The 126413-nt window shown below is 40.6% G+C and overlaps 3 protein-coding genes and 1 pseudogene across 12 annotated transcripts; all 4 read left to right on the forward strand.

Annotated features, from left to right (window-relative positions):
* The first annotated feature begins 2813 nt into the window (after window positions 1–2813).
* Window positions 2814–6482, forward strand: LOC105728517 (SLAM family member 6-like). Of its 4 annotated transcripts, none has more exons than XM_012468917.3 (4): window positions 2814–3942; window positions 4935–5120; window positions 5528–5803; window positions 5947–6482. In XM_012468917.3, the coding sequence occupies exons 1-4, from the start codon at window positions 3894–3896 to the stop codon at window positions 6093–6095; spliced, it is 660 nt and encodes a 219-aa protein (XP_012324340.2). In that variant the 5' UTR covers window positions 2814–3893; the 3' UTR covers window positions 6096–6482. The 4 variants fall into 4 exon arrangements, with proteins under 4 accessions (XP_012324340.2, XP_012324339.2, XP_012324336.2 ...); XM_012468916.3 differs by having other exon boundaries at window positions 3645–3878; window positions 4788–5120; XM_012468913.3 differs by having other exon boundaries at window positions 3656–3942; window positions 4788–5120.
* A 1454-nt stretch (window positions 6483–7936) lies between these two features.
* LOC105728518 (RNA transcription, translation and transport factor protein-like) lies at window positions 7937–8869 on the forward strand (annotated as a pseudogene).
* A 9655-nt stretch (window positions 8870–18524) lies between these two features.
* Window positions 18525–55765, forward strand: UHMK1 (U2AF homology motif kinase 1). Its single transcript, XM_012468874.3, has 8 exons — window positions 18525–18792; window positions 20488–20780; window positions 21447–21638; window positions 24227–24321; window positions 33095–33171; window positions 33322–33420; window positions 43054–43142; window positions 48411–55765. The coding sequence occupies exons 1-8, from the start codon at window positions 18525–18527 to the stop codon at window positions 48555–48557; spliced, it is 1260 nt and encodes a 419-aa protein (XP_012324297.1). The 3' UTR covers window positions 48558–55765.
* A 19096-nt stretch (window positions 55766–74861) lies between these two features.
* UAP1 (UDP-N-acetylglucosamine pyrophosphorylase 1) lies at window positions 74862–112847 on the forward strand. 7 transcript variants are annotated; one of them, XM_021676180.2, is made up of 11 exons: window positions 74862–75106; window positions 79342–79678; window positions 89900–90104; window positions 92487–92662; window positions 94632–94804; window positions 101675–101868; window positions 103177–103317; window positions 104612–104800; window positions 106041–106100; window positions 110845–110911; window positions 112290–112847. In XM_021676180.2, the coding sequence occupies exons 2-11, from the start codon at window positions 79399–79401 to the stop codon at window positions 112380–112382; spliced, it is 1578 nt and encodes a 525-aa protein (XP_021531855.1). In that variant the 5' UTR covers window positions 74862–75106; window positions 79342–79398; the 3' UTR covers window positions 112383–112847. The 7 variants fall into 7 exon arrangements, 6 of the variants coding, with proteins under 6 accessions (XP_021531855.1, XP_021531856.1, XP_064226863.1 ...); XR_002479480.2 differs by lacking the exon at window positions 112290–112847 and adding an exon at window positions 108471–108629 and having other exon boundaries at window positions 75022–75106; window positions 106038–106100; window positions 110845–110885; XM_021676178.2 differs by having other exon boundaries at window positions 75022–75106; window positions 106038–106100.
* The last annotated feature ends 13566 nt before the right edge of the window (window positions 112848–126413 follow it).

A 126413-nucleotide genomic window follows, 5' to 3' on the forward strand; every position in this document is an offset into this window, starting at 1 on the left:
CTTCTGAAGCCTACTTCTGTCAATTTGTCAAACTCATTCTCTGTCCAGTTTTGTTCCCTTGCTGGTGAAGAGTTGTAATCCTTTGGAGGAGAAGAGGCATTCTGGTTTTTGGAATTTTCAGCCTTTTTGCATTGATTTCTCCCCATCTTTGTGGATTTATCTACTTTTGGTCTTTGAAGTCAGTGACTGTCAGAGGGGTTCTCTGAGTGTATGCCCTTTTTGTTGATGTTGATATTATTCTTTTCTGTTTGTTATTTTTCCTTCTAACGATGAGGTCCCTCTGCTCTCTTTACCAGTGATTGCTACAGGAGTTGGTATGTAATCCAGTTTTGGCAAAATAGATAGAAATATTTAATTCCCTCATAAAAGAAGAAAGTGTTTTGGCTGGGCACAGTGGCTCATGCCTATAATCCCAGCACTTTGGGAGGCTGAGGTGGGTGTATCACAAGGTCAAGAGATCAAGACCATCCTGGCCAACAAGTTGTGTAGGGAGCCAGCTCTGTATTACCTGTGGGGACCTTGAGTTCAGTGGTGACAAAGGAATGAGAAAAAGATTAAGAGAGACATTGGGACCAGGGGTCCATCAGTTTATTATTGGAGGCAGTGAAGCCCCCAAGCTCTGATCATCCACACTATTTATTGATTACGACCATTTTGATCTATAGGGTAGGAGTGATGGTGGAGTGAATCAGTGAGCCGGGACTGGTGTGTCCATCCTAAGGATTGATAACAGTGGTGGTTTGGGAGTTTCACAAAACAAGAACATGTAGTTTTCTTTAGCTTATGATCTATGTGCAGCCGATGGAACTCGGGCCTTACAAGAAGCCTACAAGTCTGGCTATGTCATAGTGCTTCGAAGGGGTTTTGCATCCTTGAGCACAATGTTTATAGTAGCAGAGCCGAGGTCACCCTGCACTGGAACATGAGGCGTGGAGAGGCCTTCCTCTTCAGAGGCCTCCTGCGACCCTCTGCAGTTGGTTGTTCCTGGTTTATATACTCATAACCAATTTATATAGGCATCTGCAAGTCCTTTCTCGTCTGCTGCTTTTCCCAACAAAGGTGAAACCCCGTCTCTACTAAAAATACAAAAATTAGCTGCGCATGGTGGCACGTGCCTATAGTCCCAGCTACTCAGGAAGCTGAGGCAGGAGAATCACCTGAACCCAGGAGGCGGAGGTTGCAGTGAACTGAGGTCGCGCCACTGTACTCCAGCTTTGAGACAGAGGAAGACTTTGTCAAAATAAATAAATAAATAAAGGAAGAAGAAGAAAGGGTTTCGAGAGGGTAGTTTCTGACTGTTGTGGTAACATCCTTGCTGCCTGCTGTCTAATGTTCTCATGGAAAGACATGTCTGGAGTTCTGGCAACCATTTTACAACCATGAAATAACAAGCTAAAAGACAAAAATTAGCCTAATGAAAATGCCCAATGGAAAGAGCTTAGGATCTTGATGTTATCAGTTTAGTAACTGAATCAGTGTCAGCAGTCACCTTTAAAAAATACTTAGAAGATAATTAAACGTATTTCTCGCTTAAGTCATAGTTATGCAGATTGCTTCTTAATATGAAAGCATCTTTTATGAAACATTTTCATTCTTGTGATTTTACTTTAACATTTACTATTTATAGTTATAAATATTTTAACACATTAGAACAATTTTATCTTTGTCCAATAATTTGTGCTCAAGTAAAGTGCTCCTAAAAAATTAGTCACTATGGGCTAATAGAAATAAAGAGTATTAAAATGGTCAATGAATGCGATAAAACATACTGTTAATTTAGAAGAAAGAACTTTACAAAATGCTAGAGATGATAAGATAAAAAGCAACCTTAAAGCAAAGACACACTATAAGAATTGTACATCTATGCTTTCTACATGACTTTTATTTTTAAGGAAATAAGTCTTAATCCCACTTGACTTTTATTTGTAAGGAAATAAGTCTTAAACAGTATGAACTTTAAATTATTCAAGTCCTAACATTGTAAATTGTTAAACATAGATCAAATTTAAAAGTAAGGCTAGCTTAAAAGAAAATTTCTTTTTTTTGAGACAGAGTCTCACTCTGTCACCCAGACTGGAGTGCAGTGGCACAATCTTGGCTCACTACAACCTTCACCTCCCAGGTTCAAGTGATTCTCCTGCCTCATCCTCCTGAGTAGCTGGGGTTACAGGTGCCTGCCACCATGCCTGGCTAATTTTTGTATTTTTAGTAGAGACAGGGTTTTACCATGTTGGCCATGCTGGTCTTGAACTCAGGTGATCCACCAGTCTCGGCCTCCCAAAGTGCTGGGATTACAGGCATGAGCCACTGTGCCCAGCCTAATTTTGTATTTTTAGTAGAGACGGGGAGCGAGGGTTTCCTCCATGTTGGTCAGGCTGGTCTTGAACTCCTGACCTCAGGTAATCTGCCCGCCTCGGTCTCCCAAAGTGCTGGGATTACAGGCATGAGCCATCATGCCCAGCCACACCTATTTTCTTAAAAAGTGCATTGTGGGACAGACCACGTAGCACCTTCCACTTAATTCCTATTACTTATTTGGAGGTAGCAGCACATGGTGGTTTTATTCTTTTCATTTAACTTTGTAAACCATTCAGGGTGTATTTTATAATTAAAGGTAAGACAGGGATTTAAATAGAAAAAGCTAGCCTATTATTATTATTACTGAGACAGAGTCTTGCTTTGTTGCCCAGGCTGGAATGTAGTGGCGCAGTCTCAGCTCACTGCAACCTCCACCTCCCAGGTTCAAGTGATTCTCCTGCCTCAGCCTCCCAAGTAGGGATTACAGGCATGGGCCACCACACCTGACTGATTTTTGTATTTTTAGTAGAGATGGAGTTTTACCATGTTAGCCAGGCTGGTCTCGAACTCGTGACCTCAAGTGATCCACCCACCAAAGCCTCCCAAAGTGCTGGGGTTACAGGTGTGAGCCACCACGGCCAACCAAAACTAGCCAATTATATCAGAACCATTTCATAAGTGTATTAGGTTCTTCTACAGTGGAATCTCAATATTTCAGAACAAATGAGGACTATAAGGACCGAAGCTGAGGCAAGTGTCCAGGCCAATTAAGGGAAAATAACACATTGTATATATGTATCAAAATATCACATTGCACCCCATAAATATGAACAAATATTGTGTCCATTTAAAAAAATTGAGTGAAAGATACAGAGATTTCCCATATACTCTCTGCTCTACACACAAAAAAAAAGAAAGAAAGAAAGAATAAAAGAAAAAAAGCAGAGAACCGAGCAAGAAAGAATGAGAGAAAGAGACGTGGTTAGGCTTTGCACCCCTACCCAAATCTCATCTATCTCATCTTGAATTGCAATCCCCACAGATTGAAGGAGAGACCCGGTGGGAGGTGATTGGCTCATGGGGGTGGTTATTCCATGCTGTTGTTCTGAAAGTGAGTGAGTTCTCGTGAGACCTGATGGTTTATAAGCATCTGGCATTTCTCCTGCTGGCACTTTTTGCTTCCGGTTTGCCTTCCACCATGATTTTAAGTTTCCTGAGGCCTCCCCAGCCATGTGGAACTGAGTCAATTAAATTTCTTTTCTTTATAAATTACCCAGTCTCGGGAAGTTCTTTATAACAGTGTGAGAATGAACTAATACAGAAAGACAGAAAGGCAGAAAGGAAGGTAGGAAGGAAGGAAGGAAGGAATGAAGAAAGAATGAAGGAATGAAGGAAGGAAAAGAAAGAAAGAAAAAAAAGAAAGAAAGAAAAGAAAGATAATGAATAAAGGAAGTGGTTAGCAAATGTGATCGTGTGATCAGCATGAGGAACTAAGAGTTTCAGCTGTTGATGCTGCAGAACAGACTTGCTGCTCTCTTTTGCCTTCCTTTTAACTCCTTGCGATCTTCAAGGCAAACCAGGTCAGTCGTGCCACCATGAAACCTCTTGCTCAGCTTCTCTTCTTTCTCCTCCAGTTCCAGGGAGGTAAGTGAGTCATGGGCTCCTCTCCTGTAGCTTGACCTCTCAGCGGGTAGGAAGTCTACATGGGCACAGCCCAGCCAGGCCTTTCCAGAACTGAGGACCTCATGTTAGGGAGATTGGGGGACAAGCAGATAGAAGACGTTGAGAGGCTCTAGGACATAGGAAAGACTGACTAGGGAGTGAATGAGGGCAAGGAGGAAGAGGAAAAGAGAAAAATCTAAGGTACGTAGAATAATGACATTGTTAATATAAGAGTTGGAAGGAATCTGAAAGGCTCTGCATTTTATCTCCCTTGTTTTAAAAGGAAAGAGAAAAGGACTGGAGGAATCAACAGGCTTCCCCAAAGCTGCACATCTCAGTAGAGGCAGGATCAGGACTAAAAGCAGGTGTCCCATCTGTCATCTGAGATCTTTATATCACATACCATTGAGACACCAGAACTGCAGTGACACTGTGAGGCAGAAACATTTCAGAAAATAGGAAGTCGTGACAATTGAAATCTCAAGCTGAAAAAAGAGGGACCAGGCAGGGCAGGGCTGTCCTCTGACTTCCTCAGTGGTCTCCATTCTGGTCTTCCAGGCCCAATAGCTCTCAGGGGAGCACAATCCAAGGGACAGGGATCAGTGATCCTAGCTGAAAGGATCCCTGGAGTGATTCCTGGAGATCCCAGCAGGAAGGAGACTGAGCGTTGCCCACTTTGAGCTCCGGCCACAGCACCACTGCTCATACCTGTTTATGTCCAATGTTCTTGGGAGCCCTAACATAGGGGAGCTATGACTGACTGGGAGACTTGGGGGGAGGGACAATTCTCAGGGATATTCTGTAGCCTTTTCCTTCTGTGTTTACAGGGAATCTAGTTTCACAAACCAGCTTATCCCCATTGATGGTGAATGGGGTTCTGGGGGAGTCAGTAACTCTTCCCCTGGAGTTTCCTGCAGGAGAGAAGATCAAGTCCATTACTTGGCATTACAATGGAGCAGCTATTGCCTTCATAGCACCCTCTGAAGCCAAAAGTCCACAAAACCACGTGACTAATCTGAAATGGGGAAAGCGACTGAACTTCACCCAGTCCTACTCCCTGCAACTCAGCAACCTGGAGATGGAAGACACAGGCTCTTACAGTGCCCAGATGTCCTCAGACACCTCTGTAAATGTGTCCAGTTACACTCTGAGGATATTCAGTAAGTAAGGGCGTAGAGGACCAGGTCCTTACTGGTAAGGGTGAGCGGGCCACCCCTAAGCTTGGTGGGCTGTATGACCCTTGGTAAAGGCTGTCTCCCAGTTTCACTCTTTTTGTCAGTCCAGGACCTTTCCTAGGTAGATTCTTTTTTCTTTTCTCTCCTTATTCTTTTTTGTCTTTATTCAGTCTGGCAGCCCCAGGCTGTGGTTGTGGCTGATTGAAAAACATACAACTTGCCCCTTCTTCGTGCTCAGGGGTTGGAAATGAAAGAGTCAGAGATCTTTCCACTGAAGGGGTCTAGATTTCTTGCTAGGTTCTTACTCCTTGATAACCTGAATCTTCTCCTCCTAGGGTGGCCTAGAAAGGTCCTTAATTGCTATTTGTATCATTTAAAACTATTGTTTCAAGCAGAGCGGCTGCCAAGGCCTCATGTTAGAGTGGAGTCTATCATCTCTGAGAATGGGATCTGTAATGCCACCTTGAGGTGTTCTGTGGAGGAAGGAGGAGAGACCATCACGTATGAGTGGACATCAGTGGGACCAGGGGCTGCTGTGTCCCATGTGGGGTCCATCCTCAATGGCTCCTGGAGCCTTCATGATCTGGATTGGAGCTACACTTGCACAGCTCTGAATCCAGTTAGCAACAGCAACTCCACTCCTATCCATGCTGCACACCTTTGTGCAGGTAACGGGCCCCTTCTGGTCTCTCTAACACCCCTAGAAAATGTTTTGAGGCTAGGGCATGGCAGCCCTTGCCACCTGCCAACAACCGCATTCCACTTGCACACACGTGCTCTGTCCTCTCTCATTCTACTTTCTCTCTTTCAGGTTCCAAGGCAGCTGAAGGCACCTATTGCCCAGTGAATTGGATTTTCCTGGGGAAGGGGCTTCTTCTCCTTGTGTTCCTTGGGGTCCTAGGAACTTGGCATATCCAGACACAGGTGCTCAGCAAACGCCTGAGGCCTAACTCAGGATGATAAGAGGCCACCAGTACCCCAGGAGAGCCAGGCTGTGCCCAGATGAAGCCATTACTTTTCTGTGGCTAAACTAAATTTCATTTATTGACCTGTACTCTTTTCAAGGTGAAGTACTATGGATTTTCAAAGGCCATTGGGATAAAAATTTTTTATTTTGTCACGTTTGCGCCTGTGTACATGCTCATTTTTTTTAAGAAAGAATAAGTTTGGTCAAGAAGAGATAAAATAACTGCATGAATACCATATGCTACCTATTCTAAGCATATTTTTTCTCCGCAATTTAAGTTTTCTGAAATCAAGTCATAATATAAATGTATACAGCTAAAAGGAATAGGGTGTTTTTCTCCTGAAATATCATTATTAAAATGATCTGCTTTTAAAAATTCAGTGTTGTCTTCTGTTGATGGGAATGTAAATTCGTACACTATTATGGGAAAACAGTATGAAGGTTCCTAAAAGAATTAAAAATGAAACTACCATTTGACCCAGCAATCCTACTACTGGGCATATATCCAAAGAAAATTACATGTCAAAGAGATATCTGCACTCCCATGTTCATTGCAGCAGTATTCACAATAGCCAAGATACGGAAACAAGCTAAGTGTCCGTCAGTGGATGAATGGATATAGAAAATGTGGTATATATACACAATGGAACACTAGTCAGCTTTTATTTACTTACTGTTTTTTTGAGACAGAGTCTCACTCTGTTGTCCAGACTGGAGTGAAGTGATGTGATCTCCGCTCATTGCAACCTCCATCTCCTGGGTTCAAGCTATTCTCCTGCCTCAGCCTCCCAAGTAGCTGGGATCACAGGTACGCACCACCACGCCTGGCTACTTTTTGTATTTTTAGTAGAGTTGGAGTTTCGCCGTGTTGGCCAAACTGGTCTTGAACCCCTGACCTCAAGTGATTTGCCTGTCTTGGCCTCCCAAAGTGCTGAGATTACTGGCATGAGCCACTGCACCTGGCCAGCTTTTAAAAAGAAGACAATCTGTCATTTGCAATAACATAGGTAGACCTGGAAAACATTACGTCAAGTGAAATAAGCCAGGCACAGAAAGATACATACCACACAATCTCACTCAGATGTGGAATCTAAAACAGTTGAACTCATGGAAGTAGAGAGTAGAATAGTGGTTAGCAGGGGCTGGGGTGGTTGGGTAGGATGGTGCGGACATGTTGGTCAAAGGATACGCAATTTCAATTAAGAAGAAGCTCAAAAAATCTATTGTACAATATGGTCACTATAGGTTAATAATGTATTTCAACTTAAATAAAAATTTAAAATATCTTAAGAAACAATACAAATCTGTTCAATATTTATTAGAAATAGTCGACACTATTTCATAAAATAGCACTTAACTGCTTTTAAAAGGCAGTAAGTAGCCCCAATAGATGCAAAAATACTCAGAATCTGATAATCCAATCCTAGTATTAGGAAATTCATCAAAATTTAAATTTTCAACATAAATACCAAGTGAAGGCCAGGTGTGGCAGCTCACTCCTGTAATCCCAGCACTTTGGGAAGTCGAGGCAGGCAGAGCATCTGAGGTTGGGAGTTTGAGACCAGTTTGGCCAACATGGCAAAACCCTGTCTCTACTAAAAATACAAAAATTAGCTGGGCATGGTGGTACACACCTGTGATTCCAGCTACTTGGGAGGCTGAGGCACAAGAATCGCTTGGAACTGGGAGCTGGAGGTTACAGTGAACTGATATCATGCCACTGCACTCCAGCCTGGGCGACACAGTGAGATTCCATGTCAAAAAAAAAAAAAAAAAAAAAAAAAAAAGCTCCTCTCCCGGCCGAGGCCCGGGGGTCAGAGTGAGAAGCGGGGCCATGTTCTGACGCAAGCTGACGGCTCTGGACTACCACAACCCCTCTGGCTTCAACTGCAAAGATGACACAGAATTTAGAAACTTCACTGTTTGGCTTGAAGACCAGAAAATCAGACACTACAAGATTGAAGACCGAGGTAATTTAAGAAACATCCACAGCAGTGATTGGCCCAAGTTCTTTGAAAAGTATCTCAGAGATGTTAACTGTCCTTTCAAGATTCAAGAGCGACAAGAAGCCATTGACTGGCTTCTTGGTTTAGCTGTTAGACTTGAATACGGAGATAATGCTGAAAATACAAGGACTTAGTACCTGATAATGCAAAAACTGCTGACAATGCAACTAAAAATGCAGAACCATTGATCAATTTGGATGTAAATAATCCTGATTTTAAGGCTGGTGTGATGGCTTTGGCTAACCTGCTTCAGATTCAACGTCATGATGATTACCTGGTAATGCTTAAGCCAATTCGAATTTTGGTTCAGGAGCGCCTGACACAGGATGCAGTTGCTAAGGCAAATCAAACAAAAGAGGGCTTGCCTGATGCTTTAGACAAACATATTCTTGGTTTTGACACGGGGGATGCAGTTCTTAATGAAGCTGCTCAAATTCTGCGAATGCTGCATATAGAAGAGCTCAGAGAGCTACAGACAAAAATCAATGAAGCCATAGTAGCTGTTCAGGCAATAATTGCTGATCCAAAGACAGACCACAGACTGGGAAAAGTTGGAAGATGAACGCTTCAGGACTTCTGCTTCTCACCTACTTAGTACAGTTGGGAACCATGTACACTTCTGGCATGTTTGGAAATCAAAATGTCACATTCTCGGGGGAGGAAGCCCAGAAAATTGGGTATGTTCTAGAGATTTACCACCCTTGCTTTTTTCTTTAATAAAGTTTAGGAAAATAGAAAAAAAAAAAAAAAGAAACATTAAGTCAATATAGTCAATATTAACCAATTTTTAAAAGTTTATTGTAAAGAGATCTGTAGGTAGAAAGCAAGACGAAGTACTTTAATACTTTCTTACTAGCTGGTGAAGTTGGGCTACATGTAAAATTGAAGTTAAATAATATTCTGGGTGGAGTGGCTCACACCTGCAATCCCAGCACTTTGGGAGGCCGAGGCAGGTGGATCACTTGAGCCCAATAGTTCGAGACCAGCCTGGGCAACATGACGAAACCTTGGCTCTATAAAAAATACAAAAATTAGTTGGGTATGGTGGTATTAGTGCCAGCTACTTGGGAGACTCAATTAAGCCCAGGAAGTGAAGGCTGCAGTGAGCTGTGATGGTGCCACTGCACTCCAGCCTGGGTGACACAGTGAGACCTTGTCTCAAAAAAGAAACAAAAATATTGGTGTTGCCTATGGTTTTAATAGCTTATCTATTCAATAAATGTTAATAAAATTTTTTGTTGTGAATAAAATTAATTAAAATAAATGTGCAGTCTTTGTTTAAGTTAAATCAACCAAGCCTACCCTTAGAAAAAAATCAAATCCCATTTTGGCTTGCCAGTTATTTAAGAGAAATTTATCGTCTGCCTTCTAAATTTTATTTTTATTTATTTATTTATCTGAGACAGAGTCTTGCCCTGTCACTCAGGCTGGAGTTCAGTGGCGTGATCTTGGCTCACTGCAGCCTCTGCCTCCGAGGTTTAAGCGATTCTCCTGTCTCAGCATCCTGAGTAGCTGGGACTACTCAGGCGCACACCACCACGCCCAGCTAATTTTTGTATTTTTGGTAGAGACGGGGTTTCACCATGTTGGCCAGGATGGTCTTAATCTCTTGACCTCATGACCTCATGATACACCCGCCTCAGCCTCCCAAAGTGCTGGGATTATAGGAGTGAGCCACTGCTCCCAGCCTTCTCTTCCAAATTCTTAGTTTCCTCCTTAGATATTTTCTCCCTTGGTAGCTGTTTCCTGTATTTTGCAGAATCCTCTTTTATATCTTTTAGTTAACCATCTTTTATTACTTAATAACATATATTAACTTTTTCTTGCTCCAATTACTGTTGTGGTTTTTGTGTTAGGGAGAGTCTACTCATAACTAGACTCTCCCTAACATTTCTCAATCTCCTTACCCCGGAGGAATGCTTCAAATAATTTTCAAGTCTCAAGGAAACCCTACATAAAAATTATTAAATCATTGGCTTACATTATCAGTAAAATTGCAGATGATGGTCAATGTTGTTTTTCATAAACAACATTGAGGCGGGAGGCTGAGGCAGGAGAATTGCTTGAACCGGGGAGGTGGAGTGCAGTGAGCCGAGATTGCACCACTGCACTCCAGCCTGGCGCCTGGCAACAATGTAAGACTAAGACTCAAAAAAAAAAAAAAAAAAATTTGGAAGAGGATACTCATCCCATAAGGCCGAGATGCAGTCCTTGTTGGAGTGTGGCTGCAGCTCCGCCCGTTAGGCAACAGAAAGTCTGCTGGAGTGGGCCAGGAAACTGAGGGTAGGTCTGCTAACATCCTCGCTAAGAACTGAAGGCCAGGCTTTGGAATTGCCCTGCCACCACCTGGAGAGATGGCTGAAAGCTTTAGTAAGAGAAGAACAAAATTTTGGGGGGAGGGGAAAGAAGAGGTCTTCCTTGCCCTTTCCTCAGCCTTATAACATTAAAGGATTTTTAAAACGTTTGTTGCTATTCCTCATGAGGACTGGGATGTGGGTTAGGTAGAATACTAATCTATCCTTTTCCATGGCACACCTATTTTTTTTTGCCAAAATCCTACCAATACTCTCTATATTATAACACAGCTCCAGCACAACAAAAAAAATAAAACAACACATCTCTCTCTGTTTATCCCTCTCCAAAAGAATAAATACAATATAAAAATCCATTAAAAGATAAAGTTTACAATAAATATACAACATAAAATACAATAAACATACAAATATAAATATACAATACGATATTATACTAAACATAGTAATTAGCAAGTAATTTAGTATTACATCACACATGAGCCCATGAAACAAAAAGGATTTAATGGAAAACTGCCCAGATTGTAAGAACTAGAACAATAATTCATAAGTAGAAAAGGAAATGTTCAGAGGAAAAGCTGTTGGCATTTGAAAGAATAATGCAGCTCTTAATGCGAATTAATAACGAATACAGTTAATTTGTGACACCACGTAAAATAGTGACAAGTGATGGTTTAAAAACAATCTGATTTTATATGTCTTGTTTGTAATTTCCATTGTTTCAGGATATGGAGTAAAAACGATGTTTTTGAATCTAGAGACAATTCTCAATTATCTATAATCATGCAGTTTCTGGATTACCAAGGTCCTTAAATTTTCCTTGGTTTGACCATCTTTTCACTGTTTATTACGACTCTCACCAGAAGGTGGAGAACAAAGCAAAGAGTTTGTGAAGTCCACGAGACTCAAACGTCGCCATCTGTGAAAGTGGCTTTTCTTAGCATTAGTTGGTGCTGGGAGAGAAAGGGAGGAACAGAATATGTTGAAATAAATGCCCTGCCCTGCCTCGTCCCCTTTTCTTTTGCCTCTTCTTCCCCCACCACCTTTGCCTCTCCTTCGTCCTTCCCATCTTTCATCCTTTAGTGCCCTTCAATTCTACCAGAAACAATCTTGGTCCAGGATTGAGAATTAGAAAAAAACAGCTGAAGACTTCCCTACCTAGAAGAAGGAAAAGGTCCCAGGCTTCTGTAGTGGGTGAGCTGTGGGCCTGGGTTCTTTCTTCAGATGTTACAGATGCTTCTACTTGGCCTGGGGAAGAGCAATGCAGCAAACCAAGAATGTGGAGCTACAAAGAAAAAAAGAGTCATTACATAGGAGAAAACAAGTATTGAGTATTGAAAAACAAGCCATCATCCTGCTGTTCCAGTGAAGACTCCAGACTGCAGCAACAGTTCTACACTTGAGACTTCCTTTAAATTTAGAAAAGTGCAGACGAGTGTTCCAGAGGGAACCTCAGGGCTTATCTTGGAGCTGAGACTCTAGGTGGAGACTGCCAATCACTGCACCCAGCCCTCCAGCTACATTATCTGTCACATATGTCTCACTTGTGTAGGAAACTCTCATCTCAGTCAGATGGTGGTAGGAGGAGACGAAATAAATAAAGCCCCGAATCTTGACCCTGACTGGTAAACAGACTGAACCTTTCTTGGGGATCTTAATTTGTTCTCCTGAGGCCTCAGCAATGGGCCAAACACCTTTAATCTTGTAAGGTAGGTGTGTTTTGCTCACATCAGCTTCTCTGTTCTCTACCTTCCTCAGTTCTATTTCTAATTGTCTTTCCTCCTTAAGACCTAATGCCCAGGCCAGGCGCGGTGGCTCATGCCTGTAATCCCAGCACTTGGGGAGGCTGAGGCAGGCGGATCACAAGGTCAGGAGATCGAGACCATCCTGGCTAACAGGGTGAAACCCTGTCTCTACTAAAAATACAAAACTAATGTTAGCTGGGTGTGGTGGCAGGCACCTGTAGTCCCAGCTACTCAGGAGGCTAGAGCAGGAGACTCTCTTGAACCCGGGAGGCGGAGGTGGCAGTGAGCTGGGATTGCTGCACTCCAGCCTGGGCAACAAAGCGAGACTCCATCTCAAAAAAAAAAAAAAAAGACATAATGCTGTTTGTTAAAGTCCATCTTCTGGTTTTTCCATTTTCCCCTCTTGGTTGCCATCCCCTCTCCATCCACTAGCCTCCTGGTGCTGCCTGAAAAATAGATGACCATTTAACAAACACTTGTTAAAAGCTTAATGTGTTCCAGACACTATTCCAGGCACTGGAAATACAGTGGTGAAAAAATAAAAATCAAACTTGTCCTTATTTTAGACAGGGAATCCAATTTTAAAAATGAAATATATATTATATCCAAGGTGATACAGAGAAAAATGAAAGCAAAGTAAGGGGTACAAGGGATACCAGGGAAGTAGGGAATGGCTAATTTATATAAATGTGATCAAGAAGAGCTTCATTAATTAACCACATTTAGGAAGACACTTGAAAGAAATGAAAAGTTGCCTGGGCACTGTGGCTCACGCCTATAATCCCAGCACTTTGGGAGGCCAAGGTGGGCAGATCACCAGAGGTCAGGAGTTCAAGACCAGCCTGGCCAACGTGGTGAACCCCATCTCTACTAAAAATACAAAAATTAGCTGAGCATGTTGGAGGACACCTGTAATCCCAGCTACTAGGGAGGCTGAGGCTTTAACCTGGGAGGTGGAGGTTGCAGTGAACCAAGATCACGTCATTGCACTCCAGCCTGGGCAACAGAGCCAGACTCTATCTCAAAAAATAAAAAAGAAAAAAAAGAAAAGAAAAGAAATGAAAAGTGAGTCATGTGGCTATCTGAGGAAAGACTGACTATGCCAGGCAGAGGAAACAGCAAGTTTCCTTTTGAGGAAGGTATCTACCTGATGTGTTAGAAGAACAGCTGCTGTGTCGGGACCAGAGCGGCTAGGGGGATAATGGGAGGACATGAGGTTGGAGTGGTCGAGGGATCTAAATCATGGACAGCTTTATCATCCATTTTATGGATTTTGAGTTTAACTCTGGGAGAGATGGTGGGTTTGGAGCAAAGCCATGACTTAGCCTGACTTCTGCTCTCGTTTGATCACTATGGCTACAGTGTTGAGAATGGACTGCAGGTGAGCAGGAGCAGAAGCAAGGAGACTGGCTAGGAGGTGATTTCAATCATTGAGGCAGGAGGTGATGGAGGCTTAGAACAGACTAGCAGCTGGGAAGGTGGTTAAAAAAAAGTGTTGGAGACTGAGTATATGTTGAAAATGGAGGAAAGAGAAGAATCAAGAATGACTCCAGAGGCTGAGCATGGTGGCTTATGCCTGTAATCCCAGCATTTTGGGCAGCAGAGGTGGGTGGATCACCTGAGGTCAGGATTTCGAGACCAGCCTGACCAATATGGTGAAACCCTATCTCTATTAAGAATACAAAAATTAGCTGGGTGTGGTGGTGAGCACCTATAGTCCCCACTACTTGGGAGGCTGAGACAGGAGAACTGCTTGAACCCTGAAGGGGGAGGTTGCAGTGAGCTGAGATTCTGCCACTGCACTCCAGCTTGGGTGACAGTGTGAGACTACGTCAAAAAAAAAAAAAAAATAGAAGAATGACTTCAGAGTTTTTGGCTTGAGCATCTGGAAGAACAGAGTTTCCGCGAACTGATCTGGGGAAGAAATGCAGAGGAAGAAATTTGGGGAGGAAGATCAGGAGCATAGTTTTATATCTATATACCAAGTTTGATATACTGATAAAATGCTAATTTGACATTTCCCACTCAAAATTACAGGACAAACAGTTCCTGTAGGCAGCTGACAAGAGTTAACATCGAGACATTCCCCCTCCCTGCAGCCTCTTCCCCAATAGTGTATCAAGCACAGAACTGCTTGCTTAACATTGAGTAAGAGCCAACTTCAGATCAAGCTTCCATGTAGATACATGCTGTTCAATTTAAACTCTCCTCTCAACACACTTCCCACTGGAGTTATTCCCTCTTTCAACCCCCATATGCTCGCCCTCTCCTCTTCCAATGATGCTATGATGCCACCTGAATGAGAAAGTTTGAAGTCATCCAGCATTTTTCAGTTCATCAGATCACACATTCCCACGCCATCCTCTCAGAACTCTCTCCAATCTCAAATGATGAGCTTTCTCTTTTGCTCTAAGCAAAGTCCTTTACTCGTGTTGTTTTTTCCTTAATCTCGTCTGTCTCCTCTACTAGACTATGAGTTCCTTGTCCAGGAAATTCTAGTAGTTCTTTATAAAAATATAGTGAAATAATAAATAAGCGAATAATAAATAAATGAATGAATGGTTTTAAGCTACCGATCTTTTCCAGTTTTCTGGATTTGGGGCCCCTCGATCCCCTCCCTAGAATCATCAATCTCTCTGGGCTAAAGAGATCAAGGCCAGACTGATTTTAGTTAGTGGCTTATGGAATACATCTTTTTACTATTTAGACCTACCTGTATCATTAAGCACCTACTTTTCAGGCAAGAGCTAGCTGGAGATAAGATCTTTTGTTTATGACTTCGCTACTTCCACTGCCTTTGTCTCTACAGGAAAACAATAATACCACATTGATACTTTTGAAACTTTTCACACATATTACCTTGTTGTATCCTGACAGAAATAAGAGTTCTAAATGCACAACTAACCACAGTTATATCTAAATTGCTTTTATTTTCTTTCCCTTCAATTTATTCTTTTGGGCTTTTGATCTCGATGTAGTTTGAAGAAAAAGGCTTCTCTATTATAATTTTACCGTAGTTTTTTTGGGACGTTAACTGCAAAGGGTTATATAGAGTTCTACATAGGGAACAATCATTCTGTACAGTTTCTATAGTTATTGTTTATTGAAGGGCCCTTACAATGTAACAGCTCACAATAAATATGCTATAAATTTAGTTTCCTCATTTTCACAAAACAATGTTCTCCTTTTTGATCATATATTAGTCTTTTTCTCCCCAAGTCACTCTATCCCTCCTCAAGCTGATACTATAGTTCCTACTTCAGGTGACCTGCCTAGTTCTCTTGTGACATTTGGCCAAAGAGAAAGGTTCCTGGGATCAGACTCAGCATCAGACCCAATAGGAAAGTCAATTGTCCATCTTAAGCACCCCTGGGAAAAAAGAAGCCTCCCTATCCCTCTTCAACTTTGAATTTGGGGGGATATTTCTGCAGGAATTTGAAAATTGGCACTAGGCCCTTAGGGACTCTGATGTCTCCTGAGTAACAAGGAAAGGAACCAATGTGTTAAACTCTGAAGTCCTCCCAGCTTTCTTAAGTCATCAACAGCTCCCAGACCATTAAAATTTCTTTTCTTTTCTTTTTTTTTTTTTGAGACAGAATCTCACTCTGTTGCCGGGGCTAGAGTGCAATGGTGCAATCTCGGCCCGTTGCAACCTCTGCCTCCTAGGTTCAAGCGATTCTCCTGCTTCAGCCTCCCAAGTAGCTGGGATTACAGTCGCCTGCCACTATGGCCATGGCGTTTTAAACTGTCATGGTGCTGATGGGAGTTTCCTTTAGTCTGCTAATGCATTATAATTAGCATCTAATGAGTAGTAAGGATAACCAGAGGTCACTTTCACCACCATCTTGGTTTTGGTGGGTTTTGGCCGACTTCTTTACTGAAACATGTTTTATCAGCAAGGTCTTTGTGACTTGTATCTTATGCTGACCTCCTAACTCATCTTGTAACTTAGAATGCCTAACCTCCTGGGAGTGCAGTCAAGTAGATGTCAGCCTTATTTTACCCAGCTCCTATTCAAGATGGAGTTGCTCTGGTTTGCATACCTCTGATAGTCTGATGAGACCTTATGGTTTGTAGGCTGTGACTCTTAACAGCCCTTAGGTAAGAATTTGGGGCCTGGTGCGGTGGCTCATGACTGTAATCCCAGCACTTTGGGAGGCAGAGGCAGGCAGATCACCTGAGGTCAGGAGTTCAAGACCAGCCTGGTTAACGTGGTGAAACCCTGTTTCTACTAAAAATACAAAAAATTAGCCTGGCGTGGTGGCGCACGCCTGTAGTCCCAGCTACTTGAGAGGCTGAGGCAGGAGAATCGCTTGAACCCAGGAGGCGGATGTTGCAGTGAGCCAAGATCCTGCCACTGCACGCCAGCCTGGGATAGAGCAGACTCCATCTCATAAATAAATAAATAAAATAAAAATAGAAAAAAAAATTAGCTAGGCATGGCGGCAGGAGCACATAATCCTTACTCGGGATGCTGAGGCAGGAGAATCACTTGAAACCAGGAGGCGGGGGCTGCATTGAGCCGAGATCACGCCATTGCACTGGGCAACAAGAGTGAAACTCCATCTCAAAGAAAAAAAAAAAAAGAAAGAAAAAAAGAATTTGAGCAAGAGAGAAGACAGGTTAGAGTTTAGTCCTCAACCTCTCCTCAAATTCTCCACTTAGCACTACATAAACCATCTCATCTGGTTGGGAACTTACACAAAAACTGAGGAAAATAAGTTATTGCCACATAATCAGAATACAGCTTGAAATAGAAAAAGTTGAATGATTGAAAAGTAAAGAAGGCTACATTTATTACACACCCTAGTTTGTGAATTAAGATGTCTATTTGTTATTCAATAAGCGGGTTTGCTGAATGAATAAAATAACTGAACAAATAAATGAAAAATAAAAATTTGAAACAGATCCATGTTTGCCCAGGGTGAATGTTTTTGATGAGGGAGCCATAAGCAAGGTGGACTATGATAAAAAGAGATAAACTCACCAGGCGTGGTGGCTCAGGCCTGTAATCCCAGCAGTTTGCTACTAAATATACAAAAAAAAAAAAAAAAAAATTAGCTGGGTGTGGTGGTGTGCGCCTATAACCCCAGCTACTCCGGAGGCTGAGGAGGATAATCCCTCGAACCCGGGAGGCAGAGGAGATGATGGCGCCATTGCAATCCAGCCTGAGCAACAGGGTGAGACTCAGTCTCAAAAAAAAAAAAAAAAAAAAAAAGAGTTAAACTCTGTAAAATATTTGAAGGGATTTATTCTGAGCCAAATATGAGTGGCCATGGCCTGTGACACAACCCTCAGGATATCCTGAAAACATGTGCCCAGGTGGCTAGGATGCAGCTTGGTTTTATACATTTTGGGGAGACATTAGACTCCAATCAAATACATTTAAGAAATACATTGATTTGGCCCAGAAAGTTGGGACAACTCGAAGCGGGGGTTGGGGGAGGGAGAAATGTGTCCTTCCAGGTTATAGGTAGATTTGAAATTTTTCTAATTAGCAACTGGTTGAAAGAGTTATCAAAATAAAGGAATGTCTGGGTTGCCAAAGAGCTTGTGGAGACCAAAGTTTAGTCACGCAGATGAACCCTCCAGGTAGCAGGCTTCTGAGAAAATAGATTGTAAATGTTTCGTTGATATTAACCCGAGATGTATAATTAGATGAGTCCGACCCCTATTTCCAGTCATGGCCTAAACCAGTCTTTCAGAGTTTTGGAGTGCCCTGGCCGAGGAGAAAGTCCATTCTGATGGTTGGGAGCCTCAGAATTTTATTTTTGGTTTATAACTAAAATAGAAGCACAAAGGTCTAGGGATCCAGAATCATGGTATTTGGTGACCAAGGACCTGGAGGTGATGGTACACCTTTTGTACCCTGGGTGTTTTCCTTGGGATCCTTTCTATGAGAAATGTAGGCGGGGTTTTATTTTTCTGGGTTCCTAGTGGTGAGGTGAGGTGCCTCAAAAGAAAAAGGATCAGTTTTGTCTTCAGGTATCCTATCCTAACCGTGAAAGCCGTTAATACTGGGCCTGGAATGGTAGATACTCAGGAATTAATGGGTTACTTTTTATTCTGGGTCCTTTTCTTCAAACCTAATTCGTCTAATCACCTCTAGGCCCCGCCCCTTCTGAGCTCCCCTCCTTCGGCCTGTGTGATAGGCTCTTCCTCCATTTCCGGCTTCTCGGACTCGAGGGCACTACGGCTTCCGGTGTCATGGCGGCTTGAAGTCCCGGGAGTCGGTGAGGCGGCTGCAGGTAGCTCCCTGCGGAGCCGCTGGTCCGGCTAGCGGGGATGTGACCGCGGGCTCTGCCGGCCTGCTTCAGGCGTCGCGTCAGCTCCCGTGTCCGTGCCCTCAGCCCACACCGATGGCGGGATCCGGCTGTGCCTGGGGCGCGGAGCCGCCGCGTTTTCTGGAAGCCTTTGGGCGGCTGTGGCAGGTACAGAGCCGTCTGGGTAGCGGCTCCTCCGCTTCGGTGTATCGGGTGCGCTGCTGCGGCAACCCTGGCTCGCCCCCCGGCGCCCTCAAGCAGTTCTTGCCACCAGGAACCACCGGGGCTGCGGCCTCGGCCGCCGAGTATGGTTTCCGCAAAGAGAGGGCGGCGTTGGAGCAGTTGCAGGGTCACAGGAACATCGGTAATTACCGCTGTCTCCTTTCTCTTCTTGCCCAGGTCGCAGTCCGAGCACACTTTTCCTCTCGCTGTGTGGCGTTCCGTCTTCCTCTCCTTCTGCAGGAGAAGCGGATCTAGCCCTCTACCACCCGATCCAGGCCCCTTTCCCCTTCCACCTTATTACTGTCTGCAGTGTAGTGGAGTTGGTGGTCTGCTTTGCTCAGTGTCACATAGATGCTCAGTAAATTCTATCTTGCTTCGAGTCTCATCGGAGAATGCCGCATTCATTAGCATACGGAAATATCTTTTCTAGTGAGAGGAGGCACGTCTTTGCTAGATTGTTGTGTCTTGTGTGGAAATTTTTGAATCTTTGCATACCAGTAGAAAATGGGAACTATGTCTAGGGCTTGTGACATCAATGCTAGTAACTCATACAGCTCACCTTGTATATATTTAGTACGGTTTTGGAGGAAATGATTCACTGTTCCATGGGAGCCCTTATAGAAGTGTGAAATTTAGGAACCCTGTAACTTTGCTCCCGTGAGACTGTTTCATGACTCAGATATTCAGAATGTAAGATACGTAATGATCGCTGATGACTGATCTGTGAAAAGTCTTCATTTTCATTACAGGACAGAGAGCTTATCATTAGTTATAGCTTTGGTTATTAAAGAAAAGCCTTATTTCCTAGCAAGTATGATGCATATTTAATTTGAAGAGTGAGTTTTTTAAATAATACCATTTTGGAGAAGAATTACTTAACACTAGTGCTAGATTTTTTTAGTTTACTAGTCTATCACTATAACCTTGGTATTGAAGAGGAAAAATTTTTGTAAGCCTAAGGACTTGCTGAATCTCTGCAAGATTAGTTAAAATTTCATCTGGAAAGTCTCAATCTCTTCGTTAGTATTTAGATTAGAGAGAGCTGTTTATTTTTCTGTTTTTTTTGTTTGTTTTTTTTTGAGGCAAATTCTCATTCTGTCATCCAGGCTGTAGTACAGTGGTGAGATCACAGTTCACTGCAGCCTCCAATTCCTAGGCTAAAGCCATCCTCCTGCCTTAGCCTCCTAGGTAGCTGGGACTACAGGCACCTGGCACCATGCCTGGCTAATTATTTTGTAGAGAGGAGGTCCCCCTTTGTTACCCAGGCTGGCCTCCAAACTTCTGGGCTCAAGCAGTCCTGCCTCGGTCTCCCAGAATGCTGGGATCACGGGCATGAGCCACCGTGACAGGCCTATACTGCTATTTTGGATCAAGAAGCAGTCTTTAGTTTGGTTTTTGCAAATTGTGACATTCCTTTTAAAAGAGTTACTTTATATTTGGATTCTTACTTTTTAAAATTTCCTTTTTTTTTTTTTAAAGGACCTCATGATGCAACAATATTATTTATTTATATTTTGGATTTTTACTTTTAATCGTTTTCACTTGGCACTCCAAGTTCATGTTCACCCACCACTGAGTACTTGGTGCAACACGAATAATTGTACCATGTTTAATATCTGTGAATGGTAATCAACTGTTGTAGGCTGTCTCATCTTATTTTTATTAAAATAACCCTATTGCCCAAAGATCTTATCCATGGGAAAAATAAATTACAGTGGAAGCTTGCTCACCAAAGTTATCCTTATCTAGACTCTCTCAAATTTGTATTGCAGTTACCTACTTTAATAGTGACTTACTCTAAGTCTGATTCTTAAAGTATTATAATTTCTTTTTCTAGTGACTTTGTATGGAGTGTTTACAATCCACTTTTCTCCAAATGTGCCATCACGCTGTCTGTTGCTTGAACTCCTGGATGTCAGTGTTTCGGAATTGCTCTTATATTCCAGTCACCAGGGTTGTTCCATGTGGATGATACAGCATTGTGCCCGAGATGTTTTGGAGGCCCTTGCTTTTCTTCATCATGAGGGCTATGTCCACGCAGACCTCAAACCACGTAACATATTGTGGAGTGCAGAGAATGAATGTTTTAAACTCATTGACTTTGGACTTAGCTTCAAAGAAGGCAATCAGGTAAGAAATAAGAAATAACCTTTTCTTTACTCTAGCAGTTGTAGTCGAAGCCAAGTGTTTTCAGTTGACAAGGGTAGTTTAGTAGGGACTTATACATCATTTTTATCTAAAATACTGAAATGCCAGGGGATGCAGCAAATCAAAAGAATTTCAGTGCCACCATTTAAAAAAAGGACATAATGTTTGGGTCAGGTAGGAGGAGCCAGTGAAGAACGAGAGCTCTGGCATTATTAAAAGTACTTAACCTACATAGAATGCTATTTTAAATTTTATGAACGTTTGGCTAATTGCTGAGTTACTGTTCCTGATCTCTTCAGTATTCGGGCTGTATCTTATGGCAGAATGCATATGATAGTTCTGGCAAATCCTCCATTCTCCATGGTTTATTGTTTCTTTGCAGAGTGTCCTTTTTATCAGCAGTGCCTAATAGGTAAGAGACAATCCAAAGAAGACTTCTTTATGAGCACCGTATGGAAATGTACAGCTTGCCTCTCAGAACTGCCCCCAGTTAATGAACCAAAGAATATGATAACCAAGGACTAAAAAGTTTTAGCATTTAGTTTGGCAGTGGATTTACTGTACTCTTAGGGAAATAAACACACTATAGAGATGAATAGAAAGGGAGCAGCTTTCTTGTTGGTTATGATATTTATTTATCTTCTTTAGGATGTAAAGTATATTCAGACAGACGGGTATCGGGCTCCAGAAGCAGAACTGCAAAATTGCTTGGCCCAGGCTGGCCTACAGAGCGATACAGAATGTACCTCAGCTGTTGATCTGTGGAGCCTAGGAATCATTTTACTGGAAATGTTCTCAGGAATGAAACTGAAACATACAGTCAGATCTCAGGAATGGAAGGTAAACTTCACCAGTGCTTTGCTTTGGGGTTCTTACTTTCAATTTAAGAGTATTCAATTTATGATGATTCTTTTTTTTTTTTTAATTTGAGACGTTTCACTCTTTTGCTCAGGCTGGAGTGCAGTGGCACGATCTCAGCTCACTGCAATCTCCGCCTTATGGTCTCAAGTGATTCTCCTGTCTCAGCCTCCTGAGTAGCTGGGATTACAGGTGCTCGTCACCACACCTGGCTAATTTTTGTATTTTTAGTAGAGACAGGGTTTCACCATGTTGGCCAGGCTGGTCTCGGAACTCCTGACCTTGTGATCTGCCAAATCACGAGGCCAAAGTGTTGTGATTACAGGTGTGAGCCACTGTGCCTGGCCAATTTATGATGATTCTTGTCTAGAATTCTTGATCGCTTTCTGTTGTCCATACTCCTCTTTTTCTATTTATGATAGTTAAATGCCACTACCCACTCCTATGGCTATCAACGTGCTAGTGAGTATTGCATTCTTATTGTTCCTAGCCTATGCCTAGGCTTGGCATATAGTAAGTGCTTGATAAAAATGTTTGAATAATGCATTTTCCTAAAGAAGCAAAAGTGGTTTCTTTTGCTTAGTAATATTGAGTTCTAAAGTGTTACTTATACAACCATAGCTTAAGAGTTAAATGTCAATTTTTATAGATTATCTTAACTGCTTTACAGATTAAAAAAATTATTTTTGCTGGGCATGGTGGCTTACATCTGTAATCCCAGCACTATTAGAGGCTGAGGTGGGAGGCTCACTTGAGACCAGGAATTTGAGACCAACCTAAGCAATGTAGTGAGACCCCGGTCTCTAGTAAAAAAAAAATTATAAAAGGTATTTTAATACTTGTTTAATATCAAAACCAATAATCATTCCAAAGCATTGTATTTATTAAACCTCAAAAAATTATCAAGGTGTGATGGCACACACCTGTAGTCCCAACTACTCAGGAGACTGAGGCAGGAGGATCACTTAAACAGTAGCATGAAGGATACTGATATTATCACAACATTAAAGCCCCACAATACCTTTGAAAACATACTGTAGTTAATTCCTAATTTATAAACCCACAAAAAGTTCATTCAAATATTAGAGGTTTGGAACTTAGATATTAAGCAACAAGTTTTTGATAGTAAGCAACAAGCATTTTTTTGAGCATCTAATACATACTGTATAGCTATTATAGCATACAGTTTTGCTTCTTTTAAACACCTAGTCACTGATTTCTGTTGTAGCATTTCCTGGAAGGGATACTTTAATAGGCCAGTGTATGTACCTAATGCTTGTATGGGTAAAAATTGCTTTCTTGGGAGTAAAATCAGTATCATTCTTTATTATTGGTATCCCAGACAATCAAGAGTCTTAAGTATTCAAAGAGTCTTAAGTTATTTCAATGAGCTTTGACTATCTTTGAGTCTTTTGGACTATATCTGTTTGGCCTAGAGTTCGTCAGAACTAGATCACATTCAAATTTGTGTGAAATTCATAGGGACAATGTGTAGTAATAGGATCTCCAATATATTCCTCTAGATAAAGCATTATTTTTCTGTTTTATCACTTTCTATGGGGGCAAAATTGCCAACTGATTATGAGCATAGGCCCTAAAGGGTTTGTGTTTTGCCTCCACAAAGATCTTACTAAGTTATTTATTTAGATTCACTGAGCCATGGTTTGCTTTCTTTAATATGAGGATAATAATGGCATCTATCTCATAAGACTATTGAGATTAATAAATGATACTTATAGCAAGCAGCTCATGGTAAGTATTTAATATATTTAACTGATAATGATAGTATCAGTTCTTTTAACTCATGTACACAGTTCTAAATTTTGAGTTAGCATAATATTCAAGGAGAAAATATATTCTTAAAGATTTAGAGAATGAGTAATATGACAGATAAGATGTTTTAATACTTCCTTGTATTCTCTTTGATAGTTTATTTCTGTCTGAAAACCAGTTCAAGACTCATCACAGAGATACCCTGAGTCACCTATTACACATTCATTTTTGCATTAAACTACATTCTTATGTGGTTGCTTTGGTATTTATTTTTTATTCTTTCATCTAGTAGATGTTCATAGAGTGCCAGGTGCTGAAAATGGGGAAAAAATGTTCTTCTCCAGAAGCGTATAATTATGTATATTATTTCCTCTGTTAAGATTGTATGCTCTTGCTGGGCATGATGGCTCACGCTTATAATCCCAGCACTTTGGGAGGCAAAGGTGGGCAGATCACTTGAGCCCAAGAGTTTGAGAGCAGCCTGGGCAACATGATGAAACCCCATATCTACAAAAAAATTAGCTGGGTGTGATGGCACACACCTGTATTTCCAGCTAAGCAGGAGAATCACTTATATCTGGGAGGCAGAGATTGCAGTGAGCTGAGATTGTGTCACTGCACTACCGCTTGGATGGCAGAGCAAGACCCTGTCTCCAAAAAAAAAAAAAAAAAGTGATTGTAGGCTCTCAGAAGATAGTGTTTTCTGTTGCATTTTACTCACTCAAGTAGTGCTATATGCCTAGTACCAATAAATACAGACTGAATAACCAAAGGAAGACTTTTCTCCCTTTCTTAAGGCAAACAGTTCTGCTATTATTGATCACATATTTGCCAGTAAAGCAGTGGTGAATGCCGCAATTCCAGCCTATCACCTAAGAGACCTTATCAAAAGGTATGTTACACGCCCTGTAAGCTTGCTTTGCATACATGTACTATGTGAAGTGGTATGTCTTTTTTTTTCTGAACAGATTTATATTATTATTTCTAGTTTGCTTGATCCATGTGGGGGTTTTGTTCCCCTAGAAATAAGTCTGTGCAGGCTAGCTTCCTATAAGGAACATAAGTAATCAAATAGTTTTACCAACTTTATTTTCAAAGGAATGTTCTTTTGCTCATAGTATCAAATGTTAAGCTTTTCCTGGCAGCTGCCTTTTCATTGGAAGATGGATACTGAGCCACTGCACCTTTGGCCTCTTATAGCCCTGGCTGTTCTGTATACTTGATGGAAAGCTGATTTTTAAAAAGAGTCTTTATTAACTAAAGATTGAATTTGCTTTTGGATTACTCCCCTCCCCCACAAAAAAAGACCCAAAAACCATTTTAAATAATTATCTTTGACAATGGTCTGGGGACAGATACAGTGTTTCTGATGTCTGAATAGATCCAAATACAGTAGATATTTTGAAAATACAAATATGTACAATCATGTTATTTAACAATAGGGATCTGCTGTGAGAAATATGTCATTAGGTGATTTTGTCATGCTAACATCATGGAGTACTTACATAAACGTAAATGATACAGACTTCTGCCCACACCTAGTCTGTCTGGTAGAGTCTGTTGCTCTTAGGCTACAACCTATACAGCATGTTACTGTACCGAATACTATAGGTAACTCTAATACAATGGTAAGTATGATTTGTCTAAACATAGAAAAGGTACAGTAAAATTATAGTATAAAAGATTTAAAATGGCATACCTATATAGGGCACTTAACCATGAATGGAGGTTGCAGGACTGGAGTTACTCTGGGTGATTCAGTAAGTGAGTGGTGAGTGAATATGAAGGCCTAGGACATTACTAATGACTAAGGGTAAACACTGTCTACTTAGCCTTCACTAAATTTATTTTAAAATTTTTGTTTTCTTCTTTTTTGAGACAGAGTCTCACTCTGTTACCCAAGCTGGAGTGCAGTGGCACAATCTTGGCTCACTGCAACATCTGCCTCCCAGGTTCAAGCGATTCTCGTGCCTCAGCCTCCCAAATAGCTGGAATTACAGCTGCATGCCACCATGCCCAGCTAATTTTTGTATTTTTAGTAGAGACAGGATTTTATTAAGTGATCCACCTGCCTCGGCCTCCCAGAGTGCTGGGATTGCAGGTGTGAGCCACCGTGTCTGGCCATAATTTTTTTTCTCCTATAGTAAATTAACCTTAGCTTAACTGTAGCTTTTTTTACTTTATAATAACTTTAATTTTTCTTTACCTTATTTACTTTTTAAATTTTTTTGTTGAAAACTGAGACACAAGCACACCTTAGCCTAGACCTACGCAGCATCAAGATCATCAATGTCATTGTCTTCCACTTGCACATATTATCCTACTGGAATGTCTACAGGGGCAATAACATGCGTAGAGCTGCCGAGTCTCCTGTTGCCTTCTTCCGGAATACCTCACAGAGGACCTGCCTGAGACTATTCTACAGTTAACTTTTTTAGGGGAGGTGCACTCTAAAATAACAATAAAAAATATATAGTTATAAATACATATGCCAGTAACACAACTATTTATTGTCATTATCAAATACAGTAGTTTTATTTACATCTGTGTCCTATACAACAAACACATTACTCACCTGCATTACCACAAGCATGTGAGTGATGTGTTACGATAGGACATTATAACTATGATGTCACTAAGTGATAAGAATTTTTCAGCTCAGTATAATTTTATGAGATCACTGTTGTATATATGGTCCATTGTTGACCAAAACGTCATTATGCAGTGCATGACTGTATTATTAAATAGTAGGCTTTTCAGGTTTCTGGACTATGGATCAGAAGTGAATAAAATCGTATGCTAGAAAAGTATGGATCCCTTGTTTGAGTCAGAGTGTTATAGTTTCCTTTGAATATTGGACCTATAAACCTTCAAATTAGTTTTATTAACATTTTACTTTGAAATAGTTATAGACTAACAGGACTTTGCAAAAATGTTACAGAAAGGTCCCTACCATTTACCCAGTTTCCCCCAGTGGTAACGCTTTACATAATTGTAGTATATACAGTGTCAAAACTAGCAAATTGAAACAGGGATAATCCACAGGATTTATTCTGATTTCACTAATTTTATGCATGGCTTATTTGTGTGTGTGTTTTTCATGTTAGTTTTAAATAGCTGTTAGTATCTGATTGATACGAGATATTATATATTGCATTTTACATTAAAGAGATGGCAGTGAAAAATTATAAAATGGATTGTAGCCTGGAAGTTAAATCATCTAAGTTCTAGTATTGACTTTATTATTTGTTTTTTATTCTTTAAATAATAGTCCCCCCATCCATTTTACATGGATTATTAAATTTAGAAACTATAGAAAGAAGTGAAGAGGAAAATAAAAATTATTAACCTATGTTCTAGCGTTAGCACTTTGGTATATTTCCTTCCACTATTTTTCTGCATATTGCGTTATGTATGCGTGCAAGTCGCTTCAACCTTTTTTGTTGTTGAATAAAGCACAGATACTGAAAACACTAATTAAACAAAGGTGTAGCTTAATGAATCTGTAGGAACGTTGTACCCACCTTGTAACTACCATGTACATCAAGAAATAAAACTTTCCAGCTACCCTGGAAGTCCTGTATATGTCTCGTCCCAATCTCATGCATTTTTCTTTCCTTGAGTGTCTTATATGTTACTGCCATGTGTTCCTGTTGAAAGTTTGATGACTCAGTAATTGCCTTTTCATTAAAAGTCACTTGGTCTTCCTGCCTGGCCAAGATGGTGAAACCCTGTCTCTTCTAAAAATACAAAAAAATTAGCTGGGCATGGTGGCGGGTGCCTGTAATCCCAGCTACTCGGGAGGCTGAGGCAGAGAATTACTTGAACCCAGGAGGTGGAGCTTGCAGTGAGCCGAGATTGTACCACTGCACTCCAGCCTGGACAACAGAGCGAGACTCCATCTCAAAAAAAGGAAAAAAAAAGGGCGCTTGGTCTTCTTTTCTAGATTCCCAGAGGATTTTATCTTTTTCTTTAATGTGTAGTTTTTTTACCAAAATATATTTTGATTTTGATTGTTCTGGGTCAGTATTCTCAGAAATACGGGTATACTTTTCACTTTGTAGTTTCAGATCTTTGTTTTTTTGTTTTAGAAAAGTGTTCTTAAATTACACTTTTTAGTATTTTTTTTTCTGTTCTTTTTGGTTTTCACTTTTATGTCCTCCTAGTCTACATATGTTTGATTTTCTTTGCCTTATATTCAATATTGCCATTTCTCTCTCTCTCTCTCTCTTTCCTTCTTTCTTTCTTTTACTTTTTTTCCTTTCTTTCCTTTCTTCTCCTCTCTCCTCCCCTCCCCGTCCCTCCCCTTCCTTTCTTCTTTCTTTCAACAGACTTTTTGCTCTGTTTCCCAGGCTGGAGTGCAGTGACACGATCGTGGCTTGCTACCTCTGCCCCCTGGGTTCAATTGATTCTCCCACCTCAGCCTTCCAAGTAGCCAGGATTACAGGCTCCTGCCACCATGCCTGGCTGATTTTTGTATTTTTAGTAGAGACAGGGTTTCACCATGTAGGCCAGGCTGGTCTCAAACTCCTGACCTCAAGTGATCTGCTCACCTTGTCCTCCCAAAGTGCTGGAATTACAAGTGTGAGCCACTGCGCCCAGCTGCCATTTTCTCTTGAATCCATGTTATCTCTTTCATTATTTCTTTTTCCTTTCTTTTTCTATGAGGTCCTACCATGTGCCCAGGGTGGTCTTAAATTCAAGTGACCCTCCTGCCTCAGCTTCCCAAAATGCTTGGATGACAGGCATAAGCCACCATGCCCGACCCATTATTTCTTTGTTATTTTTAAAAATATCTTTCTTTTTGCCTACTATTTCTCTTTAAGGCATTATTTGTTGTGTTTATTCATCTTTATATCTCTTGTAGTGTAATTTTATTTTATGAAATGATTTTTTTAAGTTTCTAATTCTTTCCTGAGTTCTATTACGTTATTTTTATGATTTTCAAATTTTGATTTCTGTTGCTCTTTCACATCCTGTATCATTTTTTTAAAATGTCCTTAGCTCATTTGAATTTTTGGGGGGGAATGGGGAGACAAAGTCTTACTCTGTTGCCCAGGCTGGAGTGCAGTGGCGCGATCTCGGCTTACTGCAACCTCCACCTCCCGGGTTCCAGTGTTCCTCCTGCCTCACCCTCCTGAGTAGCTGGGATTACAGGTGGACCCCACCAGGCCCAACTAATTTTTGCATTTTTAGTAGAGACGGGGTTTCACCATGTTGACCACGCTGGTCTGGAACTCCTGATCTCAAGTGATCTGCTCTTCTCAATCTCCCAAAGTGCTGGGATTATGGGTGTGAGCCACCATGCCCAGCCGTTATAACCTTCCATTTCAAAATGAGCTAAATGGCCCCGCGTCGTGGCTTATGCTCAGAATCCCAGCACTTTAGGAGGTTGAGGCGAGTAGATCACCTGAGGTCATGAGTTCAAGACCAGTGTAGCCAACATGGTGAAACCCTGTCTCTACTAAAAACACAAAAATTAGCTGGGCCTGGTGGCTTCTGCCTGTAATCCCAGCTACTCGGGAGGCTGAGGCAGAGGTTGCAGTGAGCTGACATCGTGCCACTGCACTCCAGCCCAGGTGACAGAGCGAGACTGTCTCAAAAAAAAAAAAAGTGGTAGACTGTAACGTTCATCTGTTTTATGGTCATATCTTTCTAGTATACATTCATTATCTGAGAGGTTTCATTTTGCAGTTATCTTTTAGTACAATAGATTCTTTCTTTTTTTTGAGGCAGGGTCTTGCTCTGTCACCCAGGCTAGTGTGCTGTAGTGTGATCACAGGTCATTGCATCTTTAACACTTAAGGCTCAAGTGATCCTCCCACATCCGCCTCCCAAGTAGCTGGGACTATAGGCAGGTACCACCATGCCTGGTTTATTTTTTTGTAGAGACAGAGACACACTATGTTGCCCAGGCTGGTCTTGAACTCTTGGACTCAAGTAATCCTTCCACCTCGGCCTTCTAAAGTGCTAGATTACAGGCATGAGCCACCATGCCCAGTCAGTTATAATCCTTTTTAAAGTTGCTTATTTTTATGACTGAATTATTTTCCTAAACTTACAGAAGAAAATGTACTTGGGATAACTTTTCTAGTTATACAAGGCTCCCTCTTCTGTTGTTTTGTGTAATATTCCCAAAAAGTAGTTAGTTTGTTTTTTTTTCCCCAGAGATTTTCTGGCTCTTCTCTTCTGCTTTTTTCTGGTGCCCTTCTCTCTCTCCCTCATCCTGCTCAATTTATATTCCGTTCCCAAGTTTTCTTCTCACTGTGGGCCTTTGCGCTGAAAGAAAGCTTTGCCTGGTTTGTTTTAAGAGAGGTCTTAGTGTCTAGATTACTCCAGCCTTTTAGGATTTTACGAAGAATTCCTTGTATTCACTTAGTATTAGAATATATAACCCCTTATAGTTTCAGCTGCTTTTCTCCAGCAGCCTGCTGTGCTTCCAGTACCTTTTGGCTGTTTGGGGTTATTTTTTTCTCTGGTTCATCAGATGAATTGTAGCTTTCCTCTGCCTCCTTACACATAGATGCCAATGTGGTACAAATCCTGCTACTATTAACGGTTTGTCACTATAGTTTTTTTGGTTTTTTTTGAGATAGAGTTGCACTCTGTCACCCAGGGTGGAGTGCAGTGGTGCAATCCCCACCTCCACCTCCCAGGTTCAAGTGATTCTCCTGCCTCAGCCTCCTGAAGAGCTGAGACCACAGATGCACAGCACCATGCCTGGCTAATTTTTTGTATTAAAGTAGAGTTGGGGTTTCGCCATGTTGGCCAGACTGGTCTCAAGCTCCTTACCTCAAGTGATCCACCCACCTCTACCTCCCAAAGTTCTGGGATTACAGGCATGAGCTACCACGCCTGGCCTAGTTTTTGTTTTCTAAGTGACTTATTTTTACTTAATAAATGCTTACCTGCAATAGAGAAGTAATGGTCTTTTTATGCTACAAACATTTCAGTAGCTCTATAGCAATACATTAATTTTATGAGACTATAACAGCATCTCAGTCTTTTCTTTTAATGACATAAAATTGTATGTATTTATCGTGTATACCATGTTTTGAAGTTTATATACATTATGGAATGATTAAATCTACTTAATGAACAAATGCATTACTTTATGTAGTTATTTTTTGTGGTGAGAATATTTAACATTCACTCTCTGTGTTTTTCCAAGAATCCAGTATATCATCATTAACTAGAATCACCATGTCATGCAGTAGATCTCTTGAACTTATTCCTTCTATCTAATTGTCATTAGGCATCTTTTGGCTTTGGCCAGTGTCTCCCCAAGTTCCCCTCTTCTGTAACTTCCCCACCCAGCCTCTGGTAACCGCCATTCTACTCTCTGCTTGTGTGACATCAAAGCTTTTTAGAATTCACATATGAGTCAGATCGTGCTGTATTTCTCTTTTTGTACCTGGCTTATCTCACTTAACATGATGCCCTGCAGGTTCATCTATGTTGAAAGTAACAGGATTTGCTGCTTTTCAATGGCTGAATAGTATTCCATTGTGTGTGTGTATATATATATACACACATATATATATAAATATATATCACATTTTCTTTTTTTACTCATCTGTGTTTTTCTTTTTTCTTTTTTTTTTCACTCATCTTTATTTTTATTTTTTTAAGCTAACATTCAAGAAATGAACACTTACCTGTTAATAGATACTTAGGTTGATTCCATATCCTGGCTATTGTTAATAGTGCTACAATAAACATGGGCGGACAGGTATCTCTTAAACATACTGGTTTCATTTCCTTTGGATATATACCCAGTAGTGGGATTGCTGGTAGTTCTTTTTTTAAAATTTTTTGAGGAACCTCCATACTGCTTTCCATAATGGCTTTACTAATTTATATTCCCACCAACAATGTATGAGGATTCCCTTTTCTCTATATCCTTTGTCTGTTTGATAATAGCTATTGTAGCACATATGAGGTGATGCCTCATTGTGGTTTTGGTTTTTCATTTTCTGATGATTAGTGATGTTGAGCATTTCTCATATACTGTTGGCCATTTGTATGTGTTCTTTTGAGAAATGTTTGTTCAGGTCTTTTGCCCATTTTTTAATTGGACTGTTTGTTTCCTTGCTATTAAGTTGTATGAGCTCTTTTTACCTTTTTTTTTTTTTTTGAGACAGGGTCTCATTCTGTCCTACAGGCTGGAGTGCAGTGGTATAAACATGGCTCACTGCAGCCTTGAATTCATAGACTCAAATGATCCTGGAATTACAGGTGCATGCCACCACACCAGCTAATTTTTAAATTTTTTTGTAGAGAGAGGATCTTGCCATTTTGCTCAGGCTGGTCTCTGACCCCTGGGCTCAAGTGGTCCTCCTACCTCTGCCTCCTAAATTTCTGGCATTGCAGATGTGAAATACCACACCCAGCCAAACTGCGTTCTTTATATATTTTGTACATTACTCCCCTAGCAGATGTATAGTTTGTAAATACTTTCTCCCATTCTGTAAGTTGTCTCTTTACCTTGTTTGTTGTTTCCTTGGCTGTGCAGAAGGTTTTTAGTTTGTTATAATCCCATTTGTCTGTTTTTGCTTTTGTTGCTTGTGCCGTTGAAATTTTGGGTCTTACATTTAAATTATTAATCCATTTTGAGTTGATTTTTTTGTATAGGTAAGAGATAAGAGTCTAATTTTATTCTTCAGTGTGTTGATATCCAGTTTTTCCCAGCACTATTTATTGAAAATACTGTCCTTTCCCCACTATGTATTCTTGGTTGTAAATGTTTTTTTTCCCCTGGGGTCTCTGTTCTGTTTCATCAGTGTGTGTGTCTGTTTTTAAATCAATACCATGCTGTTTTGGTTACTGTAGCTTTGTAGTATTTTTTTAAATTCAAGTAGTATGATGTTTCCAGCTTTGATCTTATTTCTCAAGATTGCTTTGGCTATTTAGGGGGTCCTTATAGTTTTTGTTATAGATATTGTCAACAGGTTTTTGGTTTTGCTATCTAGTTGGGTTTTTTAATTTTTAGTTGTTTATTTATTTATTTTTTGAGACTCAGTCTCTCTCTTGTCCGGTAGTCTGGAGTACAATGGCATGATCTTAGCTCCCTGCAACCTCCACTTCCCGGTTCAAGCGATTCTCCTGCCTCAGCCTCCCGAGTAGCTGAGATTACAGGTTCCTGCCACTATAGCTGGCTGATTTTTGTATTTTTAATAGAGACAGGGTTTCATCATGTTGGCCAGCTGGTCTCGAACTCCTAACCTCAGGTGATCTGCCCGCCTCGGCCTCCCAAAGTGCTGGGATTACAGGCCTGAGCCACTGTGCCAGGCCTAGTTGTTTTATTATTAGAGAAATTTGATAAGCTTCAGCAATCATCCCATTACTATCTTTTTTTGTGTGTGTTACCCTAAATTTGTATCTAACTTTTTTTCACTCACTAGTACAGTGTGTGGATCACTTTGCAGTGTTTCATTTATTAATCAAAAGTGTTACTTTAAATCACAGTATACTGTCATAGGTATGTATCATGAATTACTGAACCATTTACTAATAAATAGCATTTGTATTCTTTATAGGTGAATGATTTGGTAAATCATGCTAATATAATTAGTGCTGTGATAAACATTAGGCATTCTTTCTTTAATGGTTGCATTTTCAAAAGATTCAGCAGAAATGATAAGCCACCTATTTTTGTGTTTTAGCATGCTTCATGATGATCCGAGCAGAAGAATTCCTGCTGAAATGGCATTGTGCAGCCCATTCTTTAGCATTCCTTTTGGTAAGTTGTATATTATTTTATTATTTTTTCTTGGTCATTTGACAGTCATACAGGACATCAGCACTAATTTATATTCCCAAGTTCCTTTATCTAATGTTCAACTTATTTGGGCGGATTTACATTTAACCGTATTATGATGAATTTTAACAGCCCCTCATATTGAAGATCTGGTCATGCTTCCCACTCCAGTGCTAAGATTGCTGAATGTGCTGGATGATGATTATCTTGAGAATGAAGAGGAATATGAAGGTTAGCATTTCCTAAATTATATTTTAATGTGTCTTTCTTAAATAAGTCTGGAATAAACATATCCATAACATTTTCATATTTTCTCAGTTTATCTAATGAGAATATTGAACAGTGTGATCTCTAAAACACTCTCACTTTTTTTTTTGAGATGGAGTTTCGCTCTTTTTGCCCCGGGCTGGAGTGCATTGGTGTGATCTCGGCTCATTGCAACCCTCAGCTCCAGGGTTCAAGCCTCAGCCCTCCAAGTAGTTGAGATTACAGGCATGTACCACCAGGCCTGGCTAATTTTGTATATTTAGTAGAAACGGGGTTTTACCATGTTGGTTGGCTTGTCTCGAACTCCTGACCTCAGGTGATCACCAGCCTCAGCTTCTTAAAGTTCTGGGATTACAGGCATGAGCTACCATGCCCAGCCCTCTCACTTTTTTATTTATAATGTCCTTTTGACTCTGTTACATTTCATCTTTACCCAGTTAACAAAGAAGATTAATTTTCCCAACAACTTCTGTCTCTCTGCTCTGTCTATTCTAGCCTTTCCCTGTGCTTGCATTTCTCCATTTTAGCTCTCTTTTTTGCTTTTTGTTTTGTTTTGTTTTGTTTTCTTGAAATGGAGTTTCGCTCTTGTTACCCAGGCTGGAGTGCAATGGCACGATCTTGGCTCACGGCAACCTCCGCCTCCTGGGTTCAGGCAATTCTCCTGCCTCAGCCTCCTGAGTAGTTGGGATTACAGGCACGCGCCACCATGCCCAGCTAATTTTTTGTATTTTTAGTAGAGACGGGGTTTCACCATGTTGACCAGGATGGTCTCGATCTCTTGACCTCGTGATCCACCCGCCTTGGCCTCCCAAAGTGCTGAGATTACAGGCGTGGAGCCACCGCGCCCGGCCTTGCTTTTAACATTCATTCATTTAAGACATATTAACTGAGTATTTACTATGTGCTGTTGTAGGATTACTTACCATCTTAATGTAGTAGGGGAGACAGATACATAAACAATTATAGTTGTGTTAATCTGAAGATAGTGTACTATACAAGGGCAGAAAGGACAAGTACTTAACTCAGTCTGAATAATTGGTGAGGGCTCCTCTACAGAGGTTATATCTGAGCTCAGTAATTTGGAGTTGCTTGGCTGAAAGTTGAGTGATTAGGGAGTAAGTAGTGTAAGGTTTGAATGAAGCAAGCAAGGTTTGAATGAGGCAACTGAGGTCAGATATTGGAATAAAGAAATTTAAGCCGGGCGCGGTGGCTCACGCCTGTAATCCCAGCACTTTGGGAGGCCAGGGCGGGTGGATCACGAGGTCAAGAGATCAAGACCATCCTTGTCAACATGGTGAAATCCCGTCTCTACTAAAAATACAAAAAATTAGCTGGGCATGGTGATGCGTGCCTGTAATCCCAGCTACTCAGGAGGCTGAGGCAGGAGAATTGCCTGAATCCGGGAGGCAGAGGTTGCGGTGAGCCAAGATCGTGCCATTGCACTCCAGCCTGGGTAACAAGAATGAAACTCCATCTCAAAAAAAAAAAAAAAAAGGAAATTTAATTGGCTCCTGGGCGAGGTTCTGCAGTCTGACAGGAGGGTCTGGAGAAGTCGCACGGATTCCTCTCAGACGTGGGGTTTTATAGGGAGTGGAGGCATTTGATTGATTGTGGGAGAGCAGGACATGGACGTGACAAGCTGCTATTGGCAGGTAGGCGGGATTGCCGGTGAGCTGGCCGCCCAGGGGGAGTGGGACCTGGACGGGACAAAATGCTATTGGGCAGGTTCTAGCGGGGCTTCTTTTGAATTTTGGCAGGGTTTTCCAATGGCGGACTAGGTGCTGAGTGTACAGTTTGGTGCCGGGCGTGGAGTGGTGACGTAGCTTCTAGGCGCTGAGGGGTGTGGGCGTGTCCAAGCTCCCGGAGAGGGGTGAGCGTGTCCGAGCTCCTGGAGAGGCGACCGGCCTTACATTCGGACCCTTTTGATGATATAGGACGCCACTTCTTTCTGACTACTTTCTGCTGAATAGGGGCGGAGTAAGGGGGTTAATTGGCTGGTGCTTTGATTGGGAGTTGGATGTAGGGGTAAAGCAGCATTTGGTTTACGGCCACCTTGGAAATTTCCCTTATGTGGGCCTGTAAAAACCTGAGGAAAAAAGGGGCTAGCATTAGCAGAAGACAAATTATGATAATGGGAGTGATGATGGGGGTGAGGCGAATGCCCATGTAGACTACCGAGGTGAGTGACAACTGTGCTTTGGAGGGAGATACCCGGTATTCCTGAGATTTAAGAAAGTTAAGGAGAGTGGCAGCATGCTGTTGAGACAGGGAGAGAGAGGGGCTACAAAGTAATAGGTCATCCACCTACTGGAGAAGGAGACTGGGCTGGAGGGGCAGGAGCTAAGGTCAGTTGCTAAGGCTTGTCTGAAAAGGTGAGGGCTGTCTCTGAATCCCTGGGGCAGGACCGTCCAGGTGAGCTGTTGTGACAGGTTGGTGTCAGGATTGGTCCAGGTGAAGGCAAAGAGAAAGTAGGATTTAGGGTGAAGGGGAATGGTAAAGAAGGCGTTCTCAAAGTTAAGAACTATAAAATGAGAGGTAGTGGAGGGAATGTTTGATAATAGGGTGTATGGGTTGGGAACTACAGGGTGGAGGGGTACCACTGCCTTATTGATAAGGCGCAGGTCCTGAACCAGGCAGTAGTTGCCCGATGACTTTTGGACTGGCAAGATAGGAGTGTTACAAGGGGAGCTGGTGGGAATAAGTAGTGCAAGGAGTTAGGGCAGAACGTGGCATTAGTTAGGAGTGGCAGTAGGAAGTGAGAGCTCGAGTGTGGGGGTTCAGTGAGTTAGTGAGTGGCCCCCACGGTCTGGAGAATGTCTCGTCCTAAAAGGGGACTGGGCACAAGGGTATAATTTTAAAAAAAGTTGAAAAAGGGGTGTCCCTTGAGGACATAGGCTAAAGGATGGGTTTGGTTAGGGTAAGCAGGCTTGCCTTTAACTCCCATGACTGAAACCTGGGAAGGTATGCTAGGTCCTGAGTAGGAAGCAATACAGAATAGGCAGCCCCCACGTCCATTAAGAAGGAAGTGGACTTACCCGCTACTTGCAGCGTTACCCTGGACTCGGCAAGGGTGATGAGGGTCCTTGAGTCTGGGCTGTGTCAGTCGTCCAGAAGGCCGAGGAGTTCAAGCGCTTCCTGCGGACTGGCCTGCCCTCCACATAGAGGTGTAGGGGGTGAGCCTATAGTCTGGGACAGGCAATCATCACACCAATGTCCCAGCCGCTTGCAGTCCGGGCAGGGCTTGATAGGTGGTCGGGGACATGGACACTGACGCGACCAGTGTCTTTCCTGACTGCACTTGAAGCAGCGCCCAGGCGGAGCGCCTCTGGAGTTCTTGGTGTGTTTTGATGGACCCCCCCCGACCAGGCGCCTGGTGGGCTCCCAGCCTCAGGGCTGCCACAAGAACTTGGGTTTGGCGGCTTACCTTTTGCTGTAGGTGGGCCTGTTGGGTTGCCTCAGCCTTTTCTTCTCGGCCATTAAAAACTTTAAATGCCATGTTTACCAGGTCTCGTATGGGAGTTTGGGGGCCCTTCTCAGCCTTTTTAAGTTTCTTTCTAATATTAGCCGCTGACTGAGAGATGAAATGGGTGGCTAGAACTGTAGCCCCCGCTAAAGAGGCCGGATCCAGCCCGGTATGGAGGATTATAGCATTAGTTAGTCGGTTGAGAAAGGCGGCGGTGTTTTCAGTAGGGCCCTGAGTTATTTCCCTCAGCTTATCATAATTAACTACTTTTTGAGCCACGCTTTGCATGCCCGCTAGGAGGCATCGTAGCATTTGGTCTCTGCGGCGGTGGCCATTTTGACCTGTTTGATAATTCTAGTCTGGGTTAGCCTCGGGGACTGCCGCTGCCCCCGCCGGCATCTGGTTGTTAGTTAGGTGTACTCGATTAGCGTATGCCCGGGCTGCTGTAAGGATCCGGTCCCGCTCGTTTGGGGTGAGGGTGGAGGATAGGATTACATACATGTCATGCCAGGTTAGGTCATATGCCTGGGTAAGATAGCGGAATTCTTTGGTGTAAGCAGTAGGATTGGTGGAGAAAGACCCCAGGCGTTTTTCAATGGCTGATAGATTGGAGAGGGAGAAGGGAATGTGTACTCGGACAATGCCCTCTGCACTGGCCACCTCACGGAGGGGGCAAAGGAGGGAGGCTTCATCGTTAGGAGCACAGCGCGAGTGGGTGTGAGCACTAACAGGAGAGGCCAGGTTGTAATTAGGAGGTGGAGGAGCTGAGGGGGGTTGAGGTCTGTTATAGGGCGGAGGATTATTGGGTCGGGCCAGCGGAAAGGAGAGTTCCTCAGACGCATCTGGGTCAGAAAAGGAAGAGAAGGAGGGTGGAGGGCCTAAGGGCGAAGAGGAGGTTTCTTTGGCTAGGAGCACCTGGGCAGTGGTGCAAGAGGAACAGAGGGTGGGGCAGGAACGAAGATACCAGAAAGCCTGCACGTTTACAATGATTATAATCAGGAAGAAAACAAAAAAAGGCAGGGCTAGGGCTATCTGCCACATGGCAAAATTAGAGGAAAGCAGGAAACGGCCATTATCTAGAGAGAGAGAGAGAGAGAGAGAGAGGGAGATAGAGAGTTAGAAGCGGGAAATGGCCGCCATCTTGAGAGAGAGAGTTAAGGGCAGGAAACGGCCGCCCTTTTGAGAGAGAGAGAGAGAGAGAGTTAAGAGCGGGAAACAGCTGCCATCTTGAGAGAGAGAGAGAGAGAGGGAGAGAGAGTTAGGAGATAGGAGCAGAAACAGGAGCCGAGAATACAACCGAATCTGGATTTACTGCTTAGAATTTTCTGACTTACCTGCTCACTTGTGCAGAGGTTAGGAAGAGAAACTGAAAGTATAGTTATTGACGTTTTAGTGGTGCAAGCTGGGGATCTGGTGCTGCTCCTGGGCAGGGCCCGGGTTTGCAAATGGGGCTCCTGACTACCCACGCCTTCACCGCTGCTGCGATGATTGGAAGGGCGACTCAGCGTTGTGCCCCTGAGCACTGGAGAGGATCAGAAGGGCGACTTAGTGTCGCGCCCCCCGAGCACCGGAGGGTTCAGGAAGGTGGGGACATCTCCCTCAGATTCCTGACCCTGAGATACCCCTCACGGGGAGAAGACAAGAGTGTAGGGACGTCTCCTCTACGCTCAGGTCCTTGGAATGGAGCCGGGGCCCTGGGCCCATGGCGGAAAGGAGTCCCTGACGTGGCCGCAATTACAGACAGGGAGTCCTCGGAGCAGGCAGTGGGAGAGGCTATGGGCAGCAGAAGTCTTACCTCGTGGCGGAGCGGCTCCCTGGTCTGGCTTTGGGTGGAGGAGTCAGCTTCCCCAGGGGGATCTTACAACTCCTCCCGGGTTTCGGCACCACTTGTAAGGTTTGAATGAAGCAAGCGAAGTTTGAATGAGGCAATTGAGGCCAGTTATTGGAATAAAGAAATTTAATCGGCTCCTGGGTGAGGTTCTGTGGTCGGACAGGAGGGGCCGGAGAAGTCGCGTGGACTCCTCTCAGATGTGGGAGGCACACACTCCCTTTATAGGGAGTGGAGGCATTTGATTGATTGTGGGAGAGCAGGACATGGACGTGACAAGCTGCTATTGGCAGGTAGGCGGGATTTCCGGTGAGCTGGCTGCCCAGGAGGAGTGGGACCTGGATGGGACAAAATGCTATTGGGCAGGTTCTAGCGGGGCTTCTTTTGAATTTTGGCGGGGTTTTCCAATGGCGGACTAGGTGCTGAGTGCACAGCTTGGTGCCGGGCGTGGAGTGGGGACGTAGCCTCTAGGCGCGGAGGGGGGTGGGCGTGTCCAAGCTCCCGGAGGAGGGTGAGCATGTCCGAGCTCCCGGCGAGGTGACTGGCCTTACAAGTAGCACAGATACATAGAGATGAAAGTGTCAGAAAACAGCAAATCGGCATGTATCTTAAGGTATTTGTTGGGGAGCAATCAGTTAAAGCTAACAAGGTAGCCAGAGTACAGACTAGTTTGCTATGTTTAAGAATTTGGATTTTGTCCCAGAGATAGTAACACCAAAATACAGATACATGAAGAACTTTGCATCAGGTATAGAGTAATATCTAGCTTATGGTAAGTATTCAATAAATATCTGTTCTTTGTTGAATGCAGTAAGGAGTTTATTAAATAAATTTAAGTGGGAGAGTGACATAGTCAAACTTGTGTTTTAGTAGGGACATTCTGGAAACGGGGAAATGGACTAAAGCAGGGCCAGACTTGGACCAAGGACAGCAACTATGAAGTGTTTGCATCAACCTAGTATTACTACTAATAGAGAGACAATTTTGTGTAGTGGTTAAGAGTGGGGACTTACAAAAATTAGCTGGACGTGATGGCACACACCTGTAATCCCGGCTGCTCAGGAGGCTGAGGTGGGAGAAGTGCTTGAACCCAGAAGGTAGAGATTACAGTGAGCTGAGATTGCACCACTGCACTCCAGCCTGGGCGACAGTGAGACGCCATCTCAGCGGGGGCAGGGGGAGAGTGTAGACTGAGTTTACATTATACCTCCATCACTTACTAGTTTCCTTGCAGTTTTCAGCAAAAGAAGGAAACTACAGTATCCTCATGTATAAAATGGAGATAATAAATAGTACCTATCTTGTAGAGTTGCTGTGAAAGTTAAATAATATATAAACGTTTCCTAGAACAATGCTTGGCAAATAGTAAGCACTCAACAGATATTACCTGTTATTACCCACTAGAATATATGCACTATACAAGCCAGTTTGTTTTGTTTATTGCTATATTAATGTCACTGACCCACAGTAGGCACTCAAATATTTATTATAGGAAGAAAGATGGAAGGAGAAATAATTCACAAAGAGCTATATATAATCTATCTAAATGTAGTGACTGAGTGGATATGAGAGCAAGAAGTGAGGCAGTTTGGGTTTTGCATGAAGCATCTGAATTGAACCACTTGACAGATGGTGGTGCTAGTTAAAGAGATAAGGAATAAAGGAGAAAAAGCAGACCTTGGGGATTCATTTTGGACAAGAGGAGGGATGCCTCCTGTACTCACTGAAATAGGTTGAAAGGGAAAGAATTTTTGTTGTGGCTGTATCTAAGTTATGGAAGTTATAAGTAAAAGTAGGTAGGAAGTCAATGATGTTCCTGCATAGTAACCAAATATTTTCTGTAGATGTCCTTTAGTACTCAATTTTGAACTTTTAAATTTTTTCCTATTTATGATTGTATTTACTTTCAGGTTTTAATTATTTTGCTAACAAATGAGGCTCAAATATCTTCTAGATTCTTGACCTATTTTTAATTTCTGTATCTGTATCTTCTGCCCATAAATTATATCAGTTTTGTATCCTCTTTATATTTAAAGTGGAAAAAATTTAAAACAGAAAGCTTTATTTTGTGCTGTTTCCTTTTCATTTTACTTTGTTTCTTGGTCTCTGGCTTCTCTTAACACTTTGTGCCTAGTACTTTATATGTATTACTTAAGAGGTGGTAGTTATTTTTTCAGTTTATAGATAATGGAAGTAAACTTAGGCTTAGTCACAAAGCTAGTAAATATTTTAAAAGCCAGATATTTAGGTGTGTATATCTCTAAAGCTCTTTTATTTTTCTATTTAAAAGTACTAATTGCATAATATTCAGTCTTCTTGTAGAAAATTAAAATATTACAGATAAGGCTAATTATATAACAGTTCCTCTTGTAAATCATTTCATGTCCCTACAGTATAGTGAGAGAACTGTAATTTCTTTGAGTCTGTGACCATTTTAAGAGTCTTGAGTTTTCAGGATATCTGTCTGAAAGAAAGTCTTGCCTTCAGCATTGTTTCAGGTCACAAAGGTCCAGTGGCTCTGAATTTCCTGGGATCAGTTCAAAATGCTACCTACGTCCTTTAAGTCTTCATCTTTGTGATGACCTGCTGTCTTCATCACCTCATCCTGTCTACTCCAAATAACTTTTATCTCTATAAAACTGAAGCTTGGGCTTTTTTTGAATAAACCTTTAGACTACCGTATCAACTCTTCTATCTTGCTATGACTTTTTTTCTGCTTTTAAATACACTGAGTCTTTACATTTTGTTTAAATGTTGCTATCGAATCTGAAGTGAACTAAATTGCAACAGACAATATAGTACCATTAAATACTTTGTTACTTTTGATGAACAGGTTCATCATGAAATAACAAATTGCTTAGCTAGAAATTATGGTATGTGTTGGAACAGCTGTCTTGTAATCTTGATAGAGGCAGGGAAGAACATTAAACCTTACATTGCAGACCAAATTAAATTTCAAATCAAGTAAAGATTAAAATACTAAAACAAGGAAGGGAATGAAATAGGGAAGGAGGGAAAAGAAAGGTGTGCAGGAAGGAAGTAGGGCAGGTGGGAAGGAGAGAACTTTTTAATATAAAAAGTCATTGTAGAATTTTGTTTTTTAATATTCCTGATGTGGAATATTAAACTCAGAAGCAGTAAAATTATCATTTTACTTCATTTTATGACCCTAAGACTTATGACCCTAAGCAAGATTAAAAGACAAATGATAGTTTAAAGAAAAAATATTTATAGCTCTTACTACAGTTTATGGAAAAGGAAGTGACAAGTACTTTACACATATTCTTTTCCTCTCTATTGTTGAAATGCTAATTGGAGCCAAACTGCAGTATCTTTGTTACCCATCAACCACATTGACAATGATGAAACATTGGATTATCCTCTTGTGAGTGAGGGCATAGGAAAACAGACATTCTTGTACATTGCTAGAGAAAGTTTACATTGGTAAACCTTTATAGAAAGCAAATTGGAAAAATTACAAATTTATGTCCATTTTGACCTAGCATTTCCATTTCTGGAATGTCAACTTAGAAATACACAAGTGAGGTCAGGCGTGGTGGCTCAAGCTGTAATCCCAGCACTTTGGAAGGTTGAGATGGGCAAATCACCTGAGGTCAGGGGTTCGAGACCAGCCTGGCTATCATGGTAAAACCCTGTCTCTACTAAAAATGCAAAAATTAGCTGGGTGTGGTGGCACATGCCTGTAGTCCCAGCTACTTGCGAGCCTAAGGCAGGAGAATCGCTTCAATCTGGGAGGTGGAGGTTGCAGTGAGCCAAGATCGTGCCACTGCACTCCAGCCTGGGCAACAGAGCGAGACTCCGTCTCAAAAAAGACAAAGAAAAATACGCAAGTGAAATGAGATATGCATGGGGGCGTCTATTGTGGTACTGTTTTGAGTGATAAAAGTTTGGAAATTTTTAAATTATTCATCAGTACTGGACATATTAGATAATATATTAATGAGAAAATTTTATGTGATAATTTGGAAATATCTTAAAGGACATTTAATATAAAAAGCAAGATATTTGCTTTTATAATTTCATATTTGCTTGTATAAGTTTATACTAATTATGGCAGACTACAGAAGAAACTGATATTATCCTCTTGCCTTCAAGGAGAGTAGAAGCTGGGAGGAAGACTATTTTTTAAAATTTGGAGTCATTTGAATATGTCAACTATTCAACACATAAAATGACCTCATTACTAGTCATGTATTCCTGAATTCTTTGATGATTGAAAAATTTCATATATTGAATACTTGTTAATTATATCAGAGTAGTTACTCTTATATGTTTTAATAATCAGATGTTGTAGAAGATGTAAAAGAGGAGTGTCAAAAATATGGACCAGTGGTATCTCTGCTTGTTCCAAAGGAAAATCCTGGCAGAGGACAAGTAAGTGAATATTTTTATAATTGCAGAATTATTCACATGCGATTAAAATTCTGTGTTAAATGTTTTAGTTCTGTAGGAAGATGTAGACAAAAATTTTGCTAAGGATTATGGCTTTGCATTTTAAATGATTTTTATATTCTGACGTACTTTTTACTTCTTCTAAAAGTTCTATAATATGCTTGCATTTTTTTTTAGCACTTAAAATTTGTTTTAAAAAAATAACGACTGGGCGTGGTGGCTCATGCCTATAATCCTAGCACTTTTGGAGGCTGAGGTGGATGGATTACTAGAGGTCAGGAGTTCAAGACCAGTCTGGCTGACATGGTAAAACCTCGTCGCTACTTGAAAATACAAAAGTTAGCTGGGCATGGTGGCACACGCCTGTAATCCCAGCTACCTGGGAGGCTGAGGCAGGAGAATCACTTGAACCCACGAGGCAGAGGTTGCAGTGAGCCAAGATCCTGCCATTGCACTCCATCCTGGGCTGGGAGGAGTGAGACTTTGTCTCAAAAAAAAGACTACATTTGAGCCACTGTAAACAGTAACACCAGGCCAGGCGTGGTGGCTCATGCCTGTAATCTCAGCATTTTGAGAGGCCGAGGCGGGTGGATCACCTGAGGTCCGGAGTTCAAGACCAGCCTGGCCAACATGGTGAAACCCCGTCTCTACTAAAAATACAAAAATTAGCCAAGCGTGGTGGTGAGTGCCTATAGTCCCAGCTCCTTGCGGGGCTGAGGCAGGAGATTTGCCTGAACCTGGGAGGCTGAGGCTTCAGTGAGCTGAGATGGCTCCATTGCACTCCAGCTTGGGTGACAGAGCGAGACTCCACTCAAAAAAAAAAAAAAAACAGTAAATAAGAAAATATTTATAGTATTTTTATTTTCTGAGAGAATAGAATATTGGGTTTGCTGTATCTTAGGGTTTCTCCTTCTTGACATTGAGGCTGATATGTTAGAGTAGCTGTCCTCTACATTATAGAATGTTTAACAGCATCCCTGACTTCTCCCCGCTTTGAACAACAAAAATGTCTCTAGACATGTCTGCCCTCTAGTGGGTGAAGTCATCTCTGGTTGTGGATTGTTTTATCATTTTTTTTTTTTTTTTTTTTTGAGATAGGGTCTCACTCTGTTTCCCAGGCTGGAGTGCAGTGGCGTGCTCAGCTCTCTGCAGCCTTTGCCTTCTAGGCTCAAGTGATCCTTCCACCTCAGCCTCCTGAGTAGTTGGAACTACAGGCACATGCACCACCACACCTGGCTTATTTTTTGTAGAGACTAGGTTCTACCATGTTGCCCAGGCTGGTCTTGAACACCTGAATTCAAGTGATCCACCCGATTCAGCCTCCCAAAATGCTGGGATTGAAGGTGTGAGCCACTGTGCCCAGTTATTATTTTATCTTAATAGCTTAGTATTATGAACATTCCTGGCAACTGAAAAAATATGAATGTAATTTTATTCTAGTTCTAATGAAAAGTTATTGCCAAACTAATGTGATAATGCTTTTTTTTGTTTTGTTTTGTTTTGTTTGTTTGTTTTTGTTTTTGTTTTGCGACAGAGTCTGGCTCTGTCACCCAAGCTGGAGTGCAATAGCATGGTCTTGGCTCACTGCCACCTCCACCTCCTGGGTTCAAGTGATTCTCCTGCCTCAGTCTCCCGAGTAGCTGGGATTACAGGTGCCTGCCACCATGCCCTGCTAAATTTTTGTCTTTTAGTAGAGACGGGGTTTCACCATGTTGGCCAAGCTGGTCTTAAACTCCTGACCTCATGATCTGCCTGCTTTGGCTTCCCAAAGTGCTGGGATTACAGGGGTGAGCCACCATGCCTGGCCCATGATAATAGTTTTTATGTCATTTAGTGTCACATACTGAATACTAATAATAATTGTGTCCCTGCTGTTCGGTCATTTAACTTATATTTATTGAGCATTTATTGTGTTCTAGGTAACTGTCATAAAAGTGGTCAAATCAGATTTTTTCAAATTGGTGATAACTGCCAGGGAGAAAAATAGATTAAGGAAGAAGCTTAAGGAGTGCTGGGGTAGATAGAGTGGGTTGCAGTTTTAAATGGGTGATAGGGAAGGACATACTAAGAAGGTTACATGTGTCAATATTAGAGAGAAGCAAGGAAGAAAATTTTAGGCAAAAGGAACAGCAAGATCCAAGGCTCTGAGTATTCCTGGCAGATTTGAGGCCAATGTGGCTGTAGCAGAGTGAGAAAGAAAAATAGTAGGAGATTAAATCAGAGAGGAGCTTAGGGAGCAGTAGGGGGCATATTAAGTAGAGTGAGCCTGGTAGAGAGCATTGAGATAACAGTGGCTTTTACTCTGAACTAGGGCAAGGTATTGGAAGATTCTAAATGAAGGACTAACAGGATCTGCCTTAACCCCAGTGGTCAAAATGAAGTGGAAGATACAGAATAGAGAGACAGGAGAAATCTTTTCCAGAAGGAAGTATCCAGGTTTGAGATGATATGAAAAAAGTATCAGTGAAAGGAAAATTGCTATTTTGAGAAGTTTTCACTGACATTTAAAGGAGAATGAAAGCAGCTTTTGATAAACTCTTGAAATCAGAGAGTTAATCTATTTAGGCTTTTGAAAATGATCATTACCTGCTGACAAAGCCATTCTTCGTTTGAATTTTCAATTCAAGTAAACATGATTTTATAAGGAATATTACAAAAACCACTGAAAAATAATGAATGCCTCTGATAATGCAATTATAAAAAGTAATCAGGATTAGAATGATATAGCCCTTTTAATTTCATAATGAATTATAAAAATAAGATGTGATGCTTAGTGTGGGATGGTGCAGTATAAAAAAGTATAGTCTAAGGCCAGGTGTGGTGGCTCATGCCTAAAATCCCAACACTTTGGGAGGCCGAGGCGGATGGATCACGAGGTCAGGAGATCGAGACCTATCCTGGCCATCAACATTGTGAAACCCATCTCTATTAAAAATACAAAAATTAGCAGGGTGTGCTGTCATGTGCCTGTAGTCCCAGCTACTCAGGAGGCTGAGGCAGGAGAATTGCCTGAACCTGGAAGGCAGAGGTTGCAGTGAACTGAGATCGTGCCACTGCACTCCAGCCTGGAAACAGAGTGAGACTCTGTCTCAAAAAAAAAAAAAAGTATCTATCTGAACAAAGAAGTGTGATAGAAAACATAATATTCCTTCTATAAATGCATTCCTACTCATTTATTGAACAGTGTATAAGTTTGGGAATAATTAAGAATCAGGTAAAAAAAAATCAGAAATAAATTCATTATTCTTTTTTGTGGAGGAGTTGGGGGGAGACAGGGTCTTGCTCTGTCACCTATGCTGGAGTACAGTGGCGTGATCTCACCTCATTGCAGCCTCAGCTTCCTGGGCTCAAGTGATCCTCTCCACTCTGCCTCCCAAGTAGCTGGGATTACAGGCATGTGTCACCACACCCAGCTAAATTTTTGTGTTTTTTTTGTAGAGATAGGGTTTTGCCGTGTTGCCTGGGCTGGTCTTGAACTCCTGGACTCAATCTGTCTACCCACCTCACCTCTCAAAGTTATGGAATTATAGGCGTGAACTGCCACGCCCAGCCAGATTCATTATTTTTATTAAGCATTATGTTCTAACTTCTTTTGCATTTAATGAAAAAGTATATATTGCTAAAACTGGTCTTGCAGACAACTTACACTTTTATTTTTATAGAAAGGTAAAATATTAAATATTTCTAAGATGAAATAAAATGAGAATTAACCGATTAGTTTATATATTTCATGATACAGTTCAATAATACAGGTTTTATTACATAAATTACACCTACTTGGAAAGAAATCACATGAAATTTTATCAATAGCATTTTCCCCATGCAATTTTACTTAAACAGCCTTTCTGTCTATACTGCTGTGGCCATTTGAAAGTGCTTTTATTTCCAGTTAATGACACATTTTAGGGATGTGTTTTAATAATAGCTGGCAAGCACCCATTTACCTTTATATGTGTAAAAAAAAAAAGGCAATATTTGCATTAGATGATCTCTACTTTGTCTTAAAGAGCAATGTGTGCTTAAAATAGCCATGGGATAGAAGATGCAAAGCCAGTCTCATTTCTTCATTTTTCTCTATAGATGAATTCAGAAAATCCCATCACAGGCCCAAAATATCCTTGGTCTCGTGTCTTACATCACCCCTAACAGAAATATTTGCATAAGGTAGTGAATGACAAGTCATAGGCAGGACATGGGGTTGTGTGTATTCACAAAGGAGGATTCCATAGAAAACAGACTCCTGTATTAGGAATTGCCCCCTTTTTGTGTCTGGAAAGTTTTTATAAATAGCTTTGTTTTGTCAAGTGGGAGAAGGGCTCCTTTGAATGGGGAAATGAGAAAGGATAACCTTCCTGAACTTGTAGGTTGATGAGTTTTAGAAGAAGGTACAAGTGAAAGTTGAGAATCTGGAAATTGATTTTCTTCTAAATGATCGATTCTCACATCCCTTCAGAAGTCTCTGAGTGTCCTAGGATGCTGGAATACCAGTTCAAAGACTATTATTGACAGAATGAATGAGGCAAACAACTGAGGAGGGAGAGGCAGTTATTTGTTTCATTTACTGGTTTACAGGGTAACTGAGGACAAGTTATTTCAAATCATTTCATCTTCCTCTAACTTTTGCTTTAGGTCAAAAAAAAAAACTCATAAATTATGTTATATCCTTTTTCTATCTCAGGTAGGAATTCAAATGCTCTGAAAAAGGAAATTACCTAGTATTAAGTTTCTTCCTTTACTATAGTTATGATGTATAGCTTCTATAAATTGTACCTCTTAATAGGTGTAATTTCTAGCAGTTTTTGACCAATGTTTTTTCCTTTTTCACTTCTAAAAGTACAGATTATCTTCCAGGTACCATGGAAATGCAGTTGCTATCTGGGCTATTCAACCATGTCTGTGGCAGATGTCTAGTGCTATTCATCACTCCTGTAATGACCTTGGCAAAAGGTTGTACATGATTCACCCAACTTGTCTTTGAGAGATTTTTCAGAATTGAGCTGAGTTGTGAGGAAGTATTCTAAACTGTGCTGCTCTAAAGTGTAGTTCATGGACCAGCAGCACCAGCAGCATTGGCATCAACTGGAAGTTTGTTTAGAACAGAAACTCAGGCACCATCTTAGACCTAAGGAAGCAAAATCTGCATTTTAATAAGATCTCCAATTGATGTATGTACATTAAAGGTGATAAAGTACTGGTCTAAAACAATCTTGGTGGAAATGAAATGATGTTTTTTTTTCTGTCTTCTTTCAGGTCTTTGTTGAGTATGCAAATGCTGGTGATTCCAAAGCTGCTCAGAAATTACTAACTGGAAGGATGTTTGATGGGAAGTTTGTTGTGGCTACATTCTACCCGCTGAGTGCCTACAAGAGGGGATATCTGTATCAAACCTTGCTTTAATCAGTAACCTAAGAACTATTTGGTTTTTCTCCTCTTCCATTTCTTGGGTTATTGTATTCCACACCTGAATGCAGGAGCACCCCCTTACCATTTTAAGAAGGTACTTTGTACATTTATTTAATCCTACTAATGTGCAGCCATTACCCAAGCAGTGACTGCATTGCATACATTTGGCACTGAGTAGGACAAGACCTCTCAGCTATACATTGAGGGGTTTTAGAGCATCCATTTGGGCAACCTATTTTTGTGCAGGAGAGCAGGTGCTGCTCTTCCGTATGTAACCTAAAAACATATTAATTATTTTGTGTGATCATGAAGCAAGAATGAATAATATCATGTCTTGGTAAATACTAACAAATTTGTTAGGTTTGGTGACATCATTTACAGATTATTTCTTTATGTTGTCCAGTGGTTCTTCCTTATTGTTGATATCCATAAGCTGACACTGGATGCTCTCAGTAATGTTAAGTAATTGTCAAGCAGCAGTTACCTACTGTGTTCTTAGCACTGAGTTGTGAATTTTTTCTTAAAGGAGTACTGTAGTACTGAATATTCCTTTAAAGGAACTGCAGTGAGCCTATCTAAGGTTTTTAAAATTAAGGCTTTTAAAATAGAAAGCTGATGCTTGATCTTGCACAATTTTTATGTCTAGTATGTATGCTTGAGTGAGTGTGCAGGTATGAGCGATTAGAGAAAATTTGAGTCACTGTACTTTATAGTGTGAATCCTGTGAGCTAATACAGTCTAAACTCATTTCTTCCCTACCTACTTCACATTGATAAGATTTAGGATATGCGTTTTTTGAGAGGTGGTCTGTCTGTTACAATGTAAATGACAAAACAGATAATTCCTGAGAGGCTCAGAACAAACTGGAGTCTAGGAGTTATATTGAGACTTCTAAAATGGTTAAAACAAAGAGTAAGTTTTGCCACATGTAAGTCAACCCCTTTCAGTCTAATTTAGACTCTGTATTAGCTCATCTTTTTTGTACTAAATCTATAGTTTTAAGATTTCTCAAGATGTGGCCCTACCTACTATGATGGAAAATTGAAGTGGGTCAAAAGAATTAGATATACAATAAAGGGAAAAGAAAAAAATGGATGAAGAGAGAATAGAAAATAAAGAATTCTTTTTTCTTCCTTTCTGTTTCTCGTATCCCTGCTCCCTTTTTCCTCCCCTTCTCTCATTCTCTGCCTCTATCCTTACCTGAAGATAGAGGAACAGCATCCCAGGTAGTTTGGCTTTTGACTGCAAGGAAGTTAAGAAAGGTGTAGATATAATGAGATAGAAGTAGAAAGGAAGAAAAACTCAAAGAATTCTTAAAAGGATTCCTAGCAACCTGATGTGTCCCTTAGTAGAGAATGCTGGTATGCGTGAGTTCATGGACACAAGTTGATGACATGGCTTTTAGAATTATAATTATGGATTCCTCTTACATCATGGTAGGTTGTCTTTAAAGATATAAAAATTAGGACACCTTTATGAAGCACTGATTATACCAAAAAAAAAAAAAAAGACAAGTTGTATACAGGTTATTAATTTTTTTATTTATTTATTTTTTTCCTAAGGAAAAAGTCTTTTATATCTTTCCCTGCTGGAAGCCTCCTCATAGTTCCTTGTTTGCCATGCAGGTTGCTTGAGAGTCCAATTAGAATTTCTATTTTAGAGAATGAAATATTTTACCCCATTCAAACAATTAGTGTTTGACATTTTAGTTATTTACAATTGTCAAATTCAGGACTCTCATTTAATGTTTATTATGAAACCAAATTTGGCATAAGGAGGCTGATTTGTGAATTACCAAAGGGTCTTGCGGCATGTTCCCCAGTATGTGCCCTTAGCAGGAAGAACTGTTATTTTTTGTTTTGGCCCTTTCAGAGGTTGATTATAAATTGATTTGTTTTCAAGTCAGAATTCAAGTGGGCAGAACCAGTATCGTGAAGACCTAAACTTTCCTAAACGTTCATATGGGTAGCAGATTTTGTGGTGATTAGAAACATCTGTTCCTTAAGGGCAAGTATCCTGAGTTAGCTCGTGTACTTTCCTCTCCCCTCCTCCCCCAAAAGAAAAGTCCTTACACATAAACTGCAGGTAGGCTTCTAAGCTTAGTCCTGCAGTATGCTGCTAACATCTTGATGCCGATCTTCACAGCATTCTTTGATTGTCATCTTATTGCTGATACATTCATACATATATTTAGTGCTTGACACTGTAGAATTTTATTACAGAAGATGCTAACTAGATTTTAAGGGAGCTGAGGGAATAATTGATCAGCCTTGAATTAACCATGCATTTAATTAAATGTTTTATATTAAAGCCAGAGAATTGAAAAAAAATGCCTCCTGTAATTTAAATTATTTTATAGCTCTTAGCCCATTCTACCAAAGATGATATTAGCAGATAACCCCTCCCTCTTCTAATATTATCAGAAGTTTAATATATTCTTAAACCTTAACCAAATATTATCAAAAGATACAAGTTTCATGATTAGGATGAAATACATACATAGGGATTTTGATTTCTTGAGATTACTGAAAAAACGATAAATTTTCTTTTCGAGAGGAAGGGTAAAGAGGTGAGGGTTCATGTCTCTTAACCCCTACCCTTTGGGTCTAATTTTATCTCAGGTAGTTTTTCATTCCCTAGATTAATACCTGTGCTTCCTTGCCTCTTGCCTTCCCAGTTACTTCTTCAGAGTGTTATTGTGGCACATTTTACACCCAGAAAAGGCACATGCAGTGATTATTCTGTAGGAAATACTTGATTCTTTTGAAATATATCTGGAGGGGGTAGCTAACTAGCCACTATGAAAACTAATGCTGTATTTACAGGACAAAAACAAGTAAAGTTGGACATCTCAGTAAGAGACAGCATTAACTAAAAGTATTGACTGCCTTTTAAAGGAATTTTTAAAACTATCCTCTTGCAATAAGAGATTGCATTTATTACCACTGGATGTCTTCCTTTTTTGTAGCCACCAATATAGCAGCTCTCTTTAGAGGGTTTCCCTTTCTGCTATGCCTTGAGCCAAACTGGCTGCTTTTAGAACAAAAATCATAAGTATAGTTTTACTCAAACTTCTCTTTGTTTTCATTGAGAGAAATATTGCCTTCTTTTTGGTACTCCAGCTGCTAAAGAGTGCTGAGATATGTTAAATTATTCTTTAAAAGAAAATCTCTGAATACTTATTTAACTTGTCTTCTAGATTTGTGTTGCTTATATTTTTTAACTCTTGAGCAAATTTATTATAAGGTTTGCTGCCACATAGAGAAAGCTGAAGGGAAACCATGGGCAGAAGGCTTTTTTCTGTCTTATTACACTGGACCTTCACTCTGGTAAGGGCATCAGTTACTTTTCTAGAATAAAAGGCAGAGTTGGAGCACTTATCAAATGCTGTTCCATGGCTTACTTTAGTTAATTCGCCATGCGGATAACTAACATTTTGGTATCTTTTTCTTTTAGGTCTTGTTTTCTATTAGGCCTATCTTACACATAATTACTACTATCAGTTATACTTGGCAGTATGACTTTTTCTTTTTCTTTTTTACAATTAACTTAATGAAAATCAGCACCATTGTAAATGATAGTAATTGTAACAACATAGTTACCGGGTGAAGGAGTAGGGGAGACACTCAGTAACTATTTATTTACCGAGACACTTATGCAAGGGTACGTGCTGGATGGCTTTATTCAGATAGGGGTACAGATGGAGTCACATCATGACTTTGAGTCTGGTGGATGTATAGATAAAGATGTAAGCAAGTGCCTTGTGTTTCCTGGAAAATACTAAAACTCATTTGGGTGAAAGCTTCCCAGATGATGATAATTAATAGCACTTCTGCCTTTTTCCTGGAGTAACTTTTAGATTGAGTCATATAGTATAAAAGTCCAAAATTTTCTTGGTTTACCTTTTGTTTTATTTTTCACATTTATCTCTCTATATATATATAATTATTATTTTTTCACTGTCTGCCTGGAAATAGCCTTGGTTTACCTTATTTTTTATATGTGTAAAACTACTCATATTTGATTTTATTCCAATATTACATATGATGGAAAAGCCAGAATTGTCTGGCAGAATTTAATTCTTCCTTGGATCTCTAGTTCTGTTTTTTGTTTTTTTTTGAGACAGAGTCTTTCACTGTCGCCTGGGCTGGACTGTGCAGCGGTGCGATCTCAGCTCACCGCAACCTACACCTCCTCTGTTCAAGCGATTCTCCTGCCTCTGCCTCCTGAGTAGCTGGGATTACAGGTGTGTGCCACCACACCCAGCTAATTTTTTTTTTTTGTATTTTTATTAGAGACGGGGTTTCACTATGTTGGCCAGGCTGGTCTCGAACTCCTAACCTCATGATCCGCCCGCCTCGGCCTCCCAAAGTGCTGGGATTACAGGCATGAGCCACTGTGCCCAGCCTAGTTCTATTTTTAATATCAAGTTCCTTCATCAAATTCTATTACTGTAGCTCTCTGATATAATTGTATTTCTTGTCAATTATGGTCACGTATAGACAAGTCATTGGTCACAGTTTGCTCAAAAGAATTCCCATTTCTTAAGGTGCTCAGTAAACCACTTTTATTTTGAGATGGTAGTTTTTCAGGTTAGCATTACTTACTAGCTTTCTCAATGCACATAAAAATGTCTCCATCATATGGAGCTGAGCCTCTTGTGGTATATTTAGATAAGTCCCATTCTTAATCACAGAAGAACATATATATTCTAGTTTTTGGAGTGCCCAGAATTTTGAAGATTTTGTTTCATTTTGTTTTAGCATAGCTTCTCAGCCTGATACTATAGGATATATCATGTTTGTTATTGTAGCTGCCTCCCTTAGATGTTTTTCACTATTTTTAAAATTGTATAATGACCAGTAGATTCACAGTGGCATGTACTTGACAAGTGCCGTGGATATTTAAGAAGGTGGTAAATAATTTTAATATTTTTGCTGTAATTTTATAGGAGAAATGGACTTAAGAGAAATATCTATAAATCAGAGCGTATTTAGGAAATTTTATATTTTATAGGTGGTCATTAAAGTGATCTGCAGGATATAAGATAGTTTACACAAACTTTATTCTCCTGATAGGAAATTTTTATTCATTTTCTTACCACTCAGCACTTTTGTTCTGCCTTGTACTGCTTATGTGGATTAATGTTTTAAATTTGCTTTATTTGTGCTTTTCAGAGTTGTCATAATTATGGCAGTTGTGTTTGTGGCACTGTAAATGCTGGAATTCATGGGAAACTTATCAAATGACTGCTCTAGTGTTATTTCCCATTACATTGGGTAGCTGTCACAATAACCAGAAGAAGGCTGGTGGCTCTTTTGAAGAAGGCCATGTATGTTTTGTTATCTAGTTTCATAGTATTTTAATTGAAAGGCAAAGAGAAGTGTTCTGTCTTATTTGTCTTATATAACCATTAATCTTTTTTGTGCAGAAGAGAGCTTATTTTGTTATACTGCTATGTATAATGGAAGTAAGTCACATTCTGGAGGAAAAAACTGGAATTGTTCATATTTTGTTTTTGGGGGGAAATCTTTATGTGAAAATCAGAGCTACTTGTTACCATAAGCCCTTACTTACTATCAACAAGATAATTATTTGTAATCACTTTTTGTATCCCAGGTTGGAATTGCTTTCCCCTTCTAAGTTATCTTCCCTTAATAATATTTATGATATCAGGACAATGAGGGTGTAAGAGCAAATGTAGTAAGGTATTCAAAAATCCTGCATATTTGGACTAAAACGTTCTTTAGTTATTTGAATTATATGTAGCTGTATTATTAGCATGGGTTGTCAGAAGATTGCCAATTTTAAAGTAAAGAGGAGAAAGATAAGTAATAAAAATAGAGGAGGGGAAGAAAATGGCTCCCTTACTGGTCTTAGTAATCTCTCATATAGTTAATGAGCTAAAAATGATACTTATATTTTAAGTTTCAGGTTTGGTACCACTAGCATAGAAACATTGCCTTTCCTATACATTCCTCATCATTGTTTCCTCAGAAAATTATTTTAAGGGTTTGTGGAACCAGATTAAATATCTATATTCAGTTTGGCCTAATTTTTAAAAATAAATATTTATACTCCAGCTTTTGTGTGTTTGGTGTACATCACCACTTATGCAAATCAAGGATCAGAAAACTGGAGGTTAGCCATCTCCATTACTTCCTTCTGTACATTGGGTACAGTGGGTGGCATTGGTGTGCACTAGCTGCAAAGTCTCAGCACCTTACGGAGTAAATATGTTTATTATAATAAAAAGAGTTAAGCTGAGTCTCTGTAGATTATTTACTTTGCAGAGTATAAAGCTGTCATATCTTTTCCAGCAGAAATTTACTCTTCCATTTTTAATTCTTTTTTGAAATATCTTAAATAATTTAACATTCCTTTACAACCTCTTAATAGTGTCAAATCTGGGGTAGAAGGGATTTTTTTTTTCCCCAAAAGGGCTCCATCTTTGCTATCTGTTGATCACTCTTAGAAAATCTAATTATGATCAATAAATTTTAACAGTTGATGGCATCCTGTGTCAGCTGGAGTAGTTGCTTGTGAATATTAAGACCTAGTACTATTTTCCCTCAGTAACATGTAATTGCTACATTTTTTATAAGAAGGTATGGTTAGAAACAAATGTGAAAGATCACTTAAACCAAAGCCAGTTACAAGGAGTAATCTCTCCTGTTGGTTTACCTTCACCTCAGAACTACAAGAATATTACAATACATAGTGAGGAGTTGTCTGTAACATTTCTACCAGTTGTTTCAGTAGTATATTGGTCTTGGCATTTCTTGGCACTATGGTTCTGTATTCTTTGTGATGTCTCATTGTGAGGTTTTGTTTTGTTGTTTTTTTTTGAAAAAACAAAAAACAAAAAAAACAACTAAGTGGAATTATTTATGTAGATGTGTGTCAGTACCAAAAAGTTATTTTCTCAAGTCCCTAAATTTCTGATTTCCATTCAAGTCTTTTAAACTCTTTTTCCCGCTGAATAGCAAAGGACTTTTATTTTTCACTTTCCTATATTCCTAAAAAGTATGAACAATGCATTTCAGTTGACTGTATTGCATACTTTTTTGCTGAAGACTTTTTCTGTAAACACAATTGCCTTGTTCAGTTTTGTTGTGAACTGACGCACCGTAAGATGCACTGTTGAGATGCTTCCTGATGTGTGTTTGATGAGAGTGATAAAATAAAAGCTTAAAAGTAAAGGAGTTGCTTTTTAATTTCAACTATTTCTGTACTTAGTATAAATACTCAGGTAACAGGTAAATAAATATATTTATTTTATGATTTAATTCTAACTCAAAACTGCTATTAAAAATGTCCATGTAACTTCAACCATCCATCTCTAAAGAATATGATTTTTCATTTTTGGAAATCTTGCATCAAATTGACAATATTGAAATGTGATTTTTTTTATTTTGGAAAAGTGTTCTTGATATTGTAGAAACAGCCTGGTTGGTCTAATGAAAAAAACCAGAGTTCAAACTCAGGAAATTTGTGTTTTAATCTTGGCTGTTTTATCAACTTGGGTATCTTTAATCCAGTGATTTTGCTTTGATAATAGTTTTATTTTTATGTTGTGAGGACCGAATGAGGTAATAGGTGCAGTAGTAATAAAACAGCCATAAATCATGAAGCATCAAGGTGAGGGATACCATTTCAGTTTACACCATGTTTAGTGTTCCCTTTTTCAGTTCCAATGGGAACTGAGACCCAAATACAGGTTAAAGAGACTTGGCCAACATTTCCTAAAACTGAGAGGTGGTATTTATATTCTGGTCTGTCTGGGAGTGGCATTGGCAGGTTGTTTTAGGAAGTCGGTGACTGATCTGGAAGATAAATTCAAGAGGAAAGTGTTGGTAGGAGGGACACCCTAGTAATTCTCATCCTTCAGCATATAACAGAATCACCTGGGAGGGCCTGTTAGGCTACCAGCTGCTGGGCCCCATCCCTAGAGTTTCTGACTGTAGTTCTTTGTGGGATTTGAGAATTTGCATTTCTAAGAAGTTCTCAGGTGGGACTGCTGCAGCTGCTAGTGTGGAGACCGGCACTTTGAGAACCACTCATCTAAACAATGGGCATTGTTAGGATTGAAAAGCAGAAGCAGGCCTTATTCAAGAGCTGCTTAGTAGGAGTAGCTCAATCTCTTCTTCTCCCTGATGGGGGAATAGTGATAACTGAGCATTATTTTGCACCAGACATTGTGCTAAATGCTTTTTGTGCATTATCTTTCCCCCTACCTACCCCTAATCCTCCCAACAAACCTATGAGGAAGGTATTAATGTTTACTTCATTTTATGGTTAAGGAAATAGATTATAGCTTACTTCCTAGAGTTTACACAGTGGACAAATGAATATCTAACTCCAGAGCCACCACTATGCTAGATAGCCTTCTAGTCAACCCAGTGAGATCTTCCAGATCCAGCTTCCCTTTTTCATTTCCTCAGATACTACTTGGTTTAGTCCTTGATCTTTTATCAGAGTTTCTTACAAGATCCCTGTCTCCTGCCCTTGGTCTCTTCACACTGCTCACAGTTTTCATTTTTAAAAAGAAACCTGATCATGCTACTCATGTTTAAAATCCTTCATTTGATTTCCCGTTCTGCCCATTTGCCTTCAAAGTAATATCTAATTCCCTTGAATTGGCATATAAGACTTTTTACAATCTGGTTCCACCTGTCAGTCATGCCTCCTGTCTCTTTGCCTATTTATATTTCATGCTGCAGCTGCACCTACCTGTATTTTTGCAAAGTCCATGCTTTTTCCCATTTCTGATTCTCTTAAAATGCCATCAGGCCAGGCGAGGTGGCACACGCCTGTAATACCAACACATTGTGAGGCTGAGGTAGGGGGATGGCTTGAGCCAGGAGTTCAAGACAAACCTGTGGAAAATATGGCGAAACCCTGTCTATACAAAAAGTAGAAAAACATTAGCCTGGCGTGGTAGCATACACCTGGGAGGCTAAGGTGGGAGGATCACCTGTGCCCAGGAGGTCAAGGCTGCAGTGAGCCATAATGACACCAACTGCACTCCAGCCCAGATGACAGAGTGAGACCATGTATCAAAAATAAAACATGCAAAAATAAACCAGGTGGGTGGTGTATACCTGTAAACCCAGCTACTTAGGAGGCTGAGGCACGAGAATCGCTTGAACCTAGGAGGTAGAGGTTGCATTGAGCCAAGATCACGCCACTGCACTCCAGCCTGGGCAACAGAGCCAGGCTCCATCTAAAAAAAATAAATAATAAAATAAAACAAAAATAAAAGTGCTATTCAGTTACCTGCCTCCCCATCCCCAGTTATCTGTGTGATTAAAAAATCATATTGATGGTTTTTTTTTTTCTGGAGACGGAGTCTCCCTCTGTTGCACAGGCTGGAGTGGTGCAATGGCGCGATCTCGGCTCGCTACAATCTCCGCCTCCCAGGTTCAAGTGATTCTCCTGCCTCAGCCTCCTGAGTAGCTGGGATTACAGGCACATGCCACAATGCCTGGCTAATTTTTATAATTTTAGTAGAGACAGGGTCTCACCAAATTGGTCAGGCTGGTCTCGAACTCCTGACCTTGTGATCCACCCACCTCGGCCTCCTAAAGTGTTGGGATTACAGGCGTGAGCCACCGCACCAGGCCCATATTGATCTTAAAACAGCTCAGTTTTAATTTCTCTAGTTACCTTCCCTGTACTCCTCCCTGTCAAATTACTAGTACTTCTGTACCAAGTCTGTACTTTATATATATATGCATTTCGTATGTGACTAGGTTTACCATTTTTGTTTTGCCCTAAGTGTACTCCTTATCAGTAGTGGATCACCTTCAGATCTATTCCTAGCACCTAGCATCATGCCTGGGCTATAGTAAATGCTCAATAAATGTTTGTGGAGTTGAAAATGAATTTGTAGAATCTGGCATCTAGTTGAATGTGGATTACTCCAATATTTCAAAGAATGTCAGTTTAGGGTTTAGTTAGTAGTTTCTTTTTTTTGAGACTGAGGTTCACTCTTGCCCAGGCTGGAGTGCAGTGGCGCAATCTTGGCTCACCGCAATCTCCGCCTCCCAGGTTCAAGCGATTCTCCTGCCTCAGCCTCCCAAGTAGCTGGAACTACAGGTGTGTGCCACCACACCCAGCTAATTTTTTGTATTTTTAGTAGAGTTGAAGTTTCACCATGTTGGCTAGGATGGTCTCAATCTCTTGACCTTGTGATCTGCCCGCCTCGGCCTCCCAAAGAGCTGGAATTACAGGCATGAGCCACTGCACCTGGTCCATTATTGTCTTTTTGAGATGTTACTCTGCAAAACTTATCTAAATGGGTGCCAGACAGAGTATTTACTATTTTGGAAATTAGACGGTTGAAGATACGAATTCAGTGATTGAGAGTATGAACTTTGTAGTAAGAGAAATGTGTTCATAATCAAAATATGCCACTGGTTGAGACTTTAAAAATGCTACTTAACATTTCTCAGCCTCAGTCTATTGAACTATAAGATGAAAATAATATCAGGGCCGGGTATGGTGGCTCACGCCTGTAATCCCAGCACCTTGGGAGGCTGCAGAGGAGATGGGTGGGTCAGGAGTTTGAGACTAACCTGGCCAACATGGCAAAATCCCATCTTTACTAAAAGGACAAAAATTAGCTACTTAGATGGCTGAGGCAAGAGAATCACTTGAACCCAGGAAGCGGAGGTTGCAGTGAGCTGAGATCACGCCACTGCACACTGCACTCCAGCCTGGGTGACAGAGCGAGACTGTGTCTCTTAAAAAAAAAAAAAAAAAACCAAAATAATTATTAGAAAATTTGTGGTAAAAAAATTTGAAGCATGTAATTGAAAAGATTTTACGTTGTTAATTTAAATATATGCTTTCCTCATTCTAAAAATTATCCAAATCAGCCAAATCAGCTATAATCAGGTGGTATATCAAAGAGTCAATCCAGCCTGGGCAACAAAGCAAGATCTGTCTCTACAAAAAAATTAAAAAAAAATTAGCCAGGCATGGTGGCATGCACCTGTAGTCTCAGCTACTTGGGAGGGTGAGACAGGAGGATCGCTTGCGCCCAGGAGTTTGAGGCTGCAGTGAGCTGTGATCAAGTTACTGCACTCCAACATGGGCGATATAGAACAAGACCTCATCACTTAAAAAAAAAAAATTCACAGCTACCATTTGGAAAGTTCCATTTACTGTATATTTTCATATTCCTACATTACTTTTTAGCAATATCCTATTGTGTACTATTGTGCCTAAAGTCATGTTTTTTTTATGGCCAATAATAAACAACAATTTTAGACAGTTTTTTTAACAAAATGGCTACCTCCAAACAAACTATCACAACAGTTTTTTAGCAGTTACAGTAGAACCTCATAAAACCTAATGCTGATAGAATAATATTCAATGACAAATAAAGGACAAAGTAATCTTTAAAAAATACAAACAAATATCTGTAAATTTCCATCATGATGTAATTTATTGAGATATTCTGGTGAGGAAAAGAAAAAAGTCTGCATGTTTATTTCAGTCAAAAGAATTTATTTTATTCTTGGGTGGCCTGTTTAAATTTTATCATGTATTCATTTTAACGAGAATACAGTGCAATGAAATATATTTGGTCAAAAGAAGAATCTAGATTGTCTCTTAAAAACAGCCTTACAGTCAAGACAAATCTAGTGAGAATTTACTTCAGTGAGATTCCGGAAAGGTCTGGACTCATGAGCAAACCCCTGGGCGTCTTTTCAAAAACTTGTGGGTGAGAAATGAGCTCAACTGGGGCAGGGTGTGGTGTGCTACGTGAAGTCAGGATTTCAGAGAAGACACTGTTCCTCTCACTCCCTGGGAGGAACACTGCCCAGAATAATAAATCGTCTTTTTAAAAATACTTAGACTTTCTACTCTATAAGGAAAAATACTAGTTTCATTTATCTTATTTTATTGTTTGTCTTTTTTTTTTCTTTTCGTGGAAGATGGGGTCTTGCTATATTGCCTAGGCAGGTCTCCATCTCCTGGGCTCAAGCCATCCTCCTGCTTCTGCCTTCCTTTCCTAAGAGTTGGAATTACAGGTGTGAGCCACCATGCCCAGCCGAAAAATACTAGTTTTAATAGGAAATGTTTTATGTGCCAGGCCCACAAGGTGATTTCCTTCCTTCCTTCCTAATTCCCTCTCTTTCTCCCTCCCTCTCTTCCTTCCTTCTTTCTCTCCTTTGTATATTTCAAATTTTAATATTTATAATATCTGTATAATAAAAAAAAATTATTTTTTCTTTTAAAAATACTAAAAGTACTGGGTGCGGTGGCTTATGCCTGTAATCCCAACACTTTGGGAGGCCCAGGCAGGTGGATCACAAGGTCAGGGGTTCGAGACCAGCCTCACCAACATGGTAAAACCCTGTCTCTACTAAAAATATAAAAGTTAGCCGGGCATGGTAGTGTGCGCCTGTAATCCCAGCTACTCAGGAGGCTGAGGCAGGAGAATCGCTTGAACCCGGGAGGTGGAGCTGAGATCATGACACTACACTCCAGCCTGGGTGACAGAGTGAGATTCTGTCTCAAAAAAAAAAAAAAACAACTAAAAGTTTCAGGTTTTTAACTGATTTTTTTTTGCTTTTAATCTTTCTTTTATCACAAAAAGGAAAGTAAAAAAGGAGTGTTAACACCAGCTTGGCTCCTAAGGGACCCTTTGTGCCCTTGCTGGGTCAGTAAAGCCAGTCAGAACAGTTTTATCATATAAGGGGCTGGTACTGCAGGAGGTGCAGGACTGTGATATTAACTGTCTGTATTTTGTCCCACTTTATAGGCAGCGAAGACAAAAGGATGGCTTTTATAAACCCTTCAGGGGGCCGGGCACAGTGGCTCACCCCTGTAATCCCAGCAGTTTGGGAGGCCAAGGCAGGCGGATCATCTGAGGTCAGGAGTTCAGGACAAGCCTTGCCAACATGGTGAAACCCCGGCTTTACTAAAAATTAGTCAGGTATGGTGGTAGGTGCCTGTAATTCCAGCTACTTGGGAGGCTGAGGCAGGAAAATGGCCTGAACCTGGGAGGCGTCAGAGCAAGGCTCGGTCTCAAAAAAGAAAAAAATTAAAACAGCCAGGTGCGGTGGCACGTGCCTATAGTCCCAGCTACTTGGGAGGCTGAGCTGGGAGGATCGCTTGAGCCCAGGAGTTTTGGGCTGTAGTGCGCTATGCCGATTGGGTGTCCACACTAAGTTCAGCATCAATATGGTGACCTCCCAGGAGCGGAAGGGACCACCAGGTTGCCTAAGGAGGGGTGAACTGGCCTAGGTCAGAAATGGAGCAGGTCAAAACTCCCTGGCTGATCAGTAGTAGGATTGGGCCTGTGAATAGCCACTGCACTCCAGCCTGGACAACATAGCAAGGCCCCATCTCTAAAAAAACAGAAACAAAAACAAAAACAAAACCCTTCAGAGTCTGGGCGCAGTGGCTCATGCCTATAATCCCAGCACTTCAGCACTTTGGGACGCTGAGATTGCAGTGAGTTGAGATCACACCACTGTACTCTAGCCTGGGCAACAGAGCAAGACTCTGTCTCAAAAACAAAACAAGAAAAAGAAAAAACCTTCAAGGACTCCTCACTACTCTCAGGACAAATTCTAAGCTGCAGCGTGGCTAGAGTCTGGTGAACTGGGGCAGGCTATGGAGAACATAAAAGGGAGAAGTTAGAGAAGGAGCAGGCCAGGTGAAGTGGGACAGCATAGATCCTATAGGACCTTATGGGTCATTTGATAATTTTGCATTTCATTCTGGTTGAGATTGGAAGCCATCAGAGGGTTTTGAGCACAGGAGTACTATAAATCCACAGATCCTCATTCTGGCTGTTGTATTGAGAATGGCCTTAAGAAGGGCAAGGGTGTCGGTGTGGTCATTTACACCTGTAATCCCAGCACTTTTGGGAGGCTGAAGCTGGAAGCTCATTTGAGCCCAGGAGTTTGAGACCAGCCTGGGCAACAGTGAGACTCCATCTCCATTGAAAAAAAAAGAAAAGGAAAGACAAGAAGGGCAAGAGTAGAAGTAAGACTGCTTTGGAGACCATTATGTAATCCAGGTAAGAAATGATGATGGGAGAAAGTGATGGTGAGAACTGGTCCGATTCTGGATGTACTCTGAAGCCAGAGACTATGGGATTTACTGTAGATTGGATCTGGTATGAGAAAAAGGAGTGACCCTAAGATTTTTGGCCTGAGAAACCATAGAGATAGGGAAGACTGAGGGAGGGAAGCAGGTAGTTTTGGAGGTGTATAGGAATCATTTGAGAATTCAGTTAAAGACATGCTAACTTGTAAGTCAGTATTCAAGGCCACTGCATACATGGTGGTTTACACTTGTAATCCCAGCACTTTGAGAGTCTGAGGCAGGCGGATTGCTCGAGATCAGCCTGGGAAACATGGTGAAATCCCATCTCAATTAAATTTTAAAAAGTTAAAGAATTCAAGCCCCAGAGTGATGGCCTTGAGTGGGTGAGATGTGGGTCCCACCGCCTGCGGAAGTTTGACCTGCAGACCCTGACTCAAGACGGATGGATGGACACAGTCTCACATCATTACAGTGTTTCAAGAGGGCTAGGGATGGCTGTTGGCTGCTTTCACAGGGTGAAATGCAAGCAATCGACCCAGACCCTCTGTCCATTACGCATTTATTCTCTCAAGACATTACAAGAGAGGTTCTAAGTTAATACACTTGTGGATAATTAACATGGTTAAGAGAATCATTTTATGGCTGGTAAAACCTTTAGGTTCTGGGGGTGCCCAGAGTCAATACTATTAACAGGTAATTCCCCTTTAATCTTCCTGGGAGAGACCACCCAGCACAAAATTAACATGAGTAAACAGAGTGGAGACACATGGGGGTGGGGTAAGGCCTGTGATCCTTTTTATCTCCAATTCCAAGCTCCCTCTGTCTCCTTGCATTTGCAGGATTGCAAATTTCTGTGTTTTGTTGTTGTTATTTTGTTATTATTTGTTTGCATTTTTGTTGGCTGGAGGCTACTCTCAGCTCCTAGAAGCTGCATGCAGTTCTCTGCCATGTGGACCTCTCCACAGGCCATTCACAACATGGCAGTTTGTTTCTTTTTTCTTTTTTTTTTTTTGTTGAGACTGAGTCTCACTCTGTTGCCCAGGCTGGAGTGCAGTGACTCCATCTCAGTTCACTGCAACCTCCGCCTCCTGGGTTCAGGTGATTCTCCTGCCTCACCCTCCCGAGTAGCTGGGATTACAGGCGCCCACCACCATGCCCAGCTAATTTTTGTATTTTTAGTAGACACAGGGTTCCACCAAGTTAGCCAGGATTGTCTCGATCTCTTGACCTTGTGATCCACCCGTCTTGGCCTCCCAAAGTGCTGGGATTACAGGTGGAAGCCACCCCGCCCAGCGGGCAGTTTGTTTCTTTAAGGCCAGCCGAATTGTGAAGAGTTTGCTGGCAAGAAGGAGTCTTACATAATGTAACATGGTCTTGGGAGTGACATCCCCTCAGCTTTGTCATATAGCATAATGTATTCAGGGGAGTGAATATCTCATCACCTTTTTCTGTATTCTGTTAGAAGCAAGTCACAGGTCCTACCTGCACTCAAGGAGAGGGGTTATGCAAACTCCTTCCAGATGACACCATTCTGTTCTTAATACCTGACACTCACAAAGCCAAACTTAGCAAATATGTGAAATGGAGTCTTGCTCTGTCAAGCAGGCTGGAGTTCAGTGGCTGGATCTCGGCTCACTGCAGCCTCTGCCTCCTGGGTTCAAACAATTCTCCTGCCTCAGCCTCCAAAGTAACTGAGACTACAGGCACCTGCCACCACGCCTGGCTAATTTTTGTATTTTCATCATGAGTTTCATCATGTTGGCCAGTCTGGTTTTGAACTCCTGACCTCAAGTGACCCTCCTAACTCAGCCTCCCCAAAGTGCTGGGATTATAGGCTTGAGCCACCATGCTTGGCCAGCAAATATAATTTTTTAAACAAAAACTTAGAGAGTTCTTATTCTGTGTCAGAAACTGCTCTAAACACTTTATAAATATTAATCCTCCCAGCAACTCTTAAGTAGGTCTTATTTCTTTTGCTACCTTAATTAATTAATTAATTTTTTTTTTTGGTAGAGATAGAGTCTCACTATGTTGCCCAGGCTGGTTCTTGAACTCCTGGGCTCAAGCATTTCTCCTGCCTCCGCTTCCCACAGTGCTGGGATTATGGGTGTGTGAGCCACCATGGTAGCCTGGTAAGTTTTATTAGTATCTGCATTTGGAAATCAAGGCGTCATCAGTTAACTTGTTGAAGGTCATAATTGTAGAGCCATGACTCCAACTCTTGTAGTCTGGCTTCAGAGTTCATGTTCTTACCTATTATGCTAAGCAGTTAAAGACAAATGAATAAATAAATGCTTTAGGGGGACACAGGAAATAATTACCCAGCAACTCTGAGAACCCAAATAAGTTTTGAAACCACACTTTCGTAATTCAAATTTTTTTCTTTTTATGTTTTTGTAATTCAATTTTGATGTCAAGCCAATTGGCACTGCCAGAGACTTTTATTGCAACATCAGTTCTTTCTTCCAATAATATTAAGTAACACAGGCCAAGGGGAGATATGGAGTCTGGAGCAAAAAATGTTGAGGAATTTTTTGCTGTGCCTAAGATCTTACCTGGAAAATAAAAAACAAAGTTAATTTGTTGTCAATTCATAAAGAAGGAATAGGTGACCAGGAAATAACGCCAACAAAAATAACTTGTGGTATATTGTATGTGTGAGAAGGTAAGAGATAAAATGCACAATAAATTCAGATATGTTCATTTAGAGTAGAGCTGAAAAACTGTATTATGAAAACCATATATATATTTTTTTGATAGGGAGTCTTGCTCTGTCACCCAGGCTGGAGTGCAGTGTCGTGATCTCAGCTCACTGCAACCTCTGCCTTCTGGGTTCAATCAGTTCCCCGCCTCAGCCTCCTGAGTAGCTGGGATTACAGGTGCCTGCCACTATGCCTGGCTAATTTTTGTATTTTTAGTAGAGACAGGTTTTCACCGTCTTGGCCAGGCTGGTCTTGAACTCCTGACCTTATGATCCACCTGCCTCGGCCTCCCAAAGTGCTGGGATTACAGTTGTGAGCCACTGTGCCCAGCCTGAGCAATCATCTTATGGAAGGTCAACAGCCCAGCAGAAATGGATGACTGAACAATGACCAAATAGGTTTAGAATAAAGTATGCTGTCCTTCTGGTTTCTATATAGGTCAGATGCCATTCTAGGCTAGGTTTTTGAGGAATTTCCCTTGGAGAGATTAACACTGTGTGACTGCCTACATTAGAAAGATCCAGTTTAGGCTGGGTGTGGTGGCTCATGCCTATAATCCCAGCACTTTGGGAGGCCAAGGTGGGTGGATCGCTGGAGGCCGGGAGTTCCAGACCAGCCTGGGCAACATGGCAAAACCCCGTCTCTACTAAAAATACAAAAAATTAGCTGAGCGATGTGGTGGGCGCCTGTAATCCCAGCTACCTGGGAGGCTGAGACCGGGAGGCGGAGTTTGCAGTGAGCTGAGCCTGCGCCACTGCACTCTAGCCTCCGTGATGGAGCAAAATTCCATCTCAAAAAAAAAAAAGGAAAGATTCAGTCAAGTGGGCGCTCAAGAGTATGCATTAAGTATTTGACCTAGGACTCACAATGGTTACAAGCCATTTAGCTTTAAGAGAAAAAAATATATTGAAATTGATTATAGGGGTTGAGGCTTTTAATGACTGGATTATTTTTACACTCATTACCTTCAGAGGAACTCTGTTATGTGGCAATAGATTGACTTCTAATCCTGCTGTTGCTTCTTAACTACTTGTTCTTTCCTTCAGTTCATCTTTTCAATTATGAGAAATTTTGTCTCCTTATCTATGAATTAAGGGAAGTGGACCAGATAATTTCCAGCCAATAGCACAGGAATGAAATTTCAAGTCCACTTCTCCACACCATAAAAACCATACCTTGGTGTGGAATCCTGAGGTTGTGTACCTCCTGTAATTATCACATACTGATAGTCTCAATTTTCTTCTTCTTCTTTTTTTTTTTTTTTTTTTGTTTTTTTGAGACAGAGTCTGGCTCTGTCACTCAGCCTGGAGTGCAGTGGCAGGATCACAGCTCACTGCAGCCTCAAACTCCTGGACTCAAGTGATCTTCCCACCTCAGCCTCTGGAGTAGCTGGGACCATAGGCACACACCACCATGCCCGGCTAATTTTTGTATTTTTTGTAGAGACAAGGTTTTGCCATGTTGCCCAGGTGGGTCTCGAACTCCTGAGCTCCAGTAATTGGTCCACTTCCACCTCCCAAAGTGCTGAGATTACAGGTGTGAGCCACTGCACCTGTCACACTGACAGTCTCTTGTCCACTTTCTCTCCTGTTCATTCCATTTTGTTGTTTGTGTGATTCTTAGGTTACAATTGGTTTTGAGCAGTTGTACATTTACTCATCTTTGTATATCATCCCCAGCATCCCACACATTGTAAATGTACAAAGACTCTTCTGACAACTTTCCAGATCAAAACCCTCTCAAGGACTGCATATACTTTAGGAGGGTGTCGAAAACACTGGGCAAAAAAATAAATTTGTCATTTAATAGAGTGTATTCATCATTCCACAAAATTTCAAAACACATCCTGAAGTACAGAAAATTTATAGTGTGGAAGAAGCGGTGAGGTAAGTCAGAATCATCCCTTGGGAGAATGAAGTACTCATGTCCTACGAAACTACCAACAGCAAAGTCAGAACCCTAATCTCACCCCCACCCATATGTTTGAAGGCTCTTGGAAACAGTGATCTCATGAATACTCAGGCCTTGCCTTGAACGGAGCCTTGAGTTGAGCCAGACTTTCTCCTGGTGTGTTGTCTATACTGCTAGGAAACAATCGACATTTTTAGAAGTTCAGTGGACTAGCTGAGGCCGTTGCACTCAGGACAATGGAGGGAAGGCTCCGCTAGTGTATATTTGCTAAAGCAGCCCACTGTTCAAAAAATCTGGGTGGGGCTAGGCACTGTGGCTCATACCTGAAATCCCAGCACTTTGGAAGGCCGAGGCAGGCAGATCACTTGAGGACAGGAGTTTGAGACCAGTCTGGACAACAAGGCGAAACCCTGTCTCTACTAAAAATACAAAAATTAGCTAGACCTGGTGGCACATGCCTGTAATCCCAGTTACTTGGGAGACTGAGGCACGAGAATCACTTGAACCCTGGAGATGGAGGTTGCAGTGAGCTGAGATTATGCCACTGCACTCCAGCCAGGGCAACAGAGTGAGACCCTGTCTCAGAAACAAAGCAAAACAAAAAACCCTGGGTTGTGGATTATTACTGGTTGTACTAAGCAAGTGAGTGCGGACAGACTGGCACGTATCTGACATCACTTCAGAGAGAAACAATCAAGGAAGCAGCTTTTTAAATTGTTAGCGTACCTGCTTTTCTGAAATTAAAAAAAATTCTAATTATAAAACAATTTTCTCTGTAGCATATTTAGAAAATGGCCCCTCAAAATCATCCAAAAGAATGTAAAAATCACCATAATTCTATTGTCCCTAAAAGACAAAACATAAGACTTATTGTTCTGAATTTTTAAAAATTTGTTTGCAGTAATGGCCCACCTAAAACATCTCTCCTGTAATCCCAATATGATTCTGTATTTTTTTTTCTTCGAGATGAAGTTCCACTTTTGTTGTCCAGGCTGGGGTGCAATGGTGCAATCTCGGCTCCCTGCAACCTCTGCCTCCTGGGTTCAAGCCACTCTCCTGCCTCAGCTTCTCAAGTAGCTGGGATTACAGGTGTGCACCACCACTCTCAGCTAATTTTTTTATATTTAGTCAGTCAGGCTAGTCTGGAACTCCTGACCTCAGGTGATGCACCTGCCTCGGCCTCCCAAAATGTTGGGATTACAGGTGTGAGCCACCTCACCCAGTCTGATTCTATATTTTTAATAGAGGACTTCTCCATTTCACTTTTTTCCTTCTTTCCTTCTGTCTTTCACTTATTGGCCTAACGTTTATTGAGTAGCTACTGTGTGCTAGGCTTTCTCTAGCTCTCTCTTTTTTTTTTTTTTTTAAGACTCAGTCTTGCTCTTGTCTGCCAGGCTGGAGTCCAATGGTGCAAACTTGGCTCACTGCAACCTCCACCTCCTGGATTCAAGCGATTCTTCTGCCTCAGCCTCCCTGGGATTACAGGCATCTGCCACCACACCTGGCTAATTTTTTTATTTTTAGTAGAGATAGGGTTTCTCCATGTTGGCCAGACTGGTCTTGAACTCCTGACCTCAGGTGATCTGCCCACCTTGGCCTCCCAAAGTGTTGGGATTACAGGCATGAGCCACTGTGCCCAGCCAACTTTTCTCTTTTCTCTTTCCTCTTTCCAACTCCATATGATGTATTAGACTAGTATTTCAATTTTGTAGATAAGGAAACTGATGTTCAGGGAGGGCATTTAGGTGATTTTTTCCAGGTCTCACAGCTTCTATAATATACCTGTTGTACCTCTCTTTTCTTTTTTTTTTTTGAGATGGGGATCTCACTCTGTCACCGAGGCTGTAGTGCAGTGGTGTGATCTGGGCTCACTGCAACCTCTGCCTCCCAGGCTCAAGTGACTCTCCTGCCTCAGCCTCGCAAGTAGCTGGGACCACAGGTGTGCACAAGCACACCGGCTAATTTTTTGTATTTTTGGTAGAGACGGGGTTTCTCTATGTTGCCCAAGCTGGTCTTGAGCTGCTGGGCTCAAGCAATCCACCCTCCTCAGCCTCCCAAAGTGCTTGGATTACAGGTATGGGTCACCGTGCCTGGCTCTATCTATCTATATCTATCTACTGTCTATCTAGTAGATGAAATATTACTTATCTTTTTGAAAACCAAGCTGAGTCCATAACACACTACTGAAAATACATACTTTTTGGTAAATATTCCGGTTTTGGTGTTTCACATTTTACAGCTTATTTAATAGCATAGCATATCTCACTTTCTAAGTTCTTTACCTGAGTACAAATTCCTTGGGCTTTTTCATTAAGGAGGCAGCAGGAGTTAGAAAAGGTGATGGTGCGGCCATGCGCGGTGGCTCAGGCCTGTAATCTCAGCACTTTGGGAGGCCAAGGCAGGCGGATCAACTGAGGTCAGGAGTTTGAGACCAGCCTGACTAACATCGTGAAACCCTGTCTGTACTAGAAATACAAAAATTAGCCGCGTGTAGTGGCAGGCGTCTGTAATCCCAGCTACTTGGGAGGCTGAGGCAGGAGAATCCCTTGAACCTGGGAGGCAGAGGTTGCAGTGAGCCGAAATCACGCCACCACACTCCAGCCTGGGTGACAGAGTGAGACCCTGTTCCAAAAAAAAAACCACAAAAATTTAGAAAAGGTTATGGTGCTACAAGTGGGAAACCACATGAAAGCCTCCATACCCCAAGGCTGAGTTTCAAAGGGCAGACTCCTGTGAGGAGTGAGGCTGTCCCTTGCCTCTGGCCTCTTTCCCAAACCTACTGGCCTGTCCTTTGGGAAACCTCTTCAATCCTTCATTCTTTCCCTCCTCTGAGCTCTGAAATCCTTTATCTGTGCATTCACTGTGGCGCTTATGACTCTCTGCCTTGAAAAAGAAACATCTCTCCTATTTCTATTATTGCACTATAAAGCCCTTTAGGACACAGAATCTTTTGATTTCCTAGGTGTCTATCACAAGGTCTAGCACAGAGCAACCAAATAAACATTTTGAGCAAACATTAGTTTGTTCTTTTTTGAATGCTGAAAATGTGCCAGTTTGCACTTAAGAGAATAGTTCAACTCAGAGTCATCCATATATAAACATGGAGGGATTCCAGGCAATGCCTATTCTGTACAGGTTTCTGTGCTCTTCATCTAAGCCTCCACTGTATCCAACTAGAAGGCTGAGAATTACAGAAAAACATTTCCCTATCATGATTGCTGTACTAAGGAGGCACAGTTGCCACCATAAACAGCACTTGCCAGTGGCATTTACAGCGTCTCAGGTGATGTGGCATTCTGACCAGATGCCAGAAGACTTGCAACATGGAACAGGTATACTGTTCTGTGGACTGTTGTATCTTTCCTGGATCCTTTTCCTTCAGAGCTGTATGATCTGTGGGTTAATGATTTTCTTTTGTGTTGGACTGGTAATGAACAACTCCACTGTTGGTTGTATTTTATAATTTCAATCTTGTAGAACAGTATAAAGAAGTTCTAAGCACCCTTTTAAAGTAGCTAATTGTTAGCATTTTCCTCCATTTACTTTATTCTTATTTACTTTGCCTCCCAAATTTCATCCTTCCTTACCCCCATGTATGTATGCACATATATTTCTTTCTGAACCTTTTATTTATTCTTTGAGACAAGGTCTCACTCTGTCACCCAGGTTGAAGTGTAGTGGCATGATCACAGCTCACTGCAGCCAGAACCTCCAGGACTAAAGCGATCCTCCTGCCTCAGCCTTAGGAATAGCTGGGTCCAGAGGCACACACCACTATGCCCAGCTAATTTTTGTGTTTTTTTGTAGAGATGGGTTTTTGCCATGTTGCTCAGGCTAGTCAAATTCCTAGGCTCAAGTGATCCTCTCGTCTTGGCCTCCCAAAGTGCTGGGATTACAGGCTTGAGCCATTGCTCCCGATCTTTCTGAACCATTTAAGAATTGCAGACGTCATATTCTTTTAGTCGAAATATTTTAGTATGTCTTTCCTAAGAAGACAAACATTCTTTTACATAACCATGGCACAATGACCAAAATAAATTTATTTAGTCATTTGTTCACATCCACAACACACAGGAAATAGCTCCAGAATTTTTCCATTGATAAGTATCTTGTGTGGCTTTCAGGTGTGTTTTATAACTCTTCTTATACAGGTTTTGCACATTTTATGCTAAATTTATACTTAATTTTTTTGTTGCTGTTATAAATGGCGTTTTCTCCACCAACGTGTCTTCTAAATGTTATAACGTGCGTATATGAGAGCTATTGATTTCTATATGTTAATTTTATAACTTGCTACCTTACTGATATGGTTTGTCTGTGTCCCCACCCAAATCTCACCTTGAATTTTAATAATCTCCATGTGTCAAGGGCTGGACCAGGTGGAGATAATTGAATCATGGGGGTGGTTTCCACCATGCTGTTCTCCTGATAGTGAGTTCTCACCATATCTGATTCTTTTTTTTTTTTTTTTGTAGACAGAGTCTCACCCCTCCTGGGTTCAAGTGGTTCTCATGCCTCAGCCTCCCAAGTAGCTAGGACTATAGGCACATGCCACCACACCTGGCTAATTTTTGTATTTTTAATAGAGATGGGGTTTCACTATGTTGGCCAGGCTGGTCTCAAACTCCTGATCTCGTGATCCACCTGCCTCAGCTTCCCAAAGTGCTGGGATTACAGGCATAAGCCAACACACCCAGCTGATCTGATGGTTTTTTTTTTTTTTTTTGAAACATAGTCTGGCTCTGTCACCCACGCTGGAGTGCAGTGGCACAATCTCAGCTCACTGCAACCTCCACCTCCCAGGTTCAAGCAATTGTCTTGCCTCAGCCTCTTAAGCAGCTGGGATTACAGGCATGTGCCACCACACTCAGCTAATTTTTGTATTTTTAGTAGAGATAGGTTTTCACCATATTGGCCAGGCTGGTCTCAAACTCCTGACCTGAGATAGGTTTTCACCATATTGGCCAGGCTGGTCTCAAACTCCTGACCTGAGGTGATCCTCCTGCCTTGGCCTCTCAAAATGCTGGGAGCCACTGCGCCCAACCATATGATGGTTTTATAAGGGGCTTCCCTCTTTGCTCAGCAGTCATTCCCTCCTACTGCCCTGTGAAGAGGTGCCTTCCATCATGATTGTACATTGCCTGAGGCTTCTGCAGAACTGTGAATCAATTAAACCTCTTTTCTTTGTAAATTACATCTCAGGTATCTCTTCATAGCAGCATGAAAATGGACTAATACACTTACCAAAATTTTTCTATGGTTAGTCTTATCATTGACTCTCTAGGGTTTTCCAGATATTCTCTTTTGTCATTTGCAAGTCAAAGTAGTTTTACTACTTTCTTAAATCCTTAAAAAATAATTTTTAGTTCTTTTTTTGAGACGGAGTTTTGCTCTTGTTACCCAGGCTGGAGTGCAATGGCGCGATCTTGGCTCACCGCAACCTCCGCCTCCTGGGTTCAGGCAATTCTCCTGCCTCAGCCTCCTGAGTAGCTGGGATTACAGGCACACACCACCATGCCCAGCTAATTTTTTGTATTTTTTGTAGAGACGGGGTTTCACCATGTTGACCAGGATGGTCTCGATCTCTTGACCTCGTGATCCACCCGCCTCGGCCTCTCAAAGTACTGGGATTACAGGCGTGAGCCACCGCGCCCGGCAATTTTTAGTTCTTATATATTTTTTCTAATTCATAAGCCTCTTATGATTTCTGTTGTCTAACTTCATTAGCTGATACCTTTGGTGTAATGTCAAAAAAATCATAGAGCATCCTTGCCTTGTTTTCTTCAATCAGCTCTTAAAAGACAATGCATATAAAAAGTATTTTGAAGGACAGAAATAACTCTAGTGTGAGAAATTTCTGGACATTTAGCTGGTGAGATGAGATTATGACCCATTTTATGCCTAATAACCAGCATAACAAACAAACAGATGAAACTTTAGCAACACAAGGTCAAAGTACAAATTTGATTTTATAGTAGTTCATTAAAAACATTTGAGTGGGACCTCAGTTTTACCTTTTTTCTTTAAAAGATTTCTAACTAATAATTTTGCTCTTTACTCAGTAATTCATCTAAGACTTATAGAATGCCTATAATATTCCAGACATTATCTTAGGTTCTTTCTCATTTTTTACTACACCCATGTGAAATAGGTATTAGCCTCATTTCATAAAAGGACATTGGAGTTTGGAGGGGTTAAATGACTTACCCAAAGTCACACAGTTAGTAAGGGTAGACTGATTTTGAATCTGGGTCTCCTAGTTTGAATTTTTATAAGCACTCAATAATAAATAATAGCTAAAAGTTATTTAGTGTTTACTCCATTTTACATACTTTATATCGATTGGTTTAATGCAACCACCAAATGGCATTTTCATCTTTATTTTATTGTGTTTTTTATAGATGAGAAAACTGACCCACAAGTAGCTTGCCAAAGATCACAAGCAATAAAGAAGGTGAAACTCTTAAGATCCCATGGTTAAGAAACCAATCACTATACTATTCTTTCAAAGAAATGAATGAAGTTCTATGATCATGAGAGATGGAGAGTATTCAATCTCCTGAATGTAAATCTACCAGCATTATTTACCAAGTTTAGGTTTTTCCTGTTACTTGATAAAGGAAATGAAAAGGCCTTTGCACTCAAGAAAGTGGAAGAAAGGCACCTAAATGCCTGAATCTCTTTATGATAGGTGCTATGTTAAATCTAGGTATTTTTGGTATTTCAACATATCGTAGTTCTTGCAAAAACTGCAAAATACGACAAAACTTTAAATGTAAACATAGTTTCCAAGGGCACAGGGCTGAACATATAATAATCTGTGTGCGCACACCCACACTAGGTTATGCAACAGGAGTATAAACACTGGTCCTGCAATGGCCTGGGAGGTCATCGAGGCCCTCCACCATCTTCCTGCAGAGTACTGAGGCCTAGCGACCTTAAGACTGCAGACTCACAATGATGAGCCCAGGCTTACACAAACTTAGGTTACCTAATACCTTTGCTTGCATTTCCTCTCTCCTTTCCTATCTGTGCAAAAGTAAAAAGGCCCGGCTTCACTTTCTTCGGAGCCAAAACACCACCAGAGAGCGAGTTTGGGGCCTGGCCAGATATCTTGCGAACTGCACACAAAATAACTAGCCCAAGGTCAGGGAGCGCGCCAGGCCCGCCCTGAAGGTTTCTCCGCGGAAAAATCCGCCGCTCTTTCCCAACCACCCGCGTGGGTGGCTCTGAAATCCGCCACCTTGGGGACACAGCTCCCCGCCCATCTCTGTGGCCCGCTTGTGCTCCGTGCCGCTGGGCCCACTAAGAGCCTTGGACTCGCACCTCCCAGTACAACCTAGGGACGTCAGGGCTCCTGGGACCCACTAAGGCGCTCTTTGCTGGCCCGGACCCGGCCCCTCCTAGCGGACCCAACTGACATCCCCCCGCCCCAGCTAGTGCGCAGGAGAAGCGGGGCCGCCCGCTGACTGCGCTCCAGGACCATCCCCATTGGGCCAGAGGATGAGTGACGCATTAGGCCCCGCCCTGCCCCGGCGGTCCCCTCCCTTCACGCTCGGCCCCCCACCCCCTAGCCCCGCCCCGGCGCCCCAAGCCGCGCCCGCCTGTTCGCCTGCGCTCTCGACGCTGACGTGTCTAGGCGGTAGGGTTCCACTCCTCCCCGCGCCAGCAGCCACTCGTCGTGGCAAGAGGGGCGGGGTGGCCGGGGCTGGCGTTCCTCTTAGCCCCCGCTCCCGGCCCGCCCCCACGCCGCGGCCCCCCGGATGAGGGTATATATTCGCAGCTGGCGCGGAACGCAGATGAGTGGCCGCGCGGAAGGAGCCGGAGCCGGGCGGAGCTGCCGTTGTGCTGAAGAAGGTGAGGGGCTCCCAGCCCAGTGAGGGGACGGCGGGCTCGGGACCCGGGCAGCGGGGGCCCTGGTCCCGCCGCACACACGGCCACGGGCGCAGACGTGGACACGCGTCGCACGAACGTGCACAGCGCGGGCAGCGGAGCACACGCCGAGGAGCCTCCCGTCCGCCGGCACAGACACACACACACACACACCCCAGCCCGTGCGACCCGCAGTCGCACCCCATCCTCCGCCACCCCGCTGGAGGTTGTGGATGGAGGGCCCGGGGATGGGATGAGCGTGCCCCAGATGCGCTGGGGGCGTTGTGGGAGGAGGTCTGGGCCAGTGTCTGGAGACCTAGGAGGTTGTCTAGGTGTGTGGGGTTGGAATGGGGCCTTTCCCAGGTGGGCAGTAAAGACCTCGAGGCTCTCAGGCTGGGGCCTCGTGGACGGTTATCCCAGGTGTGCGGGCCTCCAGTGGGACAGGAGGTCGTTGAAACTGTCAGGTGGAAGCGAGTTGGTGTGTCTTGAATATATGAGGAAAAGAATTGAGAGCTCTGACAAGGACTAGGAGATACCTTTGGAGGACAGGACAGTGGGGCAAATCCTGTTAGCTTGCCACTTTCTTGCTTTATTTTGGTTTTATTTGTCTTGATACTGGTAGTGAGAGAGGATTGAAATTTCTGGGTTTCCTCTCTCTTGGCCCCCCAGAAGAAGGATGGTATTGGAGGGCTGAGCACACGTACGTTGAACATATGGCAGCTTGAAGTTTGACCTGACGCTGTGCTACACTTATTTCTACATGGTTTATGAAATCTGAAATCAGGTAATAGTGATTATGATCATATGTGTGTGTCATTTGGTGTTGCAAAAGTTTAAAGACTTTTAGGTGAAATTCACTGGGTGTGGACCCAAGAGTTTGCAGGAAACTGAAGGCAGTTGTCTATTCCTTCACTCTTAGTCAGTTGGCTCACTTAGCTGGAACTAAGAAAGACTTCATAGGCTGTGCCGCCTGCCAGGCATTTATAGGATTCAGTTGGTGGTTATGTCTTAACTCTACTGTTTTTAAAAAGCTTTAAAGAGGTTTGCTTACTAATTTTGAGGGCATGCATATACCAGCAGAGATAGGGGCCAGTTGGGGGAGGCCAGAAAACGAGGGAAAAATGCTGGATTTCCTTCATGCTGTTATTTAATAAAAATATATTTGATAATGGTAGATTATTACCAAATTTGTCATTTATTTTGATGCAGATGCATTAGGCTATGGGCATGTACCAAGTTTTGTCATAATTTCTAGAGCAGATTTTCAACTTTTTCAGATTTTGGTTGTCAAAATAAAAATCTGTATCTCTTAATTCTTCTATTCGTTGCTGCTTACCATTACACACACCTGCCTCTAAGCAGCGTTAATGGGAAATATGGTACTATTTTTGTGGCATGGAGGTGCTTATATCTGCCTCAAATAAATATCATAGATAAATTATGGTTGTCCAAAACTCAAGTATGGTTGTTGTATTATGAACATTATACAACATATAAATGAACACGTGACCAGTTATCAAAGTTTATGAGGTATCTTATTTGCATGGATTCATTTTCCCAAGTGTCTGAAGGCGGATGAGTATCTAATGACCTTTTAGGAGGAACTTTTAGGAAAAGTTTGTTTTATATCTTAAAATGTTATAATAATATGTTTGTGTATGCCTTTTAGCAGACAGAGCACTTTTTACTCTTGACTCTCTTGAAGGCATGTGAGAAAGGTTGATTGTCTTATATTCATGAGGAAATACATGTACAGGGAGGTAAAATGATTGCATAGAATCAAATGATGGAGAAGAACCAAGAACAGAGACTTCCTATTCTTTGGTTATCTGGTTCACTGCTGATCTTCCCACTACAATGTACTCCCTTAAATCAGAGGCAAAGCAGTAGCATAAATGAGGTCTTGGGAAAAGCTACATTCCTTGGAAAATAGTTTAATATAAATCTGTTCCACTCAAGTGTCTTTTTTTTTTTTTTTTTTTTTGAGATGGAGTTTTGCTTTTGTTGCCTAGGCTGGAGTGCAATGGCCTGATCTCCAACCTCTGCCTCCCGGGTCAAGCAATTCTCCTGCCACAGCCTTTGAAGTAGCTAGAATTACAGGCATGTGACACCATGCCTGGCCAATTTTGTATTTTTAGTAGAGATGGGGTTTCTCCATGTTGGTCAGGCTGGTCTCCATCTCCTGAACTCAGGTGATCTGCCCGCCTCGGCCTCCCAAAGTGCTGGGATTACAGGCGTGAGCCACCGCGCCCAGCTCAAGTGTGTTTTTTAATATGATTTTTAAAAATTAAAAAAAAAATAGCATCATGACTCTTGAAACCTATGTAAATCAATAGGAATGCCTTTTAATACCATAATGAACGTTCAAAGCTAAGTGTTTTTATTACCACGTCAGGGAACACACAGATATAGGAGCACACAAGCTAGACCTGAGCTTGTAAATGGTGTTTGATGTTTAATAATCCTGGTGAAGTAGAGACTATTATTAATCTCATTTGACAGATAAGATAACCGAGGCATGAGGAAATTAAGTGGCTCAGCTGAGCCTAGAATTGTGCTCTGAACTACCATGTGTGTTACTTTTCACTGTTCTTACAGGAGGAGAAGATAAGTGGGCTGTTTTTTTGGTACCTACTTTTTCCCTCTGTCCCTCACATCGAAGCAGTTATAATGTAGTGATGATTCTTTACAGTGACCCTCAGATTTATTCCTTTCACTCTTATTTTCTCTGCCACTAATCTGGTGAGACCTTTGGTATTTCTTACTGCAGTTGTCTTTTAACTTCTTTTCCTGGTTCTAGTTGTTCCTCCTTACAATCTATTGTATGCCATTGCTCCTGTCTCTCATCTCCTTAAAGCATGGTAACATTGCCCTGTTTGAGAATCTGCTGTTGGCTTTCTATTACTTACTCTATGAAGTCTGAATTTTTTTGCTTAGTTTTCAAGGCTCTTCATGATCTAGCCCGACACTAGGCCATTTTCTATCGTTTGTCATGATGTTCACCTTCTTACTGCTTTCCATCCCACACATGCTTGCTCCTCATGGCCACCAGGCTCTGCTTGTTTCCTAATCTTTTAATTTTTTTTGAGACAGGATCTCCTGTCTCCAGCCTGGAGTGCAGTGACGTGATTATGCCTGACTGCAGCCTCAACCTTTCAAATTCAGGTGATCCTCCACCTCAGCCTCCCAAGTACCTGGTACTGCATGCATCACCACACCTGGCTAATTTTTGTATTTTTTGTAGAGGTGGGGTTTGCCATGTTGCCCAGGCTGGTCTTGAACTCCTGAGCCCAGGCAGTTCGCTTATTCAGCCTGTACTGGGATTACAGTCGTGAGCTATTGCGCCTGGTCTCTCATCTTATCTATGTAGTCTGCCCAACCCTCAACACACAGCTAGACTGTGCCTCTTTGTGAGCTTCTAGACAACACCTATCTCCTCTCAGAGCATTGGTCTATATTGGGCGAGTAGATTAAATATTTACTCATTTTCTTACTTTTTAGCACTATGAAGTTTAATATTTTACTATATTATCACAGAATGCTCTTTAGAAAACATTTGTCTTATTCACTGATTGTTATGTGTGTATTGCTTGTCTCTTTAAGGAGGGTCCAAGTTTTTAGTGAGTAGAGGAAATAGGTGTGTTATTATTGCTTCTTTGCAGAAGTTGCTAATGAAATGAAACGTATTTTTCCTGATTATAGGTGGTTCTGTCTTCCTGAATATTTCAGTATACTGACTATAAGAAAGCATAAACTATCTCTATCATTAGAGATACAAGGAGAGCATTGAAATATTAAGCAGTCAGGTGTTCTTTCCGTGGTAGCTTAGCGGTCAAAGGAGTAATACAGAGACAATTAAACATGGTAAAGAGTGTGAGCCTTGTCAGGCTGCCTGGATTCATATCCCAGCTCCACTCATTGGTCAGGTTGCTTAGCCTCTCTGCCTGTCTTCTCAGCTGTAAAGGAGTGGTAATAATAGTGCCTGTGCCATAGAGTTGTTGAAAATTAAACAAGACCTGAAGGTAAAGTACTTAGAAGTGACTGGTACATATTATTGTCTTACAGGTGTGATCCCTTACAAATATTGAGTGATGGAAAAGCAGAAGTTAATTTCTTTAACATCAAGTTTTAAAAATATTCTTATTTTTAGAAGGGAAAAAAAAAACCCTCAATTTTGGAGGTTGGATTTTGACATGCTGTTAATTACTTTTCTCGTTTAGGTTTACAGGTACATAAATTACACCCCTATTTTCACAAAACTTGGCTATTAGAGCATTATGAACATTGATGACCTCAAACTCAGGTTGTCCAAAGCTGGGCAAGAACACCTACTACGTTTCTGGAATGAACTTGAAGAAGCCCAACAGGTAGAACTTCATGCAGAGCTCCAGGCCATGAACTTTGAGGAGCTGAACTTATTTTTCCAAAAGGCAATTGAAGGATTTAACCAGTCCTCTCAGCAAAAGAATGTGGATGCTCGAATGGAACCTGTGCCTCGGGAGGTGTTGGGCAGTGCCACAAGGGATCAAGATCAGCTCCAGGCCTGGGAAAGCGAAGGTACTGGGCATGTACATATTTGTTCTGAAGTTTATTTGAGATATACTAAAATTGTTCAGGTAGCTAGATCATGTAACTATTATTTTGATTTATACTACATTAAACCAGGTGACCCAGCAGAAAGTGACAGATTGTCTTTTCATTTTTGATGCTCCATTCAAGGCTTCTCTCATTCAAGTCTTAATTTGCCTCCAGTCTTTTCCTCCTCAGTTTCCATACTTCTGCTAGATTTCTTTTCCTGAAGTTATATACACAAGATAAATACTTAAGGTTAAGCTGGCTTAATCTTTAAACCTGCCCTAACTTGACCCTAACCTATATTTTCAACCAGCATTTTAGCTAACCAAATAATTCACCTTTCCCTGAACATGATATCATGCCTTCCCTGCCTTTGCTCATGTTTATCCTTGGCTTGATGTGGCCTTTGCCCTTTCCCTGCCTGGCTAGGTCACCTTGTAAGGTCATCTCTTGGAGTTGTACAGTGCAGTAGTTCTGCCACTTGGGGAATTTACACATTCATTAAGGTTCACCACACATAATATTTGATCTATGACCTTTTTCTTCAGTGTCTCCAGTTAGAAGTAGTTGTTCATGCTTTTACTTCATCTAGCTTATCATAAGAGTTGTTTAACTTTTGTCTTTCTCAGTACGTTGTAAGTTCTTGAAGAGCAGCCCATGTACTAGTTGTCTCTATATGTCACGTAGCATTTAGAACAGTTTTATAGTTATAAGTTGATCAATAAGTGTTTGTTGAATTGCCCCAATGCTTTTCATTCTAAACCATATAAAAAAATCTGTCACCGTAACCTAATACTTATTTGTGCTTTTGAGAATGGCAAAATAGCTCAGATGTAGCTTTTGGTGGAGTTGAAAGCTATGGTTTTGCAATCTGCTTCTCCTCTGTAAGTAAAATGTTGACTAAATATTGTAGCTGATGACCTGAGTGTTTGTACATGATCCTTGTCAAATCTGGGCCTCATTTTCTCAACTGTGAATGAGAACTTGGACAGATATTTCTCTTAACTTTTTAAAAGACATTATTTTATTGCAAAAATAATATTGAAATGACAGATTGGCTGTAATCTCATCAAAGCTAAATTTTTAGTTGCTCACATTACCACCTAGTACTTGATTGTATACATATTTTTTTGTTTCTTTGTTTCTGAGACAGTTTCACTCTGTTGCCCAGGCTATAGTGCAGTGGTGTGATCTCATTCACTGCAACTTCTGCCTTCCAGGCTTAAGCGATTCTCCTGCCTCAGCTTCCCGAGTAGCTGGGATTACAGGTGTGCACCACCATGCCCAGCTAAGCTTTTGGTATTATTAGTAGAGATGGGTTTCACCATGTTGGCCAGGCTGGTCTTGAACCCCTGACCTCAAGTGATCCACCCACCTTGGCCTCTGAAGATATTGGTATTACAGGCATGAGCCACTGTGCCTGGCTGGATTGTATATATATTTGATTTCATAGATGTGCAGTAATACTATACATCCAATTTTATGGTCTGTATTTGCTCTACACCTTGGCTATTTTTATTTTGTTTTCCACTCTTTGGCATCCTCCTGCCCCCTGTACAAAGAAAGATTACTGGCATTATCAACCTTCTGTATACCTTTCTCTTTCTCCAGGCACATAAATTTACTGATTTTCAAAAGGTGTTCCAAAGAATCCCAGGGTTTTCACTGTTGGGGAAGCTGCCTCTTACAGGGAGGGAGGGAGCAGGTACTAAACTGGTAGGTCTCCAACCCCTTTATCCTCCACTATGAGTAGTTCTACTTTTTTCTGTTCAGTGTATTTGATCTTTACATGAGGTTTTATTTAAAAGAGTTTAAAGGTTTAAAAACAGTTTGAAAATAATTGGATCTTCTTCAAGAAGGTGCTTTCCAGATGTGAAATGCTTGATAGTAGCTATCCTAGCTTTTTACTTAGGATAAGGCTTTGCCACTAAGATGTGAGAGAATGATGCCTAGATGTGTCCTTGTGAATGAAGAGTTTAATGATACCATGACTTCTGTTACTTTGGATTCATGAATCTTTCCCTCCTTCCCTGGGTTTCTTTCTTTATTTTTTTATTTTTTTTATTTTTTTTACAGGGGAAGTAAGCATTGCTTTTGTCCTTCCCTGGGTTTCAAAAAGGCTACCGTTCCAAACCAGAAGCCACACAGTCCTTTCTTTATCCTCTAGTATCCCAGTTGCCTGTATTTTTCCTTGGGATTTTAAGGGGACGAAGTCTTAGTAATAACTGTAATGGAAAGTCAAAGCTTTGACCTTGTGTAATGGGGTACATAAGCCACAGTTATGATATCCTGTAATTTGAGTTTTCTTTATGGCCTTTTTGTTGGACTAGGTGGAGCTAGTCTACAGTTATGACTTTTCATGTAAACTAAAATCCGGAACTATTAGAACCAAGTATAGCATAACACAGTGCAAACTTCCTTTTGGCTTAGTGTCAAGTGAAAGGTATTTATTTGTAGCTTAAACAGTAAGGGTGGAGAGGGAGACTTTATGTTGACATTATATCCTTTTCACTTAGCCAGAAACTGCCATGTATCTGCAAATTCATAACAAAATGAAGTTTCTGCAGTATCAAAGGGAAGAGAAGCCACTGGGACGATTATGGCATTGTATTTCAAGTAGTAGGAGGATCCTGGTATTGTATCAAGGACATTTTTTTACCCTCAACCCCTGTATAATGGGGGAATAAAAGCATTGTCCGGTAATTGCAAAGTATCTGGTAATTATTCAGATGATAACGGACATTTTTACAACTAGAGTGGAAAATTCTGAAGGAAGAATATAAGTGATCACTGTGCTCCTTGTTAAAGAGAGATCTTGCTTTAATTCTTGAAGTTTTCTGGCCAGTTGTAGAAAATGTAGAGGAGCAACTAGAAAATCTTTATTTTACAAAGCTGAGATCTTGAAAGAGAAGTAATTAGCAGCTTTGACGAGGCCGGGTGTGGTGGCTCACCCCTGTAATCCCAGCACTATGGGAGGCCGAGGCAGGCGAATCACTTGAGGTCAGGAGTTCGAGACCAGCCTGACCAACTTGGTGAAATCCCATCTCTTAAAAAAAAAGCTTTGTTGAGCATCTGTAATTTTGGTAAAGATACACTGGAAAAACCTGTTTGCTTGATAAAAATTCCTCTTCTTTATTACAGCAAATGCATGCTTATTTGAACACAAATCTACCAGTTTTATAATATCTAATTACTATTCAGTCTTAGCCTTTTTTGCCTACAAGACATTTTCCTATTTATCATAATGATGCTTCTCTACCATATAGCACTATAGTAGAAAAGTAAATGGATCGTTTAGAAGAAATACATTGTTGTTTTTTTTGTTTTTTTTTTTTTTTGAGATGGAGTCTCACTCTGTCACCCAGGCATGCAGTGGCGTGATCTTGGCATACAGCAACCTCCACCCTAGATTTAAGCAATTCTCCTCTGTCAGCCTCCCAAGTAACTGGGATTACAGATGTCTGTCACCACACTTGGCTAAGTTTTGTATTTTTAGTAGAGGCAGGGTTTAATTTCCTAATTGTCACATGGGTTTAAATACATTTATAATTAATTAACATTTTTCAGGTAGGTGCTTTGCTCAGCTCACATGTTGGTCAGGCTGGTCTCGAGCTCCTGACCTCAAGTGATCTGCCCACCTCGGCATCCCAAAGTGCTGTTATTACAGGTGTGAGCTACCTTACCTGGCCCAAGAGATACATTCTTAACATTATTTCCTCTTCATTTTCTTAAATCTAGGATATTGATGTTTTTAATATATTTGTTTTATTTTGAAAGTAATACATGTTTATTTTAGAGAAATTGGAAAATACTAAAAATTACAAAGAAAAAAATACAAATCTCTGTAATTCCACCATACAGAGATACTTGATAGTAATATTTTACAGTATTTTCTTTGACACACACACATATGCATATCTTGGGATTGTGGTTTGTGTTTAGTTTTGTAGCTTGCACAAGAATTTGTTATCATGAAAAATGTCAAGGCTATTTTGAAACAAATATTTAGTAGCAAAATCAGTATAGTGAACCCCCACGTGAGTCACCTTCATTAAAAATTAAGAAATTTTTGCTCCTTTTGCTTTCTTTCTCCCTCTCTTTTTTTTTTCCTTTGCTGCAGTATTTTTTGGCAAATTCCAAACATCATTTTATTTTTATCCTCATATAGTTTGGTATCCATCTCTAAATATATGGGTGTTTTCTTACTAATCACATGCCATTATTATACCTAGTGAAAATCATCTAATGGAATCTCTGTTATCTAAAACTGGTTCAGATAGAGATTTTCCTGATTAGTCTGCTTTTTGTGCTTAACCATTTTGGGGAAATATAGTTTCAGCTATAACTTGATTAAAAATTAAAGACTTAAATTATTCCCTCTGACTAACTTTCTTGGATAGCTTTCCTTTATTTCTACCAGTTGAATAGCCTGTTTACCCTACTCCACTTGTCCTGGAGTTCTGACAGTGCTTTACTCCAGAAGGACCTGTGCTGTCTTCCTTGTTTCAGCACATGCCCAAATTAAAGTGTACAGGAGGAACGAGTCCAAGTAGGAAGTTATCCAGGAAGCATTTGACCTCTGACAGCCACTGTGAACTTTTCTCTCTGTTTTTTTGTGAATGTTATCAGTAAAAGTGCTCAGATTTTCTTGGGCCCGCAATGCATGACTCTCCAAGGAGAGAGTTATACTCCAACCTTGGAAATGTGTCAGTCTGGCTTGATGTTTTTTTTTCCAACTTCTGATTTTTTTTTTTTTTGAGACAGAGTCTCACTCTGTTGCTCAGGCTGGAGTGCAGTGGCGCGATCTCAGCTCACTGCAACCTTTGCCTCCTGGGCTAAAGCAATTCTCCTTTCTCAGCCTCCCCAGTAGCTGGGATTATAGGCACCTGCCACCACACCCAGCTAATTTTTGTATTTTTAGTAGAGATGGGGTTTCGCCATGTTGGCCAGACTGGTCTCCAACTCCTGACCTCAAGTGATCTACCCAACTTGGCATGCCAAGTGCTGGATTACAGGTTGGCCAGACTGGTCTCCAACTCCTGACCTCAAGTGATCTACCCAACTTGGCATGCCAAGTGCTGGATTACAGGTGTGAGCCATGTCCCAAGTGCTGATATTTATAGGTGTGAGCCACTGTGCCTAGCTCCTTTTTTCAATTTCAATTTCAGTTTTGCTTGTGTTGAGTTCCCTTGGGTAGGAAAGGTATTAACTCTTATGTCTTATCATGAAGAGATAGAAAGGGTGATACACTGATGAACTTCTCAGTGTTTTTCAGTAGTTCTGCAGAAGTAGCTTTAGGATAAAAATTTGTGATTTCCTAATTGTCACATAGGTTTAAATACATTTATAATTAGTTAACATTTTTCAGGTAGGTGCTGTGCTGCCATATAAAATTTATGTTATGACAAACACAGTTTAAAATAATGTATAATTGCCATATAACCAAAAAGGCTTATTGAATTTTATGGGCCCACTTAATTCAAAACAGCGTTTTATCTGTCATCATAAGACAGATACTAATTTATGTGGTACATACTTTTGATAAACATTGCAGCTTTATTGTAGTAACAGAGCTGAAGTAGATGAGTAACTCACTGAGTACTTCAACTAGTGTACACACAGTTTGATACTGTGAACAATAGCTATAGCTGCATTTCATTTGTGAATTACAGCTGGCCTTGATTTTCCAGGGACTGCTGCCTTTTCTCTTGTTTTTCACTGTTTACTCATAAGTGAGATGTGTAAAACAGGAAGAAGTTAATGCAGAACCTTTTTATTGCAAATGTATGTGGATTGTGTTGTAGTTCATTATAATAGTTGTGGTTAGACAGAGATGAGATGTAAATGGATATCTACCTGGTAAAGTACATCTGGTTGGCATCATCTCAGTGCCACTGTTAAGTGGTGACTGGACTGGTTATCAGGTTCGGAGATGGAAAGAAGCACTGAAGAGTGAACAGGAGTTGAGGAAACAAACACATGCCATTTATCTGAATAAAGAATGAGGCCACTGTGAGCTGCTGGCTAGCAAAACTTTTCATTTATTTATTTATTTTTGAGATAAGAGTTTTGCTCTTGTTGCCCAGGCTAGAGTGCAGTAGCATAATCGCAGCTCACTGCAGCTTCTCCCTCCTCGGTTCAAGCAAGTCTCCTGCCTCAGCCTCCTGAGTACAGGTGTGAGCCACCACGCCTGGCTAATTTTTTTATTTTTAGTAGAGATGGGGTTTCACCAAGTTGGCCAGGATCGTCTTGAACTCCTGACCTTGTGATCCACCCGCCTCGGCCTCCCAAAGTGCTGGGATTACAGGCATGAGCCACCACGCCTGGCCTTATTTTCTAGAAACCATAGTTTATTTGATATAATTCAGGAAATAACCAAATATAAAACAATTTTCAAATGTCTTCTATGGTTCCCTGTTCCCTTTAAATTTCTTCATCTCAGTTATTTTGTATAGTGGTTATGGGTCTTGCTTAAGGCAAATAGAAACTCAGGATGGCTGTTAAAAATTTCAATGTTTGGGAAGTTTTGGAGAATGTTGGCTCTTCTTGCTCAACAGTTTTTTTGTTTAGGATGGTGGGTAAGACAGACAGAAAACAAAAGGCAACACAACCTCTGGTGGCAGGGTGGTATGGTGGTGAAGACGTCTTGGAGTCAGGTTCTAATCCTGATTCACATTTACTAGCTCTGTGACCCTGGGCGAGACTCTTAACTTCTCTGAGTATATTATCTCTAAAGTAGTGAAAATTACACAGTACCTGCCTCTTAGATTATAGTTACTGTTTTGGGTTCTATTTTGGTTACTCCTGATTTTATATTCTTATTTTCAAATTCTTTGGTGAAATACAGTTAAATGCTATGGAGTTAACAAGGACAATTCTGGTTTTAGGGAAGGAAGAAAGATTTAACTCCCAGGTAGCTAAGATCAGCTTCATATCAAAGGTGAAAATTATGAAAATATATAATGTGCTTTTGAGTTTTTAAACTGAAAAAATAGCTGGAATAGGCTGGGCATGGTGGGTCACGTCTGTAATCCCAGCACTTTGGGAGGCTGAGGTGGGCGGATCACTTGAGCCCAGGAGTTTGAGACCAGCCTGGGCAACATGGTGAGACCCTAGTCTCTATTAAAAATACAAAAACTAGCTAGGTGTGATGGTGTGCACCTGTAGTCTCAGCTACATGGGAGGCTGAGGTGGGAGGATCACTTGAACCCAGGAAGCAGAGGTTGCAGTGAGCCAAGATTGTGCCACTGTACTCTAGCCTGGGTGGCAGTGTGAGACTCTGTCTAAAAATAAATAAATAAATACATAAAAAGAAAAAGCTGGAATAATTGCTGAATAATGTTCTTGGACTGTACTTACTAATGAAGGAAAAATTATAGAATCAGAACTGGCTCTAAATTTATAATGGGCTTATTTTTCTTTATGTTGTTGACTTACTAATGTATTAGTTTAAAGAAAACCCAGTATATCGGCTGGGCGCAGTGGCTCACGCCTGTAATCCCAGCACTTTGGGAGGCCGAGGCAGGCGGATCATGAGGCCAGGAGTTTGAGACCAGTCTGGCCAACATGATGAAACCCCATCTCTACTAAAAGTACAAAAATTAGCTGGGTATGGTGGCAAGAGGCTGAGGCAGGAGAATCGCTTGAACCTGGGAGGCAGAGATTGCGGTGAGCCACAGTCGTGCCACTACACTCCAGCCTGGACAACAAGAGTAAAACTTCGTCTCAAACAACAACAACAACAACAACAAAAAACCCAATATATCAAAAACAAATAAAGCACAAAGTTGGTAAATGAAATAAACCCACATTACCCAAGGATTTTAAAATAATAATTGATAGTTGCCACCACTGCGTCCTCTGTCTCAGCCAACAGTTGTGGTCAGTGGCCAGGTTTGTTCACAAAATTTCTAAGAATTCTAATGGAAGTGTGAAACTCAGAAAACAAGAACAAAACCTTTTACCATGCCTTTAATTTTATAGTTTTTCTAGCTTACCAGAGACCCAATTTCCACATAGCCTCTTCCCACAAGCTCCTCTGCCTTGTGGTACAGAGACTGTCCACTTTTGAATGAAAAGATGGGTCTTAGGAGTGGATTATGGCAAGATTTTTTTTCCTTTAATTAAGACTGAGAGCTCTTTTGTAGCTTTTATAGTTACATTTATTTGCATTTGGATCTCAAATCCATCTTGAATTTATTTTGGTTCAAAGAATAACATTTTCTTTTTCTTTTTTTTAGAGATGAGTTCTCCATGTTGGTCAGGCTGGTCTTGAACTCCCGACCTCAGGTGATCCGCCCACCGTAGCCTCCCAAAGTGCTGGGAAGGAATCATATTTTTATTCAAGCGTTATGCTTGATGACTACTTATTGCTGAATATTCAACTGGCAAAAATTGACAGGCTTCCAGACCAAAGAAATAAATCAGTAATGAAAATACTCTGAGTCTTACATTCTTCTGAGCTGGTATAGATGGGCTGTTTTTGAAAAATGCATTTTATTTATTTATGTATTTTTGAGACAGAGTCCTGCTCTGTCACCCAGGCTAGAGTGCAGTGGGACGATCTCGACTCACTGCATCCTTCGCCTCCCAGGTTCAAGTGATTCTCCTGCCTCAGCCTCCTGAGTAGCTGGGATTACAGGTGCCTGCCACCATGCCTGGCTAATTTTTGTATTTTTAGTAGAGATGGGATTTTGCCATGTTGGTTAGTCTTGTCTGGAACTCCTGACCTCAGGTGATCCTCCCACCTCAGCCTCCCAAAGTGCTGGAATTACAGGCGTGAGCCACCATACCTGGCCTAAAAAATTCATTTTAACAAATTTTATTACTATATATTTACATTTGCATGTAATAAAATGCACTAGTTTTTTTGTTTTGTTTTGTTTTTGAGACAATCTCACTGTCACCCAGGCTGGTGTGCAGTGGCATGTTCTTGGCTTACTGCAACCTCTGTCTCCTAGGTTCAAGCAATTCTTGTGCCTCAGTCTCCTGAGTAGCTAGGATTACAGGCACATGCCACCATGCCTGGCTAATTGTTTGTATTTTTAGTAGAGATGGGGTTTTGCTATGTTGGCCAGGTTGGTCTGTTCTTGAATTTCTGGCCTCAAGTGATCTGCCTGCTTTGTAGTTTTATGTTTTTGTTTTTTGTTTGAATCTTGATTTGTTACCCAGGCTGGAGTGCAGTGGCGTGATCTCAGCTCACTGCAACCTCTGGCTCCTGGGTTCAAGCGATTCTCCTGTTTCAGCCTACAGGTGTGCACCACCATGCCTAGCTAATTTTTGTATTTTTAGTAGAGACAGGTTTTGCCATGTTGGCCAGGCTGGTCTCAAACTCTTGACCTCAGGTGATCCACCCACCTCGACCTCCCAAAGTGCTGGGATTACAGGGGTGAGCCACTGCGCCCAACCAATTTCATGTTTTAACAAATGTATACCCATATAACTACCATCCCAGTCAACATAGCACGTTTTCATCACCCTACAAAGACTTCTGATGCCCTTTGCAGGTGATACCCCAAATTCATTCTTTTGAGTTGGGTTTCAAACCAGAAATGCTAACTTCAGAGCCTGAGTTCTCAACCATTATACTTTACTGTTTTCCTAACTGAAAATTTCTTTTCTTTATATAGCTTAGGTGCTATATTTGCATGCTCATTAATTATCCATTATAGGCTGGAGGTGATTCTGTTGTCATTCATCCTGAAACTTTGATATTTTCTTTTATTCTTTTTCTTGACTTGCCATATCAATCAGTAGTCAAATTTTTGCAAAACATTTATATTATCTCTTGGTTCTTGCCTACTAACATTATCAGCAAGAAATATTTAGTTCATTAAAATACATTGTTCATTATTTGGTATTTGGTTGGGTTATATAAATTTAATTGTTTTAATAATAGAAATTTTTTTTTTAGCAAGATAGTCATCCACCATTCTATGTAGATCTGTGTTCTCTGTGCCTTACGTCAATAAGTCCCTGTCTTGTTATTTCAGTCCCATGTTATCAATAAAAGCAGCAAGCAGCCTTTGGTCCAAGCCAGATTCTCCACCACTAGCCTGTACCCCAAATTAGCAAATGATCTCAGGACAAGGCAGCTGTATCGCCTTACTTCCCTTTCGATGAGTCTTTGCTGCTGCCTATGTATATTTAATACTAAAGTGTTGAATTGTAGAGGTTTTGTGATGCAAGTGTTTTCTTTTCTAGGACTTTTCCAGATTTCTCAGAATAAAGTAGCAGTTCTTCTTCTAGCTGGTGGGCAGGGGACAAGACTCGGCGTTGCATATCCTAAGGGGATGTATGATGTTGGTTTACCATCCCATAAGACACTTTTCCAGATTCAAGCAGAGCGTATCCTGAAGCTACAACAGGTGGCTGAAAAATACTATGGCAACAAATGCATTATTCCATGGTAAGATACGTCTCATTATTGTAGTGTGTCTGAACATATATTGTTTTATAATATTCAAAATGCATATTCACTTTATTCATAAGCAGACATATTTCTTGTTACTATTGATTTTCTTGGGAGGTGTACTTTACTATATATGTTAAAAGTAATGTATATTATTGCTTGATAGATGACCACTGTTGACTTAATGAGCAATATATACTCACCACCAACTTTTATATTCCTAAGTAGCTTAAAGTACTCAGTGAGTTCTCTCCATCTAGAAAGTCATTATTTTCAAGTACCAAGTTATTTAGCTCTCCCACACCCGTGCCTCTTCCACATACATACCAGGCGAAAGCTGCATTGACTTCTGTGCTATGGGCCATACTTGTGTCCTCAGCCTCTGCTAGTATATTGTATTCTCAGGTTCTCAGGGCCTTCACCTTGGTTAGTGTTAGCTCCTTTTTTTTGAGTGTAATGGTGCAGTTTCAGCTCACTGCCACCTTTGCCTCCTGGTCTCAAGCCATCCTCCCACCTCAGCCTCCCCAGTAGCTGGGACTATGGGCACCCGCCACTATGCCTGGCTGATTTTTTGTAGAGACATGGTTTCACTTGTTACCTAGGCTGGTCTCAAATTCCTAGCTCAAGCCATCTGCCTGCCTGGACCTCCCAAAGTTCTGGGATTACAGGTGTGAGCCACTGTGTCCAGCCAGTGCTAGCTTCCTAAGTACCAAGAGATTACAGAAGATCCTGCTTTGCTTTTTAGAAGTTTTTGGTTCAGCTCTTTAATCTCTTTCCTAGGCCAGTTTTGGAGGTTAGCATGTTTTGAGGGGAATCTCAGCTGTGTGTTTGAGGTCCCCCAAGTCCCTATCTTGTTATTTCAGTCCCATGTGATCAACAAAAGCTCCACTAGTTCCTGTCCCCCAGCAGCAGCCTTTGGTCCAAGCCAGATTCTCCACTGCTAGCCTGTACCCCAAATCAGCAGATGTCCTCAGAACAAGACAGCTGTATAGCCTCAGTTCCCTTTTGAAAGATTCTTTTTCTGGATGTTTAGTTCCAATCTGTTTTGCCTCTGAAACTCTCTGATGCCTTTAAAAATATGCTTTCTGTAATTTTCCTAGCTTTTCTAGCTCTGCTCACTATGAATACTGGCCTGCTCTGAGCTGTTTTGTTCATCTTGACTCCTGTGAGGGATTTGGAGGAACATCTGTGTTCTAAGTGGCCAACATTCTACTTACAGCCCTGGCCTCTTACTATTATGTTGAATTTTCTTCTCTCTCTTTCTTCCATCTCCTAACAACTCAGAATTTCTTTTCTTTGCTTTTTTTTTGAGACAGAGTCTTGCTCTGTCATCCAGGCTGGAGTGCAGTAGAGCAATCTCAGCTCACTGCAACCTTCGCCTCCCTGGTTCAAAAGCGATTCTCCTGCCTCAGCCTCCTGAGTAGCTGGGACCACAGGCGCGTGCCACCACACCTGACTAATTTTTTTGTATTTGTAGTAGCGACAAGGTTTTACCGTACCATCCTGACCTCGTGATCTGCCCTCCTCAGCCTCTCAAAGTGCTGGGATTACAGGGGTGAGCCACCACGACTGGCCTTGTTCTTTTCTTATGCAGAGAAGTTTAGCCACTTCTTTTGTCATCTTCTAAATATATCCAAACCTTTCGTACCTGAAGTTCAAAATATTCAGGATAATTTGTTAAACAGATATCTCCTGTGGTATGAAATACCATTTTGTTTATTTATTTAACAAATATTGAGTGCCTGTTTCCAGGTGTTGAGGATAAATCAGTAAGCCAAACAGACAAAAATCCCTTCTTAAATGTAATTTACATTCTTGTCAGGGCAAAAGCTACCACAGTCACTAATTATAGTTTTAGATATAATTTTTTTCTTCTTTGCCACACTAGCATGGGTTGGATTTTTGTGACAACAGAAAGTGTAATTATACTTTTATGATTTTTAAATGGAGGGTTGCCAGAGCCCAAATTGCATTTCAAATTTTAATAAAAAGAATCCCAAGAGATCATGAAACTATATTACAGTTGCCCTTTTCTCCCTATTTACTCAGAATAGGAGTTTTAAATTTAAAATACACTTTCACAGAGTTCTAAAATGTTTACTTAAGCCATTTTATAGGTTCTCCGGAAGGAGGTATGTTTAGTATGTTTAATATTGTTAAGTAGATTTATTTTATGCATAAGGGTTGACGAAATTACTGAAAGAAATTCCCCTTGGGTAATAGCTAATAAATGTGTCTTACCCAAAAAAAACATGAAGGAAGTCAAAATAATGAGCAAGTGCTTTCAGAGATATCTTTAGCTTAGAAAATAGATAAAACTTTATTTTGCCCTAATCTACCTAGCACTATTGCTTAGAAGATGTAATTTTCTCTTGTAAGGTATATAATGACCAGTGGCAGAACAATGGAATCTACAAAGGAGTTCTTCACCAAGCACAAGTACTTTGGTTTAAAAAAAGAGAATGTAATCTTTTTTCAGCAAGGAATGCTCCCTGCCATGAGTTTTGATGGGAAAATTATTTTGGAAGAGAAGAACAAAGTTTCTATGGCTCCAGGTTTGTAATCATCCTTATTTAATGGTGACTAGAAAGGATAATAACACACATCATCAAATGTTGTTTTCTTTTTAACATGATGATTTAGGTATTTAAAAATTAAAATATATGTATTTTTTGCAGTTTGGAAATGATTTAAATAGATAAAAATGCCCATTGAGGCCAGGAGCGGTGGCTCACGCCTATAATCCCACCACTTTGGGAGGCTGAGGCGGGTGGATCACGAGGTCAAGAGATCGAGACCATCCTGGTCAACAAGGTGAAACCCTGTCTCTACTAAAAATACAAAAATTAGCTGGGCATGGTGGTGTGCGCCTGTAGTTCCAGCTACTCGGTAGGCTGAGGCAGGAGAATTGCTTGAACCCAGGAGGCGGAGGTTGCAGTGAGCCGAGATCGCGCCATTGCACTCCAGCCTGGGTAACAACAGCGAAACTCCGTCTCAAAAAAAATGCCCATTGATAGAAGGATATACTTACACTTGTTGTGAATGTCTGCTTTATGAAGCAATTTGAGCAGCGTTCAGGGTATTCATTCTCAAGTATTTTACTTTTTATTTTTTTAAATTTTTGAGATAGAGTCTCACTCTGTTGCCCAGGCTGGAGTGCAGTGGCATGATCTTGGCTCACTGCAACCTTCGCCTCCTCGATTCAAGCGATTCTCCTGCTTCACCTTCCTGAGTACCTGGGATTATAGGCGCGCACCACCACGCCTGGCTAATTTTTTGTATTTTTAGTAGAGATGGGGTTTCGCCACGTTGGCTAGGCTGGTCTCAAACTCCCGACCTCAAGTGATCCACCTGCCTTGGCCTTCCAAAGTACTGGGATGACAGGCATGAGCCACCGTGCCTGGCCATATAGCAAATTCATGGCTAAATTATTTATTATAGTGAAAACTTGGAAACCATATGCTATTTAACAAATGAGAGGCTAAATTGTAGTTTATACATAGCATTAATTCTTAAATAGCATTAAAATTACTGGTGGCATTAAATGATAAAAATTATTTCAGTAGGTTAAGTAAGAGAATACAAAATGAAAAACTGCATACAGTCTATGATTAGGGGCACTGCTTTGCACAATTCCAGGTAGTGCATACACATTGTGGCTTGTTAAGGGGACCCACTAAAATTGGACAGTGTATTTGCCTGTGTAGCCACATTCAGTGACCCTGAGTATAATCTCAATCTATAAAATTGAGATTTATATTTATGTGAATATATATTTATGACAGATTTGTATTTATGTGAATCTGTGCTTGTAGGAAAGGCTGAAAATAATATTAACAGTGGTGCTCTCTAGATGTAGGCTTTTATTTCATTTTAATTCTTTGGGTTAATGGAAGAGTTACTATTCTTAGCTGTATTTTGTGAAGTCTAATTTTTCATCATTTAAGCTATGGCTAAGGTTGTTATTGGACAAAGTACATTAAAGCACCACTATAAATAGATGGAGAAAGAGGAGGCTTTATTTGTATCTACTTTAAATCACCTTAGGCCTTCCTATCAATCTGTTTGTTTAACAAATGATTTGATATAAAATAGTTATGTATTTTTATTTTTGAGATGGGTGAAATTGTTGGCATTAGGGTTATAAATACAGAGCTAACTTGAATCATACAAATGTTAATAAAACTTGAAATGTTATAAAATAATCATTGCCCGATAAAAGATTTTATATTGTACAATATATTACTAGAAGGGGCTGAGTTAAAAAAAAAAGATATATTTTTTGAGGTTGCCTGATCTTACATTGATAGTGTTATTCTCTGAGTAGTTAATGCTAAGTGACCTTCAAAATACTATAGTTTAATTTTTTTGATACCTGATTCCTTCCTTATAGATACTCAGTTTTCTTGCCTTTGTAATGTGAATTTTGGCTTTAAGGGATCTTAACCCCAGTTTGGAAACAATCTTTGTGTTACCTTTATAATGGATTTTGGTGTGCTACTAATGGGCTATTTTATCTTCCAGATGGAAATGGTGGTCTTTATCGGGCACTTGCAGCCCAGAATATTGTGGAAGATATGGAGCAAAGAGGCATTTGGAGCATTCATGTCTATTGTGTTGACAACATATTAGTAAAAGTGGCAGACCCACGGTTCATTGGATTTTGCATTCAGAAAGGAGCAGACTGTGGAGCAAAGGTAATGCCTTTCTCAACTATGGTGAAGCTTTTGATGGTCTTTCTCTGTCGTATATGCATTCCAGAAATCAAACCATGTTTATTAGGGTGATTTGAATATTTTAGAACCATTTATCTCTCTAAAGTAACTAAACTGTCCCACACCCACTTTTTTTCTTAAATTTGCAAGATTTGATTCTAGAAGTAATGTTGTATACTTATCAATCACAAGTAAGAGTTTAAACGATGTGAGGATGATTTGTAAGTACTTGGGAAAGTGATCATCACTAGACCTGGGTTGGATTCATTAATTTCAAATTGTGTTCAATCAGATGAACACAGCTTTTTTCCTATGACAAAGTTATTTGAGTAGGTAAGGAAAATATGGTAGAAATAACAGATTTAGGCTTCCTAAGTCATGTGACAAGGTATCTCATGATGTTCTTTTGAATAAGATGGAAATATGCAAGTTAGGGATAAAGACAATTAAAGAGATGAATAACTCTGCTTGAAGGACCACACACAGACTAAGTTGGAGGCAGGTTTTTAATGATATGTAATGAATCTGTTCTTGGCATTGTACTTTTCAGCACTTTTTAAGTTGCGTAGATGATGGCATGTCTTTATGGTAGCAAACAAAATATATGTTATAGCTAGAAATAAAATAGCAAACATACAAACTTTTAAAAACACTTTGGAAGACTTAAAAATATTGATATAAACATTACTAGAAGCCTGTAAAGGTATCCATTTTCTGAAGTTCAGAGGCAATCAAATTAAAAAAAAAAAGGTATCCATTTTCATCAAAAACATAATACAATCCCAATCAAAATCATAGTGAGACTATTTTAGGAACACTTGACTGAATGATCACAAAGTTTAAAATAAACACGTAAAGGTGGCCAGGAAAATGTTGAAAAAGGGTGAAGATAAGGGAGGAAAGGGGACTGGAGACAAACTATCAAGCATTAAAAGGAATTATAATTTAAAAGAGTGTGGTACTGGAACCAGAATAGCATGACAGGCTAATGGAAATAGGGTAGGTCAGGCAAAAGCACATCTGTGTGTGTATAAGAACGCATTATATAAAATATGGCATTTCAAATTAGTGAGAGAAATGAATGAAATAACTGGCTAAAAATAAGATCTCTCTGTCAAAGCTCATACAAAAATCAATTTTAGGTGGATTACACAGTTAAATATTTAAAAATGAAACCATAAATGTATTAGAAGAAAGTTAGAATAATCTTATAATTATTCGAAGGGATGCAAAGGGAAGAATTTTGTGCCAAAAGCAATAAGCATTTAGGCTTCTGACAAAAACAAATTAGATTTCAAATTATTTTGAAATGTCTGGATTTAAAAAGAAGATCTGCCAGGTAAGTTATTTCTCTCAAAGTTAATCTAGAAGTTTTATGCAAAGTCATATCTAGAAGCTGAAAGCTTCAATTTGCCAATGTAAGTTTTGAAAGATTAAGCTAATAGACCTAATAAGCCTCCTCTGGACTCTGAAAATAAATTTCATCATTTATTTAATACTTCTATCTGTTCCAATACTCTGTGAGTATCTGAACTGTATTTTTTTTTTTGAGCCAGTATCTCACTCTGTCATCTCGGCTGGGGTGCAGTGGCAAGATCTGCACTCAGGCTCACTACAACCTCTGCCTCTTGGGTTCAAGTGATTCTCCTGCCTCACCTCCTCAGTAGCTGGGTTTATAGGCACATGCTACCACACTAGCTAATTTTTATATATTTAATAGAGATGGGGTTTCACCATGTTGGCCAGGCTGATGTCGAACTCCTAACCTCATGACCTTCCAAAGTTCTGGGATTACAGAGCCATGTGCCTGGCCCTGAACTGTATTTTTAATAGCTACTAAACTATAATGGAAACATAGTGTATTGGATCATAAGAAGCATACTAAACTTTAATAAAACAAAACAAAACAGTGTATTTCTGATTTGTTCCATTTAGTGTCACTCTTTTTTTCTGAAATAGAAACTTAAATTTTTCTGCTATGAGTTTCAGCACCAATTTTAACTTTATGCAATCAGAGAATGTTCAACCTGGAAGGGACTTCAGAGATCATCTTGTTAACCCCTTTAATCTCAGAAATAAGAACTCTGACTTCTAATACTTACTTACTTACTTAATTAATTTATGAGACAGGGTCTAGCTCTGTTGCCCAGGCTGGAGTGCAGTGATGTGATCTTGGCTCACTGCAACTTCTGCCTCCAGGCTCAAGCAGTTCTCCTGCCTCAGCCTGCCAAGTAGCTGGTACCACAGGGATGTGCCACCACACCTAGCTATTTTTTTGGGTCTTTTTCTATTTTCACTATGTTGCCCAGGCTGATCTTGAACTTCTGACCTCAAGTGATCTCCCTGCTTCAGCCTCCCAAAGTGTTGGGATTACAGGCTTGAGCCACTGCACTCAGCCAGAGTTCTAGTACTTTTTAAGAGCCAGGTTTAAGGTTCTTCGTCACATTAGCAGAACCAGGATTAGAATTCATGTTTCCCAACTTCCAAGTCTTGTATTATATTACATTATACAACCATACTCTTTAGGTTAGTTTTTTGCTGACAGCTCAAAAATTTTTTTTTTTTTTTGAGACAGAGTCTCAACTCTTGTTGCCTAGGCTGGAGTGCAGTGGCGTGATCTCAGCTCACTGCAACCTCTGCCCTCTGGGTTCAAGCAATTCCCCTGCCTCAGCCTACTGACTAGCTGGGATTACAGGCACCCACCACTACACTCAGCTAATTTTTTCTATTTTTAGTAGAGACGGAGTTTCACCATTTGTCCAGGCTGGTCTCGAACTCCTGACCTCATGATTTTCCCACCTCGGCCTCCCGAAGTGCTGGGATTACAGGCGTGAGCCATCGCACCTGGCGGCAGCTCAAAAATCTTTAAATTGGTGTGCTAAGTTTTGTTGAGTACACTAATTAGGCAAAGATGTCACTCCTTTCCATTACCTGTGGGCTTTGTAGGATAAATCCAGACTCAATCTTCCTTGCAGACTCACTCACTGTTTAGTCCTGTATTTGGCATGCAATGTAGTAGTCACTCAGTGAATGAATAAGTAAATACTCAGATGGAACCAAAATATGACTAGACTGGCATATATTAAAGTCTTTTAGAAATGTTAGAAGCTGTTTATGTAATTGTCCCCCCCTTTTAAAATAAGAAAATCAAAGTACTAAAATATATATTTAAAAACACCTAAATTAGGGGATGATTCATACTGTGATAGTAGAATTCTTTGCAGGACTATTTTTATTTTATTTATTTATTTTGAGACAGGGTCTCACTCTGTCACCCAGGCTGGAGTGCAGTGGCACGATCATGGTTTCACTGCAGCCTCGACCTGCTGGGTTCAGGTGATCCTCTCACCTCAGCTTCCTGAGTAGCTGGGACTACAGGCACCTGCCACCATGCCTGGCTAATTTTTATATTTTTTTGTAGAGACGGGGTTTGCTCTGTTGCCCAGGCTGGTCTCAAAATCCTGGGCTCAAGCGATCTGTCTGCCTCAGTCTCCCAAAGTGCTGGGATTACAGGTGTGAGCAATCATTCCTGGCCTGCAGTACTTTAATAAGCCCTGTCTTGGTGCATTAAGTGTTTTTTACGGAGTGAGAACATGAGAAAAGACTGAAAGAGTGAGGTAGTTTGCAAAAGTACAGTTAAAAAGGTAGGAACCATTGTTAACTGAAGATCATTTTTTAAAGCAATTATAGTAACTCTGAGGTTAAAGTGTTATTTTGGATTCAGCTTTTCTTTCAGCTCACTGCAGCCTCTGCCTTCCAGGTTCAAGTGATCCTCCTGCTCAGCCTCCCAAGTAGCTAGGATTATAGGCATGCGCCACTGCACCTGGATAATTCACCATGTTGGCCAGGCTGGTCTCTAACTCCTGACCTCAAGTAATCTGCCTGCTTTGGCCTCCCAGAGTGCAGGGATGACAGGCGTGAGCCACTGCACCTGGCCCTGGACTCAGCTTTTCTGGATTAAATTTATGAAATATTGAGTAAACCTTTTAAGTTTATACTATAGATATATATATGTACATATATATTTTTTGAGATGGAGTCTTGCTCTTGTTGCCCAGGCTGGAGTGCAATGGCGCGATCGTGGCTCACTGTAACCTCTGCCTCCCAGGTTCAAGTGATTCTTCTGCCTCAGCCTCCTGAATATCTGAGATTACAGGCACCTGCCACCACTCCCAGCTAAATTTTTGTATTTTTATTAGAAATGGGGTTTCACCATGTTGGCCAGGCTGACCTCAGGTGATCCACCCGGGTGCCTTGGCCTCCCAAAGTGCTGAGAGTACAGGTGTGAGCCACCGCACCCAGCCTATACTGTATATCTTTTCTGTGTAATATAAATGGATTCCCCACTTCATGTAGTTTACACATGCTTTCTTCTGTAACGTAGGCTTTTATAATATTTGGAGGTTAATAGTTGCCATAGAAGTAAAGCTTTGAAAAATGTTAAATGTGAATATGCATATTTTTATGTATGTATGTACGTATGTATTTATTTTGAGGCAGAGTCTTGCTCTTGTTGCCCAGGCTGGAGTACAGTGGTGCAATCTCGGCTTACTGCAACCTCTGCCTCCTGGGTTCAAATGATTCTCCTACCTCAGCCTCCCTAAGACTATAGGTGCTTGCCACCACACCTGGCTAATTTTTTATATTTTTAGTAGAGATGGGATTTCACCCTGTTAGCCAGGATGGTCTTGATCTTCTGACCTCATAATCCACCTGCGTTGGCCTCCCAAAGTGCTGGGATTACAGGTGTGAGCCACCACATCCAGCCGTGCATATTTTTATTTTTATGGCCAGTTGGGAGTAGGAGTATATAGCAGTGATTGGAAAATAAACCTATGTGCATTAAAAAAAAAATGAGAAGGCTGGGCGAGGTGGCTCATGCCTGTAATGTCAGCACTTTGGGATGCCAAGGCAAGCAGGTCACGAGGTCAGGATATCAAGACCATCCTGGTTAACATGGTGAAATCCCATCTCTACTAAAAATACAAAAAATTAGCCAGGCATGGTGGCAGGCGCCTGTAGTCCCAGCTACTCAGGAGGCTGAGGCAGGAGATTCGGTTGAACCTGGGAGGTAGAGGTTGCAGTGAGCCAAGATCGTGCCACTGCACTCTAGCCTGGGCAGCAGAGTGAGACTTTGTCTCAAAAAAAAAAAAAAAAAAAAAGGAGGGGAATCTATCTCAAATTCCCTGCCCAGTAAGATACCCACTGTAGATAGAATACTTGAAGTAAGAGTTAGTGGGTAGTGATGGGTTGTTATATAAGAATTGTAAGTAGGCCCATGATTGGTTTAAATCATCTTACTACATAATGTTCCCTTTCAGTTTAATCTAATTCCTTGGTAGAAAGTTTCTTTTCATTAAGAACTGTGTTCCTTTCAGGATGGCAAACAGTGAACCACACAGCAGGCTTACTTGTCCAGCAGTCCTGCCTCACTGAGCTAGACTCAGTGCCTATATCTCTAATTGCTGTGTAAACGAAGTTCTCAATAGTGCCTTTAGTTTTCTGGATGAGACTGCTACTGACTCTATTTGTTTTAAGAAATTTATTGAAGAAAAGTTTTAACTTTATTAATATAATTTCATGTTTACTTAGGATAGACTTGTCAAATTGGGGCAGAGTTTAAAAAATATTTTGAAGCATGCTGAATTGATAATTGGACAGGGCAAACAAAACAATACCTTCAAATAGGTATATATTTTTGAGACAGTCTTACTCTTGCCCAGGCTCAAGTGGAGTGCAGTGGTGCAATCACATTTCACTGTAGCCTCAGCCTCCCCAGACTCAGGTGCTCCTCTTGCCTCAGCCTCCCTAGTAGCTGAGACACCAGTGTGCTACCATGCCTGGCTAATTTTTATATTTTTTAAATAGACACCAGGGTTTCACCTTGTTTCCTAGGTTGATACGTAGTTTTTGTTGTTTGATTCTTCGGTTGGATATTTATCTCATCTGAACTTTGATTTTATATTTATATTAGTGCATTGCATACAGTTCTTATATAATTTTCTTCTAAACACTTAAGTCAGTGGTGTGTGGGATTAGGGTGGTGGCACACCAAAATCATCTGTGAGGTTTTCAAAAATTACATACTCTTACATTTTCCCTCTGATTTTAGTATACACTCTTTTTCTCAGCTCCCCTATCAGCCCAGAGCCATTGATACATTATCACATCACTGGTTTTCAAAATTATTTTTATAAAGTATAGAATCACTTATTTCAAATAAAATTTAATATGCAAAATAGATAAATATGGGTGGGTTTTCTGATTAAAGTTGGAGTGGAAGGCTAATGACCTACCTGCTCTAAACCCCTTTACCTTCTACTCAGGTCCCTGAAAAACAAGGAAAGTGCCATATTGACCAATGAAAAGTAAAGAAATGCTATTTTCAAATGAAATATTGGACAATAGAAAATGAGAGACAAAATGCTTAACTTAGTTAGTCTTTTGTCTTGTGAATCCCAGAGAAATTTCATTTTATTTGTTCTCAAAGTAATTGAATGAGGTTAAGGATAAATTAAATAAAAAATAGAAGATAAATGGGGTTATAGACTCCTGATTTAATTATTCCCAGTTGAATGTGATTTACTCTGTGCTAAATATACGTATATGATGGAATTTCTAGCCCATGGTTTAGTTAGGTGATATGTAGGAAGGAAATATACCTCATTTCCAGTTGGAAAGTGTCTGTCAAGGTATATAAAGATGGATAGTTGATTGTCTAAAGTTAAAGATTCTTCTTGGCTTAATACCTTTTAGTGTAAGCAAAGTTGTAAATGTGGCCTTTGACAATGGCAGGTCTCCAAAGACACAATTAAATTTCTTCCTCTGCTCTTGTCTTTCTTTGGTGGGCAGGTGGTAGAGAAAACGAACCCTACAGAACCAGTTGGAGTGGTTTGCCGAGTGGATGGAGTTTACCAGGTGGTCGAATATAGTGAGATTTCCCTGGCAACAGCTCAGAAACGAAGCTCAGATGGACGACTGCTGTTTAATGCGGGGAACATTGCCAACCATTTCTTCACTGTACCATTTCTGAGAGATGTTGTCAAGTATGGGCAAGATGGGGGTCTTTTAAAATTATAATTATTGTTAATCAGAAGTGAAGACACTTGAGCAGCAGGCAGACACCCCAAGTCCATGACCCCCAGAATTCATCTTTCCTGAGGATCACTTATCAAATGGCCATATATCTCATGTTGTGTTTTTAGTAAGATGTATTATAAAGTGGGAATTATCAGAGCCCATTCCCTAGTGCATTAACAGTAGGCCAAAGCATTTCTCCCTTTCCTTCTCACCCTCCCACCCCTAACTATGTGCTACGTTCTGTTGAAGCAAAGAATAAGAAATGAAACTTTCCTTACCACAACTGTGAGCTTTTTAAAAATACAGATGTTCACCCTACAACAGCTGAATTAGAATTTCAGAAGATGAGTTTGGGGCATCTGTATTTTTAAAAAGCCGCCTGCACAGTTCTAATTCAGCTGATTCCCAGGCTGGCATTTAGAAACTAGTGTGCTAAAGAATAAAGAAAGAGAACTTGACACCTGCATGAAAATCAGTGGGTAGGGCTACAAAGGATAAAGTAAGAGCTGTTTTATCCCACTATAGTTTTAAATGAAGGACATTCTCGGTATCAGTTTCACTTAGCTTTTAGACGTTCAAGATGACTGTCTACTTTTTTTTTTTGGAGACAAGAGTTTTCCTCTTATTGCCCAGGCTGGAGTGCAGTGGTACGATTTTGGCTCACTGAAACTTCCACCTCCTGAGTTCCAAGCGATTCTTCTGTCTCAGCCTCCCGAGTAGCTGGGATTACCTTGCCTGGCTAATATTTTTGTATTTTTAGTAGAGACAGGGTTTCACCATTTTGGCCAGGCTGGTCTTGAACTCCCGACCTCAGATGATCCAGCTGCCTCGGCCTCCCAAAGTGCTGGGATTACAGGTGTGAGCCACCGTGCCTGGCAACTGTCTACTTTTTAAAAAGTTAATAAGCATTACTTTAGAATATCAACTCCAGTTCCAAAATGTTTCCCATTCTACTCTGTCATTTGTAGCTCTGTTATTGATTCATCCATAGTAACTTAATACATTTTTTAATGCACGCATAACCAGTTTTAAGGCATTTGTAATGCATACATATACAGTTTTAGTGGAGATCATTATTTGATTTTTTTAAAATATAAAGAGATAATTGAGGGAAAGCCATTCATTTACTATTTAAATATGATCTGAAACTTAAATGCTCTTCACTATGAAAATCTTAGTATTGGTTGTTGATGTATTTACTCCTGAGTGTTATAAGATTTTCTGGCATTTTAAATCTGGAATGTGATTATATCTTTTTTCCTTTTACTTCCTAGTGTTTATGAACCTCAGTTGCAGCACCATGTGGCTCAAAAGAAGATTCCTTATGTGGATACCCGAGGACAGTTAATTAAGCCAGACAAACCCAATGGAATAAAGATGGAAAAATTTGTCTTTGACATCTTCCAGTTTGCAAAGTAGGCTTTGAATAGTACCAGTAAGGTTAAATAAATGTCTTAAAATGTTGCTTTTCACTCTCTTAGGCGTGAAACTGTTTTCAGGAAACATTTGATCGCGTATATCGCACATGGCATTTTGGTTGTGATATAGTCTAGATTCATTAAGGTTCTCTAGAATAAAACTGGGGTGTGATCTGAGTTGCTTATGAGTACAACTTTTTTTTTGGCTAGTTTCAACTAGTTTCTGGGTCTCCTATGAAGTTTTTTTTTCTTCCATATATATATATATATATATATGTATATATATATATATATTTTTTATTAAATGAGTTGGGGTCTTGCTGTGTTGAGCAGGCACTTGTGATCCTCCTCAAGTGATCTTCCCATCTCGGCCTCCCAAAGTGCTGGGATTACAGGTATGAGGCACCATGCCCTCTGCCTTCCTCTCCTGTAAAGTTGTTACAGTCATTTATTTTGGATGAGAAACTAAAAAGGTTAAGATAAAGAATTGACCTGTTTTGTATTTAGGATATCTTCTTTCTGCCCTGTGAATAAATCTTTCAGTAAACATATTTTCAGATTATATAAAGATCACATTTGATATTGAGATGCTTGTTTCAGAATTTGACCAGTGCAAAAATGAGGAAGACAAATTACCTATATAAAATTAATGTGCAGTGGCTCATGCCTGTAATCCCAGCACTGTGGGAGGCTGAGGCGGGTGGATGACTTGAGGCCAAGGAGTTTGAGATCAGCCTGGCCAACATGGTGAAACCTCATTTCTACTAACAATATAAAATTAGCCAGGCATGGTGGTGCATACCTGAAGACCGAACTACTCAGGAGGCTGAGGTGGGAGAATCACTTGAACTCAGGAGGCGGAGGTTGGGAGTGAGTGGAGATTATGCCACTGCATTCCAGCCTGGGTGACAGAGTGAGACTTCATCTCAAAAAAAAATCATAAGTAAATAAATAAAATGAAATCGATCTTTCCATTTCTAAATCATCTTTTTTGCCTATTTTTTTCTTCCAGAACAGATACTAATGTGATCTTTGTACATTAGGATTTCTAATCTTTCTGATTTAAGATGAAGTGTTCTATAGTTGAGGGGTGCAAGGATTTCTGATTTTGCATTGAAAAAGAAAATTTCAACTTTCTTTAGTCCAAGGATGAGCAATATTTTATTCATCATTTATTTGAAATTGGAATAGGAAAGCCTATTATTGGAGACCAAAGACTTAGCTATGTTCAGGGGTTTAGAAGCTGTTTATACAGTTTCATAATAAAGAAGTCTGTATGGTTTCACTCTAGGAAGTTTGTGGTATATGAAGTATTACGGGAAGATGAGTTTTCCCCACTAAAGAATGCTGACAGTCAGAATGGAAAAGACAATCCTACTACTGCAAGGCATGCTTTGATGTCCCTTCATCATTGCTGGGTCCTCAATGCAGGGGGCCACTTCATAGATGAAAATGGCTCTCGCCTTCCAGCAATTCCCCGGTAAGTCAATACCTTTTCTCTTCTGTGTAAATGGTTTCTTGGACTTTTTATCTCTCTCTCTCTCTGTATTCCTAGATCTTTTTTAAAAAGCAAAGTGTTGATGTGTGGACAGTTTCTGATGTGAAATAACAATAGCTTTGCCTATTATAAAAACAATGATAGTTTTACTTCCTCGTAAAGAGGAATCTTTTTTTTTTTTTTTTTTTTTCCGAAACAGAGTTTTGTTCTTGTTGCCCAGGCTGGAGTGCAATGGTGCGATCTCTACTCACTGCAACCTCCACCTCCCGGGTTCAAGACATTCTCTTGCTTCAGCCTTCTGAGTAGCTGGGATTACAGGCACGCATCACCATACCCAGCTAATTTTTGTATTTTTAGTAGAGATGGGGTTTCACCATATTGGCCAGGCTGGTCTCTAACTTCCTATCTTGCAATCTACCCGTCTCGGCCTCCCGAAGTGTTGGGATTACAGGCATGAGCCACCCCATCATATAGTTAAAGCCAGTCGGCATCACACTGTACCACAGGGCAAGTCCCTCAGCCACAGAGGATTGGTTTTTGCTGCCCATATATCTGTGGCCTCACTGCTGTTTTTTTTTTTTTGAGATGGAGTCTCGCTCTGTTACCATGCTAGAGTGCAGTGGTGTGATCTCTGCTCACTGAAACCTCTGCCTCCTGGGTTCAAGCAATTCTCCTGACCAGCCTGGGCAACATGGTGAAACCCGTCTCTACTAAATATACAAAATTAGCTGGGCCTGGTGGTGCATGCCTGTAGTTCCAGCTACTTGGGAGGCTGAGGCAGGAGAATTGCTTGAACCCGGGAGGCAGAGGTTGCAGTGAGCCCAGATTGCACCACTTCACTCCAGCCTGGGTGACCAAGTGAGACTCAGTCTCAAGAAAAAATAATAAAATGTTAGAATACTGAACATTGGAAGTTAGTGGTACATAACTGGTTTTATAAGAAGCAGCAGTGGTAGCTTTTGTCTCCCAGTCCAAAGTCACTTTTGGGCTCTGTATTGTCAACAAGATTGTTCTTGGCATGTCACGTTGTCCTCATGTTTCATCTTTGGCCATAGAGTTTTTTTTTTTAAAATTTTTTTACCCCCTTTTGGTTTCTTGGGACAAATTTATGATTTACCATAAATACATGCCATTCAATCAAGTATATGTTGCAACTCCATTTCATTGTTATTGTTTGATTTGCTTCCATTCCCGTTAATGCTTATTTATTCCCACATAGCAGTGCTACAAATGGGAAGTCAGAGACCATCACAGCTGATGTCAATATACCAGTAAATTACAAGTAAATATACCAGCCTGCCTATAGTGCATGGTGATGGGGCTGTGCTTCCCTCCGTACTAACTGGCATTGTAGTTTAGTGCTCCGCCTTTTGGGGGTCTGGAGGGAGAATGGTTGAAGCTTTGGTGTGGGTGTACTGCTTACTTGGTGGCAGGTATCTCTCTGGATGACACTAACTCAGAATCTTTTTGCATGCTGGAAATGGGGAGCATGCTTCACTAAAGAATCTCACCACAGATGTTGAAGCCAGAACTGACAAATTTACAGGTGATAGATAAGATCCAGAGCAGGTTACAGGCCAGGGAAAACACATTTTGCACCTTTAGCATAAGCTTAGACAGGATTAAAAATACCATTCTGAAGATGTGTCTTGTGGAATTGCGTATATGCTTTCAGTATAAAGGCTGATTTGCTGATCCTTAATATGGAGAAAACTGTTCTCTTGATTTATTCTCATACTAATAGCTCTCCTTTTTGGTCACTGCATTACTTTTAGTCAATTGCTTCTAAAGAATCTTTTTGTTTTAATGGCAGATCATTTTCAGTTAGAAGTAACACATATCCTCTCCCATCTGGGTACTGACAGAGTTTGGAAAAGCCATTATCTTTATAGCTTAAGAGACAGCTGGATCTTATTGTTACATTTTGAAAGTTAAAGTTTTTAAGTTGGGTGCGGTGGCCTGTAATCTCAGCACTTTGAGAGGCCAAGGTGGGCGGATTACCTGAGGTCAGGAGTTCAAGACCAGCCTGGCAAACATGGTGAAACCTCATCTCTACTAAAAATACAAAAATTAGCCGGTGTGATGGTGTATGCCTATAATCCCAGCTACTCAGGAGGCTGAGGCTGAGAATCACTTGAACCTGGGAGGCAAAGGTTGCAGTGAGCTGAGATTGCACCATTGCAACACCTCAACCTGGGTGACAGAGCAAGACTCCATCTAAAGAAAAAAAAAGGTTTTTAAGATAATTTGGGAAATATATATAGGTCAAAGATGGAAGTTATCTCAGAGAGAGAGTAGCACTGATATCAAGGTCACCCACGTGCTTTTACCTGTCTGTGCCATTCCTCTGCCCAGACAAATTCCTCTGAGTGTCAGTGTTTCTGGGATGTGACTCTGCAAACAAGGAAATGGACTCAAAGATCTGATCAGTTTCTTATAGGTGCTGGAGATCAGTGGTCCCCAACCTATTTTGGCACCAGGGACTGGTTTTGTGGAAGACAATTTTTCCATGGACTTGGGGGCGGTTTCAGGATGATTCAAGCACGTTACATTTTTAGTATACTTTATTTCCATTATTATTACATTGTAATGAAATAATTATACAACTCACTATAATGTAGAATCTGTAAGAGCCCTGAGCTTGTTTTTCTGCAACTAGATGGTACCATTTGGGGGTGATGGGAGACAGTGACAGATCATCAGCCATTAATTATCATAAGGAGCATGCAACCTACATCTCTTACATGGGCAGTTCACAATAGCGTTCACACTTTTATGAGAATCTAATGCGGCCACTGATCTGACAGCAGGTGGAGCTCAGGCGGTAATGTGAGCGGTGGGAGCGGCTGTAAATACAGATGAAGCTTTACTCACTTGCCCACTGCTCATCTCCTGCTATGTGGCCCAGGTCCTAACCGGCCACGGAGTAGTACTGGTCCATGGCCCAGGAGTTGGAGACCGCTGCCATAGATGACTATTGTCCCTCATGCCTTGGGAACTGGGATGCAGAGTCCTTTGTCACTTCCTGTCTCATCCACCATTTTTAATATATGGAAGCAAGCTGCTTTTATAATTGAAGAAATGAAACTTTGACTAAATTTCTTTGTCATTGAACCATAGCTTTCAACCTAACAGTGAAATAGTTTCTTAATTATGTAACTGAAGACAGCATCTAGCTATTTTAGTTAAGATACAAAAAACTTTAAACATTATTTAGTTCTTACTCTTTTATTTAACCCTCTTCCCCACAATGTACTTCATTTTAGGCATTTGTAGAATAATTAAAGTAAAATCAAAATTTGGCTTTCAATGATACAGTGCACTGAAAAATAGTTCCTGCATAATCCTTAGCAGCAAAGGATGACCTCAGACAGCTGAAGAAGATCATGTAATAGTGAGAGATGAAAAGGAAGTATATTGTGTAAAAGAAGGAAGACACAGCTGGGAGATATTCTGAAAGAATGGAAACAATGATGCTGAATTTTGGCTCAATGCTATTTTTATTTCTCACCTTAATGCTTACTGAATAGTGTTAGCTACCAAAAGGATGCATGGCTAAAGAATTGGAGGGGCAGTAGGTTTATTGGGCTAATTTGCCTATATCCTGAGATTTTACATTTGGTGATGGTAGCTTCTGTTTTCCCTCCTTCAGGGCATCCAATTTTGTTTACTAAAGTTGACTCCCTATTTTCTCGGGATATCTTTGTGGTAGTAGAATGGAAGTTATATATTCAGGCCAGCTGTATATATGTGTTCGTTGGGTTCACAGCCACCTTCTGTTCCTGCTACACTGAATCCTTCAGGGGTTTAGGTGAGACTGGGCTATATACTTCTTATTAATGGGGTGGGTCCTCACTTTTTTCTTTTTTTTTCCTTGGCATGCCTACTCAAAATTCACTGGTTCTGTATGATTTTGAGTTGCCCCAGAAGGTCTGGACTAGACCTCTTGAGCTTTTGTGGTAGAATCTGGCACGTCTGTAGAGAGGTGTGTGCCCTGCCTGTGCGTCCTCTTTTTCCTTCATTAGTTTGTCATCTTTCTGTTTTCATAGTTTTATTTGTTTAAACAACAAGCATTGGTAGGCCTGCTCATAGGTTTATAGGAGCTATTAGTATCCTAGGTGCTGAAGTATCTTATACAAGAGAAATAAGTCACTTCTTACAGCCTATTGGGATGTTCAAGATGCCTGTACATAAAAGAAAAGTAACATTTTCAGGCAGTATGCAATTATGTGCTAAATGTGTGCTATAGCAATAATTACTCTAAGAGGCAGTGACATAGCAGATATCTAATACATTTATTTATTTTTATTATTTTTGAGATGATGTCTCGCTCTGTCACCCAGGCTGGAGTGCAGTGGCGCAATCTTAGCTTATTGCAACCTCTGCCTCCCAGGCTCAGGCGTTTCTCCTGCCTCAGCCTCCCAAGTAGCTGGTAGTACAGGTGCTTGCCTCCACGCCCAGCTAATTTTTTGTATTGGTAGTAGAGATGGGATTTCACCATGTTGGCCAGGCTGGTCTCGAACTCCTGATCTCAAGTGATCTGCCTACCTGGACCTCCCAAAGTGCTGAGATTACAGGCATGAGCCACCACTCCTGGCCACATTTATTTTTATTTTATTTATTCATTTATTTATTTATTTTTGAGACAGAGTCTCACTCTGTCGCCCAGGCTAGAGTGCAGTGGTGTGATCTTGGCTCACTGCAACCTCTGCCTCCTGGGTTCTAAGGGATTCTCCTGTGTCAGCTTGCCAAAGTGCTGAGATTACAGGCGTGAGCCACTGTCCCCAGACACATTTATTTTTTATATGAATAAATGGATGGAAACAATCACTGTGAAATCTAGTGGCCAAGAGAAGATTGGGGCTTGAGTTAAATCTTGGAGGATGAGTATGGTTTTTACAGTCAAAGGGACCATAGTTGAAAATGACTTGGAATAATCCAAAGAGTTTGACTGGTCTGATTCGAGTGAAGAGTCTCAGGATAAGTAAGATGAAGTAGGATAGAGAGTGCGTACTTGGAGAAAGCAAAGAAGAGCTGTGGTTTGACAAGAAACTAATATTTTTTGCGTCCTGTGTCTTATCTTAAGATTCTTGACACGGCAAATAACACAGAGGTCTAATGATGGCAAATGCATTGACTACTGACTTTTGCGTTAGATAACTTAGAAATTAGAATTGCTGTAAATGTCAGGTTGTGACCTAGATGAAGCAAATAGTTGACTTTGGCCTTGGCTCTGCTTGAGTGCATTCTGCCTTAGCTCTTTAAAAAGGGACTTTTGGTAACAGAGAAGTACTTTGAAACATATTGAATAAATCAGCTCAGCTAATCTAGGATGTTTGGGTTGTACAGAAGAACATGTACTGGGAAATAATTTAACTGTCCAATAGCACTTTCTGCAGTGAAGGAAATGTTGCATATCTTTGTTGTCCAGTTTTGTAGTCATTGGCCATTCATGGCTTCTGAACACTTGAAGTGTGATTATTATGACTGTGAAACTGAATTTTGAATTTTAAATTAATTTAAAAATTTTTAATTAATTTACGTTTAAGTAGCGCCATGTACCCACCGAATTCTGTATTGGATAGTATAGCTTTAGAATGTTTGTCAGCATTGATAGTACCAAGGTAGTGGTGAGGATTAAAATGCAATATGAAGGTTTCAGAGCACATTGCAGTGGGCTTGGCATGTATCATATACCTAGTAAGTGGTCGCCTTTTTATCAAATTGAAACTTGGAAATGGTAAAAAATGAGCTGTATGTAAGGGACAGTGTGTAAAAACTAATGAAGTGCTGTAAAGAGCTACCTGTAATTATTGGCACTTGCCCCAAATAGTGTCTTTCTGACTGTGAGAATTTCATATTAACTTAATCCTCAGGGAATTTAATGATCATCAGGGTAGTATCTATTCCATTTGTTTAGAAAAATTCTGTTATCTGAAGCTTCTCAGAGGAAAGTTACGGTTTGTACTTTTGCTCTGGCGAGTAACATGGGAAGCAAAATCTTTAACACATGTTTTTTTTCTTAGCTTGAAGGATGCCAATGATGTACCAATCCAGTGTGAAATCTCTCCTCTTATCTCCTATGCTGGAGAAGTAAGTCTGCTTTACTTTTTCCTCTCTTCTTTTACAAAGCTTTCTATATTTCAATATAACAAAAAAGTGGATTTTAAATCTTCTCACCACAAAGAGGGATAAGTATTTGAGGTGATAGATATGTTAATTGGCCTCATTTGATTATTCCACAGTGTATACATGCATCAGATCATCACATTGCACCTCAAAAATATATACAATTATTGTTAGTTAAAAACAAAATAAGGCTGGGCACGGTGGGGAGGCCAAGGCAAGAGGATTGCTGGAGCTCAGGAGTTCGAGACCAGCCTGGGCAACATAGTGAGACCTTGTCTTTATAAAGAAAAAAAAATTGAAATAAAGCTTTTTTAAAAAGCAGGAATCTGGCATTGTTTTATATTTAAGTAGGGGTGACCTTAGAGAAGGTGCAGTGTTTTCTGATGGTCTTGCCCTGAGGAGCTTTGCTGGTAACAAATTGAGAAACTGCATTTGTTCTGAATTCTTCTCTTTGAGAATTCCTGTTACGGCTTTGCATCTATCCCACGTAGTGTTAGTTGCCATTAACAGATATCTATAATATCTAGTCCATTTTACCTGCTCATTGAAATGCAATAGACTTTTGTAAAATATATGATCAGGCTTGTCTTTAGATAAATCATCTGGCTTTTTAAAATGCAATGTAACTTTTCTTTCAAGGAGTCTACTTTGTTTATATACTTAGTACTGTCACTGTTAAGATTTGGGGATTTGGAGGTCCCTACTCTTTTAATTATGTAATATTTTTCTGGACATCTTTGTATTGCTTGGTTGTAGCATTAGAGACAGCTTTCTTGCTTAGAAAGTTTATTGGCTGCTTGTGGTGGCTTATGCCTGTAATCCCAGCATTTTGGGAGGCCAAGGCGGGTGGATTATTTGAGGTCAGGATTTTGAGATCAGCCTGGCCAATATAAGGAAACCCTGTCTTTATTAAAAAATGCAAAAAATTAGCTGGGTGTGGCAGCAGGCACCTGTAGTCTCACCTACTCAGGAGGCTGAGGCACGAGAATTGCTTGAACCTGGGAGGTGGAGGTTGCAGTCAGCAGAGGGGTAAGACTCCTCCGTCTCAAAAAAAAAAAGTTAACTCTATTGAGAGATGATTATAGGAAAAATGATTATCATCTTATTAACTGTAGAAATGATAATTAGAATAATTTTCTTTTTATATTTGTGCTTTATGCTTTTACAGATCTGTCATTAAGTCTAGTCTAAAATGTATATTAAATAGATTTTTGACTTTTAAATTCTGCATCTCAACCTTTGTTGGAATTTGTGCTTTAAATCATCATTATAGCCACTAAGTCCAGCATTGCATGACAGGTGCAAATTTTCTAATTGTGTTTCATTTCAATCCTCTTTTTAGGGATTAGAAACTTATGTGGCAGATAAAGAATTCCATGCACCTCTAATCATCGATGAGAATGGAGTTCATGAGCTGGTGAAAAATGGTATTTGAACAAGATACCAAGTTTTACCACAATAGGAATAGCTTTTATTTTTGATAGACCAACTGTGAACTTACAAGACCCCCTGGATGACTCAAGTTTAAATATCCACAGGGTTTTATTTTGCTTGTTGAACTCTTACAGCTATTGCACACTTCCCAAGATCCAGATGACTGAACTTCAGATAGCATTTTTATGATTCCCAACTCATTGAAGGTCTTATTTATATAACCTTTTTCCAAGCCAAGGGAACCATTGGCCATCCAGGAAATTTCCTACAGCTGAACTGTAGTCAGAACATTCAACATCACTTTACTTGTAGCTGGAAGCACTTGTTTTTGAAGTTGTACATAGTAATGATATGTCATTGTACATGTTGAAAGGTTTCTATGGTACTAAAAGTTTGTTTTATTTTATCAAATATTAAGCTTTTTTAAGAAAATAATTGGACAGTGAAATAAATGTATCTTCTTGTCTCTGGAGTGTCATTTGTACCTTGAAGAAATTATTTTATTGAAAAAATATGAAAGTTGGGAGAAACTTTAAGGTAATGCATAAAAACAAATTGATGCTTCACTGAGGTTGCAGAGTCATAGAACTTCTTTGAGTGAATATCTAACTTTGGGCTTTATCTTACCACTTTATAATAGTAGCTTTCATCCAGAGATTATTTTGTCCCCCTCCCAAAGGGGCATTTGCAATGGCTGGAGATACTTTTGGTTGTGACAAGCGGGGAGGGGAAATGGTACTACTGGCATCTAATAGGGACTAGGGATGTCACTAAACATCCTCCAATGCACAGGACAATCTCCTACAACAAAGAATTATCTGGCCTAAAGTGTCAATGGTGTCAAGGTCAAGAAACCTTGTTTTCAAATTTTTTATTTACTCTGTTTTGCCCAAATATTTAGTGGCACATAGGAATTCAAAAGAATAGAGTTTCTGAATTTTCTCTGGCAGGCTCTTCCAGTTTGTTGTTGTTTTTTAGAGGATTAAAAGAAAAAGAAAAAGGTGGTTCTTTAAATATGGGCCATAGATCATTGGCCGTTAGTAAGGGTTCTCTGTGTTTAAAATGCTGTTTGCATGAAAAGACTGAGCTTTATAAATGCATCTTAAATAACATTTAAGTATTGACCAAAAGTATTAAAATGAACATCTGGATAAATGAAAGATTGTAAAAGTTATATCTAGAAAAGAGATGAGTAAATTTTATTTTCCACTAACAAGTTGTCACAAGATAGGATGTCATGGGGTGGGTCTTTTGTTTAAGGATCACTTTTTTTTTTTTTTTTGAAGAGCATGTGATGTTGATATCCATAGATCTATCTAAATTTTTTTTGTACTAAGGCCTAAATACTTCATTTAGCATATTTTCTGTTTTATTTCAATAACAGCTCAATTTTGCTATTGTTATCTATTCCAGTTTTCAAAAAGATTTGTCAAATTTGACTTCTCATTGAAATGATCTCCAAATGGATTGTGAGAACTGAAATGTAGAATTTTTAGCTCTCGAATGCCAAAAACTGGTGCTAATGATGTGATCCATTTCTTTTTTTCTTGAGTCTTGCTATTCCTTCTTCCCCTATTTTAAGAACATACTAATGATACTAGGAAAAGGGAAGAATGGAAGCCTGGGACTATTGTAGTGGTTTCATTGGAGAGGAGTGATAGCTGGGGAACATTTGGTGTTAAGAACAAACTCAGTCAGGCACGGTGGCTCACGTCTGTAATCCCAGCACTTTGGGAGGCTGAGGTGGGCGGGTCATGAGGTCAGGAGTTCAAGACCAGACTGGCTAATATGGTGAAACCCCATCATTACTAAAATTACAAAAACTATCTGGGCATGGTGGCATGTGCTTATAGTCCCAGCTACTTGGGAGGCTGAGGCAGGAGAATCGCTTGAACCCAAGGTGGAGGTTGCAGTGAGCTGAGATTGTGCCACTGCACTCCAGCCTGGGCAATAGAGGGAGACTCCATCTCAAAAAAAAAAAAAAAAAAGGAACAAAGTCAGAGCCTCTGAGCCATGAAATGATAAGGTAGCATTATGTATCTTTATGAGTCCTTGTTAGATAATTGTTATAATTTAGAAATAACAAAATTGGGCAAAATGTTTATGAAAATAAAAGCTAGAATAATGTGGCAGTAATGGTGGAGAATTTATTTGAGAGTTGATAGTCACTTTGAGTCTGGTTAGATCCCACCAGCTGTGATTTAATAACTTTTTTGATAGTCACAAAGGAACATATAAGCCCAATGGGTGTGTTACTTGAATATTTGATTTTTGTTCAATTTCCCTCCTGCCTTTCAAATTTGATCCAGTTTTGATGTCCACAAAGGAATTATTAGTGATACCTATTGGAAGATACAGAAAAATTCAGTTTTCAACTTCTACCTCTTCTATTCCTAGAAGTTTTGGTTTTTATTGGTAATTTTGATTTTATTTAGAATCCCAGCTTACTATTGCTAGCATTTCCTCATTATTCATCATAGTACAGTCAGATTTCAGTTATCTGGGTAAAAAGAGGCAAGGAAAAGCATGCATACGCTACAAGAGTGACTAAAACACAAATCATTCGGTTGGCTTGGAAATCTGTTTTTCTGTTGACCAATGTGGATGTTTTTGCAATTCATGGTCTTATTTTCAGCCCTGGTTTAGGAAATACATATTGGGAAGTGATGAATTAATGAGCCAGTAAGGACTGAGTGCTTATCACATGGCCAGCAGTATTAGATGGCATATAAAAAGTGTAACAGAGACTTGTCCTTAAAAAATTTACATTCTGGTTACAGAGACAAAATTAACCCATGTAACAATGAAAAGATAGAAGAGTTAAACAAAGACAGTCATAAATTGGAGTTTAGCATGTCCTCATCGAAGGATCCCATTGTATTAGGGTTCTCCAGAAAAACAGAACTGATAGGATATTCAAAGTTATGGCAAAAACTGCAATTACTTTTGCACCAACTGAAATATATGTAGAAATATTTATTTATTTATGAGATGGAGTCTCACTCTGTCGCCCAGGCTCAACTGCAGTGGTGCAATCTCGGCTCACTGCAATCTCCGCCTCCCCAAAGCAATTCTCCTGCCGCAGCCTCCCGAGTAGCTGGTATTACAGCGCGGGCCACCATGCCTGGCTAATTTTTTGTAGTTTTAGTAGAGACGGGGTTTCACCATGCTGGCCAAGCTGGTCTTGAACTCCTGACCTCGTGATCCACCCGCCTCGGCCTCCCAAAGTGCTGGGATTACAGGCGTGAGCCACCGCGCTCGGCAGAAAGATTTATTACAAGGAATTGGCTCGTGATCCTGGAGGCTAAGTCCCGTGATCTGCCCTCTGCAAGCTGGTGGTGTGGGTCCAGTCCAAACCGGAAGGCCTGAGAGCCAGGGGAGCCAATGGTGTAAATTGTAGTCTGAATCCAATGGCTGGAGAACCAGGAGTGCAGATGTCCAGCGGCAGGAGAAGACGGATGTCCCAGCTCAGGTAAAGCCAGTTCGCCCTTCCTCTGCCCTTTTGTTTTATTCAGGCCCTATCTTCTTTACTCAGTCTCCTGATTCAAATGTTAATATTTTGTAGAAACACTCTCAAAGACACACCTAGGAATAATGTTTTACCGGGTATCTGGGCATCGCTTAACGCAGTCAAGTTGATACATAAAATTAACTATCACACCCATCATTTTGAGAGTAGAGCTACTCCCTTCTCCAACCGGGGTTAGATGTCTATATGTACTAACAAGAAAATGTTCCTTAATAATTCTAACATGTATTATGAAAAATCAGTGTGGTTTTTAGTAATTAGAACCATGTTTTTCTCATGGTAGGCACTCAAACATTTTAATTAGGATTTATTGGATTTAATTACCTTTTTTCTTTTTTTTTTTTCGAGATGGAGTTTCACTTTTGTCACCAAGGCTGGAGTGCAATGGCGTGATCTCAGCTCCCTGTAACCTCTGCCTCCTGGGTTCAAGCGATTCTACTGTCTCAGCCTCCTGAGTAGCTGGGATTACAAGCGCCTGCCACCATGCCTGGCTAATTTTTGTATTTTTAGTAGAGACGGGGTTTCACCATGTTGGCCAGGCTGGTTTTGACCTCAGGTGATCCACCTGCCTCGGCTTCCCAAAGTGCTGGGATTACAGGTGTAAGCCACCATGCCCAGCCCGATTTAATTACCTCTAAGTGGAAATGTGTGTTGTGGTTTAGAAGTGGATCATGAAAGGAAGATTTATAATTATTTTGGGGAGAAAAGAGGGTTTCTTAACTGCATCAAGTTGCTAGGTGATTAATGCCCAAAATATGGGTCTAATTGGGAAATCTGTAACTGTTTCTAAGTGTGGTCCCCTGACCAGGTACATCAGCATCACCTGGAAACTTGGTAGAAATACAGATGCTCAGAATTACTACATTATGCATTTGGAGGTGTGGCCCAGAAACGAGTGTTTTAACAAACTGCCTGGGTGATTTTGGTGTGCATTAAGGTTTGAGACTGATCACTGTAAGAGAATTTGGGGAGGCTGACCAAAGGTTAAGAGATGTTCCTGTGTTGATCTGTTTAAGATAATGGCCTCCAGCTGTATCCATGTTACTGCCAAGGACATGATTTTATTTTTTATGGCTGCATGGTATTCCAGGGTGTAGATGTATCACATTTTCTTTATCCAGTCCACCTTTGATGGGTACCTAGCTTGATTCCATGTCTTTGCTATTGTGAATAGTGCCGTGATGAACATACAAGTGCATGTGTCTCTTTGGTAGAAGAATTCATATTTTCTTTTAGATATATACACAGTAATGGGATTGTTGGAGCAAATGCCACGTTTTCACTTTTAAGTGGGAGCTAAAGATTGGGTAGTCATGAACATAAAGATACCAACAATAGACTGGGGACTACTAGACAGGGGAGGGGAGGGAGGGGAAAGGGTTGAAAAACTGTTGGGTACTATGCTTACCACCTTGGTGGCAGAACCAATTGTACCCCAAGCCTCAGATCACGTAATATATCCATGTAACAAACCTGCACAGCTACTGCCTGAATCAAGAATAAAAGTTGAATTTTTTTTTTTTAAAGTTCAGGGATGATACTAAAAAGGGAACATAAATTTGGGAGAGAGACCGAGAGAGGCCAACATTTCCAGAGCGATAATAAATTAAGCCAGAAACCAAATAGATAGCTTATGTGAGCTTTATTCTTTCAAACACCCAAGGGGTGGTACTCATGGTGGTAAAAGAATGAAAGATGAAATTAGCAAGACATGACCAGGAGAACTGTAATTGCTAGAACAATGGTTTCCAACCCTTAGGATCCTCTGAATTACTTGGAGAGATTTAAAAAAAATCTTAGCAAGTTTTTGACTTCAATCCTAGAGATTATGATTCTCAGTCTGGTAGAAGGCCAGAGCATCTAATTTATAAAAAGCATTAGATGATTCCAAAAGGCAGCTAGGAGTGAGAATTACTGACTTGGAGGCATAGACTTAGCTTAGAAATCAATAACCAAGGATGAGAGGGAAGAGACCTTGGATGTATTCTGGCTTTGAAAGCTTAGACAAGGGGAAGAGAAGAGTGAAGAACATTTCACTTGAGTACAGTACAAGCAAAAGATGAATAGACAAGGCCGGGAAGCAGACGTTCTGGGGATAATTCTACCTTGCAAATAGACTGCTAGAAAGAATCAGCCTAAATAGGGGTCTTTCTAAATTTTATCCCTCTCTGACTTAGTATTTTCTGAAATGGAGGTCAGGTGGTAGGCAGGGAATAGAAAGGGGGAAAGTTTGTGAATAATTAGGTTTAAAAATAGTACAGGCACTTGTTTCAGGCTGAATGAGAAGTAAAAAGTATAATGATGTGTTAAGGCCGGGCACAGTGGCTCACGCCTATAATCCCAGCACTTTGGGAGGCCGAGGCTTGTGGGTCACTTGAGCTTAGGAGTTCGAGACCAGCCTGGGCAAGATGGTGAAACCCCATGTCTACTAAAAATACAAACATTAGCTGGGTGTGGTGGCACACCCCTGTAATCCCAGCTACTTGGGAGGCTGAGGCAGTAGAATCATTTGAACCCAGGAGGCAGAGGTTGCAGTGAGCTGAGATCACACCACTGCACTCCAGCCTGAATGCTAGAGCAAGGCTCTGTTTCAAAAAAAAGTGTTAAAGTGATGACGTTATGGGTAGATTATTTTTCTCTATATAAATTTTTAGACAATGCATTCTTATGATAAAAAGCTTTGTCTTTTATAAAGGCTCAAAAGAAAAATTAACCAAAGATGATCACACGAGCCACTTTGGTACAGCTGTGAAGGAACTTGGAGGTACAATTGGCTGTGGTGCAGTTGAGATGGGGATGTAAACGTGCTTTCAGAGAGTGGAACGCGCACCACTGCAGTGTAAGACAGTCTTCATTATGCTATTGTCTTTGGCACTGGGCATTTAATAGGGTGCCTTCATTTGTGAAGTATGATAATGCCTTATGATTCAGAGGAATATATGAAGGAAATATTCTGTAGAAATTCAAGGTAATGCACTTTGAGAAAAAGCATGAGTCCTCTGATGTAACGTATGCATTCAGTATTATATTATGTCTTCTTACAGCTGAAAGGCCTAAAGACTTGCCAAAAAGCTCAGTGAGTCAGTGGTGACACCAAATATGTTTATATAGACAGTGTTTTCCAAATTCTCAATAAAGTTAGGACACCATAAGAACAAAAAGTCTATCCTTATAGCTTCATGACTCATCCTTTCCACATCAATTATTTGGTTTCTCTTTCAGTTATTCCACTTCTCAGGAAATGATGTTTCTCACAGATCTCAAATTTTATTCTGGTAGACAATGTTTTTTTCTTTCTTTTTACAAAACCATGTGTACAACTCATACTGTATGTATTTTATACACTAAAATATATAGCAGGTGATATGGATAAGATTGAAATGAGATAACAGATTTCCTTTTAAAGTTTAAAATACAAAAAAAAAGTTTAAAATACATTTTATTTTTATTTTTTAAAATAAATTCCTCACTTTTTTTTTTTTTTTTTAGGTTAGAGACAGGGTCTCACTCTGTTGCCCAGGCTGGAGTGCAATGGCATGATTTCGGTTCACCACAACCTCCGCCTCCCGGGTTCAAGCAATTCTCTTACCTCAGCCTCCCAAGTACTGGGATTACAGACATGTGCCACCACACCCGGCTAATTTTGTATTTTTAGTAGAGATGGAGTTTCTCTATGTTGGTCAGGCTGTTCTCAGACTCCTGACCTCAGGTGATCTGCCCGCCTCAGCCTCCCCCAGCTAATTTTTTATTTTAATTTTTTGTAAAGATGATCTCACTATGTTGCCCAGGCTGTTCTCAAACTCCAGGGCTCAAGAAATCCTCCCACCTTGGTCTGCCAAAGTGCTGGGAATAGAGGTGTTAATGACCACACCCAGCTTATTTTATAGACTTCTAAAAGCTCTGAAATGTAATAGAGGAGAGATTAACTCTCATGTATATATAAAGTAAATTTTCAGTAAGAATGGTAACTATGGCCAACATGTTCTAATGCTTAACCATGTGTCAGGTGTTGCACTAAGCGCCTTACATACATTGTCTCATTTAATCCTTATTACTTTCCTATGACGTGGGAACTTGTATTGTGCAGTCCACAGGGAAACTGAGGCATAGAAGTAAATTGTTTAAGATGATACACCTCATAAGAAGCAAAGCTGAGAATTGAACCCAGAATCAAAATCCAGAGGGCCACAGTTTGTGTCTGCTTAAAAAAATTTCAAACATACACAATAGAACAGAGTAATAAGCCTCTATTACCTAGTTTCTAACAATTAATTGTGGTTAATCTTGGTTCATTTATTTCCCACCTTCCCCCATACCCCACCCACCTACTGAATTCTTTAAAATCAGTTCAACATCTTGGTTGTAATACTTCAGTGTAACAGTGTATTTCAGAATGATAAAATAACCAGTGTATGTGTGTGTATATATATATACATGTGTGTATATATATTTATGAATATATTCATAATATATATGAATAGTATATGTGTATATAATTTATGAAGACATATATATATATATATATATATATATATATAGACAAGGTCTCTGTCACCCAGGCTGGAGTGCAGTGGTGTGACCATGGCTCACTGCAGCCCTGACCTCCTGGGCTCAAAGAGTCCTCCAACCTCAGCTTCCCAAGTAGCTGGGACTACAGGCACATGCCACTGGTCCAGCTAATTTTTTTCTTATTTTGTAGAGACGAGGTCTTGCCATGCTGCTCAGGCTGGTCTCAAACTCCTGGGCACAAGTGATCTCACCTCAACCTCTCAAAGTGTTGGGATTACAGGTGTGAGTCTTCCATGCCCAGCTCATAATATTTTTAATAATTAACAATTATTGCTTAATAATTAACAATCATGCCTTAATATGTAATATCCAGCCAATGTTTGAACTTTCTCAAGTGTTTCATAAATATCTTTTTTTTTTTCAGACAAGGTCTCACTTTGTCACCCAGGCTGGAGTGCAGTGGCAGGATCTCGGCTCACTGCACCCTCCACCTCTGGGGCTCAAGTGATTCTCCTGCCTTAGCCCCTCAAGTTGCTGGGACTACAGGTGCGCACCACCACGCCGGCTAAATTTTTGTATTTTTTGTAGAAAGGGAGTTTCGCCCTGTAGCTTAGGCTGGTCTTGAACTCCTGAGTTCCTGCCTTGAACTCCAAGGCAGCTATCCACCTGCCTTGGCCTCCCAAGGTGCTAGGATTATAGGTCTGAGCCTCTGTGCCCAGCCCCCAAGTATCTCATAAATATCTTTTATGTGTTGAATTATTTGAATCAGGCTCTAAAGTCTATTTATTGCCTTTGACTAATATGTCTCTTAAATTTCCCTTAAATATTTAAAAATGTATGCAGGTCCTTCCTCTTTGTTTTTTTTTAATTTTTGTTTGATATTTATTTGTTAGAAAAAACTGGTTATTTTTTCAACGTAGATTTGCAGATTTTGGGTTGTGTTTCCATAATGTCCTTTAACATGCTCCTCTCGCCTCCATATTTCTTGAAAATTATAGTTAGAACTGAAGCTTGATCAAATTCAAGATCAGTTTTTTAAAATTAAAAAAACTTCATAGCACTTTGGGAGGCTGAGGTGGGCAGGTCACTTGAGGTCAGGAGTTTGAGACCAGCCTGGAACATGGTGAAACCTTGTCTCTACCAACAAAAATTAGCCAGGTGTGGTGGTGCAGGCCTGTAATCTCAGCTACTCAGGAGGCTGAGGCAGGAGAATTGCTTGAACCTGGGAGGCAGAGGTTGCAGTGAGCCAAAATCACACCACTGCGCTCCAGCCTGGACAACAGAGCAAGACTCTGTTAAAAACAAAAAAACAAAAACCCAAAAAACTTCATAGATAGTCTGCATACTTCAGGTTAATCTCATTAGAGGCACATAAATTCAGTTCTCGTTCAGCCTAACAAGATAGAGAGTATCTCTGTGTTCTCATAAAGACATTTTAAAATTAGTTTTCTGAAAATAGATTAATAAAATATTAAAATCACCTGGGGTCAGTATGGAATAAAGAAATACCAATTTAAAGAGGAAATAGTGGCTCTTGATTGTACTATGTAATATGGCCTTGGTAGAATTAGCTGTATTTAGGTCAAGTCAGACTTTCTTGTGAAATGTAATAGGTGGCTGCATTCTCTTCATTTTAATCAATGAAACTTAAATGGCTTCTCTTCTTCCACACGTCCCATCCTTGACAAGGTGGTCAGTATCACTAAGGGGCCTGGCTTTCTACCATCTGATGCTAGGAACTATAGACTTGTACTTACCGTTCTCCTCGTTTCTCTTTTATCTGTGTATCTTTGCCATTCTGTTTTCTCAATGATAGTATGTTCTCTCCCATTCACTGATAAATTCTCCCATTTGATGATGAAAAAAAACTCCCACAAAACACTACCTACACTACCTGCTTTAGCAAGATCTGCTTAAAAGGATCAAATGTTTCCAGGTACCTTAATGGTGTCTATTTTATTTTATTGCTGCATAACACCACGTATTTATTTTTTAGTTTCTGAAGATTAGAAATCCAGGAGTGCTTAGCTGGATAGTTCTGTCTCTCATTCTCTCATGAGGCTGTAGTCAAGCCCTCAGCCAAGGCAGCAGTCATCTGGACTGCACTGGGGCTGGAGACCCTGATGCCAAGCTCACTCATGTAGTCTTTGGTAAATGGTCTCAGTTCTGTGCCATATGGGCTTCTCCATAGGGCCTTATGACATGGAAGCTGGCTTTCCTCAGCCCAAATGACCCAAGCAAGAGAGACAGCAGCAAGATAGAAGCCACAGTGTCTTTTATAACTAACCTCAGAAGTGATGTAGCATTATGTCTATAATACAATATTGGTCAACTACTGTACAATAAGGGACTACTCGAGTATAAATACTAGGAGGCAGAGATTATTGGGACCCATTTTAAAGGTTGGCTTCCACAAAGGTGTAAAATTCTGTTTTCCTTTTTTGAGACGGAGTTTCACTCTTGTTGCCACTGCCTCCCAGGTTCAAGCGATTCTCCTGCCTCAGCCTCCTAAGTAGCTGGAATTACAGGCGTGTGCCACCACACTGGGCTGATTTTTTGTATTTTTAACAGAGATGGGTTTCACCATGTTGGCCAGGCTGGTCTCGAACTCCTGACCTCAGGTGATCCGCTCACCTCAGCCTCCTAAAATGCTGGGATTATAGGTGTGAGCCAGTGCGCCTGGCCTTGCATAGGTGTAAAATTCTTAACACAATTTTAACAAATAAAGTTAAACAATATATTAAATGGATAATATAACAAAGTGGAGTGTAGCCCAGGAATGCATGGTTGGCTTAACATTTGAAAATTAATAAGCAGAATTCAACATATTAACAGATAAAAACACAAAGATTTAGAAAACACATTTCACAAAATCCAAAATCCTTTCCTGATAAAAAGTCTCATGACACTAGGGATAGAAGAAATAGATGTGATAAACAAAGGCATGTTTTCAAAGCCTACGTCTTACTATCACACTTAATTGTGAAAGACTGTATATTTCCCCCCAAATCAGGAACAAGGCATATGTTCTTTTTTGTTACCTCTATTCAATGTTGTATAGAAGTTCTACCCAGTACAATAAGACAAGAAAAACATAAAAGGAATCCCACATTGGAAAGGAAGAAATAAACCTGTCTACTTGAAGATGACACGATTACTACCGAGAAAATCCTGTGGGATCTGCATAAAAGTTATCAGAACCAGTAAGTTTAGCAAAGTTATGGGATACAAGATCAACATATAAAAATCATTGTATTTCTATATTCTAGCAACAAATAATTAGACATTAAAATTTAAAAAATCATTATTTCTAATAACGTTAAAACATGAAATGCTTATGGGTAAATCTGACTAATATTTAAAGGATCTGTACATTGAAAACTACAAAATCTTGAGTGAAATTATAGAAGCAGATCAGAAAGTTTGGTGTTAAGATGTCAATTCTCCCCAAAATGATATTGACGACAAGGCAGACAAATATATCAATGAGACAGAATATATAATCTAGAAATAGGCTAACCTAGAAATAGATGATACATATATTGTCAATTTGTGGCTGGGCATGATGGCTCACACCTGTAATGCCAGCATTTTGAGAGGTCGAGGTGGGTGGATTACCTGAGGTCAGGAGTTCGAGACCAGCCTGGCCAACATGGTGAAACCCTGTCTCTACTAAAAATACAAAAAAATCAGCTGGGCATGGTGGTGCATGCCTGTAATTCCAACTACTTGGGAGGCCGAGGCAGGAGAATCGCTTGAACCCAGGAAGCAGAGGTTGCAGTGAGCAGAGATTGCGTCACTGCATTCCAGCCTGGGTGACAGAGTAAGACTCAGTCTCAGAAAAAAAAAAAATTGGCATATTGCATAGCAATAACATTGGGAGAAAGAAGCCAGGCACAAGAGTATCCACTTCATTATTCCAAATATATGATGATTAAGAATTGGCAAAACTAGTCTATAATGGAAAAGTTCTATGGAAGGGGTATCTACTGAGGGAGGACCACAGGGGAGCCTCCTGAGTTCTGGAAATATCTATACTTTCATCAGCTGTGGCTATAGATACATTTCCAACAGTTAGGCTGAACACTTAAAATTTGTTTTACTCTTTAATGTTATACCTCAATTAAAAAGAAAAAAAGTATCTTAATCTCCTATGTGTTTTGAAGTTTGAAAATATATTTTAAAATAATTCATTGATTAAAGAGAGAGTTTAAAAAACTTATTCAAGACTTCATAATTAGCAGATGATAAGGATTAAAATCCAGGTCGGTCTGGCTCTGAAATCCCTGCTTTGAATTATTAGATTGGTGCAAAAGTAATTGCGATTTTTGCCATGGAGAGTAATGGTGAACTATTACCATTGCTACCATTAATTCTCTTTTATGCTGCTTCCCACTACACTGTCTAATCCCAACAACATTCTGAACAATGCTATACATACCAACTATAGCTTTTGAAAGAGTAAAGGAATAAAATCGTTGGGTTTATAATTTTTAAGCCATCAGAAATGAGCAATGGAAAAAAAACTAAGAATGAAGAGAGAACAAATGTTTTTAGTAAATTTCATAAGTAGCAGTTTGAGAAAAAGACCCTTTGGTATGAGATGGCTCAGCCTGTGGTACCCGAGGTGGAAGGGTCAAAAGCACAAAGAGAGAGAGTGCCAGATGGTGATGAGGGCCAGATGGCTGTCGCCAGGGTCATGCTCAAGTTAGTGTAAATTAAGGAGAATCACAATAAGTTTATACAACACCAGCCCAAAGCCAATTATTGTGCTTGGATTTAGGGTATATTTCCTCTTTATTTATAGGAAAGCGTATGTTTGTATGTGTGTGTTTGCATATAGGGGGGTTGTGTTTGCAGGGGATGGCAAAGAGCAATTCTGGGAATAATGGATCAACATTTGAGAGTAGACTTGGGCTATAATTAGGTGAGTGTAATTACTTCAGTGGAAAAGTTTTTCTCACACTCTTTCCCTTCCCTTTATCATATTCTCAGAATATACTGAAGGGCAGTGCATTTGGCACCGCTCAGACAGCCTCAGTAGATCAAAGGGCCTGAGAACACTAGTTTCTATCCAATCCCATTTACTGAGCTGTTGGGCAGTGCAATGGTGATCATAATAACTTGCTTCCAGGGGGTGAGAAGCAAAAAACCGCAACCTACAGTTTCTGCCTTGGGCTGCAGGTGGAAGTTGAGAGCTCCACCCCTGAAGAACAAAGTTGTAGGACTAACTGCTTTGCTTATCGGCCTATTCTCAATTAGAGACAAGAATAACCAAATAGTGATCAAATTAAAGGCTCACTGTTTGACTAGCGTTTATTAGTTCATTAGTTCATTAGTTCATTAGTTTATTCTATCCTCGTATCGAACTTTGGTTGGCCTTCCAAGAATGACACTGCAGGGTCTTGTTTCTGGACCTGTCTGGAGTACTCTGGAATGCGGCTGCAGCCCTTAGCCCCAAGGCCGGGGGTATCCTACCCTATCCACCTGCTGTCAGGGGGACTTGCGTAAGCATAACTTGAGGGTGATAATGAGATAATATCTGAAGCCCTGGAGCAGAATGTATTTGCTAAAGCCGGGTTTTACGGCTGGAGTTTTCACTTGTTTTCTTAGTGTATTAGAGGCTAGTTCCTGTGAGTCAGATGCCTTCCTGGGGACCTTGTCCCTACTGGGCACGGTTACTGGTTTTTTATAGCTTTTTCCGCACGGCTATTTCTGTGCAGTAGAGGGCAGTATTTTCAAATGCTCAGGCAGCACCTCTGCCTTAGGAGAACCTGGGAGCTGGAGGCTGTAGAGTGTGGAGATTTGAATGTTTAGCCCTCCAGGAACCCACTTCACACCCCAGCCAACATTTTCATCTCCCCTTTAAGCCAGGTTCAAGTTACACAGGGTTGAGTAAAAGCCCACCTTCTCGAGAGATGTTAACATCATCCGTACCCCAACCCTCTGCGCCCTACAAGCAGATGAAGAGCACCCAGGTTCATTAACAGAAAC

This window comes from Aotus nancymaae, unplaced genomic scaffold (genome assembly GCF_030222135.1).
Source record: "Aotus nancymaae isolate 86718 unplaced genomic scaffold, 86718_ANA_hifiasm-v0.15.2.pri h1tg000108l, whole genome shotgun sequence".
NCBI classification, from domain to species: Eukaryota; Metazoa; Chordata; class Mammalia; order Primates; family Aotidae; genus Aotus; species Aotus nancymaae.

Bases quoted from the DNA above. Each gene is read 5' to 3' on its own strand.
- LOC105728517 (XM_012468913.3), top strand. From the start codon at position 3,894: ATGAAACCTCTTGCTCAGCTTCTCTTCTTTCTCCTCCAGTTCCAGGGA. The intron at 3,943-4,787 runs GTAAGTGAGTCA...CTGTGTTTACAG, and splicing joins TCTCCTCCAGTTCCAGGGAG to GGAATCTAGTTTCACAAACC. The intron at 5,121-5,527 runs GTAAGTAAGGGC...TATTGTTTCAAG, and splicing joins TTACACTCTGAGGATATTCA to CAGAGCGGCTGCCAAGGCCT.
- UHMK1 (XM_012468874.3), top strand. From the start codon at position 18,525: ATGGCGGGATCCGGCTGTGCCTGGGGCGCGGAGCCGCCGCGTTTTCTG. The intron at 20,781-21,446 runs GTAAGAAATAAG...TATCTTCTTTAG, and splicing joins GCTTCAAAGAAGGCAATCAG to GATGTAAAGTATATTCAGAC. The intron at 43,143-48,410 runs GTAAGTGAATAT...GTCTTCTTTCAG, and splicing joins AAAATCCTGGCAGAGGACAA to GTCTTTGTTGAGTATGCAAA.
- UAP1 (XM_021676178.2), top strand. From the start codon at position 79,399: ATGAACATTGATGACCTCAAACTCAGGTTGTCCAAAGCTGGGCAAGAA. The intron at 101,869-103,176 runs GTATGGGCAAGA...TTTACTTCCTAG, and splicing joins TTTCTGAGAGATGTTGTCAA to TGTTTATGAACCTCAGTTGC. The intron at 104,801-106,037 runs GTAAGTCAATAC...ATTCCCACATAG, and splicing joins CGCCTTCCAGCAATTCCCCG to CAGTGCTACAAATGGGAAGT.